Consider the following 144,179-nt stretch of genomic DNA (forward strand, 5'->3'; position numbering starts at 1 on the left):
AACCTCATGAGATTCTCACAGCCCCACCTCTCAAACCTGTCCAGGTTTAATAGTAAATAAATGTAGTAGTTTAATAATGATGCAATGCTGTAATATCTGGAAAAAAAAAGTGTAAACTGAGGACTATTTAAAATGCTAAAAACTTAGTAATTGACATATAAATTGTGAGCAATAAAAATTAACAGACACCTTAAAAAAGATGAATTTTTAAATTTTGGTTTATTTTATTGCTTAAATATAAATTGCACAGTGTGTTCTTACATTTATTGAAACTGGTTCATTACATACAGTACAGCATATATGACCATTGGAACAACAGACAAATTAGTCCTACTCTGATTTTGGACAACAGGCTATTTCTACCTTTTAAAATTACCATGAATTTAGTTTATCTTAAAGTGACTCACTACCAAAAACTATATTTTTTCCAAGATGACATAATAGGAAAGAGAACCCCAAGCAACAGCTGGAATACATTTAAACTGGGTACCAATTATAACCATTAAGACAGTGCTCAGTGTGTTGCAGATAACACAGGGCCAGTTTGCATAAGGAGCTTTTAAGTTCTGCAGCTTGTCTGAAGAACATAAAGGGATAAGTGAAACAAAGCAGCTTTGTACTGTACAACAAACAGCATTCTTAATTCTTTTGGTTTCATTCATTGGCTCATATAACAATAACTACCAAAACAATACATTTTACAGTCACTCCCATCTCCCACGAGTTAAGAAAGGCCAGAGTGAACCAATCAACTTACAGAGTCCCTGAATTTCCATAAAGGAAGAAACTAAGTATCATGTGAACACACAGAGTGTTAGAAGCTCTTCACTTCCTGCACTACACCTGCACAACACCTGCATTTCCCAAACTGAACATTGGAAACATGGAAGCCTACCATCACCATAAAGGAAAAATACTTCATCAACAGAACAGAAAATGAAATGCTGAATCTAGTTTTTTCACATGCAGCATTCATGCAACAGAATTCAATCACAGAAACAATCCTGTATTTACAGCACAGTCTCCATACTGCACAAGTGCAAACAGAAGTACATTCTTTATTACTTAGACTCCTTCTTTTTGTACAAAAGTGCTGAGTGATATCCTTTAAAAAATGACAGAGTGGATAGGTGTTTTACATTGTATCCCTAGGTTGGATTTACTTTTTAAAAAATACACTCTTTATACAGGCCAAAAAACTATTAGTCTTACCTTAAAAAAAAAAAAAAAAAAAAAAAGAAAGAAAGAAAAAAAAGGTGAAAACTAAAAGCTAGAGTCCTATTTATGTGTAGACTGTGGTCTGATCGGGCTGATACGCTGCAGCAGTAAAAATCACAACGGAATGCTGTAGATAAGGGGCTGTTTCGTCATCCACTAACAGCTGTGATTGCACTGTTAAACTGAAAAGAAGGTCTCAATTACCTTTTGAGCTTTGTGAATGCCTTCTGAAAGTCTCAGCATGTCATCTCATAGGTTTAAGTAGCTGACATTTCTCTGATGTCATGCCACATCAGGCTTTTAAATGTAGTCCAGAAGAACACTGTTCTATAGTCCAAAAAATTTAAAATCCTTTTTACAGTGGGTTTCCAAATGCTCCAGTCAGCAAATTAGTTTCAGATCTTAAGTTATGCAATCAAAGATTAATTTAGGTTGGGACTTCTGAAAGTCATCTAAACCAAGCTCCTGCTCAAGGCGGGGCTAACTGAAGTTAGGTTACTTTGTTCATATTCACTGTTCATCCAAAAAACACAATGTCTACATTTATTACAGATATTTGAGAGCGTTCATTCATATTTGCAGTGCCCCAGTCAGATTCAGACAAATTAAGGGACTTCAAACTTACTATTCATGGCATCAATGAATGCTGTTTTTCTTTTGTTTTTTTGCCAGCATGATTTAGTGAGTCATGAAGACAATCTTGACAATTATCATAAAATGTCCATGATTTACTCTATCAGTTTTAGCTTATTTACATTTGAATAGTATATGCTCAGATACATAAACCTATGAAAGTTACCTTAAAGGTTTGAGAAATGAAACAAAAACAAACACAGATGCATCTCTAAAAATGCTTTTGCTTGAAAATATATGTAATAAATTCTTGATCTCTAAATGGTTTCAATGAGTTTTCTTTCAATTTCTAAAATATCACTAAAAAGCCATTATAAACTACAGAGAAATGTCTCATAGAATATAGTTTCAGTATTTATGATTCAAAATGCCCTCAGTTTATTTTCTGCTATACTAAATATATCTCTCCTGTATTTATACTAAAGCAGACAGTAAAATACTACAGTGTTTTCAAAAGTACAGTTTGTAAACCATACATCTTAAGACATGAAATATATTGCACAATTCCGTGCTTCAAGAGGAGATTTTTCCTCTCTTATGCAAAGCTTAACATTAAACTTTTAGCAAGAAACACAGGACATGTACTGGATCTATCTATCTAAAAAGCATGTTATGTGATGCATCAAAATATACTTAACAAGTGTCCATTAATTCATTCACTGTATTTGAACACATGTAAGGTATTGTTTTTTTCCATCTATTCCAAACCAAACAAGTTGAGTAGCTGTGACAGCATGAACAAGAGGGAGCTCAGGTACTGCTCCACTGGTTACATTGAATGAGATGAAGCAAGCCAAAAGCATTCTAGTTTGACATGGAACTGAGGTGGAGAGGAGTAAAAAAAACCACAACCAACCAACAAACCAATCAACCAAAATAAAATTAAAAAACCAAAAAAAACCCCAAAAACCCCCAAAATAAAAAACAAACAAAAAACTCACAAAAAAAACAAACAAAAAAACAAACAAAAAACCCCCCTCAAAAACCCCCAAACCAACAACAAAAAAAGGCTTTAATAGGTTTTTCAGTTACAATATTTCAAATTAAAGGAATTTGAAGCTATACAAATTCCTAGAGTAACTGAAATATTTACATATGTGGCAAGACAAGTTTTAAATTTGATTTTTACATGTACTCAAATATGAAAATGAAGAAACACGGTCTGTGAAAAACCTAACACAAAATATATTACAGAATAAAACAATTCAAGACAGTTTCATGAATTTGGCTAAAGTAATCTGTATTTGGCTCATGTCCATCATTATATTAAAGTTAGATACAATAAACAATAAAATTTGAAAACTCATCTTGTTCTTTCTATTGTACTCTACTCTAAATAATGTCCAGCAGACTTCAGAAGACACTTAATACACACAAAGATCTGGAAACTTCATCTCATAGACTGGAACAGAATGGTAATGAGCATGTCCAGAAGTAATGGTCATCGTTCCTGAGGGGCTAGGCGGAGGACTGTGTGAGAAGCACAACCAATATACAGAATTTATAGTTATATGGATTGTTATTTTTATAACTGTACACACACAGGCAAGAAACAAGAGTAAACTACCCCCCCATATATACACCAACAGCATATCATAAAATAATAAAGTACCAACAGCATTTTACCCTAGTCCTGAAATTCTAATGAAATTATCATGCCCTGAGGATTTTTATATTCTCGTCTATATCATCAATTTCCGTGATGTTACAAAACTATCAAAATGCACCTTACTGCTAATAAATACTGTTTATCCTGCATAATGATGTGCACAACTCTCTACAATATAAACACCATGTACTACTTGGGGTGCTCAGTATTTAACTCCTTTCTCAACCAGATGCAGCAATGGGAAAACAACAGCATCTTGCAATACTACTGATCGACACAGAGATACTGTAAGGCATAATGACATAGTTTCTGGATATTCTCCGCTATCAGAAAGATTCAAAGTAGTAAGAAAATTGAAGGGATAAAAAGTACTATTTTTCATTGTGCTGGTTTTGGTTTGGATTTATTTTTTTTTTACAGTAGCTGGTATAGGGCTGTGTTTTGGATCTGTGCTGGAAGCAGCGTTGGTAACTCCGGGATGTCTTTGTTACTGCTGAGCAGAGCTTACACAGAGTCAAGGTCTTTTCTGCTCCTCATACTGCCAGGCTGCAGGTGGGCAGGAAGCTGGGAGGGGACACAGATGGGACAGTTGACCCCAACTGACCCATGGGATACCCCATATCATACAGTGTCATGCTTAGCAGTAACAGTTTTAAGGAAAGAATTAGGAAAAAACAGACACTCAGTGTGATGGCATTTGCCTTCCCAAAGAACTCAGCTTAGCTGGAGATGGCTGAACACTTGTCTGCCCATGGAAAGTGAATGACTTTCTTATATTGCTTTGCTACTATGTGTGACTTTTGCTTTACCTATTAAATTGTTCTTGTCTCAGCCCACGGTTTTTCTCACTTTTACCCTTCTAATTCTCTTCCTCATCCTGCTGAGGAGGGTTAAGCCAGTGGCTACATAGGGCAGATCAGGGTTAAACAACAGCATGCAGATAAGGCAATTATTTTCTCCCTATTACATGTGTTTGAGAACACCATGACATAACCATCTGAAAATAGCCACAACTGCTTTATAAGTAATTTTTCAGTTAAAATATTCTTCTTGAATAAAGCCTTACCGGATGGTGAGTTCCAGTATCTGTGCCAGTCTATCGTGAAGCATGTTTGCCTAGGGAAAAAAAAATAAATTGAGTTATTACCTCCCAGATATTGAACTGAGCTACAATGGGTGTGCCAGGCCATACTCAGGTGAGTGTGTTCCACACTGCCACATGTAAATACAGGCCATATTTCTTAATTTCTTTTCTCACTGCTGCAAGGATTCTGAGCCTTAAAGACACATTTGAGATGGAAGTGAGCCCGTCCTGGAGTGCCAAGAATTATATAGCAAATTCTTCTGTTGCAGACAAGAGTTTAACAAACCTGAAATACATTTCGTTATTTAAAATACATAGTGGGTTAAATGCTGTTCCAGTTATCCCAGAATGAAAAAGGAATGGATTGCAAATCTGGATTTCAAAGATAGCAAGGAAGATATTAAGGTGAAGAATGTACAAGTTACCCATTACCTTCCAAATGGTCTAGAAACAAACAAAACCACACTTCAAATTACTGGAATCTCCCAGCATTGATAGCAGTGGAGACAAAACAAAGCGCTGAACTTCTGAAGAAGTAACAGCAGCAGTGACACAACAACTTAAATCACCTTCAGTCAGTACACCCCCACTAATGCCTACACTGAGATCCTCAGTGCTAACATTTTGCAGAAACTCACTTTGGTTTCACATTGAGCTGCGATTTCTTCAAATGGTGCTTTTTGGAACTTTTCAATCACAAGACGCCTTTTTTCCTTCTCCTGTTCTTCAAGTCCATTGTTATCTTAAAAGAATAATGGAAAAGAAAATAAGGACAAACGTGATCTTTGCCTATGAAGTACAAGAGGTAACAAATGAGCACTGCAGAAGCGAACAAGGATTGTGCTTGAAGTGATGCAACCATTCTCAAGTGAGCTGTCATCTGGCATTGCTCCTAAAGCAAAATGCAGATAATATTTCAAGGAGATGGTTTGAGGACCCAATTTTCCCCCTTTCTCACTAAGTCTTTAATTATAAGTAACATTCAGGCTCCCTTTTGCTTTATTGCCTGTAGTTCTCACTAACTGGACACAGATTCAGATTCAAGAGGAAACAAGAACATCCCAGTATTATGCTGACAGGCGGCCAGAGTTTTCTATCAGAGTTTGGGAAAAGCCAGTTCAACCTCCATAAGCTAAGTGAACTTACAAAGCAGCTGGAACTTTACAGCATCCAATGAATTTAAGTACCTCAGGGATTAGGCACACTTGGAATACTGTCAGATTAAATTAATGTTTAGAATGTGTCTACTGTTCTAAACATCCATATTTTAAACAGGATTTTGGTAGACTGCAAAGCATTAATTAGCAATTACTTATAGCAATATGAAATAAGGAATCTGGATATCTCTGTGTTCTCACAGCCAGGTCACTTGTCAGGAAAATATTCTTTTAAAAAAATCTTAGTACTTTAAAATCCGCAATGTGTAATTTACAACCTATTTTTTGAATGCCCTGAAGATCCGAAAATCTTAATACATAAAAAATACTAAAGTCACTTTGTAAGTAATCACTCAGTGTAACTTGAATATCTCACAATTATAGCTTTGTCTGTATAGCAAATGTAATAGATGGCAGGCATTTCCATATGCCTTTCATTCAGTCCCATTAACTTCTGAAAATGAATTCACTAACATTATCGAGCTATAATTTCAGAGATTTAGAAATAAATAACTGGAGTTCTAAATAAATTTACTAGCTGAAAAACAACAAAAGTAACATTTTGTGTTATTCTGGCCTCTCCTTTTTCTTCAGCAATTCCATAGTAATCAAGAACTATGCTGCACAAACCATCTGTGATAAATCTTACCAATGGCTTTCTTCAAAGCTTCAAAGGTGATTTCTTCAGTATTATCAACCTAAACACGTAGAAACAAAACGCCTTAATCATCACATATAATATATAAGCTTCTAAAAATCAAGGAATATGATAAACACAGAAGGCCAGAACAGCCAGAATGTTTCTACCTTACAAGTTTCTAATAACTTTATTTGGACTTTCTATGACAGCCAACAGATCACTAATTCACTAAGAAATTAGTGAGAAAATTTTTATCAAATGAGATCAAGGAAAACTTTCCAAATTGTACTCAAGATGCTCTGTGGCAACAATACTTTATAAATGGATTTGGATTTTGGCAGGACAGTCCTTTAGGTCAGGAATAAGCTGCAGTGTTTCTATACTGTAAAATCACAGTACTGGATTTAGAGAGCTGCTGCCAATAACGTCAACTGCATCCTGAGACTCGCTGAGTTACCAGCAATGTGATGCTAAAATAGGAGATGACAGTGGAGTGCAGAGTGGAAAATGGTTACTGCTTTAGGCTAACTTTGTACCATGATGGACCCAAATAATCTGGTGCTTACATCATAAACACTGGAGTTAAAGGGCATTTCATAACAAGCTATGTCTGATGCACTGAGAAAATTTGCTCATCTACTGATATGAATATCCATTTGCTGCTGCAGATGTACTTCACCAGGAATTGCTTGAGGATGCAGTATTACCAAAGTGTTTCAATTCATTATAGACCTAGTTACTATACCAGTAAATATATTTATAGTGAAGCCACCCTTATGGCACTAGGGGAGAATTCTTAGATGACAGAACAATCTTCACCTGAACATAACACGGTTTCTTGGCTGGACCTTCCCCACTTCAATCCTTCCACCATGCAAACAGGCAGCACTTTTATTTTTCCTGATAAACACTAACTCTTTTTTCATTCATTAGCTTGAACTACTGTTATGGGAAAAGGAAGTAGCTGTTTCCTTTTTATATGAGCGTTATTTCATGGGCTGCAGCTGTAAATTGTGTTTTTCTAACAGGTTTTATTTAATAAGCATTCTCTACCTCTGAATAAATAACATTAATAAATAAACAGTGAAACACCTTTTTTTGACAAATATGCACGGATATGGCTACAGATTAAGAGCATTCAGGTTCTGAAACCACTTTTTATACAACTCACATTTGGTAAATGTTAGTTGTTTATGGCTGCCTTCCATAGTGCTAGTTAACCTCCACATTAGTTGCTGATATTATCCAGCATTATACTTGGTTATTAACACCACAGAAGCATTACCTGCATTTCCAAGTGCTTTCATCTTATAAATGGAGATAACTATGGAATAACTCACCTTCCTGAACAGGATTCACTAACACACTTGGAACTACAAAAAAATTTGCATCCACTGACAGAAGAATTGCATTTGTATTGTTTATAATAACAGGTATTTTATGGATAAACAGTCTTCTATCTCAGTGCAGAAATGATACCATTCATCATAATGTCCTAAAACTTCCATTAATTAAGTAGGTAATCCTCAAAATCATAAAGATTTATGCTTGCTTTTTTGCAGTTTAGCTCTACTAATGATTAAGGATTGCTATACTGACTAATCTACACAGCAAGAAAACCAGATTTCACGTATAGGTATGAAGAAGCAATCAGCTAACTGGAAAATACTGCTTTCTCCTTTGCCTTGCAAACAAACCTCACAAAGCAAGTAAAGGAGGATAATTGCTTCCTGTGTTCCTGATTAATAAAATCCATGTTTATAAGAGATAGAAAGTAATTAATTATCCAAGATCCTGGACTACATTAAGACTACAGTAAGCTGAGAAGCCATAAAAAGATTTTATCTACAACCACTACATCCACTTCAAAAAGGTCCATGTATCAATGCTTGACATAACACAGCATAACTGGAAATCTGAAATGGAAACTTCTCTCATTTAATTCTACTTTCAAGGGAGTTGTTCAATTACATGTAACCACACATAATGTGTGATTTTAAAAAAGAATACTGAAGTCAAACAGCCTCAGTCCTGTGAGGAGCATTTACTTGCTTTAGAAATCTAGAGACCTGATTGTCTCACTTATTTTTCAAACACTTTTTTATTCTTTCTCATGAACTTTTATCTGTATTCTTGCTAAAGCACTTAAGCAAGAAGTGAACACCAAAGATCGTCTGAGGTATCTTCAGCACAAAGCAGAAAGGAATAATAATAGCAATAACAGTAATAATAATAATAATAAATATGTAACTTCTGTCTAAAGTAAAGCTTGCTCCTTTGCTATAGCTTAATACTGATTTTTAACTAACACTCAGCTTGACTCGGTCCACACATTTTGCTTCATGTCTCCAAGCAGTTTGTGCTTGAAGCTGTCAAAAGCAGGAAACATCTGTACCTCATCTGAGGTCCAAACACCTCAATTTCATTGCAGCCAGCAGAAATCTAGCTAATGAAAATCAGCAGAACCTTGCAAAATATTCAGTAGAAGTAGAAATTTATTTTAAGGAATACTTCAAATGAAGCGTCAATTGATGTGGGATAATTTTAATTATAATGTGGTCTTCCAAAGGGATAATCAGCATCAGCTCCTGTACCCTACATATGAACTTCTTGTTGCTACTTTATCCTTCCTGTGACTTTTACGTGCTACATGCCAAACTCTTCTGGAGGGGAACAGTGATACTGGAGCACACAGCCTGCCCACTCAGAGACTGCAGGTCTCCCACCAGGCTTCTGTTTCTCTAGGCTTCTATCTCTATATCTAAGCCCAGGTTGTTAAGTAAGTCTCTCAAATACTTCAAATGATAAAGGGATACAGATGCTGAAATTTATTGTATCCCTCAAAAGGCAAAGAAAACATTTTAGAATATTTACTCATAAAATACCAGTTGTTCAGCATGTAAATAAATGTATTGCTACACCATAATCAGCAGTACTACCTGTAAAAACTGTAGTGACAAAATATTTGACTCTTTTATACAGTAAGATCAGCAGAGTGTCTTTGACAACAGATTTCTGCAAACACACAACTTAAAAAACCAACCCCTCCAAGTATTTAACATTGCTAGAATAATCAGATATGCAACTTCCTGGGAAAACTTCACTTGCATTCCCCCTTCCCTCCACTCAAGATGCTGCTTTAAAACAATTTGTGGTTTTCATACCTTATCCTCTGAGCCGTTGCCAGACAATATATCCACCTGAATAGACACTGTGTCCACAATACTCTTCCTCCTGGAGAGTCTGTCCTCATCTAGCACAAGAAGAAATTATCTCACTTTTTGCATAACACACTTGAAACATGATCAGTCAAATCTCTACTCATCAGATGCAGATTTATTTCCATATACCTGTTTAACCCAAGATTGTCTATTTTATCTGAATTGTGAAAAATGATACATTTAGAGTTACTGCTTTAAATTACTAAATATGAAGAAAAATAACCTTTTTATAGTCCCTCTCTCCCCGCATTTCAAATCTTTTCAACTTTCCCTTGAAAGTCCAGAATATTAAAAACTGAGGTCTTATTCAAATGAATAATAAATAACATAGCACATGATGATACATAACTGTAAAATCCTTTACAAAAGCCTGAACTTTTTTTTTTTCAGTTGTGAAATTGAAATTTCACAACTGAATTCAAATTAAGGTCTTGATTTTAAGGTATTTAAGAGCTTTTTGGAAGATGATTCATTGACAGAAGAAACAAAGATTTCTGAATGGAAATGAACAATAATCCTTCCTCATTCTTGTTGCTACAAGTACCATATTCAGCAAGTCTAAAAATCTACTGGGTGAAAAAAATCCCCTCCATTTCTCACTTCCTACAAATATTTTAGCAGGTCCAGCTGGCCTAAAAAGTTGTCAGAATAACTGGGCTGATACTTAAAGAAGCACAACAATTTAGTTAATGCATGAGGAGATTATGATCAAATGATCCATCAGTTGATGGAATCTCCTTCTGTGACTGCAGCCCTAGGACAATGCATCACTAGTCTTTTCTCATTTTTGACATTTAATAGATTAACAAAAGATTATAATGAATAGTAAAAATACATTTTAAGACTTGTCACAAGACACAGTTGAGTGGCCTGACTTTTGTGTATCTTATTTACAAAACCATGAACTGCGATGTCACATTTTAGATTTTAGACAAGATTGAGCCATTTGGACCTTGCTATTATTATTTGATGACTTGCACTGCAGAGATAGAAGCAGCTACAGGCACATGATACTAAAAAAAGGAGAAGGACTGTAAAATTCCCCCATGACAAAGCAATTTATGCTGGTTCTTCTGCAACTTCTGTTTAAACCACTTCTAGCCCAGCAAAGTGCTTTTGCAGTGCAAATATTGAGCATAAACAAACAAAACTCATTCCAGCAGAGCTGAACATGCTCAGCTTTTAAAAACCAAGAAATAACTTTCAGAAGTCACATAAATGAAATGTCATTTTAAGATCAAGAGGCAGCGAAAGAACAAGATTAGTGAAAAACACCTGAATTTTACTAATATTTGCCAGGTTCTCAGACCCCGAGCATTTGAAATGGCATTCTGAAGGATTTATCGAATTTTTAATCCCTGATAGCTCACTGGAACATGACCCAGTACATTCTACATCTCAGGAAAGCTCCTCAGTCCCCCAAGAGAAAACACCCGACAAAACCACATCTCTGCTGCCATCTTGCTGCTCTCTCTATAACTGACACACAAACACTGGGAGACACATTTTAGGGACTACTTTGGATAGAATTCATTTTTGTAATGGATGCCCCACTAAACTTGCATATGAAATATGCCCATTTATCTTTAATTTTAACACATTAAGTGGGTAAAAAAAATGGTGAGAATTACCATTTTTTTCTCCTATAAGATACAGTGTTCATCCACACACATGAAGGAGCCCAGGGGCTCGAGGACAGTGATGGAGTCCCAACAACCACTGCCTCAGCCCCTGCCAAGGCTGTCCCAGAAGCCCTGGCCCCATTGCCCAGGGGCAATGGGAACAGCTCTGTGTGGCACCTCACTGACCGAGGTGGGATTCATCACTTTTGACAAGGGACAATGGCTTTAAACTAAAAGAGGGTAGACTTAGATTAGATATTAGGACAAAATGCTTTCCCATGAGGGTGGTGAGGCACTGGCCCAGGCTGCCCAAAGAAGCTGTGGCTGCCCCATCCCTGGCAGTTTTCAAGGCCAGGTTGGATGGGGCTTGGAACAGGATGCCCTTTAAGGTGCCTCTTTTCCTGGGTGGGGGACTCTGTTCCTTTTGCAGTCATTATCCTGAATGGCAAGTGACTAAGATGAATCATCATCCTTTGAACAACTGAGAGCTTCTTCCAACTTTCTACAGGTTTTTGTAATGTCACTCAGGTAATTAGTACCATCACAAAAATGATACCTATGGCTCTACTACCTGCTCAGGAAAACAAAACAGGAAACTACCATTTGGTGGAGTACCAAATCGTGAGTAAATGCAACAGCAAAACCCCACAGCAGCTAACATTGCTACAGGCATGTCAAGGAAAGAAACAAAAAAAAAAAGCGTAAGGAAACACTAAGTCCACTAAGTACAACACAATTTCTGGCCTAAAGGTCTTTAGGCCTTCTAAAAGCAATTTTTGACTGCACATCCTATAGGGACACACCACAGGCAGGAGATCAGGCTGACCTATAGCTCATTTTTACCTTTCGACTTGTGTTTGCATTTATGAGGTTTTTTGCCTGATGGAAGTAGAGTTGAATTAAAAATAAATATATATATATATACAGACAAAAAAAAAAAAAAGAACCTTTTAAATTATTAATTTTCTCCCTCCCTCAAGTAAGAAAAAGAAACAAGTATAAAAATTTGCAAATACGAATGTCTTTCTAGTTGTTAAGAAGTATCAAGACATGAAAGAAAGACAAGATGACAAAATGATGTCTATAAGTCATTGTTAAGCATTGTATCACTGGTATTTGGAAATAGCAGAAATAATTACGATGAAATATTTACTGGCTTTTTGGGTTCAACCCTAGGTTTCACAGGAATATAAAAAAAATGATACTTTTAAAATTAAGATTAATGATCTCATTTGAAGCACTACATTCTAGCATTATAATATTAATAGCAGAAATGTAACATCTCATTGCAGTAAAACCAAAAAGCTTAGGAATTCCAAAATACTCACTTGGTCCTGATTTAGTTAAATGAAAAGCTTGGGAAGCTCAATATTCCACAAGATCAGAGATTAATGACTTAACTAGCTATGGCAACAGTCAAGGAACAAGTTTTGGTTGCTGCTCTTTATAAAAAAATTACAAAATCCCCAAAGCCATCTGATTCACATATGCTAAGACTCAGGATTAAATTTGGCAATTTCTCATCACCTGCAGAGGCAGTTAATCACATACTTTTAGCTAAACTCAATTACTGTTGATGTCAGAACTTACGTCTCCTCCTGTGTAGGAATGCATTTTTAGCAAAGTATACGGGAAAACCTTAGTGAGGGCATTTGGGTACAAATACATCTGAGTTTCTAGAAGAGGCTTAACATAAATTTCAAACCAGGCTATCTTCCTCACTCCATTCTCGTTCACTCAAAGCCTGTAACATTTCCTCACTTGCTGCCCACCTCTTCTGCCAACACTAAAACATAATGTTAAGTGTTTTTTTACATGACAGAAGAAATAAATATAGGAACATTAACCTTTTTAGAAGAGACAACCAGCAACAAAAAACGCACTGTGGCTGTGCTGGAACATTTCACTGATGTGTCTGCTTGCATGTGGGACAAAACTACACCTGTTGTCTGGAGAACTGGATTCCTCCCACAGTAACTATCCTAAAGAGATATTCAAGAGCAGGCAGTAATGTTTCTGAATCAGACTGCAAGAGCAACATATCTGGCATTCACGGTCTGTATGCACTTTGGTTCTTTCTATGTGTGAGCTAGAGAATACAGAAATCACATTTTTCTGCTCAGTACTTTAAAAAGGCCATGCCTTGGGCTGGGGTATCCCCATGTCTGTTACAATAGCAACCAGTTATATACAGCCACAAAATACACATGGTTAAGAAACAATTCTTCAATTTTTTTTAGCAAGTTGCTCCATTGGCTGTTGAAAATATATTAAAAGCCAAAAGCACACAAATGTCACATACTAGCTAGTCCTTGTCACATTATTCACTCAGCCTGTGCAGAATGAACTCCCACAAACACTCCTCAGGCAACACTTTATTTCCACTGTGTTTTGCACAGAAGTGATTTCTTTTTAAGAAAAGTTGTGACAAAACCCATCAGTGAATAGGGTTAAATACTGACACCTGGTGAAGCCACTAGAAAGGTGACACACCTCTGTGAACACACAAGTTAAAACCAGAGGAATATTGGGAAAAATTCTCTTCTGGGATGAAAACAGGTAACAAGCGGGCCCGGCTCCCTCGTTACCGTGGGATCCTGGCTGGATGGCCCCTGCCGAGAGACCCGGCCCCTTCCCGGGGGAGCCTGCAGGGCCCTGGGTTCAGGGCAGGGAGGAGAGAGGCCGGTCCCAGCCGGATCGGGCCCAGCCGCTGTTAACATCTTGCCGCTAAGCTGCGTCCCCATGGCCCCCCGGGAGACGGGCAGGGCTGGGCTGGGCTGGGGCTATGGAGGTTACCAGGTGGGGTGGGGGGGCGGGAGCCCCCCCGAGTGGCTTTTGAAGAAGCCTTTACTATAAACAGCTCCAGCCCCTCCCAGCGCGGCTTTTGAAGAATTTTTTACTATAAACAGCTCCAGCTGCTGCCGCCCAGGCACCTTGCTGAGGGAGGAGCCAGCCGTGCCAGAGATCACTGAGCTGGGACAAGGGCGGCCCCGCAGCTGAGAACTGAATGCAGCCAGAACCCCGGAGATCCTGGCCCAGCCCCAGCACGGCCTGATTTTACCATCATGACCCTCTGCAGACCTGGGAGAGATACAAACTCTTTCCTTGACACATGAAACTTGCAAAGCACTAATCTTTCTCTTAAGTGAGAGAAAACGATAGAGTGAAAACATGTGGAAAGACACTACAAAGATACCAAAGTCAGTGAAGGAGGAGTTTAGTCTTAGACGGAAAGAGAATGAAAAGATGCCTTGGTTTTAGGCTGAAATTCTTTTGTGAAACCATGGTAATGGACTGTTACATGCTAGAATATCCCTTTTAAGTCATGGAAAATATGTATGGGGAGATGAAAAGAGCATTCAGATTGCAGATATAAGCAAAGGCATTTATGGTGGACTAAGTAAATACTGAAATTGCTGTGATTTTATGAGAAGCTTGAACAGAGAGAGAAATAAGATCAAGATCTGGCCCTGGAAAGAGAAAGGATTTCTGTTCCTAGAGATGAAGAAACCCTTTGCCTTTTAACTGTTCATGTTTAAAATGGTACCACATGAGTTTACAAGGGCCATAAGGCAGCTGTGGGAAGGTTGCATGATATGGGAGAGACTTCACAGCTGCAGATTCCCAGGAAGCTGCTTTTGTGTGAATTTAAAGTCACAAGAGAATTGCTCTTTCTTGTGGGAAGGTTTCCATAGCAGACAAAAAGAGACTTCTCTCTTTACAAGAACTGATGAAAGACTACTTTATAGGTGATAAACTGACCTAAGGTTCCAAGTTTTGTCTCTGTACGTTGTCAGTAAGAAAGAAAATAAGCTGTTGGGGGAGAGGGGAGTGTTTTTAAAGGTTTATTCTGATTTTTTTTTTTTTCCTCTCTCTGGTACTTTTGTTAATAAACCTCTCTTTACACTCTTTTAAGTCTTGAGCCTGCTTTGCTTTTCTCCTAATCCTATCTCACAGCAGAAAAAGAATAAGTAATTCTAGTGAGCACTCAAACCACTATGCCAATTGGTGTGCTGGCCGGGAAACAGAAATAGGCAAACTTGAAACCATTACACGAATTGGTGTTTCTGCCCGGTTTCGACCTGAAACCATCACACACTGTTACCTGACACTAAGCTTGCATAGGTATCTGATGGAGGAAAACAGCTCATTCTTGCTTAAATTAACACCTTCTCATTGAGAATTTAACTAAGGCAAGTAAATCAGCACAAGACCATATGGAGTTTTTCATCCAATGTTTACACGAAAAGGATGAAGTAAGATGACTTTTTTATTCCTTCCTCATTTTCTAGATCAAATTACCACAGGTATTCTTTTGAAGCAAAGACTTCATTAAGAGTTAAAGTGAGTTCTAGGACTTTCTGCCTCACTTCCATTCTTTAAGGAAAAAAAATCTTAAAAGGACAAATAGTTGAAAGTTCTTAGCAATAATACAGTAGCTAATGAGAAAAAAAACCCAACCAAACAAACAAAAAAAAAAACAAAAAAAAAAAGCCAAAAAAACCAAACCCAAAAACCTTTGAGTAGACAAAATAATCTGATTAGGTTTTGTTGCCAAGCAGTAACATTACATTTCTGTGGCACGCAACACATTAGGAAAACATTTTTAATAACTGGTACCAAGTGTTGTTGCTACTAATCACTACTTACCTGTTACCTGGGGCACATATGGAACTGACAATCTTTCCACATTGTATCCACTGCCTCCTAATGATTCTGCAATCTTGTTCGTCAGGAAAAATAAATCTTTTTCATCCTTCTCTAAGGATTTTGGAAGACTGTCAAAATATATATTTGAAGTTATTTCTACCAATAGATATTTGGTGGTTAAGTAAAATATTTTTCTAATGCCTGTGAGCAACCAAGAAGCGTCAGTGGTAATGATTTGATGGAAATACAGCTTGGTCATTTTTTTAGGAATGAATACACACCATTGAAAACCACTGCAGTATTTTAGATTACTTTAACACTTCTTGTTTATCTGATGTATGTCTTATTCTGCTACATCTTGAGAGAATATGATCTCTGTTAAATAAATCAACCTGCACAGCAACGGAATTACTAATTATTATTAATTAATTGTAATATTTGTTATTTGCCAGCAGTGTACCCCTGTGGCAAAAAAAACTGAGGGTATGCTGGGCTGCATCAGGAGGAGCACATCAGGGGGTTGAGGGAGGAGGAGATCCTTGCCCTTTATTCAGCTCTGGTAAGGCCACACCTGGAGTGCTGAGTCAGGAGCTGGGCTAGCCAGGACATGCAGGGAGCCCACCACAGGGTCACTAAGGTGGATTATGGGGCTGGAGCATCTCTTCAGTGAAGACTGAGAGAGCTGGGCCAGTTCAGCATGGGGAGGAGAAGGTGGATCTCAACAGTGTGTACAGCTCCCTTAAGGGTGGGAGGGTGGAAAGGCCTCAGAAGTAGGCATCTCTCAGTGCTGCTTTGTGACAGAACCAGAGGAAATGGGCACAAACTGAAACACAGAAGGTTCTGTTTGAACATCAGGAACCACTTTTTTGTGCAAAGGTGAAGTTGACCAACCACTGGGGCAGGTTACCCAGAGAGGTTGCGGAGTCTCCATCCTTTGAGATATTCCAAATCATCTGGATGTGGTCAGGTACAGCCTCTTCTAGGTGACCCTGCTTAAGCAGGGGTCTTGGACCAGATGACCTGAGATCCCTTCTAGCCTCACTCATTCTGTGATTCAGGGAAAATTTATTTTGCTGTGTTAGCACACTGAGCATCTCATTGAGCATAAATGCCTCTGACTACAACAAAAAAGTCTGAAACCCACTTTTTTCCCCTGTAAGAGTACATGCTTTTAATGCTTGAGTTTCTCCTGCCTATCCAGAACACCACAAAATCTCTGATTTTTTTTTCACATATGGAACATTTTTTAATGATGTATGATTTTAATGATTAGTGGATTTCACTGTCCACTAATTCCCATTTTGTGTCCACTTACTCGCATTTGTCTTTGAAAATTGTTTCTGGTAGAAAATAAGCTGCTTCCACACTTCTGGTTTCAATGACCTGAAAAAAAACCAACCCAAGTCAAATAGTACAAATGGAGTAGTTCCATAGTTGTTTTCTTCAATACCTAACCTTCGCTAACATCCACCTCAACACAACTGAGACATTTGTGATTTTTTTTAACCAGGGAAGGAGACTGTGGCTCTCACCCTTTAGACTAAAAATCTGGCTCTCATGGTCTTGTGCACGTCAATACTGTTTTGTCAACCACAGCAGGGCCGTAAAGTCCTATACCAGATGGAGACTTGGCCCTTTATATAAGCAAAATAAAAATGCTATACCTTGAGAGATATTTTGTTTATAATTTTGAGTCAGTAAATAATGCCATGAGAGACTGAAGATCGAGAAAAATGTCAGTAGACACAAATATGGGAGATCAACACCACAAGCAAGTACCTGACACAAGTTATTTACTGATTTTACTGTAGACTGTGTATTGTTCTAAATGACCTGAATTATTTAACCATATGTTACCTTGCTGACATGCTGACAAAAGGCAGGAACTGCAATCATCTGACTCAGGAAGTTTAGATATGCTGCAACCAATGCCATGACACCACAACGATTAAACATTGGCAGATTATCCTCGTTGATGATGGCAATGTCCTGAAATATAAAAAGAAGCATTAAGTTTTCCAAAGTTAGCAGGCTGTCCTGAATATATGGAAGTCAAAATTCTCATTGGTAACACTATCTGACAAATGATGTTTATTTGCTATTATTTAGCATTTGATATCTCTCATCTTAAAAGTCTAATCTTTAAGCTCACTCCTGAAGTAGGAATTTACTGATCTGAAGCTTAAAAGATTCAACCATTATGAAGAGAAATAAATTTACTCAACTCAGAATTCTGTTTCTCAGACACGAAGTAGAGTCAATGACTGGAAGTCTCTTGTCCTGACCACCTGCTGATCGTAACATTTTCTCAGGAAAATTAGAAACAGCAGTTTGATAGTAAAGATCACCAGTGTGAATCAGATACAGCACAACAGAGGGAATTATTTAATGCATATTAACACTTCTTTGTTTATTCAGACTGCATTATTTTTGCTCTAGTAAAACTCCTAATGTAATTTCTATCAAGTAAGGATTTGGTTCAATGACGTATTTTAAAATAAAGGATGCACACTGCATTTCAGATGCTTTATAAATGTAGCTGTATATTTGGGAATAAGGTTAATGACAGAGTGAACTGGGAATACCGGGCCTGATTTAATCAAACTTCCAGGGCATGTGTTAGCACTACTTTATTTTGGATTTAAACACAGATAAACTTAGTAAGTTATCCAGTTTTTCTGAGGACTGTATGCAAGTATGAGTTAATATTTGAACCTGTTAAGGAAATGTTAAGGAATAAAGCCTAAGACACTGACAGAATTTTACTCTAAGATAAGATTAAATAGCCTGGTTTAGTAACAATTCCCAACCAATCAATTATACAAAGTATTAGAATACAGAATATTATATAGAGAATATATTTTTCATCCTGGGTGCACACAGGTCCATACATTTTATACAGAATGCAACATCATGGGTTGAGAGAACACTTTGTGTAGAGGGCAGTTTCCCCAGGGAAGAAGAGAACCCTGGAAAAATGCCTTGGGAAATCCCATCAAAAATGCCATAAGCAAGAAGCTCATTCACATGCTCTCTGTGCAAATTGCTACTAGAAAGTTTTTGGTTCTCTGTCTTATCATATGTTGGTTTTTGGTGCAAGAATTTTAATATTCTCAATCGTTGTTCCCCACTGGACCCTCCCCTCAGACCCCACTTTAACTCCCCACCCACACCGGGGTGTGTAAGTACCTCTGTCAGACCCTAGACTCTGCCTTTTGCCCCTTGTTACTGCCTTGGTCTAGTTTGTTCCACTACAGTGGATGCCTTATTGTTTGTTATTTTTAGTATTATTAAATTGCTTTTCGGACAACTGGATCAAAGCTGATTTTCTCTCCATCAAGTCGTCATGAGGCTGAGTCCCAAGGAAACTCAAAAGGGGTGTGATTGTCTGGACCCAGATTCCCAGGGAGTTTCAATCTTGTCTATCTGCTACTGAGTATCAGTGATATTAAGAAACGTTTCAACAAATTTCTACATCTGCTGTTTTTCCTGAACAGTGCGTACTGTGGAAGTTTGATACAAAACTGATTAGATGAAGTTTCCCCATTAGTAAGTGGTACATACAAGGTGCACTTCCTTAGTGACCGATCAAGTTCAGACAGAATGATGAGATTTCCAATTTGAAGATCAATATCCAACCCCCCCAACTTTCTCCAATTACACATATAAACTATCAGTCAATGAACCCAACCCATACCTGCAAGGCAATAGCTAATCGAATGAGGTCAATAACCACTTCTTCATTAGCCAGTTCAATTGTGGTAAGAGCGAGAGATGTAAACAGGAGTTCAAAATTTTTTTGGACATTGTCTTCTTCTTTGCAGCCTAAGTAGATGTGTCTGTACAACTGCTGACCATGCTATAGAAGACATAAAAGGGAAAATGGGTATAAAATAATAAAATAATTTAGGTTAGAAAGGATATTTGAAGGTCTTCTAGTCCAACTCTCTACTCCAAACAGGGTCAACTTTGACGTCAGATCAATTGAGATAGAGAATTAAAAAAAATAAAAAGGATAAAATACACATGTACACATACATACACAAACAAGGACATGATTAATCAAGTAGACCTCAAGTTTCTAACAACAGCTTCTTTATAAACACTGTACTGTTCTATTTTAGGCACAAATGTACAGCTAGAGAAGATGATACAGAGAATTACATGATTACTGTCCAGTATCAGATGTTGAAATTCATTTCCTGTTGAAATATTGGATAAAAAAAAATTGCCCATTTAAGAAAAGGAGAAACCAAAAAGTAAACCTGAGATATTCTCAAGAACATTTGAGTAACTGATAAGCTCCAAGTGTTACCCTTGTGAAGACATCAAATTTGTTCATTAAGCAACTCTCCTCAAACAGCAAACCAAGAAAAAATTCTGCTAGAAGGTGTTTCAGAAGGTGAGCAGGGATCTTTTACTGACATGTGCAGGGAGGCTGCAGCTCTAGTGAAGAGCACAGGTCATCTAATGAAAGACTCTACTTCAAAAGTGACTTTCTTCTCCTAGTAACACTGTACCTAACCAAATCTCTGTAAAGAAACTATTACCTCAACACAAAAGAATGGCAACACAAGAAACACAGAATAAGCAGCAGGCGTTGTATGGAACACAGAGCTCAGTACCATCCCAGCATTCTTAATCTGTGGGGGATGCACAAGTCTGTGTCAGCTGATACAATTAATTTTCAAGATCGAAAGACTAACTCTAGATGTATTAATTCAGCTCTAGAAGCAGAAAGAAAAGTGATTTTCAACCTATCTTTTTCGAACAGGGCATATTCACTTAAGAAATAATGATGACATTGTTGATCTTTTCATTACTTCTACAATCAAAGGTTGTTCAAATACATATTGTATTTAGAAAAGAGGGAAACAGAGCTATTAGCAAAGCACAGAAGTTACTAGAAAATAAAGGTTAGCTGTTTAAAGACCCAGTATATTTGGAAAAATAAAAGTAATGAAATTTTTTATCCCAGTGATAAAGAATTGCACTCAAATAGGAAAATAAATTATTATGTGAATTTTCTCAACATGTATCTTTCTAGAAGACTAAAAAATGCAAGAAGTTAAATATTTCCCTTCAAAGAAAGGATAGATATAAACTGAGAAAGTGATCTGAGATGAAGAGTTTTGTGCCTATGTTTAGTTCCATTCCATCTGGGTACAATACACAATTGCCTCAGGATCCCCAAGTAACATCAAACAAGCCTAAATGGTTGTCCAGATATTAATGAAATTCTGGAGATGCCTCATCCCTTTCCTTTCATAATGCAGAGCATCTGGGAAGAACAGGCTGCTAACATGCACATCGACACCAGGTGAATAACATTATACTTATGATTTGCACCTGAAAGAGTATCACATAGATCATCATTGACTTACTTCATTTCCCAGGGTTAATATACTTTTTAGAAGCCTGTATGATCTTTTCTTGACCTGTGAAGAATCTCTTTTCCTCTTCTGCCCTTTTTTTTCAGATTTTTAATATTAACAATTCAAATATTTAGTTTGACAGCTACAATTTTCATCTAGCAAAATACATCTTATCCAAACTGCTTTAAATCATAGATATTAAATTAATAAACTAAATTTTAATTCACCACTTATAAGACACATTACTAATAATTGCCAATGTTGGAGAATTTTTTAAATTGTATTATTGCAGTTGCACATGTATAAAAGAATATTAACTGGACTAACTTAGCAAGAACAATTATCTTGCAATATTACATGAATGCTGTACAACTCTAGTTTGCATGTAATTACATATGCAGTATTTTGGCCCACTTCACTATTTTCTGGTTTTTGTTTACATACCAACACAGATAAACCAGAGTCAGGAATGACACAGAGCACAGTAACAGTTTTATGCATTTTTCCCACATAAAACCCAAGGTGTCTACTGCAGGCACTTTCACTCCATGTAAGTATTATCTAAAAAAATCTGTTTTTCTTTAGAACCATACGTACTGAGAAGTCATATATATGTATACCTGCTACAAAGGTATATGCATACCTGGTACAAAGTCCTGTGAAAACAATCTTTTAAGAAGATACCTGTTTTGTACAAAGTTAACTTTCTTAGACATCTTTATCTAAAACATAAGACAGAAGTCCCTGTACCACAACTATAGAAAGATTTCTAAATAGAAAATTATCTAAAAATACAGCAAAATAAAAGCCAAACAAGTGAAAAACTTCTACTGAGCAAAAATAAAATGCTGCACAGGGATCTAACAACAGGGAGATCTTTTCAGAATCATGGTTTTGACATATGCTATTCTAATTTCATGCATATAAAGGTTTTAACTGAAGACATAAATTAAAATTCTATTGCATGGAATAATTTATCAAGTATCTAGAGCACCTCAATATTGAAATCACTTTACAATAATTTGAAACTGATCTTTGTGACTTGTTGCAAAACCACAGCTGTAAAGGGAAAGCAAAACCACTGGTTCGGTTACTTCTAGATAGAAAAGTGATGTTTCATTATTACCTTTTTCATGAAGCTCACGTCTTGCCTTGAAATCTTGTCTCGTTTTATCTTTAGATCAGAAACATCTGGTATTATTCTACAAATGAAAGAAATGTGTTCTTTTAGCAAGAAAAAAAAAAAAGTTGGAAATTAAGATAATGTGGAATACAGGAACTATTCAAACAGATCTTGACCCAATTCCCATTTTAATTATATCCATGTTTAACAAGGATATTCAAATTTCAGTTGAAGAGGGAGAACCAGAAAGAGAATTATGACAATCATGTATTTTTTTTATCTAGATAAAATAAAAAATTAAAATAAAATTCTGTCTTCTACACAGCTAAACTATGGTATTTGTAATGGTTTTTTAAGGTACTGTGCTCTGAGGCTTACCTGCAAAACACTTGCCATAAATAAATGATACCGAGCACTGTGCCTTTACCAAAACAGCACATTAATAATTCATATTAGCAAAAACATTTAAAAATAAACAGTGCTTGTCATTCAGATAATGAACTGGAATTTCAAGTAGGCAATAAATAAAAAGCACTACCTTATCCCTCTCAGTTTGGCTCTGTTGTCATGTCGATCAATGAGGTTGTGCAGGATTTCCAGGACAAGCTGCCTTAGCTCAGAGTCTTCCATGAGTGAAGGAGACAGCAATGGATCCAGAAAGGGGGCAGGAAGTGCATTACTTATTGTTGTGCCTTTGTATCCTGAAGTCACCTGCTCATTGTTGGAAATAAAATTAATGTGTCATTACTGCATTATAAAATTAACTGCAGCAGACACTCACTTTTTAGTGGATTTGCTTTGGCATCTGCAAGGTAGATTCAAATTGAAGTAATTGCATTAATTTTGAAAATTCCTCACCTAAGTATGAATTTGGAAGGACTTTAGCACACATTTTCAAATCAAGTCCCTCACGTTAAAAGGATTTTTCAGGCACACCCCAAATCAAAAAAATTAAGGTATGATTTATGATTTTTTTTTTAATATAGCCTATGAAAAGCTGCAGGGTATAAATTGAAGATGATAGATGATAGTTGATAATTAAAATAGAGATTTTTCCATTTCAGGTTATGAGCTCTTCACATATGGTAGAGTAAGCTCATGTGAAATAAAAAATGAGAAATCGGAGCCTATATGTACACTTTAAAGATCTATGGATACTACTTTATTGCAAAACATGAAGTAAGCAAATATCACTTTCTCAGAAATCTGGTACCATAGTGTTATTTTAAATATTAATATTACATCTGATGTGTCTCATTCAATTACTTTTAATCAAAGCAAACTCTGGAGGTACACAAAGAATAAAACCTTCTACCTAACTACTAATTAAAATTTTAATTAGCTGAACATCTACAGTAGTCAGAAATATTTAAAATTTACCATCCCTTAAAATGGTGGTTACCAGAATACTACAATCTCAAAATATATTATTAAGTATATATAACCTGTCAAGGATGAGGGGAGCAAAACTATTCCAAATTTAATTATAATAAATGCAACAGTATTTTCATCTAAGACTTACATAATAATTGTATCTTCTTAATGTATATTCCACACCCTTACAGCTTTTACATGTGAACTAATCTCTTGGTTTTGTTTTTCTTGGTTTCCTTTTTGTACTTACATACTAAACTGTCTTCATCTCAACCCTCTTTTCTCACTGGTACTATCCTGGTTTGTTGGAATGCTAGAAATTTAGATTTAAGATTTTAGTATACAGCAATACATGTGAGTTAAGATGGGGGAATTTGGGTGTTGCCACAGTCCTTCACCACCTTCTTCCTTCTTCATGGGTTTAGGTAGTTTTCTGTAACTGGGTGAAAAAGGTCCACATTGCAGGCCTTGGGTGGTCATTATTGGGTCAAACTATAAATAATACGGGTGTCACCTTGGTATTGGGTAATTATCACTTAAGTAACCTTGGAAAGAGTTAGAAGCACTCCATTTTACCTTGTTTTTCTAGCTTGCTAGTTAAGCTCATGGCTCATAAGTCTGTAAATACTGTAAATAGATAAGATATAACAGATGTCCTGCTCCAAACTCAAATCTACGTTTCCTGTGTCTTTCCCCCTGACCTTGGCAGAGATAAAGAAACCAGAACTGTAACATTGGTTCTCTCCCCATCCCCTTGGGGCAGAGTGAGTGAGTGAGTGACTGGGTGGTCCCTGGTGCCTCTGGGTTAAACCACAACACTGAGCGAGCACGGTGCCCACAGTTCAACTGAGGGGTTCACAGGATGTGGCTGACAGGAGCACCAGGGAACAGGAAATATCTGATCAATCATTCTGAAAATGGAAAATGACTGATATTACAAGCAGCAAGACTGCAAATCTAAGTGCACACTTTCAATGAAGTGCCAGATTTCAACTGCCTATACAGCATTAACTTGTCTGCCTGTGTATGCATGACAACAGACTAATTATGTTATGAAATATTATTCTTTTGTAAAGAATACATGATGTACAATGCTGGATTTTTTCTACAATATTTATCAATGACTAATTTATTAAGCATCAGAAAAATTACTTTCACACCCTTGTGCGACTGGGATGTGTGATGGGATTTTACTTCCATATTCTAAGAGATGCAAACCAAAATTCAGTGTCGAAAATGTTAAATCCTTTCCACATGTACACTCTGACTCCCTTAAAGCATACCTACAGGCTATGTAGCACTCAAAATCATTAGAACAATTATTACTTGTTTTAATGGAATTTTAATACTCGTGAAGTGAATATTGCCAGTAACAGTTTAGACATACCTGAGTCTGTTTTTAATGAAGACAATGTGCAAAATGACCACCTGAGGGCCTTCCGAACAAGTTTTCTATCCGTAAGTTGCAACTCTGAATGCCCAGCTCTTTTGCAAACCAGAGTCTAAGATAATCTATCTGTCTGTCTAACACCATACATGAGTTTCATGTCAAAGCAGGGATAGAAACTCATTTTCCAGGAGGACATTCTTCTGCTTTAGTTTGTGAAATCATTTCCCTATTTGAGTCACTAAACAGTTCTCAGCTTCTGCAACAAAACAGGCCAGGATTCTAGTGGCAAGAACCTCCTTTACTACCCACTTTCTGATTTTTACCATCTGGGTCTATTTCCAGAAATACTCTTTGAAGATTTACAGTCAAAAAATGTATTTGTGATAAAAGATTAAATCACACCTTACAAGAAACTTGGGAAACATTAGGAAGGGAAGAACAACCGTGTCTGAGGTATCCATTCCTGTGGTTTTAAAAATACTGGCCATTCTACTAAATACCACTTTCCCAGGCTCAGAGATAAAAGTGATTTCACTTTGATGCTGTCAGTATTGCTGGCAGAACTCAACCTACTCTAGGATGTTCTTTTGGATCTGCAGACCCAATTATAACTGACATTCACTGAAGTGCTCTAAGAGGTGGAGGTGTATTTCTTGTGCTGTTTGTAATGCAAGTTGGAAAAATGCTCTCACAATATTACACAATAGAATTACAGGTCTATGCTATATGAATGTATATTTACTTTCATAATCCAGGGTTGTTATACTGTACTTTTATATATAAATACATACATAAAGTAAAATGCTGTGTATTTATAACACAGTATACTGATCACAGTAGGCTTACCATAAGTAAAGATCTCAATAACATGATTTGAATCCTCCTGGTTCCCAAATCTCTACAATTGGGAAGAAAAATTGCAAATTAGGTTTTCTTGCATATCTTTGAAATATTACTCTACACTTGACGTTATTCTCATTTTTGACAAGTGAATACAACAGTCTTGAAATGGATGCTGGATGATCACAGATAAAGGAAAGTATCTCCAATGAAGCGGCAATAACAAAATGTTTTTGAAAGACACATTTACAGAAAGGCTTAAAAACTGGAGCATATGCAGTTGAAGAAAAAATTAAATTGTGTATGTGAAGCAGATATAAATCTTTATGTTTTCCTCAGAAATCTCTAAAATGCTCGGCCATCACGAGCTCGAGGTAATTTTCACAAGCATCAGTACTGAAAATTTCTTCTGGATTAAAATGCAATTGAGTCTTTTAAGAAATGTGGGCATTTCTTCTCTAAGTCAGACCCCAAAACTTTGAGACTGGAAAAAAGTTCTTGGCAAAATCAGTAAGAAAAACTGAAAGACTCCTCAGCTTTCATATCACAGAAAGGTACATGAAACACTACTTGACCTGTTTTTGATCTGTTTTCATTCCCTTCCTGCAGGTACTAAAAGTAGCCAAATAGTTAAAGTTATACAGTCACTATTCTTGCAAGATATTAGGAGATAAAAGTGCACTTGGAATAAATTGCTCCATTCAAAGAGATCCTTTAAGGAAAGTAAAAAAGGTACAAGCCGTTTTGTCCATTAAATAGTATAAAGGAAGATCAATCCTCTTCACCAAAGTTGGTGTCTAGGTAATAGTGAAAACTTGCTCCTTAATGGGCTACAATCCTGCCTGTTTGTATCATTCAAATGTTTTGGGTAGCTGAAACTAAAATTCTAAGTAATGCAAGACTTTATCAGCAATGAGAAAGCCTCCTTTGCTCAGAGTGACATATGCACATCATACTCACACACTGCTCAAGCACGTGTTTACACAGAATCTCATAAATAGAAAACTATAGAGTTAAAAAACAAACCACCACCCTCAACTGTTAATCCAAGCAGAGAAATTCATATGGATTCATTCTTGAAATACCTCCATAACAAGTGACAACTGCCTGGCACAGATTTGTATCTTCCATGGAATAGCATCCCATGCTGCAGGGATACTGTATGAAAAGCTATCAAGAGCTGGAGAATGACAATGACTTCCTATTTAATCTAGTAGGGGATCACTTATGTGGTGCAAAGTGTCTGCACATCTGGAAAGAACAGCTGCAGCCTTTTCAGTGTCTTTTAAACAAAATTATTCCTGTTACAGGGAAAAGTATGCAGTGCAGGGTGACTTTTAAATTGTGGGTTTTTTAAGTCTGCCCACTTATAGCTTTTTCTTATTTCAAAATACATAGGGAAAATCCAAAATTCACTGGAATTTCTGCAGTTATTTCTTAATCTGAAGTCTACTTGTACAGAATTAAAAACAAACAAACAAACAAATTTAAAGATAGCTTGTAAATTATGCACATATTTGAAAAAATGTATTTATAATTGAATTCCTCTCCTTCTCAAAACTCACATATAAAAAGTTATGGAATTAACAACCATAAAGTACACAGCTTCAGAAAAAATTGTACAGATGCAGAGAGAAAGAATGTTTTCGTGAAAAATAAACTGCCTTCCAATCAGGTAATTTTTATCAGTAACATAATGGTCTGTAGGTTGATTTCATATTGCTGACACTGAGCTTGCTTTAGTTTGGCATAGTATTTAATACAGACCCAAAGGAGTCAGAGTTTGCATTTCACTTTTTTTTAATGTTTTTCACTTCTTAATTTATCAGGATTCTAAAATCTAGATTTTTAATTTGAAATTTAAAAATGTAGGATATACAAACCCAAGGTTACTGGGATCCAACGATTTTGAAGTTGTCCCCAAAACAGGTACTTTGCTCATAATGAACATCATAATCTCTGATCTCTGGTAATCTGGGAGATTGCTTCCAAAAAATCCTAAAAAAGAATGAAAACACAGAAGAAAAAGTGATATAGGGAAATTCTCTTTGTAACAGAACCTTTAAAATAGAAGAAATATATTAACAGGTCAAAATAGATGAAGAATAACTGTATGGCTTGTTTTAGGGCATAATCTCGTATTTGTTTTTGCTGATTGATTTTGGCGAGTCTTTTTCATGATACTCACTTTTATCTTTGAATATTAAAACCTTCTAATTTTACCCTCCTCTAAATATACAATTTAAAAATTAAATACCTGGAGTTTATTAACTTGTGCCTAGTGAGGAATTGGAAGTGTTTCTCATGGCACACAGTATTGTTACTTTTGCCTGTTAAGTCCCCAATACATATTACAAGTGAGGGGACAGAAACCCCAGAGACATACAAGTATTTTATGACTGTTACTGTTCTTGGGGAGTGATGAGGTGAGCAGCTTCTGTGCCAGCACCATGGGAAGACAAGCACTCCAGCCCAGTGTACAGGGAGGGTTCCTGAACCAGGGGAACCTCACGGCAGCAGAAAGAGCCACAATGGCTGAGGGAACCTGGGTGGGGCCAGGAGAAATGTCAGGCACACACACACACACCTCCCCTGCCTTAGAAGTATCTCTTAGGGAATGCTAGCATCCGTTGGCAGGAAGGGCACTGCAGCTCCACCAGCTCGACCAGGGAAAAATGGTTTCCACTGGAAGAAGACCCTGTCCTCTCCCAGCTCTGCACCCACCACAACTGAAGCAGCTGCCCAGAGACAGCTCCAATGGGAACAGCTGCAGGCTGCGCCCTGCTCTGACAGCAGCACAGGCACAGAGGTGGGCACAGCTGTGGCAGTACACCCAGAGAACTGAGACAACACTGTTATTCCCAACATTCCCCATGGAAAGAGATCAGGGGTTAATGCAAGACCAGTGTGAATCAAGTGTGCCCTGGCAGCCAAAAGAGCCAACTGTGCCCTGTGGTGCACCAAGCACAGCATCACCAGCTGGCTGAGGATGTGACTGTTCCACCTGCACTGCACTGCTGCAGCCCCTCCTCAAGTCTGTGCTTTGGGCGCCTCAATCTAAGGACATCAAACACCTTCAAGGGGAGCAGTAAAACAGGAGGTGCTGATCTCTCTCTGATGACCAGTGACAAGATGTGAGGAAATGGGATAGAATTGCAGCAGGGGAAGTTCAGATGGGACATTAGGAAAAGGTTCTTCACTGAAAGGAAGGTTGGCCACTAAGATCAGGTTCCCACAAGTGAACCCAGCATAAGGCTGAAAGAGCTCAAGCAGTATCTGGACAATGCTCCCAGGCACATGGTTTAGTTGAAGCAGTCCTGGGAAGAGCAGAGAGTTGGACTCAATGATCCTTATGTGTCCCTTCGAACTCCAGATATTCTATTTTATTACTGTGCAATAGTATATAAGGTTAACTTCAGCAGAAAGAAGCTTCACTTTAAAAGGTTGGTTTGTGGGGTTCCTGGGATGTTTTTTTTTTTGTTTTTTTTTTTGGGGGGGGGGGGGGGGGGGGAGGGAGGTTAACAGTTTACCTTGGCAGCTTTACTGAAGTGATGAGAAATTATCTACTACATACTTGTTACTGCTCTAGAAGGCTCCAAGGCAAGCGAAGGTACAGATCAGTGAAGAACACTTAAGCTACATCCCCCATGTTCTTTAGGAAAAGGAATACATATCATAAATGCAACCCAATATATACCATCACTATCATAAAGGGAAAATCTGAGAAAGGAAGCGACACTGTTAAGAAAACAATTTCCAGTGCTGCGCATTGAAGTACTTCAGTTAAGTCATGGTAGCACAACTGGCCATTAGGTGTCATTGTTGCTACTATGTCTAACATTCATTTCTATCAATTTTAAAGTAGTACCTACTAAAACACGTATTACTGTAAATGACTGTTTGCAGTGATTTTCATAAAAGGACTATTTGAAGTTCTGTACCAAAGGTAGAGATTTTTGCATTTCAAGGGCCACATAATAAAATAATTTAAATTAATTTTAAGTCCACCAGCATTTTTAATTTTCATAAGCTTCCTGGCTATGTGCTCGGTAAACATTTGAAAGAAAAACCTTTCAGAAATCAAACATATAAAGCAAGACTGAGAATGCGAGGCAAACACAATCAGAGAAAACACATTTGGTAGCAGTTCTTCATGATTCAAGCTGGTCCAATATCATCTCATTGGGGAAGAGGGAAAAGGGGGGTAATTTTAGGTGAGCCTGTGTCAGTTGTATTACTCACCAATTGTTTGAATAATTGCATTCTGGACAATCCTCTCATCACTCTCCTTGGAGCTCGTGCTTAACGTGCCACTTCCTGCTGAACTGCGTCTGTCACCCAGCTCAAAGTCAACGCTGATGCGCAGGTGCTTCAACAAGGTATTAAAAACCTCCAGAACTGTTGGGCCTGGAAACAACAAGTAACAGTGATAGCACCTGTCAAGGGGGAGATATCTGATGAAAATTAAAACTGGGCTCCTCAATCCATTTTCAAAAGTAATGAGAGTAGGGTGATGAAGAGAACCAAGTGAAATGTAGTGTTTGAGGCATCACGACTAGAGATAAACTTTTGAGGTGTGCCTACACCTTGATATTTCAGAAATTAACTTGGAGTCAGGAAATACAATCAGATATATATGCATAATCCATTATGATCCATTACTGGGCCTGGCCAGGATGGAGGTAATCTGATTTTCCCTGTGCATGGAACTTTTGCTTCACCCATCAGTTTCCATCAAACTGTCTTTATCTTGATCCATGAAACTTCTCATCTTCTTTCTACATTGTCCCTGTCCTGTGGAAAAGGTGAATGAAAATGGGCCCAGAGTCAACTCACCACGCACGTGTCAGATACAAAGTAGGAGTGGTTGCTGAAATTAAGCATCAATAATGGATTAAACTGCAGGTACTTGCCCCTGAACTTCAATTATTTCAAAACCTGCTACTAAAATCCAGTTCTATACATTAGATCAAATAATGAGCTCTTTTCATCATATGGCAAAAGATTTCACAAGTCTGTGCATGCAAGTGGGTCTCATATAAAGAGGAAGGACAGGTTCAGTGTCAAGCTAATGAAGCAAAACAGTATTTCAGCAGGACACCAAAGAACATCAGGAACAGAACACTAGACTGGACATCTCTTCATAGCTCCTCTTATTTCATGGAACTATCCTAATTTTAAATGACATATTTCACCTCATTTCAGCTACTTCACAGACAATAAGGTAAAATTTCTCAAAGGTCATTCTACTCCTGCAATACTCAGGTCACAGCTGTATCAGAAAGCGACAGTGCTCTTGACATTTTGCAGTGACACAAAATTCTCTCAGACTTAATGATTTCTTTCCAAACAGGAAAACCTGCCTTTCACAATTTTTTTCACTCATTTTTTCAATGCAAAGGAAAAGGAGTCAAAAACCAAGTACATATGCTTGGAGTAACTGTAAACCACGTAAGATTTCAAGCATTTAATCAGCACAAAGGAAAAAGAAAATAATGCACAAAACTTTCTCAAAATGTTTTCAATCAGTCTGAAACCAAAGTGAAAGTAAGCACCACTTTGCAAATTTATCCTTTGTCCTGATGCCTTTAATTTAATACAATTTACCTATTGATCCTTTAGCTGCTATTGCAACTGCTTCCAGAAGAACCTGAATAATGCCAGCACGAACTCGTGGTGAATCCCTCTTGCGGACATCAAGGTGTCCCAGGATTTCTTGTATTACATGATGGGAATATTGTGCCTGTTAAAAAAATAGACAGAAAACCTTCATCTGTGACTTGAACAAGAAGAAACTCATACATCACTCAGCTATGGTCATAACTATGTTCCCATTCTACAATATTTTCATTCAGAAATTTATCAAAACTACAATCAATTCATGACTAAATATGGATTCAAAAAACTGCCATGAGAGATGAAGCTATACAGGTTCATTCAGCCAGCCCAGTGTACAGAAGCTTAGGGTTTTAAAGTATCCAGGAACATCTACAAGCACAGATGAAGGATGAAGTGGTCCTTCACTCAGCTAACTGCAGTTCAAAGAATTCAGCACTGTTGATGTAAATGCTGAGAAAACTCAGCTTTCTCCCACAAACTGGAAATTTTACACTTTTATTTTCTGGGCATCTGTGTTTGATGGAATCAAAGAATAATACCTTGATGTTTACAACAGACAATCACAGAATCATAGAATGGTTTAAGTTGTGAGACACCTTAAAGACCATTTCATTCCAAGCCCCCTGCCATGGGCAGGGACACCTTCCAGTAGACCAGGTAGCTCAGAGCCCTGTTCAACCTGGCCAGGGATGAACACTTCCAGGGATGGGGCAGCCACAGCTTCCGTGTACATCCTGTCGCAGAGCTTCACTACTCTTCTGGTAAAAAATTCATCCTAATATCCAATCTCTATCTTCCCCCCTTCAGCTTAAGGCCACAATACAGGTTGTCCACTATTAAAAATCCTCAACACAACGGCTGCATGTGAAGTTGGTTTCTTGGGTTGGAAAAGCAGCACAGCTGTATTAGCACACAGAAATAACCAACCTGAGAGATTTCCTTGTCAAGCACAGTGTCACACCAGCATGGTTACCCTGCTCCTTGTTCTGGAGAAGGATCACCCCACTACCTTCCCTTGGATCTTTTGGATTCTTTGACTTCATCTACTGTCTGCCATTAACATAGTGAGATGAGCATTGAAACCTCTCTCATGTATTTGAAACATGTATGCAAGGAAAAAAAATCCAGGAGAAAATCCTACCTGTATAGAATACATGATGATTTTAAAGCAGGAAACAGCAAATTCATTAGGCTCCCATAGTCTGTGATGGTCTAAATGCCTGTAAGCAAAAATTAAGACATAATGAAATAATTACACTCTGCAGATATAATAAATGGTATCTTAAGAATTTTATCAAAATTCCCCTCAAAGGGATTATTTACTTACATAAAACTTCTACACCATGACTTAGGAACTAGGTGAGAAATTCAGAACTTCACAAAAGCATTTATTTTCTAGGTTTAGGATGTGATCACAAAACATTTGGCAGAACAGAAATTCCTGTTCCAGAAATTTAAGGAACCTAGTTACACCAAACATATATAGTTAAGAATATACTGTTTCCACACAGAGTGCTGTAACATTAGATTTATATGAAAGGGATCTGCTGAAGGTTGTAACACCTTGAAAATTTCTACTCTACAGAAGATAAGTAAGTTGTTTTGAATTACAAGCTGCAAAATAACTAGGGCTGAATGCTCCATCCAGAATAGAAACTCTAAGAAATTTTTTTGCTTTCATGCTGGTTTCATAGATAAAATATATGGAAAACAAAAAAGAGCTGCTCTTCGTGTGTATATGCCTTTATCCTCCGAAGCATTTCAACACTTACTGCAAGAAATATCAAATCAAAATCCAATTAATAAATGCATCAGTTTCTATTTAAATGGAATAGGAACCACAAATGAAAAAAAAAAAGTATCAGTTTCAAGTAAATACAAAGAATTCTGAAAGCTATGAAAGAGGTCTGAGTCCCTGAAAAAGCATGAAAAAAACCCCCATGTTTTTTCAGTCCAGAAGATTGAAGAAGAGGTAATTTTAGGTGCAATTTATCGGTATGATTTAGGTTTTAAAAAAATCAAAACAAATCCACAAACAAATTCGCCAATGAAAGCCAACATGCCAAGCCAACAAAAAAACTTTGTAACAGAAACGGAATTTGTGTTCTTAAACAGGTCTCTCGGCTACAGAATCATTACTGCTCTCCCTTTTCTCAAAGAACTTAGGAAACATACGAAGTTGCTTGAAACAGCAAACTCAAAAGCCCTGGAGGTGAAAGAAGTCAGCACTATGAACACAGGAGGAATGGCTGGATGCTGTAACTTACTCTGCCAAGAACCTGGAGATCTCAATTCCCTCACTGGGCAGCTGCTCCCAGCCCAGTCACCCATGCACACAGACCTCCTTCAAGGCCGATTAAACCAGATGACACAAAGCATCTCCTGTGCCCTACATTATCTTGCAGTCCATTGCAGAGATTAAAAAAAAGTTCTGCCATTTTGACACATCACATACCTTTAACAGAAATCCCTAGAGGAAAGAATTTCAGGAATTTTAAAGGTATTTGCCTGCCAATATAACAGCAGATTTGCATTACTAAATATCCAACTTGAATATCTGTTGGGGACAGCTGCCTATCTTGTACACAGGTGTATTCAATCCTCCCTTGGGACAGAAAACCAAACAAAATTACTTCTTTAAATCCTCCAAGGTTTTGTGGCTCATAATGTATTTATTAATGTCTTCTTCCTCTCTTAATATCATTCCAGTACAGTCCATCATATCTTGTACACGATAGCTTATTTTAGCTGATGTATTTTTTTTGTCTCATCAAATGGAAAATCATACTCTCCACTATCCTCTCCTGATTGGAACTGAACCTTTAATCTTTCAGGGCTGCATGTGTTCTCTGTTATCCTTGACAGTTTCTATTTATCTGCCCCAAAGACCCATTCAGGCAGATTATGCTCAACTGCATCCCACATCATGTTAACAAAAAACAAACCAAAACAAAAACAAACAAAACCCCAACAAGAACAACACAATAAAAAGGAACCAACTAAACAAAAAATTCCTCACTAAACAAGACATACAGTTTGATTTTGCCAGAAAGGCCAAGTATTAGCTGCTTCAGGTAGATGAACTGCTGGGAAGACAGCTGGGGGAAGATGACAGACTCGGTTAAAGCTTTGTGTAACAGCTCAATGGGCAACATACTTTGTGTACTGGAATTTTCCTCCTAAGGACAGCAGGATTAGATTCCTGTAGGTGATGTATTTTACTGATCATAACAAGTGTATTCAATGTAGTTTTGTTTTTGCAAAAAGACAGGAAAGAGTATTTTTAGTATGGTGCATTTACTTCAGTTAAAATCAAGCTGCACCTTAACTCCTCTCTTTTTTTTTTTTTTTTTTCAAATTACATTTCTTCCAATAAGATTATCTAATAAAGATTGCAAAACATTCTATTGCTGGATTAACAAATGCCAAACTTTGTCTTCCATTGAGATCTGCTGCATATATGTAGCAAATGTGCACAATTAGGTCCCTCAATTTCAAAAGCACAGCAAAAGCAATAATGCAGGTTTCTGGGGAGAAAGCCACAAATGATCCCTGAAGTCTTTCTCAGTACTACACATACAAGTAATCCTTTAAGTAACAGACGACTAATTGATACCAAGGATCAGAAAGCATAACTGAGGCATGCATGTATGGGAATACATAAAATATTCTGCTCATACATCATGTTTGCTGAAAGAATATTGAACACCAGTCTGTTAATATTCCAAACCCCTGCACAAGTGATGTGGTAACTGACAAGAATGGAAATGCAGTTGTTACACTTGGGAAGCTTCACCAGATTTCTGGATCTCTCTGAATCTGTCTAATCTATTCACCATTGCAAATCCATGCTAAGTATGTGTCAATAGCTTCTGACTGTTGACACAATATATTTTTTTTTATATAATGTTCATGTAACATTTTTTCACTTTCATTAAGCAATTAGTGAGATTGATCTGTAAGATTTCATCACAAATTATTACTTGAGAGTTTCTAGCTACTGCATGTAGACACTTGTAACCATGGAGATTTTCTGCCTAAGGCAAGGAAAATTAATGTCAATCCAAACCTATACCAGGAAACTGACTTCAGATTTCTACTATCTTCATTATCTTTAAACCCCTCAATCACTGAATAAACCCTGCCTCATGATGCAAGCAGCACTGCTCTCTCAGATTTGCAAAGAAGTGGCAGCATGTTGCCTGATATTGCAGTGCCACACGAAGCAAGCCTTCAGGTGGGGAACTGAACCTGCACCTTCATGTTAGCATTGTAACAAAAGGCCTTATCTATATTTCCAGAGTTTCTTTAAAAGTTGTGAAATAACTGAATATGGTTCAAAGAAACTGTTTTCCAATCAGAAGTTAAGTCAGGTTTTTCAATCCGAGAAAGTGCAATAGACTATCTCAAACTTTCATTCTAACTGTTCTGTCATTCACAAAGTGAAGCTGATTAGATAGAGTACTCCCATTTTGTTTAGGAAAAACAGCTTGAAATTGCATTTTCTGCATCTCTTGTTCTTCAAAAATACTAAACCTTCACAGCAGTCATTTCTAAAAAGACAAAATTTGGCAATTTGTCCTCAAAGTGGAACAAAAAAATGGTGACAGCAAAGACTCTATTCATAGAGGAGATAACCTTCTGAGTAACTAGTCATTATCTACTCATTTTGGTGCATAAATGCAGCATGTGGCAAGCTGAGGTGCACACAAAGTCAAGTGGCTCCTTACAGTCATAGCATGAAAGAAATGAAAATAGGCTGGAAATAATACTTTAGAGACATAGGCTTTAGATTAGCCACAGGAAAAGCAGCTATGACGCCTTCTCAAACCCCAAACCAAGCACTACCTCTAGTCTGTGGTATCAGGAATTATTCATAGGAAACTTCCCAGGTACTAAAATGATTCAAAAGACTGAAATCACTGCAAATGATGACAAAGTTTAGAAATAAACCCAGAGAAAGAATTGAGACGTGGTAAGAAAGCAGCTGCAGTATAATACCAAGTAGTCCATCCAAACTGTTTAGTACCTAGGTGTTCACTGTGATCACAGGTATTTTGGAGGAATGCAAGTTTTACATCTAGGAAAGAATGAATGTTTTTTAATAAAACATTCAACTTTGCAACAGAAACTCCTATCAGGTTGGTATAACAGACACAGAAAATAAGGGAATGGTACAGTTCTTTGTAGTCAATGCTTTCTCAGGATAAATAAGGAGTTACAAAAGTTTTCTGCCTTCAACAGCAATTCTATCTTTGTAATTTCTGTTCTTAACATTAGTAACTTGAAAAATGGCTTTTGGTAGCCTGAAGATCTTTCAGCGTAAAAACAAAATACTTAAGCTAGGTGGGAAAAACTAGGCCATCTGAGAGAAAGTAATCCTGTACCTGGGATATACTCCGAAAAACCTACAAGAAGAAGTAAGCAGGTCTCCTCATGACCAGGAAAAGCCAGGGTTTGAACGTGGTATCACTGAGTGTTAATATATTATACCTGATGAGGTATAAGTTGTACTGTGTGTTTTTGTGCATAATGTGCATACTGTGTGCATATCTGTCACTCACTCCTAAATGAGCTGTTAAAGATATTCCTCAAAGAATACTGAAACAGGTCCTGGAAGAAAATGGCAGGAAAATATAAATTGTAACTTTATGGGGCACAGTATTTCTTTGTGCTACTTGTATTTTACGTGGTTTGTCCCTCCACTAATTGTAACACTCATTTATGGGACATTAATAGCTTGGATGAAGTTTCACATTGAAAAAAAAAAGGCCAGCTGAAGCAAGAACAATAACTTACTGTGTTTCACTTCCAAAAATCAGTAAAGCAGCACATGCATTCCTCCAAAACTGCCTTCAAGTTTACAGACAGGTAGCAAAGAGGAGAGATTAAAAGGGGGCAATTTTTTTAAGAAATGTGAATGGAAATCTTTGAGCTGAAAAGTAGGAAGAAATTTAATGCAAAAGAATTGAGGATGAAACAAAGAAAATCTCTTAAGATCTTCCATGGTTTTTCAACTTACGCAAAAACTGGTCTGACAGCATTATTCATATTTCCATAGGTTGCTCGTCCCAGTAGTTCCCTGAAACAATTCTCAGCCAGCACAGAAGGATTTTCTTCTTTCACTCCTGCTGCAGGAGAGGATGGGGGGCCTATTCTGCTGAAATAAGACAAAATGTATTGATTTTATCATTGACTAACATTCACTTTTTCTTTACTGTGTCCACCCTTGGATTAAAACACTCATGAGTCACACTCTTGAACTAGGCAAGAACTGTATTTCAAACATGCATCAAAACAGAATTCTGAATAAACTATTTTATTTCCTTACAGCAGGACCATAGATCATCATCTGTTCACTCAGTACTGACCACTGAATTAGTAAATATTTATATGGGAAACACAAAAGCTGCTAATATTCAGTTAACTTGTTACCGAACACATTTCGACAAAACACTATGTGTTGCTAATAATGAATGAAGGCTGTGAAACCACTAAAAAAATTTAGACATAATCTTAGTAATATTGTTCAGTAATGGTCTCATTCACCTGCCTTCTACTGAGTCCTTACTGTGTGGGTGATCATTAAATGAAACTCCAGTACTTTTGCACAAACAGATGGCTTGTGAGTTGAAAAAAAATGTCTGAGTGAACTAATCAGAACACTATCACCCGCACAGTTACCTCTAAATAGGTAGTGCAGAAGTTGGTCACCTTCTACCTGAGTGTCCTTCACCATTACTATGGACAGGGCACTGCTGAGCCCTGGTTATGAGCACTGTGATGAGCACAAGTTTCAAAAAGAAAGCAAACAGCTCCCCCTGGGTACCTCCACTACTTACCAAGAGTCACTGGAACTACAGTAGGCAACCTTTTTTTTCCTCTCACAAAACACATAATAGGAACTTAAATGAGGATTCATTCACTTACATTAACATTATGCATCTTTAATTTTAGACTGCAGAAACCAATATCCGAAAGCCTTAAACATCATTTCAGTTCTGCAGTACAAGCTTGTGTGTTAAATACGTTTGAAAGTGTCAACCAAGAGCATTCAGTTTAGTTAAGCATCATAAAAGCTTTAGATAGCTTCACAGAAAGTTTGAAATAACACTAAATTGAAATAACACTAGTCAAGTGAGCATGTTAACATCATAGCTGTAAAATATCTTTTAACGGCAAAAGACTTTCTAGTGTTTCAATACTACTGCAATCTAAAACTGGCCATATGAAAATCCTGTTGCCTCTGGGAACATCAGTGTTTCAGGAGTAACCACAACTAGCTTGTCAGATTTTAACAACAGAAGAGCCTAAGGAACCCTGTTAGATAAGGAGAAATAGTTTTACAAATGTAGCATGATTAGAATTTTAAAAGGTATGACAATTTATATATAAACCACCATGAGTACCACAAAACTCCAGCTTTATCCAACTGCTGTGTCACCCAACCTCCCCTTTTTTTTTCCTTCCCCTGCACTGCCTGGACTCTGAGCTAGGGAGATGGGCACCCTTCTCAGCACAGAGAAGGTACAAGAGATAGTGTAGGACTGTCATTTCCATTGCTGTTTTGACAGATTCCCTAAAATACAACATCATTGCAAAGGTGGGTGCGTGGGGAGGAAAGAAGATAACAGGCTGCATAGCATTCAGAGCTAAGTCTGTCTGAAAGAATACCGGCTAAAATGAAGCAAAATAAGTTATGTTTTAAGCACTTGTATATGCAAACCTACAGAAGCTGACTTCTCAGCACTGCTTGGGAGTCTTTTTTTAGATGAATCTTCCTAGTATAAAATGTTACTCTTTGACTGCATCAGAATGCCTAAAATTATGTTGTGTTGACTGTAGGAATAACATTTTATTCGAACTTTAACAGCACCTACCTCCAAGTATTTCTCAGTAAATGTTACTTGGCATTGTCAGATAATAGACAATGAATATTGAATACGCTCTTCAGTTTTAGAGCTCTGTACAGCTTCTTAAGTTTCTAGATTCAAGTGAGTAACTCATACTCATCTTGTTTCTTGGTTTTTACAGAAATATCAGAAAACCTTTGAGGTATGCAACTGCAACAGTTAAGGAAAGAACAGTAGTATCCCTCTGCATCTAGACCTTTTGTGCTACCACAGGAGGGCTCAAAACATGCTTTACAATGAAATGGGCAAGGACAACTCCCTTTAGCTGCTCCACTGGCTTTTTTGTGGGCAATCTCTATCAAAAGCGGCAACAAGAAACTGGAAGGAGGATGTGTTAAAGTACAGCAGTTTTCATAGCAAACACCTAATCACAGACTTAAACCAGCTCACAGCAACTCAGCAACTAGAGCAAGAGACTCCTTAAATGCCACAAAATCTAAAGATATGACAGGACATGTGACATAAGACTTAACCACCACTTTTGAGCAGAGTAAGTACAGGAATGTTTGACTATGATTCACTCACCCTGAGAAAGAAATAAATTCTAACCTTCCTCTAAAACAGAATTTGTATGAACATTAGAGATGTATCAGAAGGATTTGAAGCCAAGTTTACATTAAATGCTAGAGTGTCCCTCCATCTGAAGTAAGGCTGGCAGCTTTAGCTGCACAGTTATGAAGAATATGTCACAAAGTAAGGGAATTACCAATTTCATACATCCTTTTCCTATTTTGGAGATGCACATAAATATACACATAACATAAAATGTGATAGGCATATAACTAGAATGTGCACCTGGATACATGAACAAATAATGACATCCACAAGTACAATTATATTTTTAAAATGTTATTTAAATAGTAAATTCTTAACTCCAAGAAGGGTCTCACCTGGTATGGACTCAAAAGAATCTTGAAGTAAGTTGTTAAATGCCACAAGCTAAAATTACACTGACTTTCAAGGTAAGTACCTACATGTACTTCAGCTTTAACCAAAAACGGTTTTTCTTCTATGGACTTAAGTTGGGGGTAATTTCTGGAATTTCTGTTCTTTCTCAAATAATGCTTTAACTCCATCTGCCAGAACAATATGCTTCTTACTCCTACTCTTCAAGATGTCTCTGTGCTTCACAAATAAGAAGTCACATATAAAATAAAATGAGAAATTGTCTGTAACATTATTTAAGACCAGCAGGTAACAATATACAAACACTGTTTTCAGCTTTTCTATCATACGCACATCATCAAAGGCCCCTACTCACCACTTGGAAAATCATTAGTCTTTTTTTTCATGTACAATGGGCATTATAGGACATGTTTCAAGCACAACAGTTCAGAAAGGAAAGATGCTTTTTGACATATTTGTTTTTCTACACTACCACTACTATTGTCTTGCTCCACAGATGATAAAAATCACTCCAGCAGTACACATAAACTGATTCACTTTAAGTGGTTAATCCACATCCTACTTCAGTCAGTTTTTCTATGGGTAGTTAATTTCCTTCTGCTATAAAAAGGAAAGTGGATGCCTGAGGGCACTGTAAAGAGTATCAAAGGAAAGGGGCCACCTGCAGCTAGAAGCCCTGTAAGAGCAAGCAACGGCAAACCAGGCTCTCCTTGCTCAAAAAGCAGCTTCAGAAACCTCTCTCTCTCACTCAGATCACTCTTCAGATGTAAAATTCAAGTGGAGATTTCTGCACATATTGTGTGGGCCCTCAGTTATATGCAGTAAATAGATAAGGCATGGACAGAGACAACTATTGATTTTAGTTATTTAGTCTGAAAATTTGTTTCAGAGATGAAACAGGTACTGGCAGTCAAAAAATAACAGAACAAAAATAAAGCTGAGGAACTGAAAAATAAATGCCAAAACTCAAACCAAAAAAGAGAAACTGACAGATCTAGAAAGCTGAGTGAAAGCATGAAAAGTTTGTTGTTATAGGAAGGCTGCTGAGCCTCTTAGCAGGCAAGTTTTGAAGCAGCCAGAATTGGACATGGAATGAATATTTAATTTGATCACACTGTTGAAGTTGGTTTCATGGAAATTTCCCAGTGCTACCAATAAACAGTTTTTACACCTACACAGTGTTTAATTATGGACCAAAAAAAGAGTGACTTTTCAATTGTAAGGTGATTAGCATCTCCTCAACCTTAATTGTCACAGAGATCTGAGTATCTTTTTGCAAACATGGCAAGCAATATGCCTAGGAGTCACTGAAAGCAAAGAAGAGAAGGAGCCTACATATAAATAAAACTCTAATTCCTTACTCTAAGTACTGTTTCAGCCAGGACAAGCAGTTCTTACTAATGGCTGAAGGAATCAAACCCTCAATTTTTAACAAATCTAAATAGCAAAATCATTTGAGCCACCTACAAGCCTTTGCTTACTCATCTCTGAATCTGATCCAATAAAACAGAGAGTTTACAATTTTTATCAAGTCAAAATAAGGACACATAATTTCTGGAACAACTTTTGAGCCAACAGAATCTCAAGTAAGTGAAAAAAAGTGGTTGAAAAGATATTAGACAAGAAACATTAAGAACCATTATGCAGACCTATACTATCAATTTCAAGTGAAGGTGAGTTGTTGCTTCCACTAAAAAGAAAAGAATATGCATCATAAAAAACTTAGCCTAGAGATTGCTTAAAAAAACACACCAGTGACAAGGAATACAATTACCTGTCAACATCTTCTATTTTGTGCATGTTGAAAAGCAATGAGGGCACTATCTTGTCCATGTGCTGAGGTTCCCATATAGTTGCTCGGAGTTCATCATTAACTGCTTTTCGAACCACTCCCTGAATGCCCCTTATTCCAGCAATTCGGATCCTGAGGAAGGAAAAGAGGAATTAGGGAGGCTGAGAACACAGCACCTCCCAGGAGGGCTCTGGACCTACTGGGCAGCAGTAATTCAGTAGTGTGGAATTCCAGTAGGTTCTCACTGGCAGCAGCTGGGAAAACTGGCCAGTCATTAAGGTTGCCCATGTTTTCTCTGAATACTTTTAAAACCAGTAAAGAAGCTGACAAAACAAACAACTGAATAGAAGATGGCCTGCAAGGATAAAGCTGACACTACTCAATAAAGACTCAAACTCTGCACATCACCTTTGACCAAAGTCCCATGGATAAAACCCATCAACTCCACCCAATTTACCACCCATCAGTTGAATCTTTACATAATCTCAGCCTCTTCCAGAGCTGAAGAAAAATGGGAAGTTACCACAACACAGCTCAAGTAATATTTAGCACAACCAGGTGACTGTGTCATTAGAAGTAGTAATTAAGACCATGGATTAGTCAGAAAAAATCTTTAAAGACTTCTGAAAGATTCACAAGATGGAAGGCAAAAGATAATTCTGTCAACTTAAGCCTAATGGACAAAAGGAACCACCACTTTCATTCTAAAGCCATTTGAATGAAATGAATTGAGAACCAATCAATAACAACGGAATAATAAAAAAATAACCTAAGTTCAAAAAAAGACTTCGTCTAGCTACTAGCTATTGTCATCATTTTAGTAAACAAAAACAGCTTGCAGGAGAATCTGTGCATGAATAGCAAATTATTTTTTTGAAGTAATAATAGCAAATTATCCATCATAATAAATTATAGGAAGAGAATTTACTTCCTGAAAACAAGTAGAAGTTGGTACAGCTATCAAATGAAATAAGCACAAGTCTCACTAAAAATTTTAATTATGTGTATTAAAATCCATCCCTCATTTTTAAAATCTTGATTCAGGTATGGACAACACTTAACTAGCCCTTGCTCAGTCAAATTCACTGAATTAAAACATTTCTAAGATGAACTTAGAAGGTAACCAAGAGGTAACCAAGTTTTATAATTATTTTTGTTTAGATTTCAATTTGTAAATACCTAAATCTGTAGCTGCTTGTATTTCAGCTACTTCTGAACAATGTCTTGTGCATTCAGTATGAATCCAATTTCATTCTACATCTTTTGAGAAAGCTTCAATAGGATTATACACAAAGAAGGAGAGGAGAGTAAAACTACACCTAAATATCCTAGGAGTTCTAGCTACCTAAGATTTGCAGTACTTGGTGCTATTCAAAAAGTCAGACTGTCATTTTCTTTATAGGGAATGAGCTACTCTACTAAACACCTTAATAAAAGCTCTATTACAGACAACATGTGTTGCGAGTGTTAACAGTTTTCAGTAATTCCTGCAGAATGACACTTACCCATTTTGTATTTCTGGATCAGGGTCACAGGAGTGACACATGGCACTGAACCGGGACACAAAGAAGTCATAGCGTCTGTGATATGAAGGTGTGTCTTCTTCAATGTTGGCAAATTTGACAAACTGGAAAATTAAATATATTTAAAAAAGCTTTTAATACCCATTTCCTAAAATAGAATAATGAGTAATAAGCTTCATTTAACAAGTAACATAAAGTAACTGCATTAAGGTTAGAACCCAATTTTGACAACACTTCAGAACTTCAGAGAAGAAAATTCTGAATAGCCAGGTTTTCTTTTTAAAGTCTTTCCACAAAATCTTCACTTAAGATAGCTATGGAAGGATGAAACTGCATGAAATACAACATGCTATGCAATACGGAAACATCTAACACTCGAAGAGTGAGTATCATCAAATGTAAGAATCATTTAGGTTGGAAAAGACCCTTAGGATTATCAGGTCCAACCATTTCCCTAACACTGCCAAGTCCACCACTAAACCCTGTATTCTGTAACTCCAGGGATGGTGACTCAGCCACTTCCCCGGGCAGCCTGTTCCAATGCTGTTAACTCCTTGAGAGAAGAACTTTTCCCTAATATCCAGTCTAAGCCTCCCTTGACACAACTTGAGGCTGTTTCCTCTCATCCTATCTCTTTCTGCTTGGGAGGAGAGCCTGACACCCACCCTGCCACACCCTCCCTCAGCAGCCCAACGAATCAAACACAACCCTATTATTACCAGGTAACCTAGCAACATTCTGATGTACCAAAATTTAAGGGAAATAAACTTGGAGGCATTCTGTCAATTCTATCATGACAGAAGGGATAAAGGAGGAATCAGGGAATTATAATCCAGTCAACAGAAGAACAGTGGAAAAAAAAAGCCAATTTGCCAACATCTAACAAAGTCTCGAAGGGGTAAGTAACAGTCAACATGGATTTGTCAAGAACAAATCACATCAATCCATCTTATTCCTATGACTAGTAAATAAGTTCTGTGAATCCAGATGAAGCAGCATCTGTCAAAACTTCAGTGATGATGCTGACAAAAAATACACAAAATTCTCAAAGGGAAGCTAGAAAAACACTGTCAAAAGAACACTCCCCATAAGAGAGATGTACAAGAGTTTGGAAAAAAAATAAGGAAACACTTGTAAACCATCACAGTACAAAATTATAATCTGAGCTTCACTAGAGACTTAGATGAGCAGACTGGGCTCATTGAATCTGCAAAGAACACTAAGCTGGCCAGAGCTGTAGGCACACTTGATGCCCGGTTTTTGAGCAATTGGAAATAGGACCTGAAAAATCAAGGAAGCAATTTGGCCATGGTTATTGCAAAACAGCATTTCAAGACAGAAACACATTTTAAGACACTGAATGAATAAAAAGAACTTAGTCAATGCCAATACAATGGCATGGAAAACAGAACAATATGCTGTAATACATCTGCATTACTCATGATACCTATGAAGAAACTTTCGCCATCTAATTGGGTCAAATAAGCCCTTCAATGAAGTGGTGCATCCAGCTGAAACATCATAGCCTAAAATGGTAAATAACTGAAACAGTTCTCAAATTATTCAAGAGATAGACAAAGCTTTAGATAAACATCTGCAAAAGAAGAATGAAATACACTAAATTACCTAGACTACAGCTGCCTAAAAGGTATGAACGATAAAAGGTACAGAAGAGAGCTATAAAAAGAGAATAAATAAATTATTTTCTTTGTCCAGTGGTAATAGGCAAAGCAATAGGCTTTTATTAAAGCAAAGCCTAAGTCAGACATTAAACCCCCTCCTTTCTGAAGTGAGCAGACTGACTAAAGACCTTTTGGATTCTCCATCACTGACCATTCGAAGAACAGACTACAGAGGAAAGGAACATTATCAGGAAAGGCTGAACACTGTGCTGGTTCTGCCCTGAAGCAGAGTGATGTCCTATTAAGACCCCTCTGCTTTTACTCACACCATTTTTATCAATTCCTAAGCACAGCCTGAGGCATTTCCGTTCTATTTTTCATGATGCAAAACCGGCTTTCATCAGCACATTACCCACAGACATTCAGACAAGCCCAGAGCACTTTAGCATAATCTACAGCACACTGATTTGTTTGAAGTTTTCAAGCTGGAAGTGAAAGCTGTGTATTCCAGGGGAAAAAAAAAAAAAAATTAAAAAAAAAAACCAAAAACAACAACAACAACAAAAACCCAAACAAACCAAACCAATAAAAAACCCAAACCAAACCAAACAAAAAAAAACACCCAAAAACCCCCCAAAACAAAACACCCTCCCATTTCTTCTACTCTTTTGTTTTACTCTTTTTTTCTGTTTTATCTAAAACATCCCTTTCAGCTGCACTACCAGTTTACCCTCTAAAAGCTACAGGAATAGATGAAAATGATACACTTCATAAAACTACATTCTCAGTTGTTACTGAAAATGGGGCAGAATTGTATAGTACAAGTCCATTTTACAAATCCTTCTGTTAGGAATATCCTGTATCTCAGGTGGGAAAAACATGACAGAAGTCAAAATCTAATTCTGTATGGCCCACTGCTACAGACTGAGAGATGATCTACAAACAACACCTATATGTTTTCTCCAACAGAGTTAGTAATAAAAATGATCATTTCCTTCCCAAGAGATCCTGGCAAATGCTTCATATGTACTATGGCTCCCTAGTTTGTTTCATGGAATTGTTACTAGCAAAATTGATTTTTTTTTTTTATTTCGCAGACAAGAATTTCATTAGTCCTTACATCTCAATAAGGCACAAAGACCAAGGATTTAATTAACCCCCCAAAAATATTAGTATTTTCCAGACATTCAAGCGCTCAAGTCAACAAATGCTTCACCCAGAAAACTTCCACAAAAGAATGGAAAATAATGGAAACAAAAAGTCTGAAGAACACAGAGCACTGTGGTAGTGGCTGTGAGAATAAGAGTATTAATCCATGTTGTATTTAGCATCAGCCTTTAATATTATTATTAGCTGAAGTACTAATTATTTGACTGACAGTCTCTCCCAACAAGAAAGCTTAATACATTCCAATAACTGTTTTTGCTAGCAGAAAACTGCTAGAAGAAACTGCTTTGTAAGAACAAATGATGAATTTAGGCCAAGCAAGTTTGAGTGACTCCTTTGTTCTGAGTACTTCTCCTGTATCAGGGAGCAGCTTTGCAGCAGGGACACAAACACATAGTGTCACACCTTTCAAAACAGCATACACAGTAAGAGATCCAGAAAGGGTGAAGGTATTTTATGTCCTCATCTGTACAACAAAACAATTTCTCCCACTGAACATACAGCATTTCTGAAGCACAATCCAGGATTAGCATTTAGATGACTGAGCATTTAGGCCACAGGAAAGCTGTCTATGGTAACAGCTTTGAGTTGTGCACTGTCATCCAATAAAGTGTAAAATTCCATTCCATCATAGACATTTTAAGTCTTTACAGAAGATAGTCTATACATTGCAGTGGTTGTCTTCTTATTATTACTAAAGAATATTTTACTCCTAAGGACGTATTTTAAAAAAATTCAGATATAACAATTATCCAACCTAAAAAAGGGAAAAACTCTTATGAAAGTCTAAGCACTTGCCTAAGAATTATTTACAAAGCTTCTATAGATGTAAGCATGTCATTCAGCCACAGTAAATGCTTGCAAGCATCCAATGGTAACTTATGGAAGTTTTACCAGTACAAGCATCTTCTATATTTTATAATACAGAAGGTACAGAAAAGAACTTACATTGGTAGTAGCTTATTTCCATTTCTTTTGAAACCAATAAAATTCAATCAGGATAAAAAAACATATATATCTATCACAAAGTAAAGAAGAAATGTATTATTTATTCAGAAGATGTTTGTTCCAGACTGAGTCAAGAAATTTGCATCATATTACCAGGAGAGAGAGATTGTGGAAGTCCTGTAAGTAAACAATACAAAGTCTCAAGGACAAAATTTCTTTTATGCTGTTTTATCACTGCTATGTAGCAAGTACATTAGGAGAAAAATCGTAACTTTTAATGGTCCCTGGATGTCTTTAAAGAAGGTCAGTTTTATTCAAGAATAATCACCATGGATCATATTTGAGTTTGAGTTATGTTACTTAAAGCATTTCCCTGTAAGACCACTAGGCTTGACCTGAACATTACTTTTTTCATATCTGAGCTCCCCAATCTGCCTTCTGCAGTCTGCAATTTTCTCTTGTTTCAAAGAGGGAAAGAGGGTGCTGATGCTGGCAGTTACCACCTTTTATAGGCAAAGGTATTTCATTATTATGAAACTGTCACATGGGAAGTCATGATCTCCTATAAACATAAGACTCTTACAAAGCACACAGTACAGCCTTAATGAGAAGTGTGAATGTTACGTATGGACTTCAACAAGCAAATGCCAGAAGGACAAGCACTTCAACCTTCCTTAAGAGAAAAGCTTCAAACACCGGACACATTAACTTTACGAAGACAGTATGAAAATGATCACAAGGTTCCAGCAATGAAAATGGGTGATTTATTAATATTTTTATTTATTTATTAATACCTAGGGTCACCTGACACTTTCACTTTTATTGGAACAGGATGAATAATTTCACATCCTATTTTACTTTGTGCCCCTTGGATAAAAATTCTCCTGACCACCACATGTACAGTTGTGCAACAATATCAGCAATGGAATGTTGGCTTACAGGGCCACAGTAGAGTGGCCGTGGAACTGCAAAACTAGAGAGCACAAGTACGAGTGGGAGAAGCAATACTTAACTCTGAGTGACCCTAAAGGACTAATTCTAGCAGATGCACAATTTCTAAGATAATTTAATAGCCCACAGGATTAGAAACAGTGCAGTGTGTTAATCTTTCTCCCTGCAATTTAAGTCCTATTAAAAAGACAGAGGAGGGATCCTAGAGATCGAATTGTTCCATTGTGTGTTAATTCACTACCAGCACACAATTCTGTATTGGTACATGGAATGAAAGAAGGATCTTGCAATAAGTGTAATTTTCCATACTTCCAGATTAGCATGCTGCAGATAGTGCAAACAAGTAAGAACCCTGCTGGGAATATTAATTCTGACATAGCTTAATTTCAAAGTGTTGACATTTTATACTATTTTTACCTCCACATGCACTCAGTTCTGCCCAAGCTGACTGCTTTTTTAAGCCAACACTAATATGAAAGTCTTGTCTCAGGCACTGGTTGATCAGTTTTCCACTTGGGAGTGTGCTTATCTTCCTTTAACAAATGATGACAACCAGCATTAACAGCCACCTTCTCATGCACAGGAAGCTCAACACTGTCACTGATGGGATCATTATTTCACTGCTCCTACAAAGATACTGCCTCTATAAAAAGAAGCATCCTATCAACTAAAGCAGCTTTTGTGGTACATTATTAAAATGTGGGGATACTGGGTTTCACATATTATCTGCTATTTTTCACATGAAACCTCTAAAAATCTTACTGGCAAAATACAAAGGATTCACCCCATCAGGATTCCAAATTAGCTTAAAATGTTTTGTGTTTTGCTCGGTTTTGTAAATATGGATTAGGATGAAAGTTTTACTAAATAATGCATCCAATTGTTCTTGACCAGCTGCCCACTAAAGAAATTTTCTGAACCTTCTTTAAAAGCTGTAGAAATAGACATAAATTGGATATAGATTAACAGATAGAAATTGGATCTCTTACTCCAAAAACTTTCGACCACATGGTCAAATATTTTAAAGCTTGTTACTTCTATCCTTGTAATAAACACTATGAACCTAAGTAAAACATTTAATTATTTGTCCATGAGCAATGGAGAGGCCTCACATGATACTCAGTTACTGAAATTCTGCAAGAAAATTAGAGAGAGAAATAAAGTATTGTCATAAATTTCTAAGGATAAGCTTATTGCAACCAGCCTCCAGATCCTCTAACACATAAGCCACGGAGATAGCACTTTTTCCCACACTTTTTCAGTTTCCTCACCAGCATATGCTATCCTAGCACACAGTCTATAAAAATATCTTCCCTTCTAGAAAAAGCCATTTTGAACCTTACAGGCATTATCAATTTGAAATTTGGTCTACATAAAAAACCTCCATCACCTATTCATCATATCCACTATGAAATTTTACCATTTTTAAGCATCTGCCTTATATAAATAGATTTACAATTTTGTTATTTAAAAAATAAACAAATCACTACTGCTTTAGGAAAGAAGCTAACATAACTTATAAATGCAACATATAAAAGGTCACGGGAAATAATTATATGTAACCTGAAGATCAGACATAGAAGTACATCAATAAAACCCAAACAATTACTTATTTAAAATAGTCATCTTCAGGTTCACTTTTCAAAAATAAATCCGCTTATATTATAAATGAAATTAAATTTAAATTTCAGTATGAATTTAAGATGACAAAGAGCTAAGTGAAAGTTTAATTTTTTTCCTAAAATATAGAGCACCAAGTAGTGTAAGTTCTGTGTCCAAAACCAAATACTTGTAAGTCAGTAAAACACACTCAGAAGACAGTAGGAGCTTCCAAATCTTTTCATGCCTTTAAACTGTTCAGAGATGTTCAGTACAGAGATTTGCTTCCTTTGAAACCCTTTTAAGCAATCACAAAAGTCCCCACAGCTGAAGCAAAATCTGTGAGGCTGAAAAACCTCACAGTACCCTTACCCTACAGTAAAGAGGTTTGAATTTTACTTCAAAGACATCACTGCCTTTCTATCTCAATGAAGCTTTGGGCAGAAAACAACCAAAACCTACTCAGAGCCACAATCATACTCCGCATATTTTAAATGTAAGCAGACTATAAATCTGTAGGGGCTTTAAACTGAGTTTCCTAAAAATACTATGTAAAATTTTCCAAAGGTTGCCTGACTTTTCACCAGTCTAAAAACATTGACTTCATATATAATCCAGTCTTCTCTTCTAGACATACCAGTTTGCACTCCAAAGTGGTACATCAGCTAAAGCACATGAAGCATTATTCAGTCACCATAACATCTCCTCTTGTATTTTAGTATTTGTTTGTCTATTTCCTTCTGGAGGAGAGGAAAAAAGGCTGAATATGGCAGTAAACTTCCTTTGTTAATCTAACAAAATTTATTTAAGAACACAGTTAGCCAGTGTCCTTGGTAACAGACAAGCTGTTACCTTTTTTTCCTCTTAAGTCAATACAAATAGACTTATATCCTTTGTTTTCATTATCTCTAGAAGGTACCTAGGGAAATTAACAGTTAGGCTAAAATAAGGTTTTGGAACACTGTTGAAGAGCCACAAAAATTCTTTTTCCTCAAAGAGTTTCACCTCTTATATAGGGAAATTTTTTTCCTGAGTTTTACAGAAGACAAACACAAATTATCTCCTAATTCAGGAAGTCCATTAATCTCCTGTACTCACAAAAGACTTAGGAACCAATAAGAATATCAAACAGATTACCCTAAGGTGGAGTCCTGTTCAATAATAAGCATTTTGAAGTGACACATTCCTTATACATCAGAGTGGATGTTCCTTAAACATTAGGTTGGCAGTAAGCAAGGATTTTAAACAACTGGAAAGTGATGTACACCTTGCCATTTGATAGCCCAGGAAACAAGTTCCAAAGCCATTTCCCTAAGAGAACTTGCCCAAGCAGTATTATAGAAAAAATCAAAAAAAGCAAGGTAGCCTGGCTCAATGATATCTAAATAAACAAGTAAATTTTTATATGTATCATGAGAGACAGATCTCGTTATCCTCAGTAAAGCTGTCCTGCTAGTGGGGGAGCAAGGGGACACTTCTACTCTACACTACAGCAAAATTCTCTTTACTTCATCATAACAAGAAATTCTGCTCTGGGGTAGCATCACTGTACTACACCCTCCTGTCTTCCTGAACTGCAACTCCATTTAATTCCATCAGCTGGGAAGCAAGCCCAAAAGCCCAACAGCTTTATTGATTCCACAAAGAAACACACCCCTTGTTAACAATGGCAATAATTTACATTAAATGCAAGCATTACTCTATACACATGTAAAAACAATCACTCCAAGTGAAAACAGCCCACATCACAATCCTGGAATTTATGACACTCCAATTTTACCAGCTGGAAAATACAGTGGTTAGAAGGGAAAGACAACAGAGCTATATACCCCTAATTGTACCCATCACTCTAATTGGAAAACTAGATCTCTAAATCTTCATTTTGACACTTTAGTTATGCCCTTCAAGCCTGGATCTGAATCCTGAAATATTTAAGCTGATAAAATGGTGAGGTTGCAATACTCAAAGCTACTTTTCAGAATCTTTCTGTGTAGCTTAAGCAGCCAGAAAACAAAACACTGTCTCACCGATATACTGGCTCCGGGAGGGCTGCTTAAACACTCCAAATATGAGCTCACAGCAAAGGCTTCCTGTCCTACCAGAAGCTATTTTCAGAGGGAATAAGCCCAGATATCAAAAGAAGCAAAACAATTTATCTGTCTCCAGCTGGTATCTGCTCTGTGTTTAGGCCCTGCTACAGACAGTATCTTTCAACTCCTGTCAACTGGCAGATCCTTTAAGACTTCTAAAACTACTTTCCCAAGCAAACATTTACTCTTATTTGATTTAGCACCTGAGCTTACTCACAGAATTAGTCCCAAGGATTTGCAGCTTTGGTTCTCCTGATTCCAGAAGCTTGGCCACCATATGAAGGAAACTTTCCACAAATGGCTTTATGCTTTGAGAATGGCAAGCCATTAGAAGTTGATCCAGTGCCTCCATGGCAATTAAAACATAACTGAAAATTAATTAGAAAGATTCACATAAAGAAGTATAGTATTTACCATTAACTCAATTAATTCAGTTTAGGATCTTACCACAAAAAATAGAAAAGAAAGAATGGAAGGTATGTATTTCCCATTGTATAAAAATGACATTTAGAGCTATTTCCTACATCCATATTTTCTCTCCTTTTTCTTTTTTTTTGAGGGCGGGGGGGTGGTGTAGGAGGGAGGGAAGTACAGAATTGAGTGTTGGCCATTCACCCTTTGTATAAAGTTACAAAAACAGCTTTGGAAGTCATAAAAGCCAAAAAATGCTGGTCTGTGATGGATGTTGCTTTTCTTGGCCAATTCCTGCCACTTCTTAGACTTGATATTTTTCACTTGAATATTTGGTCTAGCCAAAAGGGCTGAAAAGAAAGATAATCCCATTTCCCTATATCCTGACTGACATTCAAGGGTGCATTTGGCTTACATAGCAAGGTTTTGTCAGCAAGGGGCTGTGAGGGTGGTTTCTGTGAGAAACCAGGAGCTGCTCCCATGACAGACACAGCCAGCTCCAAGATCAACCCAGCATATCCCTGAGCCTCTCAGGGACACTGGAAGTGCCCACAGAGAAGCAGATATCCATAGAGCAGACCATGGAGGACTCCTTGCTGGAGCAGGTGGCTGTGCCTTGAAGGAAACTGCTGCCCACAGAAAGGCCCTGCTGGAACAGGCCCCATGGAGAGAAGCCCATGCAGGAGCTTTTCTGGCAGCCTCTGTGAACCCATGGGGGACCCATGCTGGAGCAGCCTGCTCCTGAAGGACTGCAACCCAAGGAAAGAAGCCATGCTAGAGCAGTTCTGGAAGGACTGTCTACAAAGACAGACCCAAGGATAGAGCAGGGTAAGAGTGTGGGGATGAAGGAGCAGGAGACACAGGATGTGTGGTGGTAGGAACTAACCACAGTCCCCAGTCCTAATCTGCACTGCTTGGTGGGGGTGGAGGTAATGGACTTGGGAATGAAGTTGAGCTTGGGAAGAAAGATGGTGGGAGGAAAGATGTTTTTAAGCTTTGCTTTAATTTCTCACTGTCCTATTCTGTCATTAATTGGCAATAATTAAATCAATCCTTGCCAAGTTAAGTCTCTTTTTCCCCATGACAGAACTGAGTGATCTCCCTGTCCTTATCTCAACCCATGAGCTTTCCATTTTATTTTCTTCTCCATCTGGCTGAGCAGGAGGAGTGAGAGCAGCTGGATGGGCACTTGGCAGCCAGACAAGGTTAACTGACCACAAAGGGACTGGATCTCTCCTGCCTTCCAGACGTGATCACATTAAACATGATGAAATTCCATGATTTGTTAGCATTTATTTTTAATGCCTTCTCACCCATAGCGATGTCTGACCACATCCCTGCTCAGTCTCTCTGCCAGGTAAGCCCCAATCCGATCCAGCTTCTCTGGTGCCGAAACGGCATAGAAAGTCAGTTTCTCCATGTCAGCTTTAACAAGACCATCCTAGAAATAGAAATACAAAATAGAAAATTAAAGAGTTCATAGGAAATATAAAGCTTTCCAAGTGTTTTTTCTTTGTTTTCTAGTTAACATTTAAAGATCAGAGCCTCACAGATGGAAATAAGCAACTGAAAAAAACCCGCAAACTATTGAACAGAACTGCCATAACCTTAGCTGCAAAAATCAGCAACATGAAACAACTAAAATATTTTAAAGGAAATTAAGCAACTAGCTTGCTCCACCATTCTTTTTTTTTTTTTTTTTTTTTGTGAGGGAAGGAGTATTCTAAGAGAAGGTACATAGTGAGATATGTGACCAGTTCCAAGACATACTTCTTTCCTAATAGCACAATGTAATTTTTTTCTCTTCCCATCCCCCCACCAAGTATATTCAATGCATAATTTTGATAAAATATACAAACAAGATCGTAGTTTAAATATTTTATTTCTTCAGTGTCAGCTCTTGAACAAGGCTGACCCCCAGGAATCTGAGGGCTAATTGTCAGAACAAGATTAAAGATTAACATATTAATTCCAACATGAACTGTAACACGGATGAGGTTATAATCATAATTATCAGCTAAGCAGGATAAGAGTTTTTGTCTTTTTATCTTTTTTTTTCCTGGAAGTTCATAAAAACATTTGTTTTGCAAATAAATTACTTAGAAGCTTTTAAAACACTCATTACTGATTAATAGATTTTATCAAGCAAATCTTCTCATACTTTGGAGAAGGTCTGCAACTCAAGGGAAACATCTTGAACTGGCCTGTGTCCTCCACTGACCCAATGAATACTAACCAAAGCAGAGACTGAGAAGGCCAACTCAGAGCTACTGAGTCAGACTTAAACTGAAACACTCCAATTGTAGCATTTCCAGGTGTTTCTACACCTGTATCAAAAACTAGATTAGAATAAATAAACCTATAAAACCATACTGTTCCGTGCATTCAATACACTGTATACACAGAAAACATTCTTTAAAGCCAGTAATATACACTTATACAATCCCTGGCATTCAGTAACAACACAATTTAAAAAAGAGCTGACATACTTTGTAATATATAAGCCAAATATTACGAAAATACTGACTGCGCTGCTTACTTCTACTGTAACAAAAGATACAAAAATTTGGTAACATGCTTAAAAAATAGAGCAGCAGAAACAGAAGCTCTTGATCAGTCTGAACTGTCAAATGATTATGTGTAGACATACACATTCCTCAATGGTACACAGAAGTTATTTATTTTCACAGAGAGTAAGAGTTAGGCTTTAATATGGCTCCAAGACTGTTACAGTGAAAAGAAGAAATAAAATTGTAGATGAGTACCTGGAAAAATTTTTTTAAAATACCAGAAAAACCTTTTTGGGTCACAACCGTCTACCAGAACTATAAAAATGCTCCCAGTCAGTAAGTCAAGAATTAAAAAATTAAAATCCTGTAGAAAACCAGAAAACGTTCACACCTGCAACCATAAGAAAGCCAATATTTGTGGTTCTAAAAAGTGAATGAAGTGCTACCTCTGTAGCAGAATACCTTGTTTAATGAAATCTGTTTCTCTGAGCAAATGATAATTTTATTCTTCAGTGTGCAGCCCTGCTTTGGAAATGGAATTAGACCAGATGATCTCCAGGGATCTCTCTCCAGATAATTTATTCTACTAACCTCTCTTAAAGCTATTAAGTGCTCAAGCAGATTTTATGGTAAAATGTTAAAAATGAAAACAGAAAATTTTTACAAAATTGCTAAAGCATGAGCTATAACCACAGATTTTCAAACACCAACCCCTTAAAATTCTGAAGTCATGACTCACTTTTGGATCTTCAGGAAATATGTTGTCTACCAGGCGCTTGTAGCGGGGCCGCAGCGCAGCGCAGCAGCAGCAAACTCCTGCGGAGAGATTTACCCAATGGGATTTAGGACACGGAGCTACGGACTCATTGGAAGGGACAAGCTGACAAGCATGGAGGAAGAAGATAACACTGAATTCAGCTTGCTATCAGCAAGAAAGCAAAACCAAGGGAAGTGAAAGTAAGTACAAGTAAGTAAAATAAGCAAAAAAACCCCAACAAAAACCACAAAAAACTATCACTCTACAATACATGAGAAAATATGCAAGGATCTTGGGTATTAGGAATGCACCTGGCATCCATACTTAAGAACATGCAGAAAAGTCAAGGATTCTAAAATTGAGTCATATTAAAGCCAAAGCTACTTTATTTGCAGGTTTATCTTCATTGTGAATAACTGTTTCAAAACACCCAAATGTGCATTATGTACATTATTCTAAAAAAAAAGAAAACAAAAGTGAAATCTGTTTTAAAGGCACCCATATAAACCAATATAAACCATAATATACAAAACAAGCTCTGCATTCTTTATCACTTATCCTTCCTTTTACTGGGCATCGGTGAAATGACAATCACTTAAAGCAGAGAAATAAATTCTTTTGATCTCATTTTTACTCTACTATTAATATATATAATCAGAACAATGCATGTAACTTCAATTTTATTAATTTTAAAAGTCATGCCGCCTGCTCTAAAAAGGTAACAAACTTGTAAAGCATTGTTTGGTCATTTTTCTAGCACTAATAACTACTCGAACTTTGGAGTTTGGTTAAAACTCAGGAAAAAAACCCCAAAAAAACAACAAAAAAAGTTTCTGGGTTTCTGTTCAAGTGTTTATCAGGGCAGAGTTACAGCCTTGTTTTTAATTTTTTTTGACAAATGAGGTTTTAAATGTTTTAGTGGGCATATCATCAGATTAACTTATTGGTCAAGCCTCATATCAACACCAAAGCAGCTCTAATGCTCGAGAGCCACTGAGTAAACAATAAGACACTCAATAATGATGTATCAAGCATACATGCAGATCTCCTCTTTCAAGTCTCAACATCTGAAGGATTCAGAGTAGCTAAATACCTTACAAATGTCTTATTAAAGATATCCATTTACATACTCAAAAGAAAATCTTATAACACTTTGTTAAAAAATGCAAAACAATAAAGGGTATCTTGGCAGAAACTTTTAATGATTACAACTTCTCTGCTAAAGCAGCAAGACTTGTATTTCTTAAGATATCTGAGTAAACTTAGTGGTTTTTAACTTATCAGAACATCTGGGAGATTGATGAGAAAGATTTCACCTGCTGTACTTAGTTTTAATTACAAGACTCTACAGGAGTAGACATTCTCCCTCAATTACATCTGTTTTCTGATACTATTGTCTTTTGGAAAAAAAAATGTATTCTGCTCATACTGTGACAACTTAATTCTAGTAGTTTATTTAATCAAAAACAATTATTGAAGACAGATCTATGATTTCAAAACTGTGCATTAACTCCGACTTCTTCCCAATGGATTTTAATTTGCCTAGCTCATGAATTACAGTCCTGTATCACCAGTAACATCAACACTGACTTATGACTTCAGTAAATAATTATGAAAACAAAAAGCACTCAAGGAATAAACAACTGGAATATTAAAATTTTTTGTAAAATATTCCTTTGTTACTGCTGTCAAGCTCTTTATACCACTCCTGCTGACGTCTTACTCCTGGAGGTCTAACAAATGTAAAACTCTACATTTACATAAAAGCTGCAGGTATGAAGTAGATAAAATCAAAGTTGTTTAATATGCCACTGGAAAATATAGGTATGAAACGAGGTTAAAATCCTACTTGACTTAAAATAGAAATAATTTAGACAGTTCTACAAGAATATTCTATTGAGAGCAATGCTGTGCAACATCTTGAAAGTAAGTAAAATTGTAATAAGAAAGGAGTACTGTATTAGTGTCTTATACATAATTCTGTTTGGGGACATTCAAGTAAGACCATCAAAATCCACCAAAACCCACATAAAACTGCTAAATATTTCATGAGTTAGGCATGCAACTCTACAGCACTCTTTGTACTCAGTGTTCATATTTGGTTTTCTACCTTATGGTTGACCATTAACTTTGGTCCACAGTAAACAGTATGTTTGATTACTACTAAATATAACAAAATATTCTAACAATAACTATAGCAAAGTATTTTGATACAACTATCTAAAATGTAACAAGAGCAGGAAAACATTCTGAAATATTGCCAGATAGGCAATTAAAAATACTTTTTAGAATTACTTTCTCCCTCTTTATGTGACAGAAGAAGAAAATCTTTGCAAAGACGTGCAATCTAATCTTAAAATGGTGTTTCAAACCTGTGTTAATTACATAAATTTAACATAAAAATCTGGAAACAGTTACTTCCTCGAGATGTATTAAAAAGATCAGATAACAGTACAAACTCATTCTGGCAGCCTTACCAGCTGGTTTCACTTAATGGAAACATAATATTACTCTATTGAAATACTGTTCTTCAAATTTACGGAACATAGCAAATTCTGGCACCAAAAAGAGGCCTAACAGTAAGTATTCATAAGATTGAAAATTTTCTCCTCATCTTGGATTTTGGTAGTACCATTACATTGCTATGTATTTAATTATGGAACTGTTTACATGGAAAAACCCCATAAACTTGTCAAAAATTCTTTATCATCAAAGTATAAACCAAAAACTCTAACGTTAATACCATCAAAAGAACTTCCTACATTAAACAGAACAATCAAGTATCAGAAAGCGAGATTTAATCTGTCAAAGCTTTCAGCCTCCAAGCAGCACACTATCAGAAATAAAACTGACAGGTATTCCAAACAACACAGAAATAAATGATAACCAAGAGCAAAAACCAGAAGAGTTAACAGTCATGACACAGATTTTGTGGAAAAACTACTAATCATTTCTCAGTTATATTTTGATATAACCATGAAGGATTAAAAAACTCGTAGGAACAGGTTTAAAGAATGTATGAATGTATTTAAAAAAAAAAAAAAAAAAGACAACAAAACAAAATCTCTAAAAGATCAAGTCAATAAACTACATTAAAAGCAACCCATAAAATTTAGGAACATTTCACTACATAGACCAAAAAGATGAATCTTGTCAAAGATGGATAGAAGCTGAAGAACTTAAAATGGATTCCTTATTTCTCAGATACCAATTTAACACAGACAAAAATTCATCCAAATAAACACATCCGTTTCACATAAACAAACTGCTTTGTAGGTCTGTAGAAAATAGTCAGGTAAAAAAAGAACCATTCCATTTTATGCAGGTTTATTGAGGAAAAATCCTATGACAATTCCTTTTTAGTGTCAGAAAAAATTTGCATTTTAATGGCCTCCCCCTTGCACACATCTTTACATCATTTTATGCAAGTAAATATAAAGGTTAAAGCAGTATCTACAGAGAATTCCACACTGTAACGTGAGATTTAATGTAAAAGGTTTAAAAAATATTGTTTGCCTCTCCAATAGTGGGATTTTTATCAAGTTCAAACGTGCACATTCTCTTCTGCTACAGAAGTCCTATAATCTGCATTTTCCATGTTATAACTACACACATTTCCCAGCTGCACGGGCACTTCTTTTTACACATATTTATTGTCCACACCAGCAGTAAGACACAGCCCCCGCCATCAGAAAATGGTAATTTCACCTACCCAAACACATACACGGCCTCGGTTCAAAAGCAGAATTATAATCATAGGCTTTTTCTTGCTCAACAGTTGGAACTTGCACATACTGCCTCATCCTGGATATGAATTCACTCTCGGGGAACTGTCTGCTTTCCCAGAAATTTGCTCTCTCGCACTGGCATAGCCGCGGTTACTTCCCGCGAGGGCTCTGCAACACTGTAAGCTTATCTGATCAGCTCAGTGACATCTGCATAAAGCCACCAAACACGTGAAAAACTGCAGTATCAAATTCTGTTAACAAGGCCAGGCACAAGGAAAGAGAAAAGAATAAAAGATACATTGTCAATGTGTGATTCGCAGCTCCCCCAATGAAATTGCCCAGACAGTTTCATCACTTCAACTTGCCCGGGACACACAGTTCGTTATTTCTCTGACTAGAAGTAAAAAATCCATATAGTTTCAGGAAAAACTATCCTCAGACAGCTGCCACATATCACTGTAGAGTGATAAATATTTTAGCAAAGCCTATTCACTCGGTCTTTCTGGAGAACAGAGAGAAATGTATTTAAGGCAGAATACTGACCAAAAAGATTTCTTTGAACAGAAAGGTTTACATCTAAGATTAAAGAAACAATCTAAAAATAATGAAATTAACATTATCTCTAGTAATACTTCCTAGTTTAGGAAGCAAGGATTACAGAATTTAAATCATTAACATGATTATGATACATCAGGTAGAAAATCAATTTTGAGTTAAGCAATTCTGAAGTTACTTTCCAGCTTCCCATTATTTCTCAGCATTTTATTGTTCTAATTCCCACATTGCATCCACCTGGGATACACAAATACACGATTTTCATACAGACATTTTTATAAACCCTGGAAATTATAAGTACTGTTTTTAATAAAAACACAGCTAATAATTTCCACTACATAAAATCTGAATTCAAGACCTAAAAGATTAGTGCTAATAAACTCAGAGAAAACATTGAGCTGCACAGAAACTGTCCCCACATAGTTTACTACAGGAAACCCTATGTTGCAAATTAGAAAAATCGTATTACAGCAATGCTGTACTTCAAAATAGTGGGTTTGAATATTTGTGCTATATATTACTCATACAAAATTACAAGAAAACAAAAGCTTCAAGATGGGTTTAAACATAAAAGACTAAGTTCTGCCAATTGAGTTTAAAATGCCACATTTTCTTCTTTATCAAAACCTAGGAAAAGAAGTCATCTGTTTTATCTAATTCTGGAATTTCTCCCGAAGTTTTGTCATGTTGTCTAACATTGTTGTCAACTGTGATAGAACATTAATAACCTGAAGCAAGATGTCTTGTTCACTCACTGAATATTTTTATTATGTCCCAATAATAATTACGTCCCATTTTATTATGGTCATCCCTAACTTTATTTGCAATCATCCAAGCTTTTTTTAAAAAAAATCTTATTCTATCAAAAAATGGTGTAATTTACAAAAAAGTTCCAATATACAGAAATATGCATGTTTTGCTAATACCAAGAAACAGAGCAATATTAAAATTACATTTAGTAGCTCAATGCACTTAAATAACTATGTAAAAATTTATTTGACTGCAATACATCAAATTTTCATTATACTTATTTTTCTGTATCTGAGATGAGAAATATAAATAAAATAAATTTATTTCAAATATCCTGATGAAAGTGCATAAAATAACACTTCAACCATAACCACCTACTATACCCTGTTATTTCTGAACTGTTAATATCAGTTGACGCATTTAATTCAGAACTAAAATGACTTTCAAGGGCATTCACGTTCCACTATGAAAAAGAGATCAGACATTTTATAACAAGGAAACTATTCCAGCCATATAAGGGAGTTAATTAAAAATATTCTTCATCCTGCTATAAAAAGAGCAAGTGCTATAAGGAGGCGCTGATCAGCCATTGCAATGTCCCTGGAACGCACTCCCAGAGGGCACAGCGGACTCATCACTTGGGATGAAGCCTCATCCCCCAGATGAGCCTCTCCTCCCCTCACCCAAATGCTAGCTGACTTCTGAGTGGCTGGTTTCCAGCCTCTCTCCAAAAAACTGCATTTAATGACCAACATGCAAATGAAATTTTTGTCTTGAGAACACGATATTCATCTTGTGATGTGGACTTTCAACCCTCATGACAGCAAACCCTCAGTAACATCTAATGGGGAAAACTCCATCCATACCTAGGTTTTACATTAATTTTACAATATTGCATTTATTTTTAAAGATATTTTGGTGCTCAGTTTATTTTAAACAAATGAAAACTACACCCAAAACACCAGCTTTCTCCTTAGAATGTCTTCTCACAGTAAGCTAAAAAGTTAAAGTCAATTCTGGTATGACTTCAAGAAGAGTTCTTCTAAACTAGAATCATATAATCATTAAGGTTGGAAAAGACCTCTAAGATTATGAAATTTAACCATCAACCACCAACATCATGTTCACCATTAAACCATGCCCTAAAGTGCCATATCCATATATTTTTTGAACACTTCCCGGGACAGTGATGCCACTACTCCTCTGGGTAGCCTATCCCAGTGCCTAACCACCCTTTCTGTGAAGATTACTTTCTTAATACCCAATCTAAACCTCCCCTGGTGCAACTCAAGGCCATTTCCTCTTGTCCTCTCCCTTGCTACCTGGGAGAAGAGAATGACCCCCACCTGAGTACAGCCTCCTTTCAGGCAGCTGTAGAGTGATAAGGTTCCCCCAAGCCTCTTTTTCTGCAGGCTGAACAGCCCCAGCTCCTCGGCTGCTCCTCCTCAGACTTGTGCTCCAGACCCTTTACCAGCTCTGTTGTCTTCTGAACACGTTCCAGCCCCTCAATGTCTTTCTTGGGGGGCCCAGAACTGAGCACTGAGGATTCGAGGTGTGGCCGCACCAGTGCTGAGTACAAGGACAGAGTCAGTGCCCTGGTCCTGCTGGTGACACTGTTGCTGATACAGACCAGGTGCCATTGACCTTCTTGGCCACCAGGGCACACAGTGGCTCATGTTCAGCCACTGTTGACCAGCACCCTCAGATCCTTTGCTGCAGTTTTCCAGCCCCTCTTCTCTAAACATGTAGCATTGCATGCTGGAATCAGCACAGAGAGATGCAAATTTTGCTATGGTGAAAGCTTGTAAAAATAATTTGAATATAAACTTTTTGTGAAAGCAAGAAATGACAATGCACCTGAAGTTACTAGTAAGAAGTAGGAAAAACCCCCAAGTTAGTCAGATAATGCTCACCACTAAGCTTCTTCAATGAAGTATTCTTTTCAGAGCCAGTGGCAATTAGAACAAATCCCCCAGGAACATATTATCTTTGGGGCGTGTGTTTTAAAGACTTCTAATCCATTAAAAGAAAGTCTTCCATTACATCAGGTTCTCCAGTTGCATTCCTTAAATTCCACCCCCGGCAGTGTTTCCATACCGTCTCTCCTTTCTCCCACCTTTGTTGGTTTCACACAGTAACTTTGCTTAACTTGCTCATTTCTGTTCTCCTCAATACCGCCTCCTCCTTTCCTGCTTTGAGACAGTACTGTCACTATTTTTAATACAGCATTAAAATTATCTAAAACTAATCTTTTTCCAGTGGAAGAAGCTCTATGACATGAGTTTTGCCTCTTAATTCCTGCCCTTACTTATATTCCTAGTAAGCTGGCCAACGTCATTTACTTCCCTGACTACTATCTAAAGCAATACAAAAAGGAGACTTCAGGAGACTAGAAAGACACATTTAAATAAATCTCCTTGACCCCCCTTCATCACAGCTGGCATTGATAATCTGCTCAGGGGAAAAAATGAACAGGCAAAGTCCAACTTTCATTCCTGCTTCCACGACTTAGTTTGCAGTTGGGAAATGAGTTCTAGGTGGTAAATCCAGTGGACAGAAAAAAAACCCACACAGGTTTTATTTCATCATATTGTTATTTCTAAACAAATATTGATTTCATAACAAGGTGTTTCATAAAGCAGTGAAAAACACACTGTAAATAAACTACTAGACTAAAGGAGACAGAAAGAGGCTCATGGTGCTTTGTATGTTCTCTGAAGCACATAACCTGCTATTATTCCTCCATCCAGGCAAAGAGCAGAGCATGGAGTGGACTCCTAACACTGACAAAACACCCACTGTGCACATTCACTACCACTGAGCCAGGAGGACATTCTTTACCCACTATTTAATTCTGATTAAAAGAAGTAAAGAAGGATAGACATTATCACAGCAACCTCGTTCTACTCCAGCTACTTAACACACCAATCTCTGCTTGTCCAAATGCCTGGCTCCTCCCAACATCCATGGGTACTAGAGAATGGAAAATTCCCAGCACAGTGACAATCCTGGCACAGAAGTAGCCTCTGAGTTCCAGACAATCCTGCTCAAAGCCTTGACCCTAAGCTATTGTCTCACCCAGATGAGCCATTTTCAAAATGCTGCATCCTTCAACACCTCCCAGGTGCAGAAGACAGTTGTAGGTGACAGAGTACTGTAAATGTCATGTGTGTTCAAAGGCCAAGCTACCTAACTTGCTTAATACCCCACTGAGAATGGGGGCTGCAATATCTCTTCTACCACCTTGTTCTCACTTTGTGGCAGCTTAAGGAGCAACATCTAACATGGAAGACCAGTAGAGGCTGGTGCACCTGTGGATTGAGATGGACACTGAAGGAAAGATGCTACACGTGGCATGGCTGAATGGTAACAGGCCAAGCAGCAACACTTAGCATAGCTCCAGGGTGGCCAGAGGTGAATAAGAAGCAATTCTTGAGGGGTGCCAGAGGCAAAGTTATTCCAAAAGGGTCACTGTCTGCCTCTGAAGCCTTCAAACTATACTTCTAATCAGCAGGTTGGCCAGCTACTGGTAAATATATATACATACATACTTGGCTAAAAGGCTCAGTACTTTGGTGACTAAGTCCAGGCTACAGAATGCCTCCCAGCTGCTTGAGCTGAATACCTTTGCTTCCCAGTCCCAACCCCAGGCAGCACATCACACTCCTGACAGGGACTTTCTTTGTGCCACTCTGCCTATGCCCAGTTTTAGTTTTAAAATTTCTAATATAGATGTTCCTTCCACATTTCCCATTCCATTGCATTTCCTCATACTACTGGACACAGCCCTCTTTCCCAGCAAGGAAAAGAGTTATTTTGTTGCTTAAACACTTCCTGCTCGCTTCTGTTCTCTACAGGAACTCATGTGTACTAAGATACTGCCTCTAGGGGAACACCCCCTTCTATACCTGAGGATCAAAGGGGAATCCATGGGAAGCTGGACAACAGCACAGGTCTGGATACAACTCTAGGAGTTAACAATTAATGGAACCTTTAAGTTCTCAAGCTTAGGGCAGTAGCACATAGGGATTACTTAGCATCTCAGAACACAAACAGCCACTCAAACACCATATAAAGTTCCGCTTTTGAGAAGTTTTAATTCCACGGTCAGCATCACAAAAGAAACTGGAACGGCTCCTGACATATGGAAAAGTTGCCAACATGTCTAGAATTTTATCTTCTCGGTTAACTGAAATCTGCATTACACAGTAGCCTCTTCTACTTTGGAAGCTGTTGCTTCCCTACACCAAGAAACTAATGGAAAAATGTAAAACACTCTCTGCTTTTAGAATTTTATGAAGATTTTGTCAATACTACACATCTTTATTATTTGAAGAGAGCTATCAGGATGGCACTGATAAACTATCACCAGTGCTACAGACAATAAGCCACTTCAAACCAATGAGTAACTGGTCAGCAAGTGCCCAGGGTTTCAAGTCTTCTTAGAGGGAAAGCACCTGAAACTCTGAACATGGAAAAACCTGAATGTAAAGCCACACAATTTTTTCTGATGAATGCTACTTTTTCCATTTTCTTAAGATGATGCAGTTTACTTTGTTCATCCAATCCACAGGGAAGGAACGCAGCTGTAGTGGTAAGAACTTCCTGAATCTTATGCTGCTATCATCTTTTTCCTTAGCAAAAAGGATGCTCAGAACTGTTGTGTCACCTCCTCATCATGTATCCTGTGACTGCAGTAGGTGGACTGAGAGGATTTAACTCTCCACTCCCCCCACGGTGCCTTGCAGCTCACACTGCCCAAACACACGGGGCTGAAACAGACCAGGGGGTAGGTACCACACTGCCACTTGAAAAACAAGGCATGAGAAGGCTTTTGTGAGTGAAAAAATGCCATGATTAAATTATTATATGTCATTATATTAAAAGTTCTAATGATGAGGAAACAAAGGTTCACAGGCCTTCTCTCCAGAACCCTCAAAGCTAATGGAGAAGGTAAGCTTAGCTCAGGAAACCAGATTTAACCAGTTCAGCATAAAGCACTGACCTGGTTATAGGACATATAAGAGAGTGTCATTGTATAGATCCTTTCTTCTATTAAAATCATCCAAAATACCAATATAAACATGGCCAGAGCTTCAAAAACAAGTTTTACCTTCATTTGAGCAAACCCAGCTACAGGCTTCAATACATTTGCACAGATTTTGAAAAATATTTCCTAATTAAAAGAAAAATATTCTGTTCACAAGTAGTCTAATACCACATTACATACATTTTATTTCCTGCACAAATACACAGTATACAGAGAAAGTAACATAACAGTGGATGGAAGTGTTCCTGTGAATCTAGAACCATACTGCACTATTTATGCTGAGAAGACAGAGTGCAGCAAGCCTTCTGAGGCACATACACAAAGCTCAAAACATGACAAAGCATCTGTTCCTGTTCAGTAACAAAAGCGTTTAAACTGTACTGACGTTAATGAAAAATAAAATGCTAAACAAAAATGTGGTAATGTCAGGTTGAAAAGCAGAGTCACAGAGGATACTAAGGCTTCAGAATTCAAATTCTTCTTTAAATATCACCAATCTTCAATTAAGTGCTCTGTTTGTGTCTATTCCTAGCTGTTTCATTTTCCCAGAAAGCATTTACAAAATGAGATATTGCCATTTGGACATGGAAACATACATGTTTCCATAAAAGGAAAAAGAACATTAAAAGAATAAGGAATCAAAAATTTGAAAAAAAATCTCCTTCCACTGATGTTGTTTTACATCACAACAACACAGACTCCGAACTTCGGAAGGCTGAAAATTACTCTTTAATTTTTGGAATATGTTTCTCTTATATACTATTTTACACAGACCAATTTGATTGGTGAACAAAAGACAAACCTCTTCAAACACATTGGTCAGATCAGAGGGACATCAAGAAAAGGTCCCTCCTAGGAAAAGGAATGAAAACAAAGTAGAGTTACAAAAACACTTCTCTTGTTTACAGAAAATTCCCTGGGAAAAGAATTTCAGATCTCAGGCAGAAAACCAGGGCTACATTCCGTATTATCAAGAACAGGTCCTTGGAGCTGCAAATATACTCCATATTACATGTTCTCCTTTCTCTGCAGTTTTATCTAGTTCATCCTGCCCTCACAGAAGAGCAGCTTTTGAACAACCCAGCAAACAGAAGTTTATGCAACAACTTTTCAATTATTCAGAGTTTAAAACATAGACACGAAAGACGTAAGTTTCACTGAAAAAACCCCAACCTTCTAGGTCAATACGAACTATAAAATATCCTCATGGTTGTTACCTTTCCCATTAGTTCTAAAGAGCACTTCATCTTGAACTCAGATTTCGCCCAAGAACAGAAAAGCAGCTCTTCTTCCCAACAGAGGGATAAAAGGTGAGAACATAGCCCTGCCTAGAACCACAAATCTCAAGTAATTAAACAGCAATTTCTCCCCTCCTGTAATGTCTAACCAGTTAGAGAGGAACACAGACACAGTGCATTTGCTCTTCTGGGCACCTTCAGTACCTTAAGACTGTGTATTTACCTTTCCTACCACAACTTCTGTTTCCCACCAAACTGAAGAGGCCAGTCTAGAAGACGATCAGTGTAGGAGACAGACAGCTTCATATTTATACAGAAAGAAAGTTTTATAAATACATCCTCTTAACCAGTAAATCTTGAGTGTGTCAGCTTTCTGTAGAAACCAGACAGGACATCTGTGGGTACATAGGCTCACTGGTTTCTGCAGCAATCCAGCAGTTCTTTGACCACAACCAGCACCTCTAACCACACTGCAATTCCAACATCCAGGCTTAGTTTGCAAAAATTTTGTCAGTTCTGAGGAACTTCAAGCTCATGTCTAAACCAATGTCAGTATTCAATCACAAACTTTAATAAAAAACCACAAGCACATAGAAAGTCTTGAAAACAGCTTGCACTGCATTTATTATGAGACAAGTGAACCCTGCTAGCTCAATCATGTCTGACAGATCAGTTGTAACTATTCATATTTTATTCCACATAAAGTTCATAAGTAGGGTATCATCATCCTAAAGTCCTTTTCTAATCATTACACAGTTTAATGAACATAGGAAAATTTGTTTTAATAGCTAATAGCATGAATTATTGGGTATTTGTTGATGCACTTCTAACAAAATATCCATGAAGGTTTATCTTCATCCATTTCCTTATGTACTAACAGCTTTACACAACTATCAGCAAGGAGCACTGATTTAGCATAATTCCATAGCTAAGTGTTAGACTGGAATTCCTTACTCATTCTCTTACTAAGGAATGAGTAACTCTTCTCAAACCACAATTAAAGACTCAGAGTGCCTATTTCCAGCCAAAGTACAGACTGTTATCAACAAAATACTGCAACAGGTCCAAGTACAATTTAGAATCACAACTGTGCTCTTCTTGAAAAGTAAAAGGACTGAGACCTTTCACAGATCTCAAGCCAGACGTGAGTTATACAGGTGCCAACTATTTTTGAAGTCTTGGGGTCTACAGGTTGTTAGACAAGGAATATTCTAATAATGTAGAATATTCTGACCACAAAGCGATGCAACAAAGATCATCAAATCCAACTCCTTGCCCTGTGCAGGACAGCCCCAGGCACTGTGTGCCTGAAATGACTGTCTGAATGCTTCCTGAACTCTTGGCAGACTTGGAAGAGTTCCATTTATCTATCTACCCCACCTTTTATTCATTTCTGTCTAATTCCTGCATGAATTAATCTTGAATACTGTAACTTTCTAGAAATGAAACAGCCTTCTTCAAAAGCCATGAGCGGCGTACACAGCTAACATTCATCTTCAGCAATCCGCAAGGAATGTGATTCCCTAGAGAGCCACTGAGGTTCACAGTGGCCAATGGTGGGAAGGAAATCCATGCATCAAGGAAAGGGAAAGCCAACATACCTGTTAAAGGAGTTTGCCCTGGCTTTTCCAGAGACATACATTTAATGACATAATGGAAATCTTACCCCTGCTCCCCAAAATCAATTTTGCTTTGTTGTCATGCACAAAAAACCAGGACGCTTGCATGCACAATCAGCGTGAGCCTTCTTACCCTTTTGTCCCATGGTTCAGAAATCAATAGCAAACAAGGCTGCACATGGAGATTAATCGACTGAGAGCTGCAAAGCCATTTCTGTAAATAACAACGACAGCCACATTTTAATAAAGCCTGAAAAAATTACTAAGCTACATTTTAATATTTGGGGAAACATCCACGTACAGTCTAAGAGCACACAAAGGCTTTGATGGGCACAAAACTAAGTTCATCTCTAAAGCACTTGATTTTTTACATTAAATGCCCAGACTGTGCATACATAAGTAACAACAACTGAAAAAATACATTCTACAGGTTTTAACAAGAAATGGATGAAACACAACTGCTCATTTCTTGGCTATATTGAAATGTGTTCCAAAGCAACTGCAAGAAACGTAAGGATGAAGGATAATGATATCACTCATGTCTTGTCTCACTATGAGTGGTTTTGATTCTCTGTGGAACTGCTCCTAAACACAAACTTTTCCAAATGGATGATGTGTACATAGAAATGACAGCTAACAGATAACAACAAAAGAAACACTTGCTCCAAATTAACAAGTCTTAAAGAAATCCATGCATATTCATTAATAAATATGGAAGCACCAATTTGACAGCACACAAAGTTGCTTAAGGTACCATGAGTTAAATGAACACATGTGCAAAGAGCTACAGTTTTCCAGCTGCAAGTTACTGTTTTCGGGTTTTTTTCTTAGCTTAATTAAGGATACATTTGGAGAAATTACTACTTTTTCAAAGTAGAAAAGACAGATACCTAAAAATCAGCTGAAAAAAACTTGTCTGTTTTCATATTGAAAGCATTTCTTGCATATTATGCAAAGAATCCATTATATAATTTGTGACCATAGCATTATAATAGTTACAGACATTCTGAAATACAGGGGTATTTTTCCTTTTCTGGCCTAGTCCTGGCAAGTGGCTAACTGCTGAAGGAAGCCCAAACCATAACTTCCCCCTGGCAGCCGTTTTCCAAGTTCCCATCCTTAGGTTAGTAGTTGAAAAGGGCATGATCCAGGGCTTCTTATGTTTCTCATCCTAAGACACCAGAATCAAGCAGACAAAAAAATTTCTGAAATAATATCTGAAAAAAATAATTTCAGACACCCCTGACATAACTCTTCTGTAATAGCTGAAATATGAAAATGTTACAGAATTATAAGCTAGTTAACACTGTTTTAAGTAGCCAACAATGCTGTCATAAAACTAAGAGGGTTTCTCCCACCTATAAAATAAACAAAGCAAATACAAAAAAGAGCTTATTAAGCTCTTTTTGTAATTGTAAAGTGTGAAGGCTGCATGAGAAATATTCCAGATGAGGAAAGAAGTATGCTGGATGGAAAGAGTGGAGATAGTAATTGAAAAGAACTATGGCTTGATTTTCACTAAAAACAATAGAAAGCTTAGTCCTTCAAATATTTATATAGACACAATCAGAACACATCTCCAGCCACTGATATTTCAGAATTTTATTTCACAGGGAGATAAATATTCCCTTCCCATTACCAATCTTGTTAACACTGACTTATTATATATACACAATAAAAACTAGAATAACAAAACACAAATAAATGAATTTTCCAAAATTGTTGGGAGAGAAGAAACCAAAACGAGGAGGTTATCTGCCTCTTAAAATGTGTTAAAAATGCTAAATGCCAGTTAAGAATTCACTCATTTCAAATTCTGTTTCAAGTGCTGTTTTTCCTCCTACACTTGGCACAAAAACTCTGTTCACATAGAAAGTTATAATTTTAAAAGTTTGATGGGTATTTTTTGGGTTGGGGGGTGGGTCATGTATTTGTTTAAAGGTCATTTAGTTGTTTCCTTGCGAAGCAACACAAGGAAAGCACTGGCATGCACGAATACAGAAGTTAACAAGCACTATTCAATTGTTCCATCTCCTGTTTGTTTTCACCTCGCACAAAGCAGGGCAGCTGCCAGCACGCTCCACCTGCTGTCAGAGGAGCCGCCTCTGCACAAACAAGGGGCAAAAAGCCACGCGGGGTTTGGGAGGCCAAGGAAAATGTTTTGTAGTTTAATGAGCGTGCTTGGAGTGTTCTGAAGTCACCAAAACTGCCTCTTCACTGCAACCAAGAACAGGCCAAATCATGGAATGTTTTCCACATAACTAATATATGTACCTCTTAAATCAGAATGGCCCCTTTCCAACTGACAAATATTTGACAGAGGAGTGTGGGAAGTGTTAATATTACTAAATTTCACAGCCATAATTCAAAGGAAGAATGTGGGAAAATTACATTTGGCAAAATCCTTTTTTTTTTATTATTTGTTCTCTTAATTTCTATGTTCCAGTCAGTCATAAGGACTACTAATCAGCAGCTAAAAACAATTTAACCAACAATTATATTTAACGAAACTTTGAAAACCAAAGCTATAATTATGTTAATGGCATAAGTCAAAAGAGAAAAGAATAAGCTAAGAAAAAATTTTAAAAAGTCACACACAAAGCTACTACAAGTAAAATATATTTTTATAGTCAACAGGTGCTCAAACCTGTGCCACACATAATTCTTTTAGTTCAAGCAATTTCATTTTAGTATAAAAGCTGCCCTTAAACATTTAACTGAAGTCAGAGAATACACCCAGTAAGTAGGTTAGCGGTTTCTAGAAAAGAAAAATCTCACTATCTACCAAGCTGTGTTTCAAACATCTGATTAAGTGTGAATATCCAGAACATAATGTTCAAAAAGAAGAGTCTTCAACAAATACTTTGACATGACTTAGCTATCGCTTTTTCTCCTTAGCAGAAGCATGTGTAACATTTCAATCTGAATGCAGCCAACCAAAAACCCCTACCAAAACCACCCATGTTCCATAACAGAAGTGTGCTAAATGAAATTATCTGTACAAATTATTCAGAACACACAAGGCAAGTGAGAAACACATACTGCCTGTACCACAGAGGCTATCTGGTTATAAGTTTTTGGGGTTTGCTCTTAAATAAAAGCACTATTTAATCTTTTACTCCAAAGTTTCTTCGTGATAAAGCATAGCTTAGACAATTACTAAAAGGTGTAGTTCAAACCTATTCCTGCTGTACTCAAACAGAAATGAGAAAACACTTTTGCTTTCTCAACATTTTAGAATTTGCATTTCAACTTCAGCTGAAGACACCATCCATGTCTAACCATTCACATCAACACTCGTGTTATGTGCACAAGACAAACTTGTAACATAAAGTTAAACATAAAAATCCCAAGGAGAAGTTACACCTTGGCAAGATTGATCCAAGTGCTGCAGCAATGACAGTGCTGTCCTGATTTTTTCAGCCTTCTGATGTTTACATTTTTGTACTAAAGTTTTCAGGCATTGTAACATAAACAAAAAGTAATGTCTTGAAAACTGTACATTCCTTCCTGGAGGAAGAACAAAATTAATAGACATCTAGTTTGACCAGTGGGGTCAAAGAGGTGTCAACCTCATTGCCCAATCCCTGATCAAACTCCAAAAACTATATAAATCAAAATCCCAAATAAATTTCCTTTTTTCTTGCTCTCACAACCTGACCGTGTGAGTGTAATTCTTTTGTGTTCGTCTAGCGACGACAGAGCATCACAGCTCCACAACAGATGTCAACACAAATGCCTTGTCATGGCTGGCCAAGGCCAAGCACTTTTACAGATCAAGGTTAAGAGAGCAGATTGAAAATTTTGTATTTGGGCTATGACAACTGCATTGAGACTAAAATCTTCACATATTTTAGGACCCAATGCAGCACTAAATCCCCACATTCCTAAATGGGATCGTTAAGCAGAAACACCAATAGAAAATGTGGTAATCTGAATATGCAATGAACAACTGGTGCAGAGCCCAGCAGCCATGCCTGAGCTGAGGCTCAGAGAGAAGAGCATCCATCACCTCTGGCTCATGACCTTTGTTCATCTCTCCCCCTCTCAGCAGCACAGCCCAGTTCTAACTTGTGCCTGTTTTTCCACAGTTAATACTGAAGGAGTTAAAAAGCATGTTGTCCTGTGAATGGTTCGTGCACAGTAATTTCAATACTGACTTCTGAAGTCAGCTGAAGTCCCCAGAAAGACTAACTAAACTCTTACTCAGTCTTTCTGGAACACCAGTTATCTGGACCTCTCATGGTATTCCAGAACACTGCCTTTAGACCTATACATTCATTCAACTACCATATTAATAAAAAAAAAAGGGGGGGAGGGAGGAGGGGTAAAATTACCACGAGGAACTGCTACACAGACCCAGGAAACAAAGCAGGACAATAGTGGACATGGCAGTTGGTCAGTATGACCCAAGAACTTCATCAAAATTTCCTGTTACTTAGATATTATTTTTCTACTTCATTTGTAAAGAACTCATAGTAATATGACAGAAAACATGTTTGGAAAATATCTCGCTGTAAAAGCCTTCTCTAAGTTCTATACTTAAAGATGGTCAATGCACTTCTTGATGTGTGGGAGGACAGAACTCGATGTGAAAATTAAATAAAATTAAAAAAAAACCACACAAAAACACTCAACCTTTAGAAACAACTGAGTCTTTCACATTTCAAAGAGAAATTACCTTGAAATTTTAAAGTAACACTGTAGCAGCAGCCTGTTTCATCAACCTGCTCTGAAAAGAATCCAACGGAACCTTTACAGAAGCCTAAATCAGCAGGCAGAAGATCTCCTTTCCACATGCAACAGACTTGAATTCCTCAAGGCTCTGTCTCTATTGACTAGAAGTACAACCAACTACAAAAGGATGCTTGCTTGCCCTAAAATCCAATCATACCTCTTCACGGCCATAAGTTTTGGAAGTAAAAATATTATGAAAATACCCTTATTTCACAAGAATTGCAATACACCCCTCTGTTAGGTTCCCTTCCCTTCAGTTACGCACTTGCAGTCATTAACACAGGCAAAGATAAATAATTGAGTGTATACAGATAAATACTGAAATCAGTTCTTCTGGTCTCCTTTAACTTCCACCTGAGTGCAGTAATGCAAACTCTCCATGCACTGATATTAATGACCCCAAACATACGCACATGTGATTTAAAAGGAAAAAAAAAATCTTACTTTTCCAGTTTAATTCATCAAAAAAGTCCACACGCTCCTTCATACGACATGTGTGACACACCTGACTTACAGTGAGGTATTTTATATGACAGGTTGAAACAACACAACACAGAACTGCTGTAAGAAATGTCTAATACCCACAGTCACAGCACATTACAAATCACAGCAAAGAACAAATGATCACAGACTTCTTCATGAAATTAACCATCCAAGAAATTCACTACAGACCTACATAATTAGAATGCACTCAATATAACTGGTACTGTAACTTTATGAATACTTCTTTATCCTCAGGATAAAGCAGATTGCTTTCTCCAAAGACAGGTGTTTGCAATCTTACTAGAGATCATGTAAGATTTTTTCTAAATAGAAAAACTAATTAAAACAATAGTTAAATTTATATTTTTGTAATACATTTTATAATTTGATCCTTTGTGCTAGAGAAATTTGCTACTTTTGAAAGTAAATAATTTGATTTTAGGAAACATTTGCCTCAAAAATCTTACTTAACTCTAAATGTAAAAAAATTTAAGTTTTACCACTTATCCTAAATAGTGATTCTGTCTTCTATAAACGCTAGTTGTAATTTTCCAAAGAGACGATTATAGCTACATCAAAATAGAGCTTTTTTATCAAAAATAACTTTTTTATTTTTGAATACAACTATTTCAGAACATAGTCTAAAGCACAAAATTGAATTTTATACTCTGAAGTTGTAATCAAAAAGGCAAATGCAGTGCCCATATTATTATTTGAAAAATATATGGAGATTTACAGAGGCAGAGACTAGATAACATTGGCATCTTAAAAATCACAGCAACTACAATGCTTCTTTTTCCATTTCATTTTTTTTTTAAATTTTTAAACCCCAAAGAAAATTTTCTAACAGCAAACATCCCTAAATATTGTCTGAAGGTACTAAAAAGAAGAATACTTACTGCCAGGCATTGTTAATCAGGGATGTCCTCAATTTTGCAAAAACTTAAGAAACTATAAAGAAAAAAAAAACAAACAAACAAAGTCAAGACTTTAACTTGAGACAATTTACATCCAAATACGCTCAGTAACTTACGCAGAATGAGCCGAAGTCACATCCTTCAGCTTCAACACCAAAGGGGCTGTTACAACAGAAATCTAGATATCCTCTTAACTGACCACACTAGATTTTGACAGTTCCTGAAATGCAGATTCTGTTCTTGCCTTTGATGCTAGAGTAAACATTTTCCGGTTGTGTACTGTGACCTTCCCAAGTGCCACTGTTTGCGATGCTAAACTCTGCACAGTCTCACAGGATGCTCCCACTTCAGATATAAACTGCAGCAGTGCCCTGTTAAAATGCCTGAGAGAGGTTTCTGTTCAACACTGTGAAAACCAACTGAAAAACCTGTGCAGCACTTTCTAGGGCATTTTACTCCCAGCATCAAAAAAAGGCAGATTTTAGATCAATCAGAGTGCAACCTCCTATAAAAAACAGCTGCTCAAAGGATTTTGATACAATTAAATATATTCATAAAATGAACTCATCTGAAGTTACAACAATCTATTTTGGACATAAAAGTAGCCAAATCTACTGTTCAATTAATTAGCAATAAAATGCAAATCATTAGAAGACTCTTCTGTATTAAAGCAGTAAATTTGTCAATTTGCATAATTGACAAATGCAAACTCCCCACAAATGTACATTTCCACAAATAAGAACAAAATCTCAGTTAAAGACACTGAGTGTTGCTGTCTTCAAAAATAAAATTTTAAATAAAAGACATTCAGATAATAAATATATGTAAACATATACCAAAAAATTGTAATTCCACAAATGGATAATGTGAGAATAAACATTTAATTTGGTCAACATAAGTTTTAATGACCACTTATTAAAGGAACACTCATAGTTGCTAAAAATAAACTTCATTCTCATATAAGCATTTCAATCAAAGGTTCCAATTTGCCGACAGCAACTGGGATTTAAAATAACACTTCAAAGTAAGTTATTTAAAATATCCCTTCTATTAGAAAGCTGTATGTCCCTCTCCAAGGGCAGCATGAGAAGCAGTGTAATTTTATAAAAGGAAACATGGATTGCCATGCCCAACAGACACATGGAAAAGCAAAATCTCTGCTTCTGAATGTAGTTATGGACCCAGCTGAAACATTACAGAAAACTCATTTACTGACAAGTAAGAAAATAAAAATGCAGAGTTTCAGGGAGTCAAGTGCCAGACTCAAGAGTGTTTTACTGACCACCTCCAGCAACCAGATATTCAATGCATTTTCCTAAAGCATAACTACTGCTGTTGTCAGCCAAGTCAACTCACTTTTAGAAGATTTTTAGAAGAGTTTTCTGCAGAAATTACTAGAAAAGTTGTATAATCAACTAAGATATATAGCAAATATATGTTTTTAAATAATTCACTGGGTTTTTAGTAATTTTATGATCTGTAACAGGACCAAAAAATTCCACCTGGATGTGGCCTGGACTCCACATGCAGAACAGACCACACAATTTCCTCTCCATAAAGTCTTCAACCACTGTCTCACTCGGCCTAGTACAAAGTTTAATCCACAGATGCTGTCACTTGTTACATCAGAACAGAACTACACTAAACCAAGAAGTTTCCCACCCCGAGTCTGCTCAGCTATTTGACACTGAGCTAAAATTCTGCGTAACAAAAGAGGGAACCCTCCTCCCCACACTGAATTTGATGAAGTACAACTTGGCTAATTAAAAGAGAGCTATGGAAAATCATGTGATACCGTTTAGTTTCCTAGTCTAACACTTACTATTTAACATACTCCATGTCAAATTGTGACATTTGAACACTCATCAGATGCAACGTATGGATGTTAAGTACTATCCAATGTTTTCTTCAACAAAGCAACTGAATTCTGGATATTAAAAAGGTAAACAAGATCAGATATACTGTTCTGTGGAGGACTGAAAGTTATTGTGCTTTTCCTAAGGATATAACAATAGTACAACAAATACAATCACAATGCAAAGATAGTCAATGTACCTTAAAAGACAGATGAACAGTTGCATGACATACAAAACTTGTTCTTTGGAAGAAAAACTTTCAGTTTTGTTTTGGGATTTTACACCATTTGGCCAGGAAACGCAACATCAATTCATTGTTCATCAGAACAAGGATAAAAATACAGTTTGTTCGAGTTTTTTTTTTTTTTTTTCTCCTTTAACTAAATGGGATCTGAAATTAAAGGCTAGTTTATAAGCACAAATATTTCTTATTATCACAAGATTGCAGAAATGGCATTGAAAGCCAGATAGAAGAGCAGAGCTTGTGTTCGTGGATGCTGTAATACAATGGAGCTCTTTAAAAGACCTAAAATTGAAAAATTTATATAACCTTGTGCTACAGGAAAGAAACAGAAGTCAGCATACCTGAGAGTCTGTATTTCCTTCCAATAAGCCCTCTGTTATGTTATTATATAACACCATAAATGTTTAACTTGATTTTGAGTCTTCAAAATGAAATTGCCAGCTGGGCTCCTATTTATTCCTCCAACTTAAGGCAAGTAAGGGCAGAGGCTTAAGCACCCCTCAAAGCCATACAGGCATGAACTGAAAAATTCAAAATCCACTGTACATTTACTTTTTAGATCACTTAGTCCCCCACTCATATTTCCTTTCTGAAAAATTAATCAATGCCTTTAGCTTTGAAAGTAGGCAAATGGCCAGTGCAATGCAAGATTAATAAATCACATGTTCATCCCTAAATATAGACAGTTAAGCTCCAACTATGATTCCCAGAATCCAAAAAATGCAATATAAACCAGATTTACACAGCACGGTGTAATTCTGGGAAAGTACCTGACCTTAGTCTGAATTACTTTTCTCAGGTGGAGAGGCAATGCCATGAATGATGCTGATTATGATGGCTGAATTAATGAGACCATCCTGCTCTCTTACCCAAGAAAGAATGCAACTACACAAAACATGATTTGCTTTCACTTTAAAAAAATTACACATCTTCGAAATTGTTTAAAAATTGTGTGGTAACTTTATAGGGATTACTTCCTTAGAGAGTTAGGCTGGGCAGTTAAGTCACTGACACCAACCAAAGCTGTTTCTAACCCATAATCTTTATAATTTAAATTTTAGATTTATAAATGCAATCCCTTTTCATTATACCTGAATTGCCAAACCTGGTGAGTGTTCTTACACCTCCTTTAACTGGCATGCAATATAAAATTTGTTCATTCTTTTCTACTGCACAAGTTTGCATCAGAAATAGAGAGAAGTCACTGTCCATCATGAACCCCAAACATCTGCAATATCTAAAACAGTTGTTCAATCACAAATTGTATTTTAATTACACTTTTGTGAAGTTTTTACCTGAATCAGAAATTAATCTCATTCTAGCAGCCTTTTTTAGACAAATAATAAAATTGTTATTAGAAGGCTTTAATTGTTATTAAAACCCACGGATAAGCCCTTAGGTCTATCAGGGAACTACAATCAAGATTTCAACTCCAAAACAACAATTTCTCAAAGAAATTTTACCATATGCTTAAGAGCATTAAAACCACGTCTTCAAGTAAGATGTCCTGAAGTTACTTGAAAAAATACTTCAAATTGGTTTGAATTAATTACAAATGCTTTAGGAAGTAACTACCTATAAAATCCCAAAGCCTTGGTTGTTAACTCTGGGTTTAGCTTACCTGCTCAGTTTGCACAGCAAACACTGATGGAGCTTTGCAAAGTGTAACACCTGGACTAGCAAACTGGATTTTGATATAGCAATTAAAACTCTGGTTTAAAGTTATAGGCTTTCCCACAAGTCCTACAACAGCACAGAGACAATCCACGCCACGATCTTTTCGTCCTTTTATCTCAGCTCAAAGGACCACGGGATACTATTCTAGATGTATCCAAAAAGAGACGTTGTACTATTGTTTTCAGCTACAGGATTTATGAACCCACATCTCAATTATCTAAAGCATGGCTCCGTGATGCACAATCAACTTTAAAGACGAAGCCAAGACAGGTCACAGTGTCGTCCTCCTGTCAATCTGCACTGTGTTCGGTTAATATCTCGGTGTTTTAAGGGCCGTTTGAGGAAAACCTGCGGAGGGACCTCCCAAAGCCACAGCCCTTCCCGATAAAAGCGGGGGAATCCGCTCGCTGACCCCAGCCCCGCTGTCCCCACAGCTCCAATGGCGAGCAGACCCGTCGGGAGGCGGAGAGCCAGCCTGGCAGCCCTTCCGCCGGGACCCAGCGCCCACAGGGACACCCCGAGCGCCGCCGCGGCGGGTCCGGGCTGAGGCGATGCCCCGAGTCTTCTCCTGCCGCGCCAGCCCGGGCGGCCCGAGCCTCCCGCCACTCCCTCAGCGCCCACCCCTCTGGCGCGTCCGCCTCGTTCCCAAGCGTGGGGAAGGGGAAGGAAGCGGGAGATCGCGACAAGGAGGCGACCGCCAGGGTGAACACGAGTACCGGGAGCACTGCCTGGCTGCCCAAACTCACCTCAGCCTCCCCTCCTGCTCTGTTTAGCACCCGCCATCTTCACCCAGGCCCCCGCCCCATTGAGTTCTCCCTGGCGCAGTGCACGCCGGGAGCTGTAGTTCTATCAGGAGTCGTTCCGTGCCCCTTTCCGCCCATCCATTTCTGCCACACAGAGAGGACGCCGAGGGGTCGCGGCGGATGACGAAGCGCCCCGACACGGCACGGGGAGACAGCCCCGGGTATGGGGCCGGCTGATCTCCGCCAGGCGCGGGCCGGGCGGGCGGAGGCCGCCGAGGCGGACCACAACTCCCAGAGGCCCTTGCGGCGAGGGCTCGCCGGCTCCTGGGGGCGGCGCTCCCCGTTTGTCGTGCCCGGCCCCGCGCCGTGAGGGCGGGTTGGTGCCGCGGGCGAGAGTCGCTGCCGGTGTCCGGTGCCTCCGGCCCGGCTCGGCTCCTCTCAGCTATGGACTGAAGGGAGGAGCAGGGGAGGGTAAGCGGTGCTGGACGCTCCCCTGAGACCGGCGTTAAAACCATGATGCTAAACCCTGGTGAAAATCAGTGAAACCCAAAGCGGCGCAATCTCTTAGTCTGTTTTCCTTGAAATAATACTGCTAGCTTCCAATTCTGATGCCTTTGATACCGGATTTTGCAGACAGGCAAAGGGAAATCCGAAGTCTTTCGTAGACTGGTTAAGGTTGGAAAAGACCTCGAAGATCGTTGAACCCAACTTTTAACCCGACACCACCTTGTCAAGCAATCCATGGCACTGAGTGCCGCATCCAGTGGTTGAACACCATCACCTCCCTGGGCACCCTTTTCCAATGCTTTACCACCATTTCAGTGAAAAAAAAAAATCCTGATATCCACCCTGAACTTCCCCTGGTGCAACTTGAGGCCATTTCCTCTTATCCTGTTGCTTTTTGCCTGGAAAAAGTGACTGACCCCCACCTGGGTACAACCTACTTTAAGACAGTTGTTGAGAACAAGAAGGTCCCCCTGAGCCTCCCTTTATCCAGGCTCAAAACTCTGAGGTCCCTCCGCAGCTCCTTATCAGACTTGTGCTCCAGCCCCTTCCTCGGCAATGTTGTCCTTTTCTGGACATACTGCAGCCCCTCAGTGTCATTTTTGTCATGAGGAGCCAAAAACTGAACACAGGGGTTAAGGTGTGGCCTCAGCAGTGCTGAGTACAGGGAGATAGTCAGTGTTCTCACACTACTGCTGATACAAGCCAGATGCCATTGACTCTCTTGGCCACCTGAGCAAACACTGGCTCATGTTCAGCTATTGTTGACCAGCACCCCTAGGACCTTTTCACCAGCATCTTTCCAGCCACTCTTCCCCAAGCCTGCAGTCCTGCCTCGAGCTGTTGTGACCAAAGTGCAGGATCTGGCACTTTTTCCTGTTGAACCTCATACAATTGGTCTTGGCCCATCAATCCAGCCCGAAAAGCCCGTTTCCTGTTGTAGTAGTTCCTTCTAAAGGAAGACATGTCAATCCATTTGAGTTTATGTCTTTCATTGACTTCAGTTCAGCTTATGTTGCATCTGTTAAAAACTAGGATTTAATTTTCTTATGTTTTTGAAACTACTTGAAACTTTCCTTTCACCATTAGTAGAAACAGGATCAGTGTTTCATTTGTGCTCCTTGAAAAGAATCCCTAAAAATGTGAAACTGAGGAAGTGAGATGTCTACACGTCTCACAGTTTTCAGCAGTATCCAAAATATGCTAATTTGCAAAAATTGGACAGACTCTCACATGTGGGTGCAACTGAGCAAATTAAAGGAGTAAACTGTAGTTCTTCGTATTCATTTATGTTATTTCTGAAACAGAGCTTATGGCTTTGAACTCTTGGGGCCAAACATAATGAAAGTGATAAGACAGTGAACAGTCAGCCTTCCACAGATATATGTATTGAGTCACTGCCTGCAAAGCAGAACATGTTGGCATTAGCAGCCATTTTATTAAAGTTTCTGCCAACAACAGTCAGAACTACATAGATCTACATTTGCCCTTTGTCCTTTAAGTACAGATGGTGATAGTAATCCTCCTCATTTTCTGAAACCTAGAGGAAAGTTGGTTTTTTTTTCATCAACCAAAAATTCAAATGCATTATTATGGTCTTAACTCATGTCAGATGCAGCTTTAGTTCAAAGATTGTCCTTCTAACCATCACTACAGGCAGTCTGCTCTCTTTACTGAAGTGTTTCATTCCAGCTATTTCTCTCTTTTTTTTTTTCTTTTTTTTTTTTCTTTTTTTTTTTTTTTAAATGTGTGCATGGGGGCATGCAGGCTCCAACATTCTCATCATGCCATATGGTTTCAGCAGAATGCTGGCAAGGAGTGTGATTGCTAGATCTTACTAGTTGTCTAAACAAAACAAGGAGCAAGCCAGGTTGGAGCCACTACTCATGGTATTAAATGTACCATGATATAAAATGTAACACTGAGAATAACATCCTGATTTCTCTAAAACAGTTTAAAACCAGTTTCAGTTGCCTGACATTATAGTTCCTGTTTCTGAGATGAATGTTCTTTATTCTCTGAGGGTTTTCAAAATGTTTTCCCCCATTTTTTTTTGTTTTAAACACATCTGTGTATATGGAGTAGCCTTACAAAGCTCAGATAACAGAATAAATACAGTGTTGGGATTGAGGTTTGTTTGAAGACAGCTGATGTGTTTTAAAGCAGGCCTCTTTTATTACATTATTACATAAACCATGTGGTATGTAATATTCAATAAAAGTCAATAAAACCCTTAGCATAATTGTAGTGCTGGTGTTGAAAACAACTCTTTTCCTAATTCAGTTTCAAAACAGAGGAAACAGCTGTAGTCTTTGAATATGTATGTGTTGATTTCTTTGAGCTTCCTTATGTATTACATAATGGGTAGTAAGTTTAGTTGTGAATTAGAAGAATTTTCATTTTAGTGAGGACATCAGATGAGTATCCAGACGCCTTCTTGTCCAACACCAATTTTTCATTTACTGTCAATGAAAGATGGACCTGACCCTTTGACCACATCTAGGCTGACAATCAAACTACCCAATAAGATTAAGAAAAAGTTGAATTGCGTACATAACTCATTGCTGCATGGCTAATTTGCAGCCAAACTATCTGGTTTTACACCCTCTCATCCCAAGCCCATCTAAGTGGACTGGCCAGTTTTGCTTGGATATCTCCTAAATCTCCTAGAGCAACAGTTTGTACACATGCTGGCCCACACATGCAAAAAACTCCATGGCCCAAGTGACCCACTTTTACAGTTCTTTAAAAAGTGATGGTCATCATTTTGGAGCAGGTCCAGTGGATGATAACAGAGGTAATTGGAGGGAGCTGGGCCTGGTCAGCTTTGAGAAGACACAACCGAGAGGGGACCTCATCAATGTCTGTCAGTGTCTGTAGGGAGGTGTCAGAGGATGGACCAGGCTGTGCTCAGTGGTGCCCAGCAATAGGACAAGAGGCAATGGGCAGAAAATGATGCCCAGGAAGTTTCACCTGAATATGAGGAAGAACTTTACTGTGTGGGTGACTGAGCACTGGAACAGATTGTCCAGAGAGTTTATGGAGTCTTCCTTACTGGAGATATTCACGAACTATCTGAATACAGTCCTGTGCCATGTGCTATGGGATGACCCTGCCTAAGCAGGGAAGTTGGCCCAGATGACCCACTGTGGTCCCTTCCAACATTATTCTGTGGTTCTCTGATTATTACATTAGCAGAGCTTTTAGAAGTTTCACTTGAGTAGTATCTGAAGTGTGAGACAAAAACGTCTTGTTCAGCAGCCAATAATAAAATGTGAATTGCATGAGTAATTTGGCAGCAGCAGTTCTACATTTTCTGATTGGATTACTAAATCACCTAAGACTGCAATCAAATGTTCAGTCTTTGCAGCAAGCAGCAAAAAGTACTTTAATTTGAAATGGTCATGTAGGTTCAAAGGGTAGCAGGAACTATTAGTTAGCCTTAGATGGTCTAAGAGAATGAGCTCTTCAAGGAGTTTTAAAGTAAAAAAAAAAAGAAAAGTAAAAAATCCCAAATAAATTAATGTATCTCAACAACAATATAATACAGGAATGATGGAAAGTTGATAATGCTTTTCTACCTGTGTAAGAAGGATACTGTTAAGTTTAAAATGTTGCAGATAAAGAAAAAGAGATAAGGAAATGTTCAGTACTCATTAAATGAGAAATGAGTAATGACTGGATTAGTGAACAATAATAATCCAGTTGCTGAACAGTTATAATTTATTATAATACTAATTTCAGCTTTCAATAGTGAAAAAACAGGAGTTATCATAGCAATAACTCCATTGCTTGCTTAGCCACCACTGAAGAAAGCCACTCACAGGCATTTCATGAAATGAAAGTGAAATGGTTTTAGTTATATAATAAGCCACCAAAGAATCATTTTGTTAATATGTGTTTGTTGACATATTTTTCCAACCTTGCATTTTTATGGTTGATTCTATTACTGGGTGGCAACTACATTTTATTATAATCCAAATGTAGTTGATGGTAGATAGAAGATTTTTCTACCAGCCCCACGTAGCCAGGGCAAAAGTCTAATGGGGAATAGAGGCTGACAGTGGACTATCACGGCCTAAATGAAGTCACGCTGCCTCTAAGTACCACCATGCTGGATGTGTTGGAATTCCATTATGAGCTGGAGCCAAAGGCAGTGAAATAGTGCCACAGCTGATATCACTAATGCGTTTTTCTCAGTCCCTCTGGCAGCAGAGTGCAGACCACACTTTGCTTTCAGTTGTGGGGGTGTCCAGTATACCTGGAATCGACTGCCTCATGGGAAACACAGCCCAGCCATCTGCCATGGACTGATCCAGACTGTACGGGAAAAGGGTGGAGCTCTGAAACACCTGCAATACATCGATGATATCATTGTGTGGGGCAATACAACAGAAGAAATTTTTGAGAAAGAAAAGAAAATAATCCAAATTCATCTGAAAGCTGCTCTTGCCATAAAAGAAAGTAAGGTAAAGGGACCTGCACAGGTGTGGCAGGACTCTCCCTCCCACCAAAGAACAGCTCATCTGTTCTATCAGCTGGTGTGACAGTACTGGGTATTCTCCCCCTCACTTGAATTTGTAAGATAACCCAAGCTAGACATTTGTCCAGTAGGGAGTAATCTCTGGTGCCAGAGGTGGAATTCTCAGCTGACAATAAACATCTGGCCTTGAGAACAAGTTGTAGGGAGATAAGCTGAAATTTCTGACTGACAGACACTTCACTTTACAAACTATAAAAGCTACAGAAAACTTTCACAAAATCAGAGGTCTCCTACACACACCCTGGAAACATGTAGGACTTTTCCCTGAAGTTTGGATGCAAGCTTTGTGGTTACTTCCCTGGGAACTGAGTGAAAGGATTCTGTGTGTACTTCATCATCAGTTGGGTGGTAAGCTACACTGACTCCTAACCTATTCTATTTCTTTGCTGTCTGTAATATATGTACCTTCTATCCTGCACTGTATTTTTTTATCTACTTGCAGTTACTTTTGTTTTATCCTGTGTAGTAAGTATTCTGTTTAAAATCTTTTATCTTGTGTCTATTCAATAAATAATTCATTTTGTAATGGATCTAATCAGCCATTCTTAAGAACTTGCAAGCAAGAGCAATCTGGGGTGCAGGCCACATCAAACAGAGCTATTGCCAGAAATGTGAGTCAAAGGCAGGACTTGTCTAAGCTCTCTCGCCCTTCATAACATCGAGAGATCGAGTTCTTGGGAACAAAATGGCAGGAGGGATGCAATCATGTGCCTGTGGAGGTGGTTAACAAAATAGCTGCTCTGTCCCCACTGGCTAACAGGAATGAAACACAAGCTTTCCTAGGCCGTGTGGGATTCTGGAGAATTCCAGGTTATAGTCAGCTTGTGGGCCCCTTTATCAAGTGACCCAGAAAAAGAAATATTTCAAGTGAGGCCTTGAGCAACAAGCGGCTTTTGAGCAGATCAAACAGGAAACAGCTCTTGGGCCTGTATAGACAAGACATGCAAAATATCCTCTATGCTGCAGCAGGGGAGCAGATGTCATCTGGAGCATCTGGCAAAGTGTACTAGTTTGAAAGCAAACCAGTGGGAGATTACAAGTCAGAACTACAATTAAATAGGAAAATTAAAATAAATGCAATAGTACAAAAACACTGACAGAGTCAGAATGCAACCTGCAACCCTGTCAGACAGGGTGTTGGTAGCAGACCAGTTGAATGGTGGCTGGAATCCTCTTGGAATGAAAGATGTGGTTCTGTTGAAGCAGTGATCCTGTAGAAGGGTGTGGTCTTCCTCTGAAGGTCCAGTGGTGGTGTGGAAGAGTCTCATGTTCCTTTGGGAATCCAGTGGATAAGGTTGCTTTTGGTGTTCCAATCCTCAGATTATATCCAGTTAGGAATGCTTGGTTCCTCCTCCTGAACAGAGCATCTCACAATGGGATGATGTAATTTTATGAGTCATGCAGTGAGACTTGATGGCCTGTTAACAGAGACCTGATGGCCTGTTAACTCTGTTAACTCCAGAGGGAGTTATGAGGCGTGGGTCATGAAAGAGATAAAGAGCATCGCCCCACCTGGTTTTAACAGATGGTAATAGAATACATACTTTTGGTTACATCTTACATTGTAACCTAAGATACAAAGGACCTCAGGGGAAACCCAAGGTCCCTGCGGGGAGCTGGAGTTGTCAAGGATCAGAACCCCACTGTACTCCAGTGAGAAAGACATATCAGCAGCCTATGAGGGGGATCAAGTGGCCTGTGAAATTGTTGGGACAGAAGCATCTCCTCTTGGCACCACAGTTGCCTGTGCTACACTGGGTGTTCAAAAGAAACATCTCAACACATCACACAACCAGCACTGCCTGGAGAAAGTGGGTAGCATTGATTACACAGTGAGCCCAAATGGGAAACCCCGTTTCCCAGGAATCCTAGAAGAGGTTATGGTCTGGCCAGATGCCAGAAATTTTAGACCATTGACTGAGAAGGTGACTTGTGCCCAAGAAGCACCACCATATAACAAGTTACGAGAAAATGAAAGAGACAATGCTTTATTTACAGATGGATCCTGCCATGTGATAGGAAAGCATAGGAGGTAGGAAGCTGCTATGTGGAGACCCACAAAATGCAATGAGTCACAACTCATTGGCTGCTGAAGGGGAAGGTGAGTAAAGCAAATTTACAGAGGTGAAAGACATCCAACTTAGCTTTGAACAAGAAAAATGGCTTGTACTCTACACTGACTCTGGAATGGTGGCTAATGCCCATGGGGATGGCTGCAGTAATGAAAGAAGAGCAATTGGCAAAGCAGGGGTAAACCCATCTGGGCTGCTGCATAATGGCAGGACATTGCTGCTCGGGTAGAAAATGTGACTCTGAAGGTACATAATGTAGATGCTCATGTGCCCAAAAGTCGTGCCACTGATGAACATTAAAACAATGAATGGATATCTAAGGCTGCCAAAATTAGAATAGCTCAGATGAATGTAGACTGGGAGTGAAAGGGTGAGCTGTTTAAAGCCCGATGGGCTCATGAGGCATCATGACATGTAAGAAGGGATTCCACATAAAGGGCTCATGATTGAGGGGTGGACCTGGCCACAGGAACCATCACACTTGTTTTTCAGGAATGTGAAACATGTGCTACAATCAAGCCAGCCATGCAAGTGAAATCTCTTTGAAACAGAGGGCAGTGGGTGGGTTTCTGATATGGTGAGGCCTGGCAAATTGTCTACATTGGACCACTGCCACAAACACATCCAGGCAAGAGCTACATCTTCATCATGGTAGAGGCAACAACTGGCCGGCTGGAAACATATCCAATAAACCATGCAAAACACCATCTTAGGCCTTGTCATTTTGTGGTGACATGGTACCCCAGAGAGAATTGAGTCAGACAATGGGACTCACTTTGGAAATAACCTTATCAACTCTTGGGCAAAGAAATATGGCATTGAATGGATGTATCACATCCCGTATCACCCACAAGCCAGTGGAAAAATTGAGAGGTATGATGAGCTGCTGAAGACTATGTTAGAAGCATTGGGTAATGGGGCATGGAAGCATTGAGATGCAAATTTATCAGAAACCACTTGGCTGGTCAACACTGCTAACTACCCTGGTCCTGCCCAAACTAAACCCTTACACACTGTGGGAGGGGATAAGGTCTCTGTACTACATTTAGGGAAGGGGCTGAAGAAGTCAGGGGGCTGAAGTGGATTTCTCCTCCCATGAGAAAAGGCAGACCCATGCATGGGATTCTGGGTGTACTTGGTGGGTAATGGGGAAGGATGGGGTGACCCAGTGTATAACTCAAAGAGACTTAATCTCTGGGGAAAAATAATCTCTGGTGTAAATTTTCAGTTGTAGGAAGTACAGCAGGAGGAACGACATGAACTGATGAGAATGAATATTGTGAAGAACAAGGAGAATGAAATGATGACCTGAGCCAGACTGCTGTTGGTGCCCAGTGATCAAGTGTGCTGCTTCTCCTGTCCTGACCACTCATCCTGATGAAATGGAGCCCAAGCCCCATCTGGAGGGGTGAAGGAAGTCCATGAAATGGCAAAATAATATTTATCTGTGAAAGGATGGTGGATAGAGGTTAGTGAAAATCTGTGTTGGTTATGGAGATGGTTTAGGGATGTACTTTAAGTTGTATGTGTGGGTAAAAAAGGTAACGAGAAATAAATAGAATGGAACATTTGGAAGATATATAGATTATGTGGGATTTGAGTATAACCAAATGATATTGAATAAGGGATGGAGACTGTATTGGGTCTGAATGAGGTAGAGTTCATTTTTCCTTAGCAGCCCTCACAGCTGTGCTTTGCTTTGGTAGCTGGAGAGGTGTTGATAGCACAGTGGTGTTTTGACTACTGCTGAGCAGTGCTGGCACAGCATCTGTTCTGTCTCTCTAACATTCCTCCCCTGCTCCCCTGTCAAGGGTCTGGGAGTGGGTAAGATCCTGGGAGGGGACACAAGCAGGCCAGCTGACCCAAATTATCCAAAGGGATATTCCATACCATATGACATCACCTCAGATATAAAAGTTAAGGGATGGAGGAGGAATGGGGGGAATTTATTATTTAACAATGTTTGCCTTCCAGAGCAACAGCTCCATGTGTTGAAGCCGTGCTTCCCAGGAAGTGGCTGATCATTGATCACCAATGGGAGGTAGAGATCAATTTTTGTTTCCCTTTGCTTATGCACTCATAGACCCTAAACTGCCTTATCTCAACCTAGCAGTTTTTTTCCATCTTATTTTTCTCTCCCCTACCCTACTGGGAAGTGATAGAGCAGCTTGGTGAGCACCTGGCGTCCAGCCAAGGTCAACCCATTACAGCATTGTTAAACTGCAGAGATAAAATCCCCAGGGCCTGTGTTAGGACTTTCACTCTGTCATGGTTAATTTGTCAGGAGCCATGGTGGATGCAAACCGACGATATTAACCAGCCGTGAAAAGCAAAGCAGAGAGTTCATGCCAATTGTGCACCCCAGACCATCCAGTAGTTCCTGCTTGATATCAGGTTCTTTCCCCAGTCTCAAGTGAGAGTTCTCAGTGACAGCTCTGCTCACTGGAATGACAGCTGTCAGAGGGACAGCAAAAATAGGTTGGAATGATTACATTTTTTAGAAATTCCCAGGAAGCACTGAGCAGCCACTGACAGAAAAGTCTTGCAGATGTCTCAGAGCAAAAATTTTAAAATTGCAGCCCAAATCCCCACATACCTTTCAAAACCATGGCCATATATACTTGGAGGGTTAATTCCACATTGTGTCAGTATTACAGAATCCTCAGGGGAGTAAGAAAGGCTCTCATATGACATGTATCTACACACATATGTATTTGGCAACAAATAATAATTTATGATTCATATAGGTTTTATTCTTGAGTCATTAACTGCCTTAAAGATGCTTTGCATCAAAATTATTCAGAGGATATGTTCTTATTCCATTGGATTACATATTTTTGATCCTTTCTGTAGTCAGGAGTGTCAATAATTATGATTTTTCTGTCTGATCGAAGCAATCTTGATAGATATTATTTTTAAAATAGGCAGTGTTTCTATAAGTAAATGGGGTTATAGTACCATATTTGAGTGAGGTCTGTGTGATTAAAATTTAACTTGTCCAACTGAGGGCAGAAGGAGAATGAAGTACAGAGCTTTCACCAAAGGAGTGGATGGCAATGGCATGCCTCAAACATTCCATGTGAAACTCAGATTTCCTGAAATGTTATCTGTAAGGAGAGCTAGTCACATGCACAAGTGGTCACACTGCAGCACCAAAATTTTTTTATGCACCAAAATCACTGACTTTGTATTATTCAAGTTCCCACTCTGTTCTACTGAGCTGCTGATGCACCTTGGCATATTCTGTGGATCTTCACTTGAAGTGTTCTCTTCCCTTTGCTGTAAAATAGGAAAATAGTGCCAAAAATTTTTATTACCATAACATTCAAAAATAGAATCGAATTCTTTTCTTCCATTTTCAGTCTTGACTAGATTATATTTTTTGGGGGGGGAACCAATTAAAACCCACTAGAAAAGAATGAATTTGCTCCAAGAATCTTTGTTTTTGCTGCAAAAACTATTCTGTGTCATTTTAAGTACTGACAACAAATAATATACATTATGTCCCATAACTTTTCCCCCCTTTTTTCTTAGTTTTTGAGGCTTTTACAATCACACTGACCAGTCTCTAATAAGTTGGGAACCAAAAGGTCAATTTTAGCCACATTAGACACAATGATAGAAGTGTCACAGGTAAAATGGTTCTGGAGGTTTTGTGAAAATCTGTAAAATGGTAGGCAAAAATGAACTGAATTCATGACCTCACTGAGGGAAAAAAAAAAAAAAAGCCTCACATGGACTCAGTATTTTGTTGTGCTTTTTGGCCTGGCTGTGCTGTGCCTAAGAGCTACAGACACAACCAACAGCAGACAGCACAGATATAACACCAAGCCAGGCCTGACTGTGCTTCTTTCTTCCCAGATGGCAGTGAGAGAATGTGGGGGGTGACTACTAAAATATCATAGAATGAGATCATGATGAAAATAAGAGAAGAGTTTGAATTATCACACTGCAGGTGCAGGTGCAGGTACAGGTATGTAAACACACACAAAATCAAGATTTACTGGTTCCACTGTTCACAGAAAAAAAAAAATCTTGCATTTTTTAATCCAATACATTTTGGATAAAGATATGTCACATCCATAAAAATAACCAAATAAATTTTTAAACGGCCTGTGGATGACAGCCTCCACTGAGTAAAAAAAGACCTAATTTCCTATCACAGTGGGCCAGATTCTCAGCTTGTGTGAACTGGCAGGATTAATATGAAATTAATTGAGTTGTGCTGACCTAATGCCAATTTGCACAATGGTTTAGGATGTTAAAAAAATTTCTTAGGAAATACATAAAATAAAAAAAAAATAGGCAGGAATAAGTCTTGGAAAAATGGATATAAAATTATGTTGGGGAAGTAAAATACTGACTATTTTAGGAGTATCAAAACTAAGTAGGATATTCACCCCTTTCTATCCCAAGACATGTCTCAGGTTTCTTTTCCCTGTGTCAGGAAATAGGATGCGTTTGGAGAGAAGACCTAGGCTGGGGCAGAAGCCAGAAGCACAAGGAGGAGATTGGGACTGTGCAGAGGGGTCAGCAATACCAAGAAACACAGAGTGGCACTGGGGGAGCAGAACCTGGGAAGCCCTCTTGGTTGAAATGCCCAGGTTGAAATACACAATCTATGCTCACTACAGCATTCTCCCTCCTGTGCTAGGAACAGGCACAGGAATCCCACAGCCCCTCTGCTGATACCTCATGTTTGTAGGAAATGCTGACTAATTTGAAATACTGGGGTTAAGGGTACCTAACAAATGTCTTGGGTCAACTCACATAATTTCATATATTTAAAAAAATAATTTCCCCCCTGTTCCAACTGCAGGTAAGCCCAGAAGATATTTTTCAGATGAATTATATAATGTTTAAACCACTCTCTTTTAAGATAAATTTTGAAATAATGCAACATGGAGCAAAATCTGCAGGAGATTTTGTTCTGAAAATATAGTGTAGATTTAATTTCTCTCTCTCTCTCTCTCTCTCTTTTTTTCTTTTTCCTGTCTTTTTTTTTGGCACATGCATCAGATTTGCATTTTCCTGCAAAGTTACAATGTGGCCAATAGATAAATAAGTCACAAGCTTCATTTAAGAAATGCCAGGAGGTGGCGTGTGCCTACCTAATTTCCTTCCTCAGACTCAAGCACAGTTTTGCAGTGCACATATCTATCAGATATATGCATTTGCTTCCACTTGGACTTCTGCCACATTTTAGGTACACAGCAATTGATGTTTACCAAAAGAGAAACTCTTCTCTAATTTGTTTGCTCATTGCTGTTCAGTGTGAGCCCCAGTGGAGCATTTTGTTACCTCTTCAGATTTTGCTTTTGTAACTTAATTTCCTGGTGGACTTTTGCCTTAATGCTCATCAATACTTATTTCCTCACTAAGTGTACATGCTAATTTGCTTTTTGCAGCACCTTTTTGAGATGAGTAGATAATACACTTTTGAATTGAGGCTCAGGCAGATTAAGTTTTGGAACATAAAGTTTGCAATGCAGAAAACTTGGGTTTTCTTTCTGGAATTTTGTCCAGAAAGGCAATTGTGACTGCTCTACCAAGTGGCCCCTTGCGGAAAAGCAATCACTGTCAGTACCTATCCAGTGATTTTCAGTGCCTCCAGAAGTTTCCCCTCTAGTTCTGTCTCCTAGATCTAAGGTTCGTCTTGTTTTTTAATCCCTCTGCACCACCATGAGTGGAGAGGAGTGGGTGTTGTTGGGTTATTTTCCTTGAAAAATTAGCAAAATTGTAAGCTGTTCCCAAGGACAAGAAAGGGTTTTTTATGTTACGGGAGAGGTGGGGAAATCCATAGTTCAGGGGAACTAAGGAAGATGAGAGTACGTGGAGGCAGAGCCTCTGTGGCCTACTCTATCTCAAAGCCTTCCAGAGTCATACTTGCATCACTCAGCATTCCTTGCCAAAGCTCAACCAAAAAAAAAAAAGCCAAACAAACAACCCGAAAAAAATACCTCAAAAAGCAGGGGAATTCCCCTACGTGCCTCACAGCCCTTTGGTCCTCTTAACCCCTTCATGAATTTCCCATGTTTGTTTTCAGGCATCCCCTCCTTTCCTCTTCCCTGATTCCTGCCCACATTGCCACTGCCGTCAGGCTGAATTTTACCTAGAGAACTGAAATACTGATTAAAAGCTGCTGCCACCAAAGACATAAAAAGTATTACCCAATCCTCTCCTCTCCTCTCCTCTCCTCTCCTCTCCTCTCCTCTCCTCTCCTCTCCTCTCCTCTCCTCTCCTCTCCTCTCCTCTCCTCTCCTCTCCTCTCCTCTCCTCTCCTCTCCTCTCCTCTCCTCTCCTCTCCTCTCCTCTCCTCTCCTCTCCTCTCCTCTCCTCTCCTCTCCTCTCCTCTCCTCTCCTCTCCTCTCCTCTCCTCTCCTCTCCTCTCCTCTCCTCTCCTCTCCTCTCCTCTCCTCTCCTCTCCTCTCCTCTCCTCTCCTCTCCTCTCCTCTCCTCTCCTCTCCTCTCCTCTCCTCTCCTCTCCTCTCCTCTCCTCTCCTCTCCTCTCCTCTCCTCCCCTCTCCTCCCCTCTCCTCCCCTCCCCTCCCCTCTCCTCCCCTCCCCTCCCCTCCCCTCCCCTCCCCTCCCCTCCCCTCCCCTCCCCTCCCCTCCCCTCCCCTCCCCTCCCCTCCCCTCCCCTCCCCTCCCCTCCCCTCCCCTCCCCTCCCCTCCCCTCCCCTCCCCTCCCCTCCCCTCCCTCTTCCCTTTTCCATGTATTTAGTTATATGCATATGCCAAGTTCATAAATAGAAAACAGTGGTAAAGGTGTTGCTTTATCTAGTTTGTGTTGGATGCAGCAGCCTGGGAGGAGGTCATGCCCTGACATGACATCTGTGACTTCCAAATCTGGGACTGGTTTCAGTTCTGCTGTCAGGTGTGCCAGCTGGTCCTGCATGCTTACAACCTGATTCTGTGAACCATATGTCCTTCATTAAGGGTTCACATTAGGTGCCACCCTGAAGACAAAATTCCTTAGGGCCAAAACTGATCAAAGTTGGCAGCCAGGAAGGCCAGCATTTCCACAGCCAGGTTACTGCTGACTGTAAAGCAGCCTGATGCTGTCTATTATTCACATGGTTTTTCTTTAAGCATTGGAATTTATTAATTTTGCCCAGAGTGATCTAGAACTAGCCCAGCCAAATGCCATATTGTGCTGTGTATATCTTAGTTGTCTGAAGCTTATTCCTGCTCTCTGGGAACAAATTCAGCTGACTTTCCCAAGCTGATTAAGATGTCCAATGAAAGAGTGAGGGACTGAGCGTGTATTTAAATACAATGGAATCTGACTGAAAAGCCCAAGCCACGTTAAAAATCTAAAGAGGACATGGTTTTAAAATGCAGCTTCTTGATGTTCCTGAACTCAAACCACTTCAAGAAATGCTGTTCAGAAAATCACTGACAGGATTTCTTTCTGACATCACTTTGCCTGACAGAAGGAAATTTAGTGAAGTAAGCAAGATTTGTCTACATGTGAACAGACAAAATTTAGCTCTGAGTCGTTCATCTGCTGTGACTGCAGCAGAAAATATTATCTGACCATATTCTGTTCTTTATCTTGGTATGATTTTGACAGAAGAGAGATGACATTTATCCTGTATTTAACACATCTCAGGACATTCTTTAAAGTTTTAAATAGAAAAATATCTATAGCCCTTTCAAACCAATCCTGCCTCTGTGAATAGGTAATTACTGAGATTAAACAAGTGTCTCTAAATTGCTTATATATTCCAATTGCTTCTATTTTCTGCTTGCTTTATGATTTGCCTTCTAAAGAAAGCATGAAAGAGATATTTGCTTTGCTTTTGAAATAGCCTGCAGAAGATATGATTTTCATTTCAGGAATAGCAACAATTTGTTGTTTATGAGGAATAAAAACTTTATTTTGCGATCTTGAACTGGTTTTCACTTCAAAGTTTCTGAACCAAGAGAGCTTGTATGTATTTTTAATCTTCTAAATTGAAAATCTCATAGTATTGAAGAAAATAAAAGCAGCAAAAAAAAAAAAATTCTAGCTGAGATAAAATAATAATGTGACTCTTTTCTCCAAGAAAAATGTCATTGATGAAAGAAATTGTTGTGCCTGATCCTCTGTCCTAGTTCTCAACACTTGCAGCCATAATAGCAGTTAATTTTTTTAGTCCTTTAGATTGTACTGTTGGAGATGTTCTGTCCTTAATCTAAGATTGTAAATATGAACAAACCATGATCCTGCTGATAGATATTCCTTTGACTTTAGCGGAACAGTGATTACATTCACAAGTCTTTACAGCCCAAACATGAACAGGACTAAGCACAAATCTTAGGTTAGCTTTTTTCTGTTTCTGAATTTTACTGAATTCTAATTACTGAATTTTCCAAGAAGAAACTGTTCATTTTCTTTGTGAACTTTGTGAAAATTTTCTTTCTTTCTTTCATTCATGAACCATAAAAAAGCATGAAAAATGCTGCACAGTATTTTTAGTATTTGTGCCTAAATTTTGAGTAGTATATTTAATATACCTGAATATATAAATTTAATATACCTATGCCTGAAGGGAACATAAACAAATGATGATGCAAGACTACAAGAGCATGTAGTAACAGGATGAGGGGAAATGGGTTCAAATTGAGTGAGAGAAGATTTAGATTAGATATGAGGAGAAAGGTCTTTACTGTCAGGGTGGTGAGGCACTGAAACAGGTTGTCCAGAAGAATGGCCCATCCCTGGAAGTGTCCAAGGCCAGGCTGGATAGTGCTTCAAGCAACCTGGTCTGATGAAAGGTGTCCCTGCCCATGGCAAGGGTTGGAACAAGATGATCTTCAAAGTCACTTCCATCCCAAGCCATTCTGATTCTAGGATAATGCCTTTTATCCAAAGAAGCTGGATAGATTTTACAAATATAGACTCTGCAAGAATCTCTTCCCTACTATTTTGTCTTCCAAACATTTGTCGGGTGTCTTGCCCATGATAATAGTCATTTAAACTGTAAATGGGTCAGTGACTAAAGGGCAATTGCATCATGCTCTTTAAGTATCTGAATTTTTTCTTCAGAAGTTATACTTGTGTTTCTGTATGGAGACCAGAAAATGGTGAATAGCTCTTTGCTTCCTTTACAGGCTATTGTCCAGGACCTGTTGATATATGGAAAGGAAAGAAAATAGGTGTGACCATTGGAAGCATCATTCTTTGTTTGTCACATGACTTTTTTTTTGGAAGTATAGACTTTAATCCCTATGTAAGGTTTTGAGTCTTCAGAAGAACAAAATGAAGTAAAAAAAATATCTACTTTTATCTTAAAGGACTCCTAGAAGCACTATATTCTGTTGTAACTATAGCAATATCCTGTAGATGTCTTACTTTGAATTTATGGAAGTATTACTGGTAACTCTAATGGCAGTCATTTCTTCCCTCCCACTAACATTGCTTTGTTGTTCAGATAAGTGCATAGAATCAGCTGACAAAAACTGTGTGTAACTTTTACTGCATATTGTATTTTTACTCTGGTGTGCAGTGGTTTGTATGAATCACTAAAATGTGTGGTTCAAAGACAAAATATACTTTAACACCAGGAATAATACGTGGCAAAAATTTGTGAAGACAAGTGTAGGTCATCTGGAGCTAAAAGGTACCTTTTCAGGATTCGTTATAGAAAGGCCTGTTTAAGATGTCTCTGTGTCCAAGACACAGGAGTGAGATTCTAATTTACTGCATAATCACTTGCTTGGTGATTGTGCATAATATAGTCCAAGTGAGATGCATCTGATTTTTCACTTGTTAGCGTTTTATTAACATTTTTCAAATCTTCAGGACTTCAAAATCATTCTGAAGACAGATCTGTCAGATTCACCTCTTTCCCTCCTTCATTCCTTCCCTCTTCCCATTTTCTGTGATGACATTCACTCTGCAGTTGGAAAGTAATTACATCATATGTTGCATTAGTATGACTAATCTTAGATGACAGTACTATATCCTTATGGGTTTTGAAAACAGAAAAGCTGATTTCACAAGGAATAAAGCTTGACAAAATGAAAGTTCTGCCTTACAGTCATCTCGTCTTTCATGTTATGTTTAATGTATCTTGTTATCTATATTCTAGTGTAAAAGAAGAACATTGCTTATAGGAAATGTTTCTTACTTAGACCTGACCTAAAATTTGCTTTGCTTGTAACATGAAAATAATTATTAGAAATCAGTTATTTAAAATAAACCAAGACTATCAAGATGTATATTGGAGAGTAACCCACAGCTACAACCAAAAAATACTGCTCCCTGGTGTAACTGTCAGCCACTTCAGTAATTTCCTGACCACCTTCAAATGTCTTGCAACTACAAATACACTTGCAAATAAATCTAACCAGGTTTAGCCTCTACAGGTATAAGATGTTTGCTTGTCACTGCTCATAGTTGATGTGTGTCACCCACCAGATGTATTAACAGAATTTGCAGTCTAATCCATCTTCAGTATGATTTACACTTGCAATTCTATTATCTCCAAGTGCAGGAGCTCATTTTGGATAGTGTCCAAAAATTTCATTTGAATGTTTTATCTGACTTCTGTCAGGGAATCTAAACATGTTCTGGTCCCCCACAAATGGCCTGTGGTCTCAGGCATCATCCTACAGTTGCAGTGTTGCTCTTTTTGTATTTTAAAAAGCTACAGACAACAGGTCTTAGTTTACAGCTAATGACAATATTAAAAGCAAACTGTACTCTTTTATTTCCTGGTATTGTATAAAATGCAAAAGATTAACATCTTCTCTTACTACTTTTAGACAGATATTGGCCATTAATTGCAAACTTCTGATGCAATTACTCAGTCACTTTCATGTTTCCTCTACTTATTATTGGCTGAGAGGGTACTTCAATATTCCCTGTACTCTTGTACTCTTTCAAAGGGTAGATGGAAAGCATTGCTGTCACATAATCAAAGACTTTCTGATGGGAAGGCTTTATCTCCCTATTCGACCATTTTTAAAGGAACAGTTTTGCATAAGCCCCTCTTCCCTCCCTGCTATAGAAGCCATGTGCTGTAAGAGACTTAGTATTTCCTACCTCATCAGTCCCATTCCACAGAGAAGTGGTCCATAAAATTACAGCTTTCCACTTGGCTGACAGAACACTATCATTTTGCTCCCTGTCATGGAGCAAAACTTCATAAAGTGAAAGGAGGAATAAAAATAAATGAAGGAACAGGTTTTTTGGTCTTTTTTTCCAGGGACTCTGTGTAGTGACAAGAAGCAACTTTACTTACAAGTCAGAAGAATTATAGAATCACAGAATGGTTTGGATTAGACTGGACCTTAAGGATCATCTTGTTCCAGGACCCTGTCATTAGAGTTTTTGAATTTGAAGAAAGTTGAAATTGAAAAAAACCCCAGCAGTTGTTTGGCATTTATTGACTTCAACCTTCATTTTACTTCTCATAAATGACTAAGAAATTGAAGGTCTACAGCAACCTTTCATCTTCAGTCTCTTAGGCTTGTGTTAGGAAGTTCTGTAATGGCTGTTCAAAGCAGATGGAAATGGTTGGGGTTTGTGGTTCCCTCCTATAGCATTCATTAGAAATGTATTATTGTGATTACCTGTCCAACCAATCCCATAACTCTCTATGTATTTGAAATTCTTGACAGATAACAATTTTGATCTGAAAAGCTTGAAAAGGTCCTTTCTTTAATTCTGAGAATAGATTACCATGATATCATTAACTAAACTGTAGCTGGGTGAAGTTATGGCAGGGACAAGGTAGGGAACAGGGCGTGAGGTAAAGACTGGTGAAGAACTTGAGGACTAGGAATAATTTCTCTGTGCTACTCCCTGAATGTTATCTCAGGCACAGCATTTCCTCCCAGCTATGTCTTCAGCTGTGATGGCTGTCTAGAAAGGTGACCTACTTACATCCCATCCCATGCCTTGCTGAGGAATAACACCCAACAGATCAGGAAATTGCTACAAGAAATGAAAATCTTAGCTGAACACTCACACTGTTTAGGTGATGGGGTGGTAGATTTCCTGCAGTGATGAGTGTGGTGAGAAAGAATTGAGGGCAGTAACTGATGTCACCCAGGCTGCCCTACTGTGACTTTGAATTCAAAATGACAAGCAGTTCAAAAAGGCCACCCATTACAGCTTTCCCATTAATGTGTGAAGTCTCCTTAAATTTCAAGCTAATTCAGCATACTATGGAATGTGCTAACAAATCCTGTATTAAAGACTTCTATGTTTATAAAATAAATTGTTATGGATGCATTGTTACACCTGCAGAAGCGAATGGAGCATGTTGATGATAAAAGGTAGACAATTCCTCCTCATCTGTAACACACTGACTCACCTTTCAGTGTTACATTGAGTGTTAGAGCACTCCAGATTATTCTCATAACTTCTGTCTCTGGAGAGAATCCAAGAAAGATGAAGCTGGGGTGAGAGAAACATAAAGGATGAAGGGAATGTCAGTACCATTCTTTAATCACCCACTTCTACTGATCCTGCAAAAGCCTGGGTTTGGCCCCATCAGCAGGTCTCAGGCACCAGGGAGGCTTAAGACCATTCTCCACGGTACTTCTTGCACCCTTCAGGGGCTGCTGTTTGATGGGAGTAAGGGAAGGGGCCAGACAGGCGACAGGACACTGTGCTTGCAAGCTGTGGGGTACATTTAGAACTGGGAGATCAAAAGCAGGGAGAAGTCACCAGGCTTCGAATATTTGCATTTCACAGAATAAATCCACAGTGTTTTGCCCACAAGGAAGAACTGAAATTTCAGGAATATTTAAGGGATAACTGTAGCCCTCTTCCAAGCATAGATTCTGCCTTTGCTAGGGCTGACCCAGTTCTGTTTCTTCTTTACTGAGACAGTATCTCACTAGAATAGCAACATGTCTCAGTTGTATACAACATCCCTTGCCATTGCTAAGATTCAGAATATAATTTTGTTATAAATATAGCTATTAATTTCAGGATCTCTAGAGATATGCTGAGACACTGATGCCTAGTTCCTGCATTACTCTATGATGTATTTTACACCGTCAGATTGCAGAAACATTTTTATGCATTCTGTAGTTTGGATTAATAAGTGTTTTTGCAGGAAATAAACTTTATATCAGAACATTTTGCCAAAAATTTACCCTTCCCTTAAACATGCTGGCTGTGTGAAAAATATAGTTTTTATAAAGTACCCTTTTGATAAATAAACATGTTCTCCATGAGCAGGGACTCAGAATTTTGTCCCTTCCCTTCTATGTTCTTAGGGGCATCAGTTCTTAGGTTCCCCATGTTTGGGGCAGGACCAGTAATTGCAACATCATGTATAAAGAACATTCTCTTCCACTAAAACAAAGAACTTTTGTACCAGAAAAAGATATTCTGGTAATATTACAAACTGGCCATCTTCCTACCTGCTGTCTTGGCTGTTATGGTGCACGTAGTGTCAGTGATCCAAGCGCTGAAAATCTATTAATCTGCTGTGCTTATTTTCCTGCTATGGCCAAATCATGAGGCTGGGTTAACTATCATCAGATTTAAGCAATATTAGTAAGAATTAGATTCTTCTTATTTCCTTCAGACAGCTGATACGTATTTTTACACCTATGTCTTATTTCAAGCTTTTATTCATGGCAAGCAGAGACAGCTTCTTATGTGGAACTTTATTTCTAAAATCCAGTAGTCAGGGCTTTGTCAGGTAAGTAAAATTACAGAATCACAGAAAGGTTTGGGTTGGAAGGGAACCTAGAAGATCAGCTGCTTCAGTTTGAACCTATTCCCTCTTGTCCTTTCTCTACATGCTTTTGTAAATAGTCCCTGTCCATCTTCCTTGTAGGCTCCCTTTGGGTACTGGAAGGCCACAATCAGATCACACCTAAGCCTTCTCTTTTCCAGATTGAAAAATCCCAATTCTCTCAGGCTTTCCTCATGGAGAGGTGCTCTAGCCCTCTGATTATCTTGTTGGCCTCGTCTGGACTCACTCCAACAGGCTGAAATCCTCCCTGTGCTGGGGTCCCCAGAGCTGGACACTGCACTGAAGGTGGGGTATCACCAGAGCAGAGCAGAGCAGAGGGGCTGAATCCCCTTCCTCACCTGCTGCCCATGGTGCTCTGGATACATTTGGGTTCCCAGGCTCCCAGTGCACATGGCTGGGTCATGTCCAGTCTCTCATCCACCAGTTCTCCCAAGTCCTTCTTGGCAGGGCTGCTCAGTCTGTTCACTCATCAAATCTGTCTCCAATTTAGAGAGAGGAAAGTTGTGGGGTCTGTTGTGTCAGAGCGTTTACAGAAATCCAGATGAATGATATCTGTAGCCCTTCCCTTGTCCACTGATGTGGTCACTCCATCATAGAAGGCTACTGGGTTGCTCAGGCAGGATTTAGCCTTGGTGACAATGTTCTGGCTGTCCCAAATCACCTCCTTATTTTCCATATACATTAGCATGGCTTCCAGGAGGATCTGTTCATGATCTTCCCAGGCAGAGAGGTGAGGCTGACCAGTCGGTAGTTCCCAGGGACCTCCTTTGTATTTTTAAAGATGGGGACGATGTTTCCCTTTCTCCAGCCATCCAGGACTTCACTTGACTGCCATGACTTTTCAAATATCATGAAGAGTGACCTGGCAACCACATCAGTCAGTTTCCTCCAAACTTATTTCTAGTTTCACTTTCTCAGTGATGTCCACCAGTTACTGGCTGCTCTTCAGCATCCCATTGGGCATCACAAACACTTTGGTACCCTAAAAGGTCTCTTCACAGTTTTCCAGTTTTTACGTCTTCATATTTGGCCCATATTTAGGCCATTGTGGTTGTGAGAAACATTGGGTCAGTCACTGGTAGGTTCATGTCCAAATGGATCTGAGTGAGATCATGGCTATTCAGGATAGATTTCTTAGGGAATTCATCAAGTTCTAGCAGCTTTTTTGGTTTGCTATGAGGTCTCCAGCCTCACTCATGATCCACTTCCTGAAGGAGCCCACCTTGAGCTTCACATCAGATCCACCTTGAGCAGCAGGTTAGCTTTCCTGAAGCCCATGGTTGCAATCTCATTCACTGCCCTTCTTTTTCCTCACCTGATACTGAACTCCATGATCTCATGGTCACTGCAGCCAAGGCTGCCCCCGACCTTCACATCTCCAGCAAGGCTTCCCTAGTTGTTAGTGTGAGGGAGCAGCACACCATTCCTTATGGGATCCACAATTTTTAAAGCATAACCTCCCTTTTTCTTGTGTAATAAAGAGACTTAAATGCCTAAAATACAACCTGCTATCTTCAAGTTTTGTAGCTGAAGGACTGTCTATAATGATTAATTATGCCAAGATACTTATGGGGTATAATTTCATTAACAGGGGTTTAGATTTGCCTCACTGGCAGCAAAAACGTGTGCTGTTGAAGCTGTGGAACACCAAAATTAAAAAGAAGGGTTCAGAGGTAATTTTGAATTTGTAACTGATACAAAGTACAAGTGAAAATCGGCTGATGCACACTTCATGCTGCACAGATCTCTCAGTGAGAGCGGGTGTAAATTCTGTTGGCTGCAATAGGGAAAATAATTACTGTCCCGCTCTTGTAAAGAAGTGGTTTGATTGTAACAACCATGTTGTAGGGAGACAGCACTTTCCTCCCACCCTCTCTCCTAACCAACACTTAGCAGAAGACAGAACTTCATTCTAAAATGGACGTGCAGCACCACCTCTCGTTGGGATTGCTTGCTGCAATGCGATGCGTGCAGTTTCCCTCCTTCCTCCTTCCCGCCCCCTTGATAAATATAACCACAAACTGGGACAAGTAGCACAGTATTTTGTTTTTATGAATCTGTAAAAGTACAATTGTTCTACCTTCCTTGAAGGCTACAGGATCAATGTGCTCACACATCTCCTGTAGAGTGTTACCACTTATATCCCTGAGATGAGATAGAACAGTCCCCTTGGGCAAAGTGCCTGTCAGAAACCTTTCCATGTTGGCGCCCCAGGAGTACACCAGACATGCCAAGGTGTATGCCATATAACCCTGGCCAGCAACTGAGCCCCACACAGCCACCCACCTGCTCCCTCCCCAAGCTGCATGGTGGACAGAATTGGAGGAGTGGAAGTGAGAAGACTTGTGAGTTAAGACAGTTTAGTAGGCAAAGGAAAAGCTGAGCACACAAGCAAAGTCAACCAAGGAATTGATTCACTGCTTCCTATGGGCAGGCAGGGGTCAGCTATCTGTAGGAAAGTAGGGCTCCCTTGCGCATAGCAGTGATTTGAGAAGACAAACACCATCACTCTGAACATCTCCCCTTCCTTCTTCCCCAGCTTTATATGCTGAGTACAGCACCATATGGCCTGGAATTTACCTGTGGGGTCAGCTGGGGTCACCTGTCCTGGCTGAGTCCCCTCCCAGCTACCTCTGCACTTGTTTCTGTGAGGAGCAGAGAAGGCCTTGGCTCTATGTAAGCCCTGCTCAGCAATAACTAAAACATCCCTGTGTTATCAGTGCTGTTTTCAGCACAAATCCAAAACTCAACCCTATACCAGCTGTAACTTTTACCACAGCCAAAGCAATACCATATCTTAAATGAAACTAGGACTGGGAAACTGAGCCATATCCTCTATTGAGAGGTAAGAATGCACATTTAGCTGCTTTGCCAAGGAGGTAGACATAGAAGGGAAAGGAACGTCTTAAATTCGATCTACTAACGTCAAAAAAGTGATATAGGTAGCAGGCTTGTATGGAACTGTTTTTTTCATATAATTCAGCCATCCTAATGATGTTAACTCACTGTAATTTTAAATTATTTCTTTTCCTTGAAAGTCACTATTTTGGTATTAAGATAGATCCTTGTTTTGGGCTGGACTTTTCCTTAACAAACATTAAAGGAATAAAAATTGTCTCAATAAAGAGGTGTGTTTTCTTAGAAAGCACTGAAAGCCTGTTAGCATATAAAGAGTGAAAAACTTCAACATGGAACCATGGTAATTCAGGCACCTACAAATATAAATAATAAAAAAAGCCTAGAAAAATTTAGAAGTTTCTAGAGACTATGTGAGAATCTCTTTTAACTTTTTGTCTATTTTTGTGCAATATTGTCATGAACTAGTTCTGTTTTAGCAGCAAAGATTAACAGGTATCATCACAGACTGACTGGCATAAATCAGTATCTTTAGGCAATTTCTTCTCTCACTTTCAAATTAGTTAGTGAACTTTAAAAAAACAAAAACAAAAACAACAACAAAAAAACCAAACACAAAAAAACCCCAAACAAACAAAAAAAACCTCAACAAAAAATAAACCCTCAGTGATGAGGCAGTATCTATAAATAATCCAAAAAGTGCAGATTCAGAAGAAAATTGATTCTCTATGTGGCTCATTTCTTTCACAAAGAAACATGAGCTCAGAACTTTGATGACTGGATGCTTAACTACTCAACCTCCTGGCTGACTAGATCCTCATAATAGCATTATTTTTCTGAGTAAGTCCTTGTGGCAGAGATTTTAGAGCACTGAACTCTATGCTGACATTCATGGAACAGAAAAAAAATAATATTTTCTCTTAGAACAGAGCCTGCTGTGGGGAGAGGTAAATACGTGCTTTTAGGTAGCATGAATTGTATTATATACTGATATAATCATAATTTTATTCTTCTAACAAAACAGATGACATTGTAGGATTTTAAAATTCTTTGAATGTCATCTTGCAGGTTATCTGTCACAATCCAGTCTTGTGCAGATAACATACTGAAGTCCCACAGACTAATTTACACTTTAGAGGAAAAGAGTGGTTTGGAGTATATGTACCAAACTTGTGGTTGTAGACTGAGAAAAATAAATAATTTGTCATTTTTATTTTGTAGGCTATTAAAAATATGATGACTAATTTGAATTAAAAAATGAAGCTTCATTATTGATTGAACTGAGCTGCATAATAAAGGACTATCAAAAGGATTTGGGAAGAAAAGATGCATTAAATTAGTAACACCAAACTTGAAAGTTTCTAAAAAGTGTTTATAAATAATTAATCTCAGAGATTTTAAAAAATTAAAAATAACTCAATCTTGTGCAATCAAAAATCCCACTTTATGCAATCAAAAATCCCACTAAAACAAGAAGTTTGCCTATGAAAGGAAAGACTTCAAGATTTAGGAAATGAAATCAGATGGAGGAAGGATGAGGATTTTATTAAAAATGATCCAATCTGAAAAACTATTTCTCAAGTTGAAGATGTAGTCTAATCCTTCCTAACAGACATTATTATTTTCAAATCCTGTTTTTTGCACCTTACTCTTTGAAACAAGAACAGTACTTTACAAAGGAAGATGATACCATAAATCACACAGAATCACAGAATCACTAGGTTGGAAGAGATCTTCAAGATCATTGAGTCCAACCCATGTCCTAACACCTCAACTAAACCATGGCACCAAATGCCACATCCAGTCTTTTTTTAAACACATCCAGGGATGGTGACTCCACCACCTCCCCGGGTAGACTATTCCAGTACTTAATCACTCCTTCTGTGAAAAACCTCTTCCTAATAACCAACCTATATTTCCCTTGACACGGCCAGAGCCTGTGTCCTCTCGTTCTGTCAGTTGCTGCCTGGAGAAAGAGACCAACCCCCACCTGACTACAGACACCTTTCAGGAAGTTGTAGAGAGTGATAAGGTCACCTCTGAGTCTCCTTTTCTCCAGGCTAAACAGCCCCAGCTCCCTCAGTCGTCCTTCATATGGCTTGTTTTCCAAGCCCTTCACCAGCCTCATTGCCTCCTCTGGATGCTCTTGAGCATCCCAATGTCCTTCCTAAACTGAGGGCCCAGAACTGGACACAGCACTCGAGGTGTGGCCTGACCAGTGCCTAGTACAGGGCAAGAATGACCTCCCTGCTCCTGCTGGCCACACTATTCCTGACCCAGGCCAGGTGCCATTGGCCTTCTTGGCCACCTGGGCACACTGCTGGCTCATGTTCAGCTGCTGTCACCCCCAGGTCCCTTTCTGCCTGGGCACTGTCCAGCCACACTGTCCCCAGCCTATAGCACTGCAGGGGGTTATTGTGGCCAAAATGCAGGACTAGGCACTTGGACTTATTAAACTTTATCCTATTGGACTCTGCCTATCTATCCAACCATTCCAGGTTTCTTTGCAGAGCCCTCCTACCCTCCAACAGATCAACACACACTCCCAGCTTAATGTCGTCTGCAAATTTACTAATTAAAGATTCAATACCCTCATCCATGTCATCAATAAAAATATTGAACAGAGCTGGTCCCAGCAGAGACCCCTGAGGAGCACCACTGGTGACTGGCTGCCAGCTGGATGCAGCACTATTTACCACCACTCCCTGGGCCCGGCCATCCAGCCAGTTCCTAACCCAGCAAAGAGTGCTCCTGTCCAAGCCGTGGGCTGCCAGCTTTTCCAGGAGTGTGCTGTGGGAGACAGTGTCAAAGGCCTTGTTGAAGTCCAAATAGACATCAACAGCCTTCCCTGCATCCACCAGCTGGGTCACCTGGTTGTAAAAGGAGACCAGGTTGGTCAAACATGACCTACCTCTCCTAAACCCGTGCTGGGCTGGGCCTGAGACCCTGGCCATCCTGTAGGTGCTGCGTCATGACACAGTATAAACTGTTCCATTATCTTGCCGGGTACTGAGGTCAGGCTGACTGGTCTATAATTACTGGGATACTCCTTCCCACCCTTTTGCCATTCTAACTTCTCTTCATATGTTTGTCTCTTTTAAAATGGATCCATTCCCATGACTTTATAATCTGTGTTTTGTTTTCATGAAGCAAAGAGATAGTATAGAACTATGAACTATTTAGTGACTTTTCCTCCACTGCCCAGCTCCAGGGGAGAAATTCACATCTGTCCAAAGGTGATGGGCTGAGGCATTACTCACTTGGGTGTTTTGCAGAGCCGGTAACTGCAGATGATTTATGTGCTTGAGAGACACCACAGACCCCTACTATTCACTTATTTCTAGCTCTGCTTTGTGCTGTGGTTCATGCTTTCAACACTTAAGTTACAACTGTCTTCTGTCTTCCTGGAGAAGCTTTAGCATGCCCAGCAGGAGAGAAAGTTCAATTAAAGGAAGAAAGCTTAAAGTGCTGAAGATAAACCTGGTTAGCAGAGAAAAAGGACTACAAGACCTGTGATTCTCCCCATTAATAGCAGCTTGCAGCATAGCTTGAAACAGAGAAATCTGTCAACAGCTGCTGTGTGAGCTTCAAACAAGTTGAAGTTGAAATGTTCAGCTCCTCTTGAATCCCCTGCCACTGCTGTAATCTTCCTCAGTCATCCTCCGGCTTATTTATGGACTTGAAAATTTCCTGGTGACCGTCTTACTGAAATGCCCATGTAATGAGATTCTGCCAGTTCTGCTGTTTCTTGTTCCTCACATGACGAAAATGCCATCCTCTGGAGGAACCAGGTTGTTATAAAATGTTTTAAGAGAGCTTCCTGAAATTGCTTGTTGTTAGTTGTATCTGTTTCAAAGTTAAAGAAGGGGGAATTGTTATAAAACGTTTCAGGAGGGGTTTCTGTAATTGTTGTTGCTAGTTGTACCTGTTCTGGAGAAGTTTGATTGATGCAAAGGTTATAAGTTGCTGCGACACTGTACTGGTGTAAAGTACTATGTAACAAGGAAAGGGGGAAAAGATCTAGTTCACACAGGTTACATCACCCTGAACCGTGACTGGTGGATGTGAAAGACCAATCACTTGACGCCCTTTGGAAATGACTGGTCAGGAGTCACTCTTGCTAAAGACCAATCAGAGCCCCGACAGCTAACCAATCAGGAAGAGGATCCAAAGTGCACCAATCAGGAGGAACTAAAGAGGATAAAAGGGACTGCCAGATGGTGGGGGAGGTTCTTCTTCAGAACCTTGAGGGTCTGAAGGAGTACCCAGTGTTGTGTTGCACTGTTTTTGGATTTCTGACTTGCTGAGAGGAACATAGGCTTATCCTGGGGTTATGTTCCCAGTGGTCAGTTACAGTTAAATAAATGAGTGCCTTTTCTTTTTTTTTTTTTTTTTAATCCGAGTCCAAGCCTTGTTTATGACAAGGTCCCATCAATCACTAGAAAACATTGAAATTAAGAAAATAATTTTGAGGGAAAAAAAAAAAACCAACCGAAAAAACAAAAACCAGGCCAACACTCTTATACAAACATAGGACGGTATTAGGAGAAAGTACAGCTTTTAATTAGATTATACATGCTCAATGACTTTGCAAAAAAAAAAAAAACAAACAACATCCTCTTCATGTCCAGTTGTTGCAGACCTATGCATTCACCTTTAGTACCAGTTTGCTAGGAGGAGCAGGAGGATGGAGTGCAACTGGTCTGTAACAAGCTTATGCTCAGATGTGCACAGAGAAGAAACAATGCTTTCTCACTCCTGTAGCTGTACCTTTCTCTTGGACTTATTCCAGACTGGTTTTCCTTTGTTTGCCATAGAGGTAGAGGAGCACATTCTCCCTGGCCCTTCGAAATCCTCCAGATCTAAGGAGGAAGCAATAGGATTCACAAAAAAAACACAAGTAAGGTTCAGTTCAAGCAAAAATCACTATCGTTTTTAAAGAGGAATTATAATTTTTTTTTTTTTTTTTTTTTTTAGGTGATGATATAGAAATCTATGCAGGTACAGCCTTAAAAATCAGTAGAAGAGCCATCTAGTTATTGTCTCATAAAACATGCTGTTCTTCATTACTGCTTGAGATTTTGGAAATACCTGTGAAGACTTCTCTGCTTCGAAGTGCAAAATAAGTTGATTGTATAGAGCGTCAGTAGTCTTAGCCAAAATTAAGCTTTCAGGCTTAATGGCAGAAAACATAATGGTATTTAAATCACAAGGCGATAAAGGACAGAACTATCAACAAGTGAACAAAAAACAGAACCCATGAAGAAAACTCCCAGAGCAAAGTACAGTTATTTCACCCCATTAAGGGATTCAGCTTCTTCTCTAATTTTTGAAACAGATGGCATGACAAGATTGGCAATGCTTTGCAGCATGGGCATCATCTAACTCATTCAGAGCTGAGCTGAAAATAACAAAATGAGGCTCAGCATGGAAAAATACTCAAGCTAACCCATGTGTGGGGAAAGAAATTCAAAACAAAGAGATGAAAACAAGGGGAAAACTGGAAAACAAGTGTGCTAAAGAAGGCCAAGGAGTGGGTGGCCCTCAGATCATGTCCACTTAACCAGACAAGGGGTTTCAACTGTGCAGTCTGGAATTATTCAAACTGGATTATGACTGGCATGTTTTGACTTGAACTTTTACATTTAGCTAATAAATTGGTTATTGCACAGCTTTTAATTATGAGAATTCACTGGAGCTTAAATTTCTGTGCCTTTGCTAAAATTTTCCACACTCTCCTGACCTTCTCCATGGCAGGCGTGAAGCACCATATTTTATGGTTCAGAAAGTTTGTAAATTCTGTCAGAGTTGCAGATTGCTCTTTTTCCTTCCTCCAAGAAGGTCTGATCCAGTTCCACAGTGCTGCCTTTGGAAACACCAGCACTGAGCACTAAGTGTTTGTGTGTTTGCCATGAACAAATAAATATTCATCTGGTCCATCTGTGTGATCAGACAATGTGACAGAACCTTCCTTTTCTGTCCAAAGCATTTGGAAGAATTTGTGTCTTTCCTGATTAATTTTTTTAAAAAAATTTAGCAATACATCAGCACTTACTATACAGTACATTCCCTCAATACATTCGGGTATAACTGGTTACGTGTAGTAGTTGAACATATCCTTTATGAATTTTCATGTGGGTGAAAAATGGAGCTAATTAAAACTCATGCAGAGATTTGATAGTTGTGAATAATTCCAAGTTTTAAGTTTCAGGACTTGAAGTTTTTGTCCTTTTACTGTTTGCTTCCTTAACATGTGAGCTTCATATTCTGACTAACCAAAGTAAAATCAAAAATCAAATAAAGGAAAAGTGTTTAAGCCAAAAAGCACCAGTCTGTGGGATCTGTCAACCTTTAGGAAATTTGTTCTGGATATTTAATAGATTTAGTTTTTTTTTTTTGAGAAGGATTATAAACAGACATGGTAAAGAATCTGTGTGAAAATTATTTCCCTTTTCAATTCAAAATACAAGAATAACAATGGTTATAATGGGCCAGGGTTTAGATTTTCCATTAACACAGCAGTTACCAAGGAAAAGCTTTGTACTAGGTTTGTAAAGAACTGGTACATGAGTAACAGTTATTTGATACTTTCTGAATAATACTTCATGTTCTAAATTAAAAGTAGCCTTTTACAGAAAGTTTCTCTTTCTGACTTGGTTTCAAGTCATTAAAACGACTCATTAAAATACATTGTTTTTGAAAACTCCCTAAAGCAGCAAAGGAAGTGTCATTCAGACAGATCATCGCCCATAAGGTACTGCTTTGCAATTTATATGATTTCTATAACACAAATCTGTTTTTTATTTTTAAACTGACAATGTCTCCTAGACTTCTGGGTTTTTTCAGCATTACAGACAATTTTGAAGTGCTGGGAGTTGCTTTGGGTATGTGGAAAGGGGTGATCATGGGGATCCATCCCGTCATTGCCTCTCAGGGTGTAAATGCTGCATGTCTGCCCTTGTCAGCAGAGGAACATCAGGTTAATTTTCACCTGGTGCTTGAGGAGACCTTGGTCCATCTGTATCCCACTCATGAGTATATCCTTCTACCTTCCTAGACAGGCTAGAGCCTTTCATCTCTCCTGCTCATGCTTTTAAATACTCATTAAATCCCTGGACATGGATCTAGACCAGTGTCCTGACCACAGTCACTGGAGAGTGTTTCACATAGTGCAAAGTATAAAAAGGTCAAACTGAAATCATGCTAAATGAGGATATTAGGAGTATTTACTCTAGCCAAATTGCAGTTAGCATTTGCCTAACAATTCCAAAACTGTTCAAATACTTATGCCATGCAGGTCATTTTATTAAGAAGAAAAAGATACTGATTTGTTTTTTTCCAAATTGCCACGTTTTCCTGATCTGTTTGTTCAGTTTATAAGCTGCAATATCAGATGGGGCATTCATCAAGGATGAGCCAATCAGTCTGTGCTGAGGGTGGGACCTCCAGATGCCCTGAACTGCCCCCTGGGAATGCCACTGTCCCTGCTGCCTCCCTCCCCAGGCAGGAGAAATCAGCCTGCTGGAGCAGGGCTCGAAGCAGACAGGGTAGCAGGCTGCACACAGCCTTCCCTTGCTGGAGCCCATGCCCTAGTGGAGCTGGGGTCCCCAGGGAATGAAACCATGCCTATAACTAGTGAAGCAATGTATCAAAGCTCACCTATGATCTTCTCTCCCTTTAATAGCTGGACCATCTGAAGCACTGCTGGCACTGTTAGTCCTCTGCTTGCAAAGGGAGCTTGTATCTGGCAGGTTTGCTTGACTGAATAAAAAGTTAGTTGCTTGAATTTTTTATTCCTGCTGCTTTGAAAGTCTGTTTGTTCTGACACCATTACCAAGCAGTGAAGAAATGCCCTTAGTAATCACAATGATTTCAGGACAGAGGGGAATTTCACATCATGGTGGCTGGACTGTAGTCTTTCCCCTTCTTGCTGACTGCCTGCCTGCCTTTTTCCTCCTCCCTCCCTCTCTCTCAGTCCCCAAATCTCTTTCCTTCCCTCTTTTCCCTTATAGAAGGATAAATATTCCCTCTCCAATTCTTTCTAAACTAAGGAGAGTTATTGCATACTAAGTTACATTTAGTATTTTGTCTCTAATCTAACCAAAACACAACCAAGGAGGGTTTTATCCTCCTCCGGAGATCTTTATGTGACTCCAGGGACTAATAATGAATATTCAATTATGGTCTATGGAAACAGAGGTGGATAACCCAGGGGAAAGAGAAATAAAAGGCCTAATCAAAGGAAAGAGATAACTTAAAGATAAATGTGATAGAACCATGAAACAGAGAATTACAAAACGCTCTTCCAGATTGCAGAGGTGTGGAGGAGGAAGATTTTCCCTGCAAAACATAAAACACTGTGAAGAAGAGTCACAGAGGTCGGGAAAAAAATATTCCTGCTGTCACAGGTATGGCCCTCCAATTAAATGATACTTTGAGATTTGTCCCATTGGGAAGGAGACATCGAGCTGCTGCCCTGCTCCCTAGATCTGGCTCATCCATCTCACCTAGGACAGCTATTCAGGAAGCAAGAGGTGCCCTAATCCTTGAGCACTTCCTTTCAAGCCCAGGCTGTCCCTGTGCAGAGCATGCCCTGAGCTGGTGCTGCCTCTGCTTCCCTGAGAGTGTGAAACAAGGAGCAGACACCTGCTTGCACAAGCACCTGAAATGGCTGGTGCTCTCACATCCATGTTATCTGCAAGGAACAAGAATATGCCCTGCCCTGCAAACTGGTCCCACAAATAACATATTTGACCCACTTTTTAAAGCTGTTGAGCTAGATTAAATGGATTGTCCACAACAAAACCAGCAGCAATGAGTAAAAAGCTTTCCCAGCTGAAAACCAGGTCTCTGTGCTGTTCTGTAAGGTATCTGATTTGAATTCTGTTTCCTTAACACATTAATAACAGGCCACAGCCTCAGATAATTACTCTTTCTTTTCTTTTGGAAATTAAACTGGAACATTTTGAGCCTTCTGTGCCTGTGAAAGGTTTCTTTGCTGAGTCTTGCGGGACTACACTGAAATTACTTTGCAGATTCTTCTTCTTTGGTTTGGAATTTGTGAACGATCAGCAGGTGGTTTTTGGACATCAATCAGGAACTGTACTTTAGCTGAATTATTTAGATGAGAGACCCAAATCATGGTCTCAATTTCTCTTAAGGAAAACCTGTAAAAGCTGCTTTCAGATTGAAATATGATGTTTCAGGTTTTGGGATTGCACCTGAATAGCCTTGTAACACCACCAATCAGCTCACATCTGGGGAGCATGCCCCCCAGAGCCTTTCTGAATTTAGAAATTAAAAATCAAAATCCATTTACTCAAGTCCCCAAGCAAAGCAATTTGGACTTTGATTTCTTGTAGCATCTTTTGGCTGATTTATGCTATGATTTTAAATTTTGTTGCTGATGATGCATTATGCATGCAGTAGCTGATGAAATAACATCACAGTAAAATCTAAAAATAGAGTCATTCAAGTATCCTTTAAAGAAAACCTGACATGAATACTAGCTCACACATCAATGAAACTGAGCTGCAAAGGCACATTCCTCTTACCCACACTTCATGCAGAATTGAAAGCCCAGACAAATCCCTGTTGTGCACATTTCTACCATCTAAACCTCAGAGACTATTTGATTTGATTTAGTTTAATTTAATGAGACAGGAAGAGTGGTGAGGTGTACACTGAGTTATTCTGTACAGCACAGGTTGATAGTTTTACCCATTTTGTCCTTTCCAGTTAATGTGTTGCAGTTGGCTGGTCGTGACTGCTGCTCAGCAGACCTGTGGGTACCACATCAAGGCAGGGGTAGCATTTCAAAACAGCTTTTATTTTCCCTGAAAGAAGAGAATGAAGCAACTCAGCCTTTTTGATACCAAGAGAGGAAAATGTCTTTCTCTCTTTCAAGCTATAAGCAGCCATGACCTAAACATCTGCTCTCTTCCTCAATCATTTATTCTCTCCTTGATTTGAAAATGTGCGTAGGAGGGTTCAGGACTTGAGATTGATACCTATGACCTGCTTATTGGTGTCCCAGCAAAAGGATTGTTGCCTTCTTGAGTCGTTGGGGAGCCTAAAATCCATTGTTGTGTCCCCTTCCCATGGAATGGACACATCTGAGGAGGGGGGAACTTCATTCAGCCTCTTTCAGGATGACAAGGAAGGTAATGAGTGTGTGTGTGATCAGCTAAAAAGAGCTGCACACATTTTAACTTGTGTATCCACTGAGTGGAAATGCTCTGTGGGTATGACAGTTGTACAGATATGATAGAGGATCCACTTGTCCTTGGCAGCACATCACTTCAATTGTGCCCCCTTCATGTAGCTTGAAAGGGGAAGAGAGAAGTTAAAAAAATTATGGAAAAGGTATTCCTCAAGTTCAGGCACAGAATAATAGAGGTTAAACATACAGGAAACATGAATTACAACTAGACAAATTAATATTGTTTGGAAAGAGAAGACTGATGGAAAAATCAGTGTGACTTCTGGTCTCTTCCCCTCCCAGAGCCCAAGCAATCTTCAAAGCTTTTCCAGAGTGTGTTTAAAAGTTTGACTCCATTCTGACATTGCTTGCCTCCTCTATGCAGTTAACCCGGAAGGATGCAGGTCTCCTTTTGAAGAGTGCTTGGTGAGATTTATTATTTTGGCTTCAGTGTGAGAGTAACTGCTGTCAGCACATGGGGATCAACAGTGGGCTTTGGTTTTGAACACAGCAGTTATAAACAGACCCTCCTATAGAGAGCAGGGAGTTGACCTTGCAAACACTGTGCACTGTATTGAGTTCAGCTCGCTCCTTAGTGACAGGATTTATTTGTTTTACTTCTCTATCTTCAGTAGTGAAAGACTCTGACAGAATATCAATGCAGTGCGTTATTTCTCAGGCATTTCAAGACAGCCTTCACCTGCAATCGAGATTTCATCACTCTGAGACTCACGAAAAAGGAACTTTTTTTGGTTTTTCCCTCTGTAGTATGTAGTTTCTCTAGCTGGATCATTTGAGGCACATTTGCAGCATTTAAGTAAGCTTTCACTACTTCACACACAGAAAAGGTACAGGCTTTCGTTAAGTGTCTGTAGGACAATTAGCCGATTAACATTCAGCAAAGGAGAGCTGACTTCAATTATTTCATTTGCAGTTGCTGCTTCCAGTGTGGTTTGTTTGGAATTCTGCAGCCGTGGTAGTTAATGACTATAGCACAGCCAGGGAGAGCAGCAACGAGGCAGACATGCTTGCAAGCAAAGCCACGAGCAACCTCTCTTCATGCCATGCCTGATTCCTACCCTTTAAAACTGATCAAATGAGGGCTCCACAGTGTCTGCTGGCACCTCCACATTTAATATTATAAACAGTGTTTAATGCATGCAGATTCGCCCTCCCGACGGTGAGTAACAGCGGCTGCAGCAGCCTGTTCTTTAATAGAATGTGACAGAACTGCTTCTTTTGCTCAGATTGTGTGGGTCTGTACTTGCAGAGCTGAAAGCTCCAGGTTTATTCCCAGTTAATGACAGCAGCACTAGTGCCTGCGCATATGCATTATTTACATAGAAACAAAATTAAAACTTTGACAGAGGAGAATATTTTAGGTAGATTGTTTCTGCTTTCAGAAAGCAGTGGGAAGCAGTGATGCCATAACTGAGGGAATAACACAGTTAAATCCGTCTTCGATACACCCAGAAGTGACAATGCAATTTTGCCAAGGGTCAAAGTATTCTAGACCTGTTCCTAACTAATGAGCTAGAGATCCATCTCCCATCAAATAAGGTACTTCCACACTGTGAAATTTTGAAAATTACATGAAATCCATAAAATGTAACTGCATCTTGATAATCTTTTTCAAATTATTCACATCTATAGAGAAGATAAATCCATCAGGCAGAATGTCATTTATTTTTCTGTGAATCTGACAATTCAAACAGCATGCAGTTGTGATTGCAGTAAGTTGGATTGCTTGCTGGTTTTGTCCTAAATTTATAGAAACCAGATAAGAGCTCCTTTCTAGCCTCAAAAAAGCAGTCCTTCCCCTGATGTACCTTCTTAAACATTGGAGGAGAATATTTCCTTTAAAGCAGCCAAGACAAGAATATCAAATATCTATTGGGAAAATAATTTGGGCTCCTGAAGTGTTAATAGAAACACAAATGCCTCTAGTATTAAACTAATACAAAATTTTCAGTAGTTTTAGAAGTAAAACTTATGGGCATATTTATTGGAAAGTCTAGTCTATTATTGGGAAGGTAAAAAAAAATTCACCCATGCTCATACTATTGGCAAATGTGTTTTTATATTTGGACTCAGCTATTAAAGTACAGCTGTTCATGAAGATTTACATTGAAAATCTTTTTCTGCTCTACTTCCTTCCAAGAAAATGGATTTTTCAGAACAAATATTTTCATAAGTCTATTTCAGGTAAGATGGCATTTCCACTCAGTTACATGAAAGCCATTCCCCAGCAGTCCTCAGACACATGACAACCTAAACATTGTTTTTAATGATACCTGATTCTCACTACTGCCCTATGTTTTGAAAGTTTCTCTTTTTTCTCCCTTTCTTCGTCCTTGTACAAATCTTGGCTTTATTATGACATGAATTGATACAGTTCTTCAGTTTCTAAAATAAAGCCTTTTGCATCCATTTGGATTTTGCAAGTTAAATCCCAAACTACTGAGAGCAGCCAGAATTTTATTATGGTTTTAAAATATTTACTACAGCTCAGAAACCTAATGGTATAATCTATGGTCCAGTTCCATTTAAGGTGTTATGTTTGTACTCCAACCTCGTTCCACTTAAATGATCCTTGTTATGACTACTCCACCAATTTTGATTATCTGAAAAAAAAAAAAAAGAGAGCATAATTTGCTGTTTAAAGGCAAAATATTTGGACTGATGGAGACACACCTGGAGAGAGGATTCTGATGCCAACCAGTCCTCAAGGGAGAGCAGTATCCTCTGACTCCTTCCATAAGAGGCCAGTATTGGCACCTCTGAAGGTCTCAGGCAGGGGAAGACAATTCTCTTGGATAATGTGTTTCAGTAGTTGGCGGGAATAAGCATCAAATCCAACACTTCATCCCACAAACGGCAAATCCCTGACAGTCAAGTCACAGGACCATGGCTTGGTATGGTCCTGTATCAGACTCTTTACCAAGCTTTTAGTTTTTGGTGGTGCTCTAATAATATGTGAGACATGCAGAAGAAGAGAGTGGAACCCGCTGTCGTGCATTAGGGCACCAAGATTTAACTAAAACCACTCTGAAATTAGCCTGAGCCTTTGAGGTGTTTCAGTGCAGAAACACAGTTCTACTAGAATAGAATGAAAGAGAACATTTTCAAAGCTGATGGGGCCAAAAAGTCCAGAAAATCACTTGTGTATGGACATATTTAGCTATTGCCAGCTCAGAAAAGCACCTCTGTGTGTGATTACAGAGTACCAGGTGCTCCAGAGTGGCCCTAAATAGGGACAAAGCTGCAGAACTAAGGTCTCTTTGGGCAACTGAGCTCTGACACAGCACTTAGCTCAGGGTTTATGAAAAAAAAGGCATTCAGGTATGACAAAAAAAATCAAAATATGTTTATCATGGAAAAGGAGATAAGTTCCCTTTTTTTCCAAATGATGCTTCAGTTTCACTGGATGCTCAGCACAAGTCAGAATTACACTGGAGGGCAGAATGCTGCTGCTGCTGAATCAACAAAGCCTCTCTGATAGCTGAATAATTAAGAAAGACAGTGCTTCTGTCAAGCCTATTTTAACCATTAATTGCATTGGTGCTATATTTACAGCTGTTACATAATCTTAAAGGTTGCTTGTGATATAATGAAAAAACCCAGCAGGTTGCCAGCTTAAATAATATTTAATGTGTGTGTTAAAATGAGTTATCCATCTCTATTCCTTTATGTTGTCATAGTCCTGGGACTTGGGCAAACTTCATTTTGGTTTATTTAAAATTTTATAATAAATTTTGCTGCAGTATGAAGCTAAATTATTTTTTAAATACTGATGCAGATTGGATCATTACTCAAAAGTAGAACCGAAAATCAACAGATGTAAGAGATATATTTAAACTAATTCCCATCACATCACAGCAGAAACAGGCACATGGCATGTGGATTCTTTTTCCTGTACCAACCATCTGATCTCTGCCTGCGATCATTAATTTAGCACATACTGAATTGTATTTTTAAATACATCTCAAAACAAATGAACACATGCTTCAGTTTTCAGATTCCAGTCATTCTCTTGTGGGTAACCTTTATTTTAAGGCTATCTGGACCCTGACAGCCAGCAGCATTATTTATCAGTGAAATGTCTAATGGCTCAATTCTGTGGATGTTGAAATTACTGCATGATGGTTGCATTTTGTCAGCAATCACTGAATGTCCAGGGTGGAATTTAAGATCTGCTACGAATTGATCTCTATAGTAAGAGATAAGTGTTTAGATACTTGTGAAGAGATAAGATATAGTAAGAGATAAGGGACAAAGGGGGTGAGACCATGCCCCTCCCAGTGGGTTTGGTGAGCAGCAACTTAGGAGTTGTTTTTGAATCTCCCACCGGCTGGACTTCTAGAAAATAACCAGCGAAATCAAAATTATAACAAATGCTGATTAAATTAGGACTTGCAGAGCTAAAAGCTGTGCTATAACGTCATCTTAAAATGTGTATTTCTAAAGAGCTAGACAATAACAACTCCTGAACATTGTGAAACAGACTAAATAAAATATGAACAAATGTATTTCTATGAGCTGTTCCCTTCGCATTAGCAAGATGGCTCTCAGGAGTCTTGTTATTTGCATTAAAAAAGATGTGCAGTTTGCAACTTTTGTTGGAAAGAAAAATTGTCTGTCTTTCACATGCAGAAATGGCATATTTTTACACTTATTTCAGGTCCTTGCAGAGGAGGTTTCTGAGTCATGCAGCTTTTTATTTCATTAGCAACAATATTGCCACAATGAGTGATACTAAAATTACATGAACAGCACAAATATTTGAAACGTTATTGGCAGGAAAGACAGCAAATTTGCTGCTGCCTGGTGCCTGTTCTAGGGCCTGAAAAAGTAGACTGAGCAGCTGCTGCTGAGGGAATTGCTGACATTTGTACAGAGGTTTGTTAGTAGTTACTGTTGGGCAGGTAAGGTGAAGCTTTCTAGCATTATTAAATGCTGTTCTGTCTTTATAACTTCTCTGAGGTTTTAAGCTTGGATTTCTAATGAAGCACAGCTCTTTATCTTCTTTCTTTGGCTACCACTCAGCTTCTGAGATGGTGGCAAAAGAATGGACAAAATATGGAATCATGGAGACCAGTGAGATTTTCTAAGGGTTCTTAATGCACCTGTGGTCAATGGCATCATTGACAGCTGAAAGGCAAAATAAAACCCCTATTAACACAATCGCATATAATGGACCTATGTCTGTTTTCTAGTATCTATATGAATGTAGTAGTGTAGACCCCAAAAACTTTGTCTTTAACAGGCTCATCTTCGGGAGGGAGGGAGGGAGGGAGGGAGGGAGGGAGGAAGGAAGGATGGAAGGAAGGAAGGAAGGAAGGAAGGAAGGAAGGAAGGAAGGAAGGAAGGAAGGAAGGAAGGAAATGACTACTCCTGCCTTATACAGAGAATATTGAGAAAATTTAGAAAATTGAGATATATGTTGAGATATATAGTGATGACATTGAAAATGTCCCAAAAAGCAAGGAATAAGAAGTAGATTATGAGATGTTCAGGATGTTTTAGGGGGGCTGGTGAGATCTTCGCAGTGGGACTGATCTATTGCCTGGCAGAAAGGCAGCTTCTCCACAGCTCAGCTGACTACTGTGTAAAGAGACATCTGCCCAACAGACATAGCCCTGCCCGCCGGCTTGGGTGGGCACTCTGGAGGGGGTGGGGGATGAGAAAGATCCATGTGTGTTTGTCAGCCAGGGTGGGAATTATTCCTCCAAGCAGCACCACGGTACAAACGATTTTAAGATCACCTATTACGTACTGCAGCTCTTTCTTTGGTGGCCTTTGTGAGGCTGTCTCATGATCGCAGCCTTATGAAAGTACAAACCTTGCAGTTTCTCCAAACTCTCAGCTTTCCATGTCCCAAGGGAGCTGCCATTTCCACAGCTCTCCCACATTTCAGGTTTCCTGGTTCCTCATCAGAGGAAGAAGGGCACTGTGTGAGGGGTACCTCCACCTGTACACAATGTGAACATTTTAATAGACCCTGCTTATAGCCAGGGTGGGCAGCCAGTGCAGAGGAGAAACTCACTGCAGCCATCCATGGCTTTGGGAAAGGATGGATTGCTCTTGCTGCATGCTCCTCAGGAACATCACTGTGGCCAATTCCTCTGCCTCAGACTGGCATGGAGGGCTTTTGTCTGTGCCCTGCAGCTCCACAGCCCACATGCATCAGGTACAGAAGGGAAAGGGCTGCAGGAGAGGGATGTTGCAGACCATCCACAGAGCCACTCCTCACCCTCAGCCCAAGACTGACCCAGCACCCAAGTGTGACAGGAGTGATCTCATTCATCCCCAGGCTCTGCTCAGCCTCTGCCCCTGTTAATACAGACCAATCTGAGAACAGCGGGCAGGGAGGTGGGTGGTAGCTGAGGGGGAAGATTAAGAAATGGCAAGCTGAGGTTTAAGAACAGTTAAGAGAAAATGTGGGGTCTTCGATATTTTAAAGTACAGTTCACAAGGAACCCACAAACCCACAGTTTCCCAGACAGATGCAGCATACCATAATCCTCTACAAATACTGTAGCCCTTCTGAAATGCAGAGATAATTTAGAAGGAAGGTATATTAAGTGTCCTGGCATAGCTTTTTCTAACAGCTGTGAAAGCCTCTTTGCATCTCTTCAAAGAATTGCTGCTTATATGGGAAAACTGAGTAAGCTGCCTTTTGTTTTCAGGCGAGCTCTGCAGTGGATCAGGCTGTGAGGCAAACAACAAACACCACCTCCACATGGCTAGGCTACAAGCATGCTAATATGTTATTATATCCATATTCAAAATTCCATGCTACCTAGTATGATAAAGGCTGTGGACTGCAAGGTTGTGACAGCTAAGATCTGTTAAGTTTTTTCAGTTCCAGAGTCCACAACTTTCCACTAACAGCCCTAATCATAAACATGCCCTTCCTTCTGAGCATGCCATGCAGACTGACTGCTGGCCAGGAATCATCCTACTGCACAGTGGGCTTTAGCTCCAGGCACAAAGAACTTGCCTCAGTTTTCAGGGAAATTATAACAGGAAGAGGAATAACAAGGAGTAGTGGAAAGGTCTGAGGTAAGGAGAGTAATGGCAAGCTTTAAGACAATTTATTGTGCTTTTAATTCCCAATCAACAGGTTTTGTGGCAGTGCACCAGCAGGTGCTCACCTGGTTTTTCATGGCAGTTGCTGCTTTAACCCAAAGTGGGTTTTGAGGTGAGGCAGAGCTGCAAACAGGTTGATAGGCTTAAAAGTCTTAAAATAATATTCATCTTGCACATAAAAAAAAAAAAAGTTAGAAAGGAATTTGGGGAAGGGAGAAGGATTTAAATCAACAACACACCTAAAGAGTAAAGGAACGAGCCAACCTAGCTGCTAACTGATAAGAAGGACAGGCAGGGCAGGAGTAACTGGAGATCTTTGAAAATTAGGAAGATAAACTAGGATATACTCCAAGGAAGGAGAATGTGAGAGGAATTGGCAGCTCCAGAGTAGCAAAACAGGATGGTAGTTGCAGCATTAGTTATGCTTTAGGCAATACTGGAGATACCATCAGGTCTGGATAAAAAAAAAAGCAGATCCATAGCAAATTGTCAGCCCCACACAGCTCCCCACTCACAAAGTTCTTCACAGTGGTGCCTCCAGACCCAAGAGTGCCCGACTGAGCCCCAGTGCAGAGTTTATAGTAACTGCAGTGCTGATGAAAGCCCATTCTGAGCAAAGCAAACCACCTCAAAATGCCCAGACAAAACTGAATCTCTGGATCTACTAATCTCTTCTTCCTGCACTCCTGTTTTGGCACAAGGGAGAGTTTTTGCCAGCAGGCTGCAGACAGCTTCCAGCCAGAATCTCCTAAGGTAAGTGCTGTGTCTAAAGTAAGAGTAAATCATTTAATAAAGCTTCTTTCCAGAACTTGCATGGAAAAAGCTGTATGGAATTGTTAGGTTGGCACTTAAGGGACTTTTTCTCCATAAACAGTCCCCAGTCTCTTAACAGACTCCGATGCTCTCATTTATTAGTAGAGAATTAAATTCTGACTTCACTGGGGCTTTCAGTTTTGGGGTTTTATTTTTAGTTTATCAGTTGGATTTGTTTATTTGTTTGATTGTTTTCCTCCTAGTGAGAACAAAGAGCAATATGTTCAGTATAAAAAAGAAAAATAAATGCAGTTCTAACTATACTTGAGAAAGGAGAACCTGCTCCCCACAGCACATCACTGCCAAGAGAGTTAATAATGCTGATTCATTTTCAGGGCTGTTTTATGGTGTGGGAGTTATACAAGAAGAAATAAACTAAAAAACACCAAAAAACCCCAAACCCTACCAACCAACCAACAGCAACAAAAAAGTTGTGTTTTGCTATTTCCTCTTGGATACTTTGTACATCATGGGTTTTTTTGTTTGTTCATTTTTGGTTTTTTGTTTGTTTGTTTTTTTGCTTATGTGGATGATGATTCTACCACCTTCTCCCCATTTAAAAAAGTAAGTTCTTTAAAGATGGTCTGTGTAATATGTTAAATAACACTTTGTTTCATTCAGGTGTCTTTGAGTTTACCTACTTACTACTGGGTTTACTGAGAAAATACTAATACCCCCTTTCAGACCTTGAAACCACATAATTTTAGCAGTGTAACTTAATGTCTTATTAGGAGGAAAATGTGTAGTCACGCTGGGAATGTGTAAAGGTTTGTCAGGTTTGTCCAGTCCTTGTACTTGACTTCCCTGAGGGCAGCCTCAAATCTGTTTTCAACAATCCCAATATGTATTCTTTGCCTTACACGCCTTGATTTGCAAGCAATGTGCACATTTATGGATATGTTTGCCAGCTTCACACTGAAGATTGTTTTCTTTGTTTTCCTTGCTTTGACTTTCTCTTAGGGAGAAAATCCCAGGGCAAAATGCTTTCTACAAAGCACACCCTGAGCTATGAAGGTGACCTTTCTCTTTCATTTTTCTGGAGTTTTTGAACTCATGTAGAGTGATCAGATGTTTGTCTTGCCTTTTCTTTTTTTTTCCAGTTTAAAAAAGTAAAGGAAATTCTTTACTTGTTTCTTCACTTCCCTTTCTCTTGTATGACTATATGGCACCCTCTTATATTGGAAATTTTATGGCACTGAGACCCTGACCAGTATCCAAGGCAGGAACTGGGTGTTGAATATGTGTTACAACAGGGTAGATTAAAAAAAAACAAAAACAAAACAAACAAAACGTGAGTATTGAGCTCTGAAGGAGTGAAATCTATTTTTGCTTTTGGGATTCACTATTGCATTAAATAAGTCATTTGACCATTTGTGGTTAGATAGTATATTTTTTTAAAAATATTTTACTGGTATCTTCTTTTAGGTAGCAGATTTTCCTAAGAAACACTTTATTTAAGAAACAAATAGAAACCAAAGTCTCATTTTATTGAGTATGACAGGTCCACAGCATGTAGTCTAATAAAATCCAGACCTCTTGCAGAACATGTGAGCCCTGCCAGTCTCTGTCTCCCAGAGAATTTAATGAGGTCTCCAACTGTTTTTTGCACCAAAACACATTCCAACTCATCTCCTTAAAGCCAAACACTTTTACTGGTGTCCAGATTTTTTCAGATTAAAAATACTTACCTGAGAAACTTTCTTCTGTTTAAAACTGTTGAAAGCTGGTTTTGCCATGACAGACCATAATCCCCAGCTAAGAAGCAGCCAGGCTCTATGGGGCAAAAAACCAAAACCCCATATCATATTAGGTTCAGAAATCTCCAGTTGTAGCAGACATATGGATTCATCCTCTAATTATTTGTTTGGCTCTTTAAAATACTATTAAAAAACAGAATGGAAGAAGCAGTGAAAAAAGAAGATTTTTGAACTACTGCATAACTGTGGCTGAAAAAGATTATTATTTAATGAGACCATTTGGTCTGTTTACTCTGTCTTGACCTATGTTTAAGTCCTTTCAGTGTGATTGCTAAAATAAAAATATAGTTTCACATTCCTTGAATGTCATACTGCAATATCCAAGGGAAGTCCAGAGGCAACTTCTCAGGCTGGGAGCATCCAAAGCATTTTAACCAGGACCTGGGAAGAAGGGAGGCTTGGCCATCTCCACAATGTGTTGCAGAGTTTGTGCCCCAGGTGGTGCCAGTAGGGAAGGCTGCAACTTCCTTGCACACTTCTGTCAACCCATTCTCTTTATGGTTTCATGGGCTGGAAATGAAACTTCACATAGAAAGCAGATGCAGCTTGTGTAAGTCACAGAATGCCCGGTGTGGCCAGATTCTTGCATTCAGGTACAACAGGCCTGGCTCCCAGGTTTAGCATAATTTCAAAACTTTCCCTGCTTTGCAGTTCTCTTTCTGCAATGCAGAGCAGTCAGGCAGACCTGCTGAACAAGCTGATCAAACACTGCTAACTTCTCACTGTTTTTCCTGTACCATTTGAAGGTTGGTTTATAGGCTCTCAGTTCTGCTGATGTCCTGTCTGGGAGCAGTGCTTGGTCCTGTGTCCACTGGCACCCCAAGCCTTGAGCTGTGGTAATTAGGAATGGCACTTCGTGCAGCAGTGCTGATTTCACCTTGGGCTTTGAGAGCACTTGGAAGGAAGTTAATGGATTAATTAAATCCTATAAATAAATATATAAAACTTGAAATATTTGTACAAACAGTTGATTATGAAAAAAGAAAACAGAAGAAATGTTTTCTCTAGGGAAAGAAAGAGGTGGCAAATCATGTTTTCCAATTATGGACCTCATTTGCACTGGATGTATCTACATGAAAAAGCATTGGACTTACAGCAAGCAAGTTTAATTGTGTCTTTGCCATGGCCCAGTGTGTTTCTTTTCCATTCTTTCTTGATTACTCCCTTGTTCAACATGATTGCTAGTTTTCATTATGCAGCACCCCAGTTGAGCTATTTGCATGCATTAACCTTTTAACCTGAATTTTGGATTTTGGTTTGACTTTACAGCTTTGGTTTTATTTTTTCTTTTCTCTTTCTCTGGTAGATTATTTCCTTTCCTTCCCTGCCCCCTCCCTTCTATCTTGAACTAAAGTGAGTCAGATTTGGCTAAAAGCAGCACAAATTTTAAAAAGTAATTCTCTTTTCAAATGAACCCCTCAGACAAACCTACCACTGTTAGTACATGTATTTCTTGGGTGTCGTCAAGCAACTCTTCGCACTGCTATATCTTTCCTAACGGTTTCCCCTTACAATGCTCCCATATTTTTCTTTTCCTGCTGATCCTCTGTTTTTCTACTGACTACAGAAGAACAGGCAGAATTTTATTCCACTGCACTTTTCTTCAGTCCAATACAAAGTGATGCTTCTAATTATGTCTCAGTCCTAATGTTTCAATCATGTTTCCTCATCCAATAGCTGCTATCACCTCTGTCTGTTCTTGCAGTTGAATGTCTCACTTCAGTGAGAGCTGCAGGAACATAATTGTCCTTGTCATCCTGTCTGACTTTGAAAGCTTCACTGGCAAAAGGGAACTAAAATTGCATTTGGACTTCATGCAGATCCCTAATGATCCTGGTCCTCCCAATCACACTTCTCTTCCCATTCACACATTCCGGTGTTTTCCTTTGTGTATTGTTTCTCACTTTTGTTCAGATGGAATCTCAATCACCTTTGCTGTACCTGCTGTACTGGAAAAGGATTTGATGCAAATCTCAGTTCAGCAGAAGGGCCTGACTCATGCATTTAGGATAGATCTATCCCACAACTGATAACAGGCAACAACTACACCACTTCTGGCAACCGAGTTAGTTCAGGGCACCTCTTCTTTAGAAGCATCTCTTTGTCTAAAAGCACCTCTTCCCATGAGGAAGTGCCGTGGGCTAACTCCAGGTGGGTACCTCCATTGGGCAAATCACAACATCCCTCTAAAATATTCCCCAAGTGTCTGAGATTCTTCTTCTATTTTATATTGTTTTCCTGTTCCCTGATGTACTAGGTCAAGGTTCTGAGACTGAGTATTGATGACTGTGATGATGACTCCTTGGGGCTGGTCATTACAGATGGGGAAGGGCACAAAAGGAGAAGTAGACCAGTTATGAGAGGATAACTGTTCGAATCTAGTTCTCAGTTTGAAAAAACCCTCCACAAACAACAAACCCCCCGAAGAAACTTTGGAAACCTGAAGGAGGAGATATGAAGGTCAAGCAAGTTTTCAATCTATAGAAATGCATTTTTACTCTTTATGATTGTCATTTCTGTCCTGAAATTTCCCTCTGGCTGGTGTTTGGCCTGGAGTGATTTCAATTCATTGCAAAAAGCCGTTCTTAATTTTCCTCTGCTCACATCTCACTTTTTCTTCACTTCTAATGAATCACTCCTCTTCCAAGGAAAAAGAAAATCTTTTTTCTGCTGTCTTGTAACAATCTTCTTATCATCTCATCACCTCCTGTGTGACCTTCGCTGTTGGAGCCTGCATTTTTTGTGTCATTCAGAAGTCAATGGGAGATACTTGCAACTTGGAGCTTACTCCTTGGAGCAAGATGCTATCCTTGGTAAAAAAATTCAAGGCTAGAGCAAGTGTTAAAAGCTATGTGTTAAACAGAGATAGAAAAAAGTGGTTACTGTGTTTTTTAGTAGTTTGTAAAAAAGACCTTTTCAAATAGTCTTGTGTTGGTGACATGAGAGGAGATGACCACAGCTCCAGTACATTTGAGTTACTGAATTAATTCCTTCTGAATGCAGGATCACAGCAAAACTGAAAACTTTTTGGTGTACAGTAACAGATAGTTTCCTTGTCTTGAAAATCACCTCCACCACAAAACAGCGTGGCATGCCAATCTGTATGAGAACTGAGCACTGTTCCTGTTGTTTCCTTCCAGCAGTGAAGAATATGGCAATGAGGATGCTGAAGGTTCAAACAAGCCTCAGAAATGCAAAATTTCTCACCACGGAAAGGTAAACCATTTTAAGATAATGAGACTGGAATAAATAGCTTTTTCCTTTTCTCCTCCCATTTTTTCCTTTTAAATTTTGCAGGTGAAGAAACTTCTTTTTAAATGTGTACATAAATTCCTACCTAATCACACATGGCTGTCTCTTCAGAAAGAGCAATATAAGTAGCTGGAGGCTGAGGATGGCACTCTGGGTCACATCAGCATGACATGACCAGATTGTTGGGGTGCTCAGGGCCAGGACCAGGATGGCAGGAACAGAGCAGCCCTATTACTACTGTTTGAACATGGAGCCATTCTGCCTCTTGGCCTCTTGGTTTTCTCTTACTCCTGGAGAAGACAGCACCTGTTGCTTGACTTTCAGCAGTTCCCCAGGCCTGCTCCAGGCCTCCTGAGCTCTCACTTTGAGAATATTTACTGTCTAGTGAAAGGAGAAGTTTTATAGAGTTATAAAACTCTAGAGAACCAAGTGCAAAGAAGCAAATAAAGCGTATTTCAGATTTCTGTTATAGGTTGCTCAGCACTGGAGCTGTGGCCTGTTATCTACAGCTCTGCGTACCAGATATTGCAGATGAGTTACTTTTGGGTATTTTTTGCAGCTGAATTGAGTAAAATTAGCAAACAGCTCCTCCTCAATTGCTTTGGATGAAGGTTTTTTTTTTCGTTTGGGTTTTTTTTTAGAGAGAGAGAGAGAAAAACATATGCTTTTTAAACTGAAAGAAAATCTGCCTTTCTGCCTGAGGGTGTCAGCAGATATTTGAAATTCTCCTGAAAAAAAAGAGCCTATGAGTCTTTCTTAAAAACAATCTGCACTTTTCTGCTGTCTTCTGAAGGAAAGAACATTTCTGCACCCGCAAGTATGTATCAACTGCTTTAAAATACTTGGCTGGGAGATCTGAAGGAACAGAAGGTTTCCTGTAGTCTTGTGCCACTTTGATCTGCATTTTCTGACCATCAGTGGCCCCCACTTGACTTACAGTTCTTGCACCCTCACTTTAGTGATAGCTTGCATATGGTTTTTGCCATCAGTGGTACTCTCCAGCAGCCCAGGCTGTATGTGAAATTTGAATATTATGGATTATCTCTTTGAATGACTTTGGTCTTGAGAAGCTGCTGTTCTGAAAGATGATGTGATGGCAGTAGCTAGATGTATCAGGGGCTGAGCTTTCCAGGCTCACTGTGCTTGCACCATGAATTTGGAATATATTCTGTTCTTACTATCTTTTCCTGGTGAGAACTGCCCCTGGTCACAACTGGTGTGTGGCTGTTCCTTCATGATCAGTGTGCAACTTTTATGACCTCCGTGGCTATGGTGGGACTTCTGGCTCAGCTGTTGAAGTAAAAAGACCAGCACATACCCTTGTTTCCTATGTGGTGGGAATGACTGGGATTTCTAGACGGATACTCACACATCAAAGCACAACTGAGAGTAGAGGCTGTGGTTTCCAAAGGAGGTAGTAATGTTTGAGTAGTCAGGGATCTCCTCTTATGCTTGGGCAGGGAACTGCACAATCTTCTCTAAAGAATATTTCAGTGTATGTATCACCCATCCTGAGGGTCTGTTAAGGCTTTGCTATGAGTCTTGGTTTAAGGCAGCCCTATATCAGTGGGGAGCTGCTGGATTCACTCCATTACTCAGGAAGAAATACCTCACACTGGAGATGGTACTGCTCAAACACCACTTGAACCTCCCCATCCCACCAGCAGGTACCGGAACAGAGCCAACACTCATGCAGCCACTGCTGTAAACAGGGAGTCGGGACTTTCTTCCAGGCCTGTTTTGCAGAACTTGGGGTTGATCCTCACCCCTCAGCTTCACATGAGAGTGATTGACTGGCCACCATTTCCTCTGGTGAATGGATTTTGAAAACAATCATCCCTTTGGTTCACTCATTCCTACCTGCACACACTGACAGAAAGAAAAACAGTAACATTAACAGGTGTATAGAATCATAGAATCACAGGATGTTTTGGTTGGAAGGGACTTCAAAGAATTTTAAAGCCTGGACTTTTAAGGTTCCAACCCTACTTCCATGGGCAGAGACACATCTCACTGGACTGGTTGGCTCACGGCCCCATCCAACCTGGCCTTGAACACTTCCAGGGATGGGACATCCACAGTTTCTCTGGGCAACCTGTTCCAGTGTCTCATCTTCCTCACAGTAAAGAATATTTTCCTAATATCTAACTGAAATTTCCACTTTAATTTTGAACCCATAGTTTGTCCTATCACCACAGTTCCTGATGAAGAGTCTTCCTCTGGCTTCCCTATAGGTCCCCTTCAGGTACTGCAGTGAAATCTCTGTACAACCTTCTCTTCTTCAGGCTCAACAGTCCCAACTTTCTCAGTCTGTCTTCCTAGGGGAGGTGCTCCCGTCCTCTTACCAACTTTGTGGCCTCCTCTGGACTTCCTCCAATAGCTCCATGTCCTTTTTTGTGTTGGGGGCTCCAGAGCTGGATGCAGCTCTCTGGGTGGAATCTCACAAGCACAGAGTACTCAACAAGCACAGAGAATCCCCTGCCTCAGCCTGTTGCCCATGTCCTCTGTTGTAGCCCAGGATTCATTTGGCTCTCTGGGCTGAAGGCACTCCCTGCTGGCTTAGGGTGATTTTTTCCTCAACCATCATCCCCAAGCCCTTCTCGACAGGGCTGTTCTCAGTCACTTCTCTGCCCAACCCATAGGTGGGAATATAAGTCCACGTTGTTTTCTCCACATTTATTTCATATCATGAGCAGGGATACCGTTAGTAGAGATTTTAGTTGAGGAGGTTTGCTGGCCTAAAGTATTCAGTAACAAAGAGTTACATACAGAGAAATGTCTCCCTTGCATTTATTTTTCACTCAGCAATCCACTGTTAGCTTTCATATCCATTGATTCTTTCAAGACATCACCAAACAGACTGGAAACTTTGTCTGCATCCAAAAGCCATTTTAGTTAGGTGTGCCTTAAGAACTTAGAAAGAACCATGGAAAAATTTGACTACAATTGCTATAGAAAATCCAAAATACCTTGTGTGCATATACTTTGATTCACAGAATGTAACACTGTGAGAAATTGAGCTTCCTTAAGCTCATGATAATTTTTTGCCAGTTGTGCTTTCATTGGTTTTGTAATGGCAGTAGCTGTCACATTGTTTCTATGAACAAATTTTGTATTTGAGTATGATGTAATTTCTATGATTTTAATCTGAATATTTCTATATACCCAACTGTGCGTAATACCCTTCTTTTAAAGTAATATCCTTATTTCTTCTCCTACAAAGTGTGTCATTTTACCCAGAAATGGGTTATGACTTCATACAGAAATAATTTCTTCTTACATCAAGATCCAAATTGATTTGTTTTCACGGTATCCAATTTGTATACTTATTTTACAGATGGCTTGCTTAAATTCATGTACAATTTTTGTAAGCTGTTCTTTCTCTTCTTCTTCCAGTCAAATGCACAATGAAAATGGAAATAGTGCATCAGGTATATGGTCATAGTTTATTTTTCATGCTCAATTGCTGGGATTGGTTCCCAGAATGAAGCTCAGCTGCTTCCAGAAATAGTTCTGCAAAATCACACTCAAGCAGCAAATTCCAAAGTGAAATCTGAGAGAAACTAAACCAAATGAGACCAAAAAGAGACTTTCACACACCTCTGTGAATCCAGCTCATCTCACTTCCCACAACAATCATTAATATTTTCCCCTATATTTTCATCTTTTTTATATTCAATAACTATTGCTTTTATTCTTTGCTAGACATTTTAATTCACTGTGAAGAAGTTCAGCTGGATATTTAAGAGCATTACCTCCCTCCCTTCTCCCCAAAATGCATTTTTTGGGGATAGAAGGGTAAATTTCTCTTCTGAATCTATATTGATATATTGAGCTCCTCTCTAGACAACTGTAAATGGGGTCACATATCTAGAACATGAATCCTCTCAGAGAGAAAGTCCTACAGCTTATTACTGTTATGCACCTGTTGTACTGTAGTAGAGCACATTCTGGTGCCAGTCTATGCTTCCTCATGCAGAAAAGTTGGAAGAGCAAAAATATGAAAATAAACCAAACAACCTAGTTGCTGGGTCGGGGTGGTGGTTTTGATCACCTTTAGCTTCTTACCAGTCATTTTCACTCTTTCCCAGCCAGCTGGCCTCCTTGAAAGAAATGCATGTGAGGAATACCAGTGTGGATGCACCAGTAAAAATGGAGGGACACCCAAGGAAAAGGAGATATTTTGGAGTGTGCCAAGAGGGCAATGAAGGCAGGAGTTTGTACAGAGTGGGAAACTTCACTGTGCTAAAAACCACTTCAGGTGAAGCATTATCAGCTTTAAATGTTGGGAGCACCCTTGCTATGGTTCCTGTATCTGTGAATATGGCATTTTTCTAACGAGGACATATCTCACATTAATGAGGTGCAACAGCTTTCCATAAAAACAAGCAGGATAAACTGTCCCTTGCATCAGCTGAAATAATTTTCCTTCCTATTTCTCAGGGACAGGGTTGGCACTTGTATTTGGCCATCACTAATAGGGCATCTAACATGAGGCAATTCCAACAGAAAAACTTGGAGACAGGAGAGAAAGTCAACTTATGAAATATGAAACATAAATAGCAGGATGTGCAATAAATGTTCTTTGGTGTTGCTAAGTGATATGCCAGGCGTGGGCAAGAGTGATGCCATCCTGGGAGCACTCCAACTTGCCAGCCCTTAATGGAATAATCTTCTGCCCAAGATGCCCAAAAGATAAAAAAATTCATTTGAGAATGAGGGGAGAGCAGTGGAAAGTGCATAAAAACTACTGAAGAGAAGTAACAGCTTTTGAAGTGTACATTCATTAATAAAACATATGGCAAAAGCTTGAAAGGCCCAGGTGGAGCCATTTCCAAAGGCACAGGAGAAGTTCATCTCATTTCTTAGCTTAGAAATGTCTCCCTGTTTTCTTCCCTTCAGAAATTTTCTTTTTTAATCCCAAAACATGGCACAGACCCCCTGCATCTGGTGGCTTGGGCATTGAAAACACAGAGGAAGATTTCCCAGTGCTCTGACATCCCAGAGGAAGCTGCAGAGAGGAGGAACTCCATGAAGTTCTTGACACAGCTTTTTCCAATTTTAATTAGTACCTTCTGGGTGAAAATCTGCTAGAAAAAATGAAATACTCTGCTACCCCTGGTAATAGTGGGAATTAGGAGGACTTTGCTCTTGATGAACTTACACCTGCATGAAGGGTATTCATGAGGAAACTTCTCAAAGCGAATGTGAAAAAGGCTGTTCATTATTTTCCTTGGACAGTTTGAACTCTGTCTCCTATTGATGGATTTTAAAGGTGTGGAGATGTCATTTTTGTCTCTTCAGTCCCAATTAGTTTCCTGGCCACATCCCATCTGCGTGTGAGGACAGAGGACTGTCCCTTCCCTGTCTTTTCTGAGAGCTGTGGTGTGTTAGCCCTGGTAACAGCCAAACACCCCCTCAGCTGCTTGTTCCTCAATTCAAATTGATGAGAGAAATTGGGATAAAAACATTGATGGATCAAGATGACAAGAGGGAGATCATTTGTCGATTACCATTGCAGAGAAGCCAGACCTGAATAAAATTAATTTATTGCCCCTGATGCTTACATGGGCAGGGACAGTCCAAACACATGCCTTCAGTGGACCTGGCACCCCAAAATGTGAGTAATCTGCACTTATTCTCATGGGCTTGGTCTGACTTTTTAAGCTTCTTTTGAAATTGCACTGGGAATCAGGCACCTGACCCCCTCAAAGCCCACAGTTCTTGCCAAAGAGAAGCAGAAGTTCCTCTTTTCTGTGAAATAACTCAAGGTCCAAGGTAGAATCACATATACGCTTTTCTGCATCATCAGGAAATTCCCAATTTCTTCATTCCTCCTTAAGTAAGAGACTGCTAAACCAGGAAAATCGAATATGCAAAGAAAACTGACACCCAAGAGGTTAAACAGGCATTCACTTCTGGCCATCAGCAAATGTTTATGTACAAACGATTACTCCTGTTGGATTTTATCAAGTAACTGTACAGGAACATACTAGCACCAGTAACCTCCCAGACTAATTTTTTTTGCATGTTTCCTCTGTTCAAAGGGCTTTTCTTCCACAAAGGAAGGATGTTTTCAGGAGGCACAGGTAGGCAGTTCTCTAGGCACTACACAAAACAGAAAATCCCTGTCCTAAAGGCTCCCCTATTTACCAATCTCTTATTTCAGTTATAATTTTATTTCAGACTGAGAATACTGATGGGCATCAGCTTGGTAAGACTATGAACATTCACATTTTTGTTTGCATTGTCAGTCTGAAAGGTTTAAAAAAAAACAAAAGAAGAATGAAATGTTGGATACTTTCACTTGTGAACCACAGAGAAAATAATCAAAAAGCACAATCTGCAGTGAAAGTAAGGGTGTAATTCAGTTGTAGCTACAAGAAACTGTATATGCACTTTAAATTTATGGGACCTGTGCTGTTTTTCATCTTTGTTGGCAACATGGACAGTGGGATTGAGTGTTTGAGTGCACCCTCAGCAAGTTTACCAAACTACACGAAGTTGCGTGATCTGTTTGATATGCTGCAGGGAAGGGGTGCCATCCACAGGGATCTCCACAGGCTTGAAAAGTGTCCTCATTTTCCCATAAAAACAATGTGAACCTGTTGGAGTGAGTCCCGAGGAGGCCACAACGATGATCAGAGGGATAGAGCATCTCTCCTATGAAGACAGGATGACAGAGCTGGGGGCTGTTCAGCCTAGAGAAGAGAAGGCTCTGGGGAGAACTTCTAGCAGTTTTCCAGTTCTGCAGTACAAAGGTCTGTGGTGTGGGTAAAGGACTCAAATACAAGGTTTAGGACAGTTTTGTTCCCAGATCAGATACAGCTCTCTGTAGTTATTTTTATTGCAGATTAACACAAGGCATAGACTGCTGGCTTTTAATGTTCCAAAATCATTTGGGTGAGAGTTTTTAAGTGTGGAATGGCTCACTGATCTCATTTTTATTCTGGTTCCGTGAATACCTTTGCTTGTCTTTCTATTTATGCTTTCTTATTATATAATCTAAGAACATGGCAAAGCAGAGTAGTTCTGCTATGCTGGCAATAGCTGTCTTTTTCCATTTCAGGCCACCAAATGCTATTCTATTCATATGACTTGTTTATTCATGTGACCTGTTGCCATAGTTGCCTCAATTTAGCTTTTTAATATTGCCTCACGTTCTTTGATCCATGGATGTTCTTGTGATCCCTTTAGCAGGAGGTTAATTGGTTGTATTTTGTTATCCTGAAAAGAAAAAAAAGAAAGGAGGGGGAGGGGTGGGTGAATTTTCACAATGGTGACCAAATTTAGCTTAATTTTTAGATGGCTAAATTCCCATGATGTGGAACAAAACCTGACTGCTGAGGTGCAATGTCTCAAGGCTCCTGGTGTTAGTAAGAATGCAGAAGTTCTGTTTTGAATTCTAAGCAGGCAGAGACAATCCTGCTTCTCTGCACGAGCTCTATAGCAATTTTTTCCTTCTTCCCTACCTCCTGCAGCTGATTTCTCACAGATATTAAGCTATCCACAGCCCCAACAAAATACTTCAATTTTCTGCTAAGAAGCAGATGCTTGCCAGCTCACATTTGTTATATAGTAATGACGTTCTGGAGCGAACTGAAGATGGCATTCTGCAAAATTGAAGATTTTTGCTTTCCATCCCTATTTTCTCTTTCAGTAAGAATGGTCGTGGAGAAATTCCACTGTGTTTTGCCATCATGTTGTCACATGAATGATACCTGTGTTGGATTTTTTCATCAAGACATGGAGAATGTAGTAATAAAAGTGCCAGTCAGCCTGTTTTCTCACTTAACAGAGCATATGGTAGAAGGTGGACTTTTAGATCTTGATCACTGGTGTAAGTCTGAGCTTCTGTTGATGTGGGACTGTTGAAACTCAGATTAGAATTAAACCTCTGGAAAAAGATGAGTTTCTGCAAAGCTGAAAGTTTTGGCAGTTCATTGGTATGCCTGAGCTCTTACAGCCATTCCTAGTCAGTGGCATAGTCTCATCTGCTCCAGGTCCAATGGTCATGGAGATGTGTGGGATCAGTGGGATCATCCTCTCACCCTTTACCTTGGTGCAGTGCAGAGCACTGAGTGATCATCCAGCTCTCTGGGTTTGTATTCTATCTGGGTTCCTGAGCTGTGGGAACACAACTTGACAGGGTTTGTATTCCCATCTGGTGGCCTGTTTATTGTTGCAGTATGTGTGAAAGCAGGAGAAGTCACAATCTGCTGTGGGGCCATAAAGACTTTATGGCCTTCAAGTCAAAAAACAGCAGTAAGGATCTGGAATGCACTTAGGGCCACAATTAAATGTACTCTTGTAATTAATAGTTCCAAGAACTGAAAAAGGCATTCAGAACTAAATGAGAGGGAAGAGTGCAATGGTTATTCAGTATTGTGTATAAGGCTTTCAGAAGAACACAAGCACAGAGATTAGCTTTCTCCATACTCGGATGAATTTCAGCCATGGTATTTGTTTGCAGCCTGCTGGCAGAAGGCAGCAGTGTTTTCCCTGTGAAGCCATTTGATTCAAATCCAAACGACGGCATTTCTCAGAACAAAGCATGAAGCCATTTACTTTCTTGAGGCCACACAGACCATGCTCATTTCTATGGCATTTTGCTGACAGTCGAGTGCTATCTTAAAAAACCCTTTAGTGAGAACTGAGAAAACAATTAAAGTAAGCCAACTCGTTATTTTCCCACAGTCATAATTTGAACAAAAATGTAGTTCTTGGTTGTTTTGTTTTATTCTTGCCTGCTGTGAAATGTATCACAAAATGCCTTAAAACCTTAACAAAAAAAAAAAAAGAAGAAGACTGTTTCTGGGAAGTTCAATGTCTCCGTACTTCTCTGGAGTTAATGAAACATTTTACATTAACCAAGATCCCCAGTACAACAGTTACTGCCAAGATTAACGAGAATATTTCTATTACCTATAAGAATATGAATATGTATGAATTTTCTTATTCTTAACTAGTGCACATCAAAGAAAGGGAGAGAAAAGATGAAGGTAACTCCTCTTTGCCCTGCATCAGCCTCTCTATTGATGGCTGGATTGAGGGTAGTCAGTAAATGATACAATTTCAATGGTTTTGTTCCAGTTCATCTGGACATCATCAAAACCACCAGAGCCTCACTGAGCCAGGAGCTGTACAACACTTTGTGTAACAAAGTTGTATAACAACTTTGTATAACAAAGCACATTTCCTCACCTTGCTTGTATTCTCAGAATCAGAATGGGTAAGTAAGGCTGGAAGGACCACAGTGGGGTCATCTGGTCCAGCCTTCCTGCTCAAGCTGGGTCATCCTGGAGCACATGGAATAGGATTGTGTCCAGATGATTCTGGAATATCTCCAGTGAGGTAGACCCCACGCCCTCTCTGGACAACCTGTTCCAGTGCACGATTACCCACATAGTAAAGAAGTTCCATTTCCCTCTTGTTAAAATTGCCTCTGCCTTCTGCTGGAGTTAACCACAGCATATCAGACTAAAAACCAAAGGATTTCATTAACTTAGTTTCTAATAATTAGCATTCATTCCTGGAAATGTATAATGAGTGATGGTGACTGCTGCAGGGGAACCCTTCTCAATTTAAGAGGTTTGTTTCAAATCAGGATCAAGGATGATTGAAGTTATATTAATGACAGGTAATTAAGAGACATTCAGTCAACTCTACATTCCAGATCAGTATTTGCAACGCAGCAGATAAAGCACAGTTCTAGACAACTGCAAAATGTCTTAAGATCTGAACACCCTACTATAGATAGTCAAAGGGTTGCTTTTGCAGTGCTGAACCAGGATCTGCCCCCAGGCGTTTCAACCTCATTTTTCTCCCCACAGCTACACATGCTTTATACTATTTCATTGTATCACACAGATACTGTGCAAAGATTCCCTGCTACAGGTTGACCGGAGAAGCTGTGGCTGCCACATCCCTGGAAATGTTCAAGGCTGAGTTGGACAAGGATCTGAGCAATTTGGTTTAGTGGGGGGTATCCCTGCCCATGGCAAGGGAGCTGGAACTAAGTGATCTTTAAGGTCTTTTCCAACTCAAAGTATTCTGTGATTGCATGGTTCACTGCTGTGAGGTTTGTGCTTGTGATAATGCAAAAAAATAGTATATAATACAGCAAAACCAAAATTAGTTTTCTCCAAGCCTTAAACCCTTCCTCAATTTTAATATTGTACACAATTCAATATTAAATTATTATATAACATATAATTATATAATACAATACTAAATTAATATACTATGTACCAGACAACCCCTTCCTAGTAAAGGAATATGTATTTCTGACTCACCTCATAATTGACTAGTATTTATTTATCAATGTGACAATTTTAGGTGCTTCCCATTTGTGAATTCTGCAGATGAATTGATATTTGTCGCAGAGAACACAATAAATAAAGTACACAGTGTAATGTTATATAATTGTGGGGCTTGGTGAGACTCAGGGGAGAGAAAAAATTATGGATTGTGAAGAAACACCATTTTTTTGGGTTGCAACTTTCTTTTTGAACTTAGCATGAATATGAATGAACAGTAAGAAGCTAAGAACAGCACAAGATTTGTAGATAAATTATCCAGTTCTTCTTATTTCTTCTCCTGTTTTACATCCTTTGACAACAAAGGAGAAGAAAACCCCCAAATCCTGGAATAAAGGCAGATTCCCGTCTGCAGCAGACGGCAGGGTCTCAGAAGCAGCAGAAAATTCCCCAGGTTCTCCAAAAGAATTTTTAGTGCACAGAAAACTTAAAAATATTTATGCTTAACAGTGTAATACTCTGGACTGCAGAAGAAAACATAATATATGTTTGTCATATTGCCAAGGAACAATAGTGATACAGTAAAAACAAAGATGACAGATATCAATATTTTCCTGAGGAGACTTAAGTGTACCAGGACACAAAAATACTGGCAAAGCTAGTGAGTAATTCACATAAAAATGCAAAGTGCAAGAGGAAAAGACTCAAAGATGCTCATTCTATCATGAAAATGCATACAAAATTCCAGGTTTACTAATTTAGTCAAGGGTCCTTAGGAACTAAACTTCCATGGGAAATGTTAGAAGAAATTATCTATCTGCATCTCATTCTACAAATTTGCATTTTTGCCAGTGTGAAGGAGTGGCTGCAAAGCCACACTTCTGCAAAGAAGATTTCACTTTTTATATGCAGACACACTTTCATCTCTGACTACAGCAACATTAAGTTACTACAGACCTTTGCTGGACAGATCTCTGAAGGGTATGCTGAAAAAAGTGTCCCTGGATTGTTCAGTTTTTCCCACAGTGGTTCTTATTGTGTTTAAATTTTGTAATATTGTCCCTGAAGGAATGGTCTAGAAAGGAAAACATAATGAATATGAAACAGTTCTGCTATAAAGAGCAACAACTGTTATAAGCTCCATAACTCTTGGGCAATTTATGATCTTTCCTGGTGGTCAATAGATAGGAACAACCACAGGTTGAAAATGGAACTAGAGAATTTTACCTTTAATCTTTCTGACTTCGTAAAGGAAAAAGTGAGAGTTTTAAAAAATGCCCTTTTTTCTTCATTTTCTTCTATCATTGGTAAAAAATAGGTTTTGTCAGCAAAAGAATGGCACCACTTAGGATGGCGGCAGAGAAGCAAAGAAATACAAAGGGTGACAGAAAAAAGTATTAGAGGAAAAAAAATCATAAGTGAGGGCATGGAGGAAGCTGAATTTATACTGTCTGTTACAATGAAGATTCAGGAAGGATAGTTTATATATAGCTTCAGAGTAACAATAAACATAAAGAAGAGAATTCTCAATGTATGATGTGATAAGAAATAATGGCCTGAAATTGTGAAGGGAAAACTTCAGGATACACATTAAGAGATATTTTTTAATGACAATAATCAAGGAGAGTGGCTGAAACAATGTCCTTGTGGAGAATATCACCTGGATAAGGAGAGATCTTCCCTTAACAGTATTATCATAGATTTGAAACACAGAACTGATAGTAAATTGATTGATATTAAATCAAATCCAAGAGACCAGCATTTCAGCTTTTCTTAAGAGCAGTAATGAATGCCTTCCCTTCTAGAAGAGTCTTCAGATCACTGAGATTTATTACAAATTCCCATATTTTTTAATGAGAAGTAACAGTATCTAAATGTGGTAGATCAAGTTCCTGTATTATATATGCTATGTTTTGGGGTTTAAAAAATATTTTTATTTCCTTTTGCCTGTGAATGGCACTTTTTTCAAGGCTCACAGACAATATGCCAGTTCCCAACTCCCAGGATATGCTGATGTCTCAGGAACTGTCATACAGCACATGAAAGTAGTAAACATATTCCCTTGCTGTGTGTCAAAATACGTCAGAATAGTTCATATACCACAATGCACTATTTCTTCAAAGGCTTAATCCTGAACTAGGAAAACAAATATTAGCACTATCTCATTATTGCTACTGGAACAGCATCTGAAAGCAGCTGAATCAGAAGAATGAAAGATACAAAGGTGCTGAGGCAAAGATGAGGGCAGTGAGAAGCATCAGTGCTTTCCAATGGATACCCTGCCATCACAGTATTCAAAGGGCCTTGTCACTGAAGTTGGCAAGAGACAGTAATTATAGACTCCTAGGTGGGATAAAAGGAAGTCTTTGACAGAGAGAAATTCTTCAAAGCGTGAAAAATGGGACAATGTCATTTCCAGGCATACCCTGTGCCTAGTGTATCCCAACATCTTGGCCACATGTCATATTTAGTATTGTTTAATGCTTAAGTCTTCCTGTAAGTCTTCCCTGGGAATGTATCTTTCTTCACTGGAGCTGTTAAGAAGCACAAAGAAGCAAGAACTAACTCCAGTCCCCATTGACTCATCGTGGTTTCGCCAAAGGAGGACCAAATTCCATGGCTTTGTTACATGCAGGCTTTATTCCAGTGTTGGTCCTATATGTAAACACAAGCAGGTCTTTCTGGGATTCGTGCTATTTGATAGAAATAAAAGATGCAAGAGACCTTTTTTAATCTCCTGTGAGTTGAGATTATTCTGTGTTATCTTCATAAACTTTAGCCTGTGCAAACGTTAAAGTGTATGTTCAATGATATCTGAAGTGGAAAGCTATGATGAATCCATTTTGAAGGCAGCATTTAGGTTGCTGAATGATGAATACCTTGACTTTTCACACTTCTTTCCCTCCCCACAGACCTCAGTCACAAAGCATTTCAGAAGGGGCTGGGGGTCAAAGTTCTCCCTAGAAGAGAAGTTGAATTTCAAAACTGATAAAACCTTCTCAAAAGCTGAATTTTTCTCTTTGTTAAAGGTTAATTATAGTGTCCCTTTCCTCCTTTGCACACCCCAGGGCTTGGTGGGCCCTGGTGATCTCTGTGTGGTGCTGGGAGGGTGCTACCTGAAGTCATGTCACACACAGACCTTGCAGGGCACCAAGTTTCCTAAAACAGACCCTAATTTTTGCAGGCACACAGAGACGGGCTGATAACTTTCAGTGTAAACCATGGGTGCCAATAACACAATACCTGTGACTAACAGCCTAACCTCCATGCACAGGAATCAGAACTTAATCTGTTGATGTCTGCCCCAAGCCAGAGATGAATCTGCATTAACAGATTATTGTGTTTTACACCCATTCAGGCCCTTGGTGGGACATGCTCTGAAAGATTTAATTTTATCTGTACAAGCTAAGCCATAGAAATGTTCTGTGAAGTGAAGATGACCAAGAGACAGGCCCAGATGACCATTTCTGCCAGCCAGAAAGGGGGAAGCTGCTCATACTATGACTTCAGACATATTAAGAAACCCCTAAAGTTCATAAATTACATTTCTAGGAAAGACTTGGGAATCCGTTAAAGACAGAGTTGAGGTAATTTTTCTGAATTTGGGTTAGTTTTTGGTAACTTTTCTCACTTAAGCTATGAGCAGAATTTTATTTGGGGCTTTTAAAATCACAAGATCTTGCATTTGAGTGAAAGAGCAAGTTTTCTCCACTGAAGTTTTTTATTGAACTAATTCATCTTTCATATGTACCAGTCTCCAGAGGGGAAATAAAATGTATAAACTTTTTCTCTGATAAAAATGACAATGCTCAGAACTGATTTGGTTGATGATTTCTCTCTCCTAGCAGATTGTAAGCTGTATTTTTTCTGAGATTTGATATATGTCAGTTAGAAAAAAAGTATTTCTTTCTCATAGAGAATAAAACACTATGGACTGAAAAGCAAAGAAGCAACACAGTTCTACACTGTGGAATGTGGATCTTTTAGGCTTCATCAACAAAAATCTCAGCTCAAAAATCTGAGCTAAAAGTCTCCAAATGGGTATGGACATTGCTTGTCTTAAATGGTGGAAAATTATTAGAGTATTGGGTGGAAAATTTAAGAACACACCACCGGGAGGCAGGATTTTTAATCTGTTTTGTTTGTTTGTTTGGGGTTTTTTTGCTTTTTGTTGTTGTTGTTTTTTGGGTTTTTATTTTATTTTAAATTGGAAACAGGCATGCCTAATATTAGTACTATCTGTCTGCAATTTGTAGTAATTTAATGGATCAGAAGTGATTCAGAGCAGTGGCAAGAGGAGGGCTATCTAATAACCTGAAAGCTGAGTCCTTCCAAGAATGTGGAATAAAGACTTTGGGACAAAACAGGTTTGATATTGTGCTGAGTGCTGCATAGGCATCCACGGTTGTGCAGTTTGCTGTAAAAGGGAGCATATGGTGGGTTGCATAGCCATGCACTAGCTTGGGCATTTGTTTTTGTGTTGCTAATGCTAAATTTATAGAAAGTTACATAATTTTATGAAGATAAACAATTCTTACTGTGGATTGCCAACATTTTGCACGTGACAGGAGAGATAAGCCAAGCAGCAAGGGTAGAAATAAGTTCTTCTTTTGGCATATGGCATCTGCCTGGGTAGAATTTCCTGAATAATCCATCAATTACCTATACCTGTCAAGCAGTCAGTGATGAAGCTCATTCCATGAAGGTGAATAGCTAAAGGATTTTTAAACCACTGTAAAAGTCACATCTGTTATCATTTAATGCAGTGGTTTTTATCTGAAGAGGAAATAACTTGCTAAATCACGACAAAATATTGGTTGTGGTCTGACCTGTAACATCTTTGCTCTAAGTGAATGATGAAACTTTCCTTTGTTTATTTTGTAATCTTTGGATATTTTTGGCATTTGTACCAAATTTGGATTTTTTTTCCAAAATGCTTCTAAAGCTTACTAAAGCTGGTACAAATACGTGCCAAAATGTGTCAAATCTCCTGTAGTTTATTCCAATAGTTGCATGCATAGATTTCAGTCACTACGATGTTTTCTCTCATGAGGAGCTATTCTGGGTTGCCTGTTGTTTTTAGTTTACATACTTTTGCCAGATGACTCATTTCACAATCTAACTTGTGTTTCTATTTTTACTCTGGTGATACTCATCCTAATTTTTTTCTTTACTCCTAATCAAAGAATGATTTCATTTAATCATGAAGACTAGCCTGCAAGAGAATGTCTTGCAGCTAAATTTTAATATCTAGAAACTTCTGCAGAGGATTGAGGAGAGTGAGTGGGCTTGGGAAATTGATTTAGTTGGTGTAGAGTGCCTGTCTTTTCCCGTATAACAAGCAATTTTGACCTTCTAGTTCAGCCATGCTTTTATAGATTTTTTTTTTTATTTTCTTTCCCTTTCCTCAGAAGGTGGATATTTAAACTCAGGTACTGTAACATATTTCACTGACTGAAAGGTGCAGCACCTATCAGTAAATATGATGCAGCGTTCCTTGGTGGCCTGAGGTAGACCTGAAGGTCTTGCCAGCTACATCTCAGCAAATGTGTGATGCAGAGACTGAGACTGGCTGAAGTGATTGCCAGGAGTTGTCCATGTTTGATTATTACCCTGTGGTCTGTACCAGCTGCCTCTAATGAGACCTGCCTGGGCAGGGTTCTGGCATGATCCCACCACAGACCCAAGTCAAATGGCACCTCACCTGATGCCACCATCTTTTTCTTCTGGTGGCGATGGAGAGTTTATCCACATGGATGACACTGGTGAAATGCTGCTTGGCCTTAGGGTCATTGGCCTGTTTCATTTATTCCTACCTGTGTAGAAACTGGGATCTTCTTTGTGCATATCTAGATTACAACGCGAGAAAGTCCTCAAGTTGGTGATACCACTCCTGAATGATGGTATCATAAAAGTGGGATTTCATTGCCCACTCCTCTCTGCTGAATGAATCCATGAAGAACACCGAAACCAATTTTGAGGCTGGTCTGCACCATTTAAGATGTAAAAAGATGAATTTTAGCATCATTTTTAGGTCATCACAGAACTGTGCAAGGGACCTCAAGACATTACTCAACATTTTTGTAATTTACCTATGAAGACATTTACACCATCATCTCTGTTATTAGAGCATAGAATAGCAGCATCTCATCTTTGGTTTGTTGCTCCTGCCTGGGAAAAAGCCCCACAAGTCTCCCAGGACTCAGCTACTCTTCCCACACCTCATGTGAGTCTGTTGATGGGATTTATCCTAATAGTGAGTAGGTCAGGGAGAAATAACCAAGAGATCAATGATGTACAATTAACCGCACAAATTAACTGCTCAGATGTACAAGGAGTAGCACACATCAAGATAAGATGTCCTCAAGAGAGGCTGGGGGAGAGCAGGAAAGAACAGATACACTGTACACTAATTCTATTTCACAGACTAGTGTCAGAGAGGGAAAATTCTGGAAGTGTCTGTGAAACACATATCTGGGTGTTACAGATTCAGTGAGAAATTGAATGTATTGCCTGGGAAAAGAAAAGAAGGATTGCTTTAAATTATAGTAAGGGACATTTAGATTAGCCTTTAGGAGAAATATTGTGTAGGATGGTTAAACTCACCAAATGGTTTTAGGATGAGATAACAAATCTCATCCATCTGTCACAAATGATGTCAGCCTCATGAAACTGCCAGCTTCATGGCAGGGGTCTAACATGGCTTCTTGATTTCTTCTTGACTTCGATGACTCTATGCTTCTATGATTCTTCAATTTGCTTTTAGACCATTTGTTCAGTGCATGAAGGTGGGAGTGGCAAATTTGGTTCAACCCTCTTCCTGGAGCTGTTGTTCTGAACACTGTTTTATAAAGGCAGAATCAAGAACAGTGGGGCTTATGCAAAAAAACAGTGGCAGCATTGAAAGGTCAAAACAGGAATTTGGACTACTGTAGCTGGATGGAAAGCAAAGTGGTTTGGAAAGGCAGAAGAATGTCTTAAAGCTTTTTAAACTTCTACTCATAACAACCTGCAATATAGGACATACCACTGTCTTCTTGTGATATTTATTTTAAGTCCTGGTTCTCACAGAAATCAAAGAAACATGATTGCCACTGACATACAAATCAATAGCAGAGAGCAGAGCCATGTCAGAGAGCAGTTGGTAATATGGTTAAAACAAGCTTTGGATCAAGCTGCTCACAGGATGCAAAGACCAACAAGTGCAGCAGATGCAAGCTGCAAAAGGCAGCTTAGAGATGTTGCTCTTTTCACAGCCTGAAAACAGAAGCTCCTTGGCAAAATGTCCCTTCAATTGCATCTGATTCTGGTCTGAGGTCAGTGGGAGATGACAAGGATGATTATCAGAAGCCTGCAAGATGCAAGGGTGAGCTGCAGTGACAAAAGGGGAAAAAATTAATTGTGGATCCATCTCAAGCAGACTCAGAAAGGAGAACTTATTGGAAGAGTCTGCTTCTTGCCATGCCAGAGGTAAAGGCCCAGGAAGGCAGAGAGAATATACACAAATTTTAGCAATGGTTCACAGGAAGGCTTAGACCCGAAATCTTAATGTTTTTGGACACGTGTGTATGGGATTGAACAAAATGAGAGTGGTCAGTTTATTATATGACTTTGTCTGAATGTTCCTCCTTGATGGGTCTATGCAGAAGTATTAAAAGTTAGGTAACTCTTGTGGGGAGGCTGTTCTTTTGATTGGCATGGCTACACAAAAAACAGAGACTACTCACAGCAGTGTGATAATGTCATAAATCAGAATGGAGAGAGCAATTTTAAATAT

General features: G+C 38.8%; 1 protein-coding gene across 6 annotated transcripts; it reads right to left on the reverse strand.

Annotated features, from left to right (window-relative positions):
• Nucleotides 1-204: 204 nt before the first annotated feature.
• Nucleotides 205-79,408, reverse strand: EFR3A (EFR3 homolog A). Of its 6 annotated transcripts, XM_066175846.1 has the most exons (26): nt 79,345-79,408; nt 74,804-74,855; nt 68,818-68,898; nt 55,727-55,803; nt 53,791-53,918; nt 52,284-52,434; nt 43,672-43,793; nt 42,149-42,298; nt 37,578-37,715; nt 32,697-32,775; nt 31,544-31,679; nt 30,179-30,343; nt 27,820-27,934; nt 25,943-25,994; nt 22,871-23,043; nt 22,336-22,411; nt 19,532-19,693; nt 17,692-17,823; nt 17,150-17,217; nt 15,835-15,962; nt 9,506-9,594; nt 6,351-6,399; nt 5,183-5,286; nt 4,527-4,576; nt 3,227-3,321; nt 1,315-1,400 (listed from the first exon to the last, which is right to left on the reverse strand). In XM_066175846.1, the coding sequence occupies exons 3-26, from the start codon at nt 68,828-68,830 to the stop codon at nt 1,396-1,398; spliced, it is 2,457 nt and encodes an 818-aa protein (XP_066031943.1). In that variant the 5' UTR covers nt 68,831-68,898; nt 74,804-74,855; nt 79,345-79,408; the 3' UTR covers nt 1,315-1,395. The 6 variants fall into 6 exon arrangements, with proteins under 6 accessions (XP_066031953.1, XP_066031943.1, XP_066031934.1 ...); XM_066175837.1 differs by having other exon boundaries at nt 1,318-3,321; nt 37,578-37,712; XM_066175808.1 differs by having other exon boundaries at nt 1,318-3,321.
• Between the last annotated feature and the right edge of the window lie 64,771 nt (nt 79,409-144,179).

This window comes from Chamaea fasciata, unplaced genomic scaffold, assembly GCF_029207755.1.
Source record: "Chamaea fasciata isolate MVZ Bird 193981 ecotype frontalis unplaced genomic scaffold, bChaFas1.0.hap1 SCAF_1, whole genome shotgun sequence".
Taxonomy (NCBI): Eukaryota; Metazoa; Chordata; class Aves; order Passeriformes; family Sylviidae; genus Chamaea; species Chamaea fasciata.

What these genes read in the sequence shown, in the direction of transcription:
- EFR3A (XM_066175808.1), bottom strand. An exon ending in GATCCAGAAATACAAAATGG is followed by an intron (nt 42,299 to 43,671) that starts GTAAGTGTCATT and finishes TTCCTTCCTCAG; the next exon opens with GATCCGAATTGCTGGAATAA. An exon ending in TGCAATTATTCAAACAATTG is followed by an intron (nt 27,935 to 30,178) that starts GTGAGTAATACA and finishes ATTCTTTTTTAG; the next exon opens with GATTTTTTGGAAGCAATCTC.